General features: G+C 40.8%; 6 protein-coding genes across 10 annotated transcripts; 2 read left to right on the forward strand and 4 right to left on the reverse strand.

Annotated features, from left to right (window-relative positions):
- Positions 1-9,551: 9,551 nt before the first annotated feature.
- On the reverse strand, positions 9,552-53,674 carry LOC134615662 (calcium-activated potassium channel subunit beta-4-like). Of its 2 annotated transcripts, none has more exons than XM_063460245.1 (4): positions 53,070-53,674; positions 46,748-46,918; positions 21,753-21,880; positions 9,552-17,527 (listed from the first exon to the last, which is right to left on the reverse strand). In XM_063460245.1, exons 1-4 carry the CDS (start codon positions 53,298-53,300, stop codon positions 17,203-17,205), a joined length of 855 nt encoding a protein of 284 aa, XP_063316315.1. In that variant the 5' UTR covers positions 53,301-53,674; the 3' UTR covers positions 9,552-17,202. The 2 variants fall into 2 exon arrangements, with proteins under 2 accessions (XP_063316315.1, XP_063316316.1); XM_063460246.1 differs by having other exon boundaries at positions 53,136-53,670.
- An 11,088-nt stretch (positions 53,675-64,762) lies between these two features.
- Positions 64,763-75,641, reverse strand: LOC134615650 (CCR4-NOT transcription complex subunit 2-like). Of its 2 annotated transcripts, none has more exons than XM_063460226.1 (15): positions 75,539-75,641; positions 72,598-72,729; positions 71,509-71,581; positions 71,244-71,382; positions 70,951-71,157; positions 70,667-70,743; positions 70,457-70,582; positions 69,945-70,075; positions 69,733-69,853; positions 68,877-69,033; positions 68,670-68,731; positions 66,804-66,880; positions 66,625-66,725; positions 66,031-66,175; positions 64,763-65,411 (listed from the first exon to the last, which is right to left on the reverse strand). In XM_063460226.1, exons 2-15 carry the CDS (start codon positions 72,715-72,717, stop codon positions 65,325-65,327), a joined length of 1,623 nt encoding a protein of 540 aa, XP_063316296.1. In that variant the 5' UTR covers positions 72,718-72,729; positions 75,539-75,641; the 3' UTR covers positions 64,763-65,324. The 2 variants fall into 2 exon arrangements, with proteins under 2 accessions (XP_063316296.1, XP_063316297.1); XM_063460227.1 differs by having other exon boundaries at positions 66,831-66,880; positions 75,539-75,640.
- Positions 75,642-76,954: 1,313 nt separating this feature from the next.
- LOC134615671 (histone H2A-like) lies at positions 76,955-77,532 on the forward strand. Its single transcript, XM_063460259.1, has one exon. The coding sequence runs from the start codon at positions 76,964-76,966 to the stop codon at positions 77,339-77,341; it is 378 nt and encodes a 125-aa protein (XP_063316329.1). The 5' UTR covers positions 76,955-76,963; the 3' UTR covers positions 77,342-77,532.
- Positions 77,533-79,055: 1,523 nt separating this feature from the next.
- On the forward strand, positions 79,056-79,567 carry LOC134615674 (histone H4). Its single transcript, XM_063460262.1, has one exon. It carries the CDS (start codon positions 79,086-79,088, stop codon positions 79,395-79,397), a length of 312 nt encoding a protein of 103 aa, XP_063316332.1. The 5' UTR covers positions 79,056-79,085; the 3' UTR covers positions 79,398-79,567.
- A 139-nt stretch (positions 79,568-79,706) lies between these two features.
- Positions 79,707-80,840, reverse strand: LOC134615670 (histone H3). The gene has a single exon (XM_063460258.1). It carries the CDS (start codon positions 80,838-80,840, stop codon positions 80,430-80,432), a length of 411 nt encoding a protein of 136 aa, XP_063316328.1. The 3' UTR covers positions 79,707-80,429.
- Positions 80,841-81,711: 871 nt separating this feature from the next.
- On the reverse strand, positions 81,712-97,204 carry tbk1 (TANK-binding kinase 1). 3 transcript variants are annotated; one of them, XM_063460217.1, is made up of 23 exons: positions 97,127-97,176; positions 96,784-96,940; positions 96,549-96,677; positions 95,722-95,828; positions 92,737-92,877; positions 91,128-91,257; positions 90,736-90,917; positions 90,440-90,600; positions 90,247-90,357; positions 89,930-90,109; positions 89,651-89,847; positions 89,480-89,538; positions 88,869-88,960; positions 88,676-88,777; positions 87,892-87,970; positions 87,231-87,352; positions 87,072-87,148; positions 85,190-85,229; positions 85,001-85,102; positions 84,796-84,892; positions 84,552-84,652; positions 84,397-84,468; positions 81,712-83,092 (listed from the first exon to the last, which is right to left on the reverse strand). In XM_063460217.1, exons 4-23 carry the CDS (start codon positions 95,806-95,808, stop codon positions 83,053-83,055), a joined length of 2,172 nt encoding a protein of 723 aa, XP_063316287.1. In that variant the 5' UTR covers positions 95,809-95,828; positions 96,549-96,677; positions 96,784-96,940; positions 97,127-97,176; the 3' UTR covers positions 81,712-83,052. The 3 variants fall into 3 exon arrangements, with proteins under 3 accessions (XP_063316287.1, XP_063316286.1, XP_063316288.1); XM_063460216.1 differs by lacking the exons at positions 96,549-96,677; positions 96,784-96,940 and having other exon boundaries at positions 97,127-97,204; XM_063460218.2 differs by lacking the exons at positions 96,549-96,677; positions 96,784-96,940; positions 97,127-97,176 and adding an exon at positions 96,995-97,115.
- Between the last annotated feature and the right edge of the window lie 11,883 nt (positions 97,205-109,087).

The raw sequence follows: 109,087 nt of genomic DNA on the forward strand, positions 1-109,087 counted from the left end.
AACCACCTTTAAATATCCTTTAAAACAAACACATGTTTACTCTGCAGTTTCTCAACAAAACTGCTTACTTGGCTTTTAGCTTTGAACACCAGCAAGGATGCAGAAATCAAACAACCAGTACTGCAGACTGAATCTGACCTAACTGCAAACAGATGAAACACAGCACATTAAAACAGCCTCTGTGTCTGCTCACTGAAACACACAATACAATACAATACAATACAATACAATACAATACAATACAATACATAATACAATTTTACTCACACTGAGTGAAGATGGAGACCAGCATCGTTCCCTTCAGTGATGGCAGCTGTCAGAGCTCTGCTGACGTGGAGTTACATGAAAAGTTGTCCTCCATTAGCTTTCAGCTGCTAACTGAATAGCATCCCAGTCATACAACAGAGTCCAAATTAGAAATGTTCATACTCAAAGCTGTTCAGATAATTCTTCTTAAACTTGAACTTAAACCTGAAGTGGGCTGATAATATCCCAGTTCAGCTGTGCTGGTTGTTGGCCAGTTCATGGCCCCAAAATGAGCTCCTACCCAATTTAGAAGGACTCAGGAAAAAAGGACTCTGGCGTGTTTGATAAAGTTCTGGCAGATATGAGACCCAGGGTCAGGCATGGGTCTGATGTTATGAAACTACAAATTCCTGAAGATGGGCTGCAAAAAGATGATCTTAGGTACTTTACCACATGAGTTCTTGGTGTGTTGTTCCATATGGAAGGTCATATAAAAGAGTATTAAGAAGTAAGAAATGCTACTGCATCACAAAGGTAAGCTTCAGTAAAACATGAAGTGACAACTTCATGTCTTTAATACAAAACGTAACTGATTTGACAATGAAATTAGGAGTTCTTATAAAAGTTCAGAACAATACTAATAATGAGACACCATAAATAAGCTATAAAGCAGCAGCATGAGTCAGGTGTCAGTCCATGTAAGTGACACAGTCTGAATCTACAGCTGTGTGTTCTGGCTCAAATATCACAGACTGACAATGGTACATTCACTGACCTCAAACAGAGTATGTAATAATCCCGAGCTTGACTTCAAAATAGCACAATGACATTTGAAAATGTCTGTCATCCTCAGGAGGAACAAAAAACAAAACAAAACAACAACAAACAGGCGGTTCGCCTGGAGTTTATTCCAACCATAGACTGTATTTAAAACATGGCTGTAGCTGACATTAGTGATCCTTAAGTTGAGGGTTGCCCTGGTAGAAACTAGATGTGATGAATGAGGGGTGGATGTGAATTAGAAACTGCACATTCATACTGAAGTGACCTCATTATGAGGTAAACCTGACCGTCCCTGCTACTTTTTTCATCGTCTTTGAGGGGTCGTCCCCTTCTGATGCTAGAAAAACTGCAGGTTTAAAACACTTCAACTCTAACTACAGTTTTCACAGCTAGACTCTACGTCCACCAGCCTGGTGTTTAGACATTATTTCCCTGTACCCCAGTAGCACCTCATAGTGGTTATAGTAATTATGATGGGAACAAAAGTGGAAGCCCATGGCTTTGTTAGAATTCTAATATAAAATGCTGGTTAGGTTGGGGCACTAAAACTATTGGGTTATGTTTAGAAAAACTAAAATTGCTGGGCCGCCTTGCCGATCTATAAACACTTTCACACAGATGTGTACATTCTGCAAGTGGGAAATATACTTCCCAATGAAATACATCAGTTACAAAGTCATGCTGGCAGTCACATAAACAAAAAAAGCTGCTTTATCCTAAATGTGTTTACTGGTTTGCAGGCTGTGAGCTGTTTAAGTTATAAGGCAACAATGTCAGCATAGTGAGGAGGTTGGGGTGGATGGATGGGTTTCCAACAGAGTGAACTTCAGTCTGTTATCTGTATTCATGATGGCACTCTTTAAAAAGGTCTTCCTTTAAACTGCACCTGCTTGCCCTTATCTTCAGTCACATATCTCCTGCTACACTATTGATGTGCATCAATAACCAATCAGAAGGCTGTAATCTGAGGACTGAGGATGAACTGAGGGTTAGAATAAGATAAAGAAGAATTATTATTGTGCTGTGAAACGTACAAAGATGCTGTAGAAGAGTCCAAAAATAAACATATGAAGCTGGAAGTGAGCAGAACAGGTCACCCTTAAACCCACCTGAGCTCATCTGGTGACTAAACATAGCCGAACCTTTACCGTAGCATTCTCACGTTTCATAAGGAGGTGTTTTATCAAACCACTCATGTGGTCGTTTAGGTTGAAGGACTCGCTTTAATGATCAGATGTGTTGAGTTAACAGCGATGACAAAGCATGACATGGATAATATGGAGAGTGTGTGTCTCATCACAGCAGAGCCTCGAGGTAAGTGGTTTGGCATTAACAGTGCTGAGCAAGGTGAGCGAGGGTCAATATCTGTTTGTAAGAGAGTCATTGAATATTCATTGATTACAAAGAGCGAGTGCACTGACTCATGCAGTACAAGTGTGTGTGTGTGTGTGTGTGTGCGCGCGCGCTCCTCTTGTCCGATAGGAAGCCATTCGTCTCCCTTCGTTTGGCTGGGGTTTATGAATGAAAGCGCATAAATGGAGGACGTCGAATGAAAGGAAGGACACACGCACTCAAGCTCATTTTAATTCAGTGCATTGTTATCTGTAAGGAGCGTCTGTGGCTGTTTCACACTGTAAGGGAAAGGCCCTGCCGTGCTACACAAACCCACTGAACTGCTCTGAGCACTTGGCAGCAGCAGTGGGGAAGAAAGGCAAAACAAAGCTTTCTGTTGCACTTTAGCGTTACAGAAACATAATTTTTTCACATTTTCAGTGTGTTGTTCTAATTCAGGCTTTGTTTTATACAATTTGTGTGGTTTCCCCCAGTGAAAAGTTTGGCTTTATTCTGGAGGTGTTGCCAGGGTTTCATCACTGCGTGGGTATTTGGAATATTTCATATTACATAACAATGCTCTGTGTAAACAATAGTATAATTTTGAGTAGGGGTGGGAGACTCCCGCACACTGAATAACTTGCAGAAATATTTCTATTTACAACAAAGCGCACTGCTGGACCTTCTTCACTGCCTGATATCTAATATTAAAACTTTGCAATTAGATATATTTTCCTCAGTTAAACAGTCGGTTTGTAACCCTGGAGATGTTTTCTGCTCTTCTTATGCACATATAATATGCAATATGTGAACACAGTGCTAGTTTAGTCCGGAGAAAGGGAGGGCAAAAGGATTACAATTTACAGTATCTAATTTTTAAGGAGGAGTATGAGGTTGTTACTCTCTGAAAGAGAGAGAGAGTTTTAAATTAATTCTACTGTAAAATCTGGTTTGATAAAGACTATTGTTTGGGGCAGGTACAGATGGATAATTAACTGGACTGGGTTAAAAACATCACTGCACTCTACAGGAAGGGCCAGAGTTGTCTCTATATTCTGAGGCGACTGAGATCTTTCAACATCTGTCGGACAATGCTCAGGATTTTCTATAAGTCTGTTGTGGCCAGTGCCATCCTCTATGCTGTTGCATGCTGGGGCAGCAGGTTGAGAGTCACAGATGCCAGACTCAATAAACACATCCTCAAGGCCAGCAATGTTGTGGGGATGGAGCTGGACTGCCGTAAAGTGGTGTCGGAGAGGCGGATGCTGTCCAAGATAAGGATGATGCTTAGAGTTATTTTGTTATACCTTGTCATTTATTGTATTATTTGATTTATTTGATTGCTTCTAGTTAGTTATTGTTCTTACTGTGTTGAAGCAACTGTGACCACATCATTTCCTCAGGGATCAATAAAGTGCTCTGATTCTGATGCCCGTATAGGAATGTCAACCCACCGTGACATCATACAAATCCAAGAGTAGAAAAAAACTGTGTGAAATGGCTTGTTAACACTTTTTGACTCACAGCAAGCAGTGACTGAGTTTTCATTTGATGGGCACACAAAATAAATAAATCAGCTCCTCTTTTTGTCCAATTACAAATTAAAGATAAGTCTAAGAGCACTGATTTCACTTTGACTAACGTGTAGAATAATAAGAGATAAAACCATTTTAGTTTATTACAACACAGAAAAACATTTTCCACTTTCCAAATCTGTGGTAGTAGCATTAAAATCTTCCATGTCTTCCAAGGGAAGACTTTTCATGCTCACAGTATGATTGTTGTTGTCACTAAATATGTCTAATATTACTAATTAGGTTTATTTGATGGAGGGTAGTTGTGAGGTGGCGGGAAGTGAGGGGAAAGGGTGAAAATTAAATCCAACAAACATCCTTGACTGGTAATCAAACAGGGACATTGTGATTACACAGTCAACGCTGCCCACAGCATCAATGCTCATTTACCAACTACTTTCGTTTCATCTTCATTTTTTTCTCATCATCTCCATTTTCCACAAAACATGCCATTATCTTTTCTTCCCTACTTATTTACTCAGTGTTAAATTTGGCTCAGAAGGATTTGAAACATCATGGTCAATCCTGAAACAAAGAAAAATTTGCAAAGATAAATGTTCTTTATGCAACGCTCTTTCTTTATTTCATTTCAAACGATTAAAATTTCAACAAAACAATCAGGAAATGGAAAACATAAAAAACCAGAATAAAAAATATACATGATTGACCTAATCTCTTTATTTGTACACTCATCAAATATGTATTGCCTGTAGTTATTCCAAAAGCTGATGTGCACATGCTTTAATGAGTGCTGCGAACGCATAGCTGCTTTAAATTGCATTTTCCTCTCAGGTCGTACTTCTCTATTCTTAAATACATTTTGAACATTACTTGGAAGCATATTATTACTTGCTTTGATACCACACATAAATTGCATAACTCGTGACTTTAAAAAAAGATTATTTGTGTGTTCACAAAATCAAACATTATGTATTATCTGTATTTCTGTTTTGCATTGTGCATAATTTTTTGTAGAGAACTCTTGTAAGTGTTGCCCCAAATTTCAACACAATTTCGATATGGCAGTAAAAGTGTGTACAATGCTTTATTTTTCGGGATAAGCCTTTTTTTTTTTCCCCAAAGCCCCTTTGATTTTTACCATCTTGTTACACAAGTGTTTGAAATGTGGTTTCCAACAGAGCTTGTGGTCCAAAATTACACAAAGAAATCTGTTTTCAAATACTCTTTCAATGGATACCTTATAAATTTCTTCCCCTGAATAAAGAATCATCTGCAAAAACAACAAACCTCAGTATGTTTGTCACTCTACAGATGTCATTGATATACACATAGTAAACAGTTTGGGACCCAATACTGAACCTTGTGGGACACCACAGGTAATATTCAAGCACACAGATTTTCACTGACCAATTTGTACTACTTGCTGTGTATTATCAAGATAACTTTTTAACAAGTTGTTTTCTATCCCTCTCACACCATATCTTTCCATTTTTTGTAACAATATTTGTGGTTAAATGTATCAAAGCCTTTATTCAAGTCAATAAATATCCCCACTGTATGTTTTCTGTTATCTATATATTTAGTTATACTTTCCATTAACTCCATATTGCCATAGATGTTAATCTAGTTGATCTAAAGCCATACAGAGTCCCTGTTAAAATATTGTGTTGTCAAGTCTTGCAACAAATAGATGTTTAATTATCTTAGAGAATTGTGAAAATAAGAAAAATGGCCTGTAATTAGTAAAATTATGCATGTCACCAGCTTTATGTAATGGGATAACTTTGGCTATTTTCATTTTGTCTGGGAATGTACCTGTTCTGAATGATAAATTACATATATATATATATATATATATATTGGTAGCGATAGAATTCCATCAATTACTTTCTTTACTATAGTCATATCAATGTCATCAATCAGTGTTGAAAATGTATTTTTACATTTATTAACTATTTCTTCCAGAAAGAACTAGTGTAGTCCTCACCTACGTTGTTCTCCTTAGGCAGTGAATTTTTCATTTCCTTTGCTAGATTTGGACCACACTGACAGAGAACTCATTAAATCTGTTAATCACCTTATTCCTATTTGTAATAACCATATGTTTTGAAATAGTCTGGGTAATAAGCTTTGGTTTGTTTATTTCTAAAAATACTTTTAATATATTCCATTTACCTTTAGTGTTATTCTTATTATCCTCTAGCGTTTTATTATAATAATCATTCTTGCATTCCCTTCTAATACTAGTTAATGCATTTTTATATTTTTTATACTTCTGTCAGTTTCGTTCTGCAATTTCTACATTTTCGATACAGATTATTGTTTTTTTACAAGCATTTTGTAAACCACTGGACATCCAGGGACTGAATACTTACTTTTACAGCGGTATTGTTTTATTGGACAGTGTTTGCCATTCAAGGTTTTAAATGTGTGCAAGAACAAATGATATGCTTTATTTACATTTACATTAGTTTGTTCATATACGCTCTTCCAGTTATGGTTTAGTAAATCCATTCTAAGAGCATATATAGACTCTGTTCTCACTCTCCTATACTCCACCTCCCTGTAGGTAAATTGAAATAGTGGCAGAGTGGCACTGTTAGATGGTTGGTGATGGTCTGCTTGGTTTTGTAATTGTTGGAAAAAAGACTCATTCTGTACATTAGCTCAATAAAATCATCAGTCATTTTGTTTGGATTCAACAAATCTATATTGAAATCCCCACGGATGAAATTGGTCTTTGGAGTTGTTTTTGTGAACAGTTCTTCCATAATGTTGTTAAACATTTTATGTTTGATCCTGGTGTTCTTTATACACAACTGACAACTATATCTCTCATTTTTCCCATGCACATTCCAATATATTGTCTATAGACACTGTCATGCTGTCAACAATCTTATACACGAGGCTCTTTTCAACATATGGAGCCACACCTCCTCATGCAATTTAATTCATATCCATCCAGCTCAATATCGGTTACCTTATCTGCCTTAAGCCATGTTTGAGAGATTGCAATTATAATGAATGTTTTTTAAACTGTGCCAAGTATTCTTTTATGTTCTGGAAATTTGCATATAAACTTCTGATGTTAAAATGAATAAGTGATATTCCTTGCACATGCTGAATTGTGTCATTAAACTGTTGTTCATTGTAATAGCAACAGTCTCCATTTTATTTAGTAAATTGTTGTCTGGATCAATCTCATTTTCAATTTCTAACATGTATATTGTGTTAGTTGCAATATATAACTGTCAACATCATTCACAGGACATCCTCTCTGTTATAGCTGTAACATTTACTTTTTTACTGACTAGTACTTCTCCACTAGTACTACTTTTAGTTGCTTTCTCAAGTGTCAGCATTTTTCTTTGTTAGGTGTTCGTTAACATAGTTTTATCAGTTTTTGTCCCTGTTTAAGGAATTGTTTCTTTTGTTTTCTGTTAATAACATGAATTATGATGAGAGGTTTCTCAATTTTTCTCAAAAGTTTTTTCTTGGAAGAAAGCGATATACGTCAGTGTCCTTGCTTTCTAAATTTATACCCTTGTTTCAAAAAAGGCAAATACCTGTTGTTCTAAGGAGAGTTGTTCTTTCTCTGAAGGTTGCCTATTTTCTCCTGCAGTAACATTTGCATATGATCTATGCATGGTTTCCAGCCCACTCACTATCAGGCCATTCATTCTGGAGTATTGTTCCAGCTCACAAACTCGAGAGAGCAATCCTTTTAACCCTCTCCTCGTTTTGCTTTTTAAGGTCTTTTATCTCTCCCATTAAGTCCAGAATCACTTTTTGCTGTTTTGAGATTTTTGTCATTTCTTCAGACATGAAGTTAACTGACCTTTCTGGAAGATATACAGGAAGATATAAGTTATACTATACTTATATCTTCCAGTTATTCTGGAAGATATAAAGAGAAAGCTCAGAGCGGACAGGGCCTTCTCTATCGCTGCTCCTAATCTCTGGAACAATCTGCCCCAGCACAATAGAGAGGCCCCTTCACTGTCCACTTTTAAAACATGTCTTATTAAAACCCATTTTTACTCCTTGGCATATGACACAATATGACCCTGATTTTATTGTTTTAATCTAATGTGCTGATTTTATTGTTTTAAATGTAATTCTAATTATCATTTTATACTATTTTATTTTTTGCTATTTGTGGTAATTTTATTATTTTAATGTCATTTTAATTATCATCTTATTTTTTTTAATTTTTAGCTTTATTTTATTTTTATTTATTTTTTTACTTATTCAATGTATCATTTCTGGCATGTCAAGTGTACAGCACTTTGTGTTCAGCTGGGAGTTGCTCTGAAAGTGCTATATGATTAAATTGCTTGCTTGCTTCTTCATTGACTACACTTTTTTTGGTGGCATAATGCAAACAGTCTTACCTCTTCTTCACAAAGGCTAAATGGCTAAGCTACAACTGAAATTTCAGTCGGTTGTATTGCCTGGAGGCTAATAAGGGTGTCTGGTCCTGGGTTATTGGAGCCTGAGCCTAGCCTTGGTTGACTTTCCTGGTGGCTGATGGTGGAACCTGGTTGTAGTCTGGTGACTGGGCCTAGAAGCTGAACCTTGCCTGAAGACTGCTGATGAAGATTGCATCTGGTTGCTTCTGGTAGAGCCTAGGCTTGCTTTTTTTTTTTTAATGCATTAAGCCATTTTTATTGCCATTGTGTGAACAGAACTTCATATAGAAGAAAAAAATAAGCTCTGTCTGAGTTGTCCCCTTTGAGTCTAAAGGCCTGAGGAGTCATTTCTGTTTCCCACAACAGTTTTTTTGAGTCAGTGCCTCTCATTGATAGTCCTAATGCCGAAACAGAAAAAAAAAAAAAACACCAGGTAACATTAGCTTAGAAATTAAGTCTTCAAATCATCAACTCCAGCGCAACACAGGGTTTTACGCTTCTGTTGTTTAGTTCACTTAGTTTAGTCCTACAGAGATTATCGGCTCAGTCACTCTACACTCTGTTTCAAACTGAAGGATTATCCATGGTATGTTCATTGGCTATTGATTTGTGATTAACAGTTGATAACCAATGGCCAATTGGTTTCATAGTCAGACTTGCCCCTTCTCATCATATGTTTTTTAAACCAACAATGGAAGCACTAATCTCAAGGCTATTGTAAAATACTATCTTGAGTAGATACGTTTAGCCAATTCATCCAAACACCAACAACATGCCACCAGGTCAAGAAAGGCAAGTGTTTATCTCGTGAAATCTAAAAATAGACATCAGTTAAAATATGGCAAAGTGAAAGTGAACTCTCATTCTGTTAGAACCATCCTTTACATTACTGTCACCTTGTAACACTGCTTGACTGTGAGCCACTAGAGTTTGTATTCTGAGCTTGAGCTTGTTAAGCTGAGAGGCCAGCAGCCATTTCTGATTAATTGCATATTGTGCATAAATCTCTGAACTAGCATGCTATATAAGCGGCTGCCAACTCTGAGATCAGTTAGGAAGGGTGTGTTTTGTAACATAAACAGAGGTATCATTAGCAAGTAAACGCCTATATCTGGTATTGGATAACTCATATTCTCATATACACATTTAATTTGATTAGCCACAGTTGCTTCTGTGAAGCTAATATCAATAAATTAAAGTCACAAAGATCTGAAAATGAAAAAAGAATGTTCTATGGCGAGGCTTTGAAGACAAAAAGTTTGTTTTTATTTAAAGATTTCTATGAGGCACAATAGTTATCATTTTTATCGTGAAAACACGGGCGAAGCGGCTACCTGGGTCACATGATACAGTGCTGAGGTTCAAAGAAGATGGAGAGACGACAAGATACCTGCAGACAACACAGTTCTTAGTACAAAGGCATGATCCAAACACAAAAAACAGAAATGATTTGACAGTCATTAGAATAACACCGAGAATAATTATGGAGAAACAGTCAATGAAGAACTAAAACATTTAACCATCATCCACCTTTCAGTCACTGACTGTTACATTGTGGATTAAAACCGAAACATCTGTCAGAATGAAATGAAACGTTTGCCTGTGTGAAGAAGCTAAATACAGCGTTTAGTTGCTACTGCAGGTCACAGCTTAGCATATGGCTTTAGATAGAAAATCTAACATGGAGACCTCAGACAGAGACAATAAAACCTCATCAAGTCTCACGAAAATACACAGAAATGCTACAAAAGCTACATTTTCTTTGGAGAGGACAAATGAAATTCATTGATGACATGATGGCTTTTAAACAGCTGGATCCTGGATTATAAGGAAGTTTTAATGGTGTTAAAGAAGAAAAACAGGAGCTAACGGTAGAAACAGATTCAAAGTGTGCACAAATTTTCTTTCACATAAACATCCCTTAGTTTGTTTGCTTTTTTTAGAAAGTTTTTATCCAACAGCATAATGGAAAGAGAAAATGTTGGAGAAAAGGGCAGAAAGAAAGTAGATGAGAGAATCAGAAGAATTAAAATGATAAAAGTGGCAAAAACAAGGCAAGCAAGCAAGAAAGGACAAGTATTAAAAGGAGCAGCTGTACAAATAGAAGAAAGGGTCAAAGAAGCAGAAAAGGTAAAGAATTGATGACTTTTGATTGACTCCTTCAGGCACTGATTATGTTTTAATGACGCTACATCACTCAGTCCTGTTTCTGCCTCTCTACATTCATGGAGTCAAACTGTTCATTCTCACTGTGACTGGATCTGTGGTTATTCCCCCTACATGTTTAAATGACTGACACAATATCTTTGTAAACTGGTGTTTATGGTTCCCTAAGCGGTCTGGAGAACATTAGCCCAGCCAAGCTCAGACTTTTTATCTTAATGAGAGGATTAGGATGGACCACTCTCCCTGAGGAAGCACTCCAGAGAAGTGCCCATGGGAACCAGACATCCTGTGCTAGAAAGAAAGTGTGTTAGGGTCACGGGTGTCTCACACAGGACACCAGAACACAAAAGCTTGTTTTTCTTCACAGGTTTCTGAAGAGCATCAGACAGACAGTGTGCATCAGATGGTTCAACTCGATTTTGAAATGTGGTGGCACACTAAGGTGCTATATGTATAATCTTGTTTCTAGAACCAGAAGTACCATCTTTGGATATGTTATTAGCCAACGCGAGCTAGCTTGTTGGCAAGCTACATTAAGTAGCTTCTTTAGACAGTCTGGTAATGCAAACTTTAAACCTTAATACAATTTAAACAGATGAGTTACAAACTAAAGGGTGAATAGAGTATAAAGGCCAATTCAGTGTTTGTATCAGGCTGTAAACATGTTTATTTCTGTTGTAAAGTGTTAATATGGGAGTCTATGGGTACTGACCAACTGTTGGAGCCCCTGCTGGACGTTAAAGGAACTGCAGCTTTTGGTACTTCCATGTTGGGTTTACTTTTCAGACATGTGTTGTCCCTTAAGTGTGACGATGACTTCAAATGAATTTTTGTTGAGAGAAAAGGTCTTTCTACAATTAAAATACAGAGAATAAACTGAATTCTTGCTTGGTATTAATTAATTTCAGGGGTAACCTTCTGATTTCTCATGGGTCACCAGACTGAGAAGTCCCACCGCTGTTCTCAGGTTTGTGGACTTTCAGCTTTTTTCACAGCTGTTCAGTTTTCTTAAGATCAGAAATTAAAGCCTCCCCTCATCATACACACATATTTGGGTCATTGTGCTGCAACTGAGACAGACTCTCATTTTTGGAGCCTCAAGTGGACATTAGAGGAACTGCCGCTTGTGAATAAATTAGAATTTTGCACAAAGATCACTGATGAAGACAAAGAACAATCAGATATGAATCTGACGTATTAAACAAACAGTACATTCATGCTCTCAGGCTTTTTTAAGGAACGGTTAAAAGGTGTCCAACAGTCAACACAAATCTAAGACAGGATAGACGTTCTCACGAAAAGTGATGTGAATAAAATGTGTTACAGCAGCAAAATTCAAGTTTACAATGAAACATGATGGCAGTCTCCTAGCTGAACCCGAGGAGGAGATGACAGGACAATAACAGCTCACTCGCTCAGAGAACAGCTTGGCAAAATATTGCTTAAAGCAGGGTCAAATTTAGACTGCTGAGCATGTTTGAAAGGCGGTGGTAGACATTTGGAAACAACAGTTGATGATTAAAAACTCCCCCTGATACAAGATGAATCACACTTCGTGATTGCAGGTCTATTGTTAACTCTGCTGCTTGGCAGAAAATTAAGTAATTTTACCCAGAACGTTTCTGGAGATGAGCTTAAATATGTTTAAACACTTAATTTTTTGTCTAAACTCTTCCCTCAGCAACTGTCACAAATACCAGCAACACCAGGCAAACACAGCTGTGCAAACCAAACATCACATGTCCAAGCAGCTCTGCAGACTTCCTGAAACATGTTTCACATTGATCGTTCTTGAACAGATCCAGATGGAGAAGCTACTTCAATGTCTTCGCCAACATGTGGGAGCTGTGAAGATATTCAAATTAAAACTCCCTACAGCTTCTCAACCACCTGCTGTCTGCTGCTCAGCATCGTTACAGTTTGCAGACCGTTTACTGAGAAAAGCAGAGACGCTTCAGCACCACCAAACATGGCTGCCGTTTCCACAGGACGTGACGTGGGGTGCCAACTGCTGCCATGGAGGAACGTCATCACGAATCATAAAAGGAATTGCAGATGCCTTCAAAACAAGTGTTTGTGATTTCTTATTTTGCAAAATTTGAAACATAATTCTGCTTAAATATGATGCTGTATAGATCAGCCATTTCCAGACTTGCAAATTCAAAGCTGAACGTCAGCACACGACTGCATGTTTCACTCGGTGCTGAATGCTCGGTGGAGCGAAGCTTTTAAACATACTGTGTATGTACCTGTATTTACTGTAGAGTTTTAAATAAAGCAACCGTCTCCCTCTGGAAAAAAAAAAAAAACAAACTTAAATAATCAGGCCCCATCTTATCTCAATGACCTTGTAGTACCATATCACCCTATTAGAGCACTTCGCTCTCGCACTGCAGGCCTGCTCGCAATATAAAGCGCCTTGAGGCGACTTTTGTTGTGATTTGGCGCTATATAAATAAAATTGAATTGAATTGAATTGAAAGGCCGACTTTCAAGTCTCAAAATCTCCTGTGGCACACAAGGCTAAGACGTTTACTGCTCCCAAAATTTTTAAACTTCCGATTCTTTTGTTGACTCGAGAAATAAAAGATAAAAGAATAACACTTAATTAACTTACATACTTTGCTATACTCAGGTGGCCCTTCAAATTAACATAAATCATACCAAGTGCAACATTAAAATTTTATACACACAAATAAATCCTTCCTTATGATCCAGTATTAGCATGTGTATGACACATAATAATATGATACATAATAACTTAAGTATTTTTATTTAATTTAGATCCTAAATGTTATGGACTGTTAAGGAGGATTAAAACTTTCACTGAAAAAGCCTCTAACTCTTGTTTCGCCAATTTGTAAAACTGTTATTTAAGATACAACAATGTTTGAACGTTTGCCCGGTGCCTCTTTTTGTGTAGTGTATCTCTGTTAGGGCACCGAGCTGCACACTAGTCTCTGACCCTGAGCTGGATAAGCGGAAGAGAATGGATAGTAGGATGGACATTCATCGTCCAGGAAATCAAAAAAAGAAATTATTTGAGCTGGAATTTATTGTAGTGCTCCTTGGTACATTTGAATATTTCTAAATTTTCACAAGCTGATTATGACTGGGAACCAATAAGAAGATTTTGTGAGACATTTCTGTGGAAGCGTTACATACTGCCTCTGTGGGTACCTGTATAGCGTACAAGCTATAAGCCTCCTGTCCCTTAGCTGTCAGCTCAGAGGTTTTTCCTGCCTGTACAATCAGGGTTGAAGCCGAGCGAAACCATCTGCAGCACAGAGAATCCCCCGAGCACCCGCACACTTTACTCACATGGTCTAGATTCTGTCCTCATTACTTCTGAAGACAGCATGTGGAGGGAACCCCAGGCCACGGGCATGTGTCATTTTTTTACCTTGGAGTGTTTACCAAGCAACAACGCGTCTGTTTAACATCCCACTACAACCTTGTTATTGTCCTCCTAATTAGACTTACTGATGCTTTGCTTTGTTTTGAAGCATTGAAAAGTGAACAATGTGGCACAAATTAAAGTAGAATTCTACTTCTAAATGCTTTAAAATGCAGTTTTAATGGGCCAGAACCCCTATACCGACAACTGCAGTCCTGTAGATAACATTGGGATCTAAAGTTATCCATTTATGGATATTTTTCATAGAGTAATAGTTAGTTATGGTGTTTAGCGTCAATGTCCATAGAAGGATTGAAGACTAAAAAACATTAAGAACTAGTAGTCTAATCCATAATCACCAAAATATGACAAAATTGGTGATATTTCAATTAAAGAAACTTATGATGTACTTGAAACACCACTTCAATGTCCATAGAAGGATTGAAAACCTTAACAACAACAACAACAATAATAATAATAATAGAAAAAGTGTACTTTACATTTCCACCTTTTGAGCTTTTGCCTTGTGTCTTATTATTTTAATGGTACTGACCGGTAAGTTAAAGCCACGTGCAGTTTGATGAACAAACTCATGATTCATTCATGATTTGCTTTAGGTTTGGTTTCAACTGGATGGAAACCTGGCTCAGTGAAATGGGACAGCACTTTTAACATCTTTCTTTTGACATAATTAGGGCAGTTTCAGCCCAGTTAGAGGAAATAATAAATTGCCAAATTTAGACCACAGAATGTTCTACCTCCAACATTCACTTTTAATTATATAGTATCAAATATGCTATACAAGATAAAAGTAATCTGTCAGTTGCTTCAGGATGCTTTATATCTTAAAGTAAAAAAAGTTATAACTGACTTGCAGGTGCCTGGTCTCTTTTACACTCTACTTTGAAGGGAAACTGTGGTGCAGCTGATTTTACTGAGCTGAACACATGAACTTTGTCTTTCTTTGGGTGCGACTTGAAGGGTAACGTTGTCAGTAACATTAGCTGTGGTTGTTTCTGCTGAGCTCCCTGCTGTCTGCCAACACCTTCACGGTTCAAAGAGCTCTTGCATCGTCAACCCTGTAGAGGATTCGAGTCCCTGAAGCAATAGGATCCACTAATGGGCACTCTGATGAGTCACCAGTGTATTTGAATACATAAATTAATAGGGCAGGTTTAATTATTTAAATTGAATTCCAAATATTGATTTAAAAATACCTGTCCATTTGCCTTTTACTGGCTCTTTATATTTTTCACCTCTTCACTTTTTACCTTAAAATCCAGTCACAGAGCTGAGCAGCCAAAATGTTAGAAAAACCCACACCAGTCGACCTTTCAAAAAGGTCTTTGGAAACTCTGACTCTGAAAGTATTTCCAGAATATTCCAAGACTGTTTTAACCAACTGGATTTAACCTTCTAATATCCACCAGGTACCTGGCAAACCTCTTAGTGTAAACTTTAGGGCAGGGGTCCCCAACTCCAGGGCTCGAGGGCCGGTGTCCTGCAGTTTTTAGATGTGTCCGTGATACAACACAGCTGATTCAAATGGCTAAATTACCTCCTCATGTCTTGCAGTTCTCCAGAGGCCTGGAAATGAACTAATCATTTGATTGAGGTGTATAGACCCAGGGTGAGATCTAAAACCTGCAGGACACCGGCCCTCGAGGCCTGGAGTTGGGGACCCCTACTTTAGGGTTATATGGGCTTCAGAAACTAGAGTTGTTACCTTTTAAATGTCAGTCTTACAGTTCTTCAGTTATGTCCATTTGTGTATGCAAAACAGGTGAAAATTACAAGGAAAAGTTGATGTGAACCTAAACTAGTGACCTGGCAGATGTTACGAGGTTAAAAACATCTTGCACAACCCCCCCGAGAAAACAACCAAGAGCACAACAGACAACTAAACAATCCAGATATTTTCTATGACCATTGATACAAGTCAAAGAGAAAACAACAGTTGTGGCTGTGTGCTGGTAAAAACGTTTTTCAACGAAACAAAATCATTGCTAAGCTCCTATAGGGTTCAAATTGTACTATAAAAGTGCTGTAGTAGACAACCATTTATCTTCACATATGTAATATGAAGTCTCATTTGTTAGAAGACTGATGAAAGAAACTCTCAGCAAAAGACTGCCTTGAGTTGCACAAGCTAGAAGAGCAGAGACAATCCTGAAGGTAACATCAGGACTTTGCACCTCTGTTAAGAAACATTCATGGCTACTGGGACTTGAAGGGAAACTACATTAATAAGAGAGCTACAGAAGAGCAGTTACTTCCCAAGTGTCAGTCCTTATGCTTGTCCTGTCCTGACTGCATCATCAATCACAGCGCGAGGGTTTGGGTTGGGCTTTGATAGCATCCTATTAAATCTGAATCTCCGATAGAATCTCAGCTTTCATCCTTTGTATTACAACTTAAAAACACAAGTCAAAGATCAGCACAAGGTGTCAAAAATTTCTAAGAATCAAAAACCCTACCTGATTCAAATTTGGCTGATCTCAATCATTTTCTTACAACAGTGTATTTGCCGGACTCACCTCAATCCAACTTTGTCCACTTTCCTAAAATTGAAATTAAGATCAGTGTTTATCGTTTTGAGATTGGAGGAGATCCAGCTCTCATCGCTGAGGCAAAAGTATAAGTGGTCATAATGGGACTTCCAGTTCAATAATCTGAACTGGAGATGGTTAAATTTAAATAACTTTTAGCCCATTCCCAGAATATCTCGAACATATATTGTTCTATATGTGATTAGCTGCTGCTGGACGAAGCCAGAAACTGATGGATGATCACTGAAAGATCTCTGATGAATACAGATTTTTCCCATTTAATAGTTGGAATAAACTCATTTATATAGCTGGTCTATAACAAATCATCTAATCCAAATATTGGAGCTCACATGTAAGCTGAAATGACTGAACAAGTATAACAGATAAAGATACTTGATAAGAGACCCTTAAAACACCAGAACTTAATAAGTCTGGGTTTCTTGATGACTAGAAACCAGACCCAAAGTAGAACCAGCTATCAGTACCCAACGCCAACTACCCTCATTTAAACAGCCTTTCATTGCTAGTCAGAAGATTTCCACTGATCCACTTTAAGCTAAAATCAGGAAAAAGTCTGAAGTTTTGTACAGTCTTCCCGCTGAAATCTATAGGCAATAGTGGATTTCCCCTCATCTTCACCTCATTCAAACATTCTGATCATACCAACCAGTCCGGACAGCAATGGGTTGTTGGTGGCGTCTTTAGCCATTTAGTCGACTTCGCCCACCGGCTCATTGGCATTCTTAGTGATTTCATGCTGAAGAAACATCTTTCTGCTCGCTCTAATGTTCCCGATCTCTGCGCCGCACTGGGACCGCAAACAGCGGCAGGGTCCTTGAGGGCGATGACAGCTCGGGGTCAGAGTTTGTCGTGAGTGGGTCTCTGGCCTTGCTGCCGCAGCGGTCAGGTGGCATGGCAGACAGGTCTTGGCAGACCTCATAGGAGCACTTCCTCTTCTGGAGGGCCTCGGCTCGAACAGCCAGGGAGCGAGCACATACCGTCAGGAGCACAATGAGTGTGCCCAGAAGGAGGGAAACCATTGGCCAAAGAACACAGTGTAACAGGACACTGGTGTCATGGGAACGGCGCCACAACACGTCATCGGGCCTGAAATAAAAAGAAGAGAAAGTAAAAGCACGAATTTAACATGGTGTTAAAACACTACTCTTGGGATTGACTGTTAAGTCACTGACCTCCTACAGGTCCTTCTACTTTTACTCCTTTTTCATACCAAACCATCTCCTGTCACTAAAATTAAAGGCTTCCTACTAATATTTCATGTTACAGACAATGAAAGCAAGATAGAAGCAAGCACCCCCTTAATCACATCCCATCGGGAAAGCTTGTTTGGAAGTGCCGAATCAGGTGAGCAGTAGAGTAATTTTTCCACAGTAATGACAATGATTTTTTTCTATAAGAGGAGTTGCCCCCTGCTGGTCATTAGAAAGAATGCAGTTAAGGTCCATGGGCCTCACTCGGAGTGTCTTTAATAACTAGCTTGCTTAACTCAATAAGTGTTTATGTTGTTATTCATTTAGGTAGTATAGCTAATGTTACATTAGCTGGATATCGTTAACTGCAATTCAACATCGGCATACTCAAATGGACATCTTACTAAAGATGAACAAAATCTATCTCTCCTTTTGAAAAATGACATTGTCTCATTTCTGAATCTCAATCTTCACATGATTAAAATGAATTGTACACCTAACAATTTAACAAAGAAAGGCAAAGCTGCTTCTATGTATCAACAAAAACTAACATAGCAAATTTCCCAAAAATAGAGTTAACCTATCTGCAGTGTAACTGAGCACACATTCATCTCCACAGTTAGCTGTGGAGCATCTTTAATCATTTCAGGGTCCAAAAAAGTTAAAATGTACAGCACTGCTGTAACTTGTAAATGAAGACAGAAAATTAAATATCAGCAATGTTTGGGCGGCTGGTGAAGTCTTACTAGTTGATAGATAGTGGTGTGATACCTGGTGGCTAGCTATAGAGCTGTGGTTAGGCTAATGCAAACACATTAGTGGAGGGAAAATGGAGGATGAGGGTTAAAAAGCGTTCAGTAAAGTTCATGCTGAAGTGAGCATCTAAATTCTGGGCCATTATGAGATCAGTAAGGATTTTGTGAACTGTGAATCATGTCGATGCTCTAGTGGAATCCCAAAATAAAAATTAGGGAGATGGAAGTGACCAGAAGAAAGATCTCCTTCAGCTGTGCACAGTCTAATTTAAGCTCTCATACTCTGACTGACACCACCAGAAAGTTTTGGGATATAACCTTCATGCCACCTCTGAAATAAGCCAGACATCTAGAGACAACATGCTTTTCTAAACTTAATGAAAAAAGAAACTTTGAGTGTTCCAGTTTGTTCTCTAAAACACCAAAGAGCTGATGTGTAGCATCAATGAGCTCCCACTGGGGCCTCATTTATGAACCAGCATTTCCTCATTCGGATCTTTCTGGTGCAGAGATAAAAATAAAACTAGCCAAGGTCACAGGTAAGCACTGTCGGTGAATTATCGGAGGATTAAGCTGACACGCTAAAGCAGATCTCTGGCTTTTCTTTGTCTCATCAGTTTTTTGGACAGAGCCTGAATAAAAAGAGAGGAAAGAAGAGCTTCTTCAAACATCTCTCCTCCTGCACTTATTATCTTTCACTGCAGTGTTTATTTTCAGGTTGTAACCTCAGCATCCTTCTGCTGTTCTGCTCAGTGTCTCCTGCTCACCTCTGATAATCCACCTCCATCATACTGTTGACCTACATTTTCCCCTTCATGTCATCGGCAGTGGCGGTCCTAGCCTGTTTGGCGCCCTGGGCGAACACTCCCTCTGGCGCCCCCCCACACACACACACATAAAACATATTAAGGATTGTACATTAACATAAAATTGTTGTAGGAACCATACTGAATTTCACCAGAGAAACACACACACACATATGAAGAGAGAGAGAGTATGCATGGTATGCAAACGGCTACCAAACAGCCATCATAATTCGTCATACACTGAGAACAGGAAACATCAACAATTGACAATGACTAATTAATATTAAAATCTGTAACATAATGTATTGTTTGGAGTTTAGTCTGTTACTGTTGCTATTTTTACCATTTCTTCTTGGAGCAACTGTAACCCACATAATTTCCTTAGGGATTAAGAAAGTATTCTGATTTTGATTGTTTCAGGATGACCTGCCATTATCCAATGACTCATCTGCTTACCTGTATCTTTTGCTCGTTTCTCCTCTTCTTCTTTTCTCTTTTTTCTAAACTGAGCACCTGATGGTTTTGAACTTTTCTTGTCCATCTTCCATTGGTTTTAATTTTGCACTCCAGTATGAACACCCATCCCCCAACCCGAGGATCACCACAACATAACCTAATAGACCTACACCTTAGTTCACAGATTGACTTTGTCTAAGGTGTATTTCTGGGATTTCACACAACCCAGGATTCAAAACATGAATACATAATGGGCTTGGATTTACAACATGATGAATGAAATGTGCTCTATTTGGAAGCAGCCGGCCCCTCCCCTTTCGACAGGTTGTGTGTGAGACTTTAAATCATCAAATTGTAAATTATAAATTTTAAATTGTTATTGATCCCTTTAACCCCCAGTCCTAAAGTGTATATTTATTTTCTTACTCTTCTTATATATATTGTTTGTTTACTTGCACTGCTGTAACTGGAGCCTCGTCGTCTGATCTCTCTATATACTTACTGTATGTAGCAGAAATGACAATAAAGTTTACTTTGACTTCAGCAGCGAGCAGGCGCACCGAGGGCTCTCGCGCTCACTTTATAGATCGTGCAAATTATAAGTCTGTATCATAATGTCTGGTGTTTTCGTGTTTGTTGGTTTGTTTTTATTTTGTTTTATTTTACGAGTTGGTTATTAGATGCTGCTCCAGCCAGCCGGAGATTCCCCCGTCGCTCCGCCCTCTCCTCCCTGTGCCGCAAGCAGCAGGCACACCTCGCAAACGGAGGGCGCCCTTACTCCCAGCAAACGGGCAATAGAAAACCGATCGGTGCCTATGCCATTCCCAATATGCGCTGGCATGAGGTCGGGGCAGCATGAGTACGAGCAATTATTTATTTATTTTATTTATTTATTTTTTCCGATGCCCGTGATGCCGCCCCCCACCACAATGCCGCCCCGGGCAACCGCCCGTGTCGCCCGTATCAAAAACCGCTACTGGTCATCGGTAGTGTGATAAAGGAAATTCAGAAAGTCAAAATATCTTATTTTAGATGAACAGCGAAGTCATTTTTTTCTGCTGGTCTCTATTTGACTCTGCAGTCTTATTTTCACTCTGCAAGAAAAAACATTCTGATTAGTGTGATAATCTAGTTTGAAGCATCATCTACAAGAATTCCTGACACGTCACTGCTGACGGTACACGACTGATTTTTTTAGGTTTAATTTTTGTACTTGTTCCATGTTCTATAGACTGAAATTATTCACTGGTTAACAAGATATATTTTGAGAATTCAGGCTGGAGCCTGAATTGATGTTTCACATTTTTTAATTAAAATAACAATAATGTATAAGGCATTTAAAATCAGAATGAATGAAGTGGCTCTGGGATATTAATTAAAGGTTATTTTTTATTCATTTAAACAATTTTTGGTCCAACGATTGAAAGACCAATGGTTTGAGGATTTTTGGCGTTTGACAGGATTTTGTTTGAAAATGCAGTATAACCACTTTGTTTTTAATCATGTTTTATATGTATATCTTTTATGTATTTAAATATTCAAATAAGCATGAATGAACATTTCTTAAAAATGCACCAAAATTAAAGAGCTAAGAGACCAATTCTCATCTGAACCTGCAACATAAATTCACCCTGAAAGCAAAATGTAAATAGAAATCATGTATAATGCACACAGAGCACTAATGAAACCAGAAGAAAAGATGAATATTACAATAAAACTATAGTAAGACAAACCTTTAAATGAATAATATGATGGTATTATTAGACAGTAGGTAAAACATGGCATAAAAGAAATAAAAATTTAAATTTATATTAAAATTTTAAGTGTAAGCATGAAGTTTGAATCCTTCTAGGGCACTGACAAAAAATGGCTTTAAGTATAAGTGGAAGTGGAAAGACTATTAAAGTGAAGTCAGAGGTCACTTCTTGAGGGTCAAAGGTCAGGAACAGCAAATTTGAAAGTGGAAAGTGTGTCTGTCAGAAAGTCCGATCATTCGTCTTCCGTGGTAACAATGATGTGACAGGATCACACTTTCTTTGATTTCCAATTTATCTGAATCGCACCTCCAAATAGACTGAGCTGTAAACGTGTGCGTGAGCCTCACCGCCGCTGCTGGTTGAAGAAGCAGATGAACGACTGGCTGTTGACCTCTTTGGTGAAGTAATCCTCCCACCACAGAACGCTGTCTCTGTTCTTCTGGTTGTCCCTCTCACACGGAGGCACAAACGAACACTGCAACAAAAAATTCAGCACAAATATTCAGTTTAATTTACATGAAGTTTTACAACATATAAACATCATCAGCACACTTAGACATGTTTACAGCCGGACACAGAAACTGTTCTCTTTTCCTAACGCCTGTATTTAATAACGCACCTGTTTAAAGTTTGCATTATTAGGGGCGTGGCTTCTTTGACTGACAGGTGAATGGCGACGCAGGCAGCTGTAGCTGATAGCTGCCTGCTAGGCTACACCTCAACTAACTGAAGTGGATCTCTGGACCATGTTTGTGCTGCTGAAGCCTTTTGGAGCATTTTAATGACATGATGTGACCAATATTATGGCTGCTGAGAGGTAACTGTACTAACAGCATCTAAACAAACTACTTCCTGTAGTTTGCCAACAATGCTAGCTAGGACTGGCTAATAACGTATCCAAATATAACACTTCTGGTTCTAGAAACAAGATGGTGAAAACCACAATAGGGTTCAAAAAGCTGAGCCTGGTTCTGCTGGAGGTTTCTTCCTCTTAAAAGGGAGTTTTTCCTTCCTACTGTCATGGAGCTTGCTCATGGTGGGTCTTCTGATTGTTGGGTTTCTCTGTATTATTGTAGGGTCTCTACCTTACAGTATAAAGTGACTTGAGGTGACTGTTGTTGTGATTTGGTGCTCTCTATATAAAAAAACTGAATTGAATTAAATTGAATATACAGTTTGTGACAAAACTTAGAGGGTTTGACAGAGTGTTTCAGTGTTTCATCACATTGCTTTTGTGGCAGCTCTTAAATGAATAAATAAATGACAGTGATTACTCGGCAGGAGGTGCTCTAATGAGGTCACAATAATCTGACAAGTTTAAAGGGGGGTTGGCATCGCGTTGTTTTTCTTCAGTTTTATTTTCAGCGAACAAAAATAACCTCTGTGACATACACACACACACACACACACACACACACACACACACACACACACTCAGATTCATGTGGCAGGAGGTTGATTGGTGTCTGGCTGGTTCCTGTGAATCGACTGGTTGCCATGATGATGACTTGATTGGTGCAGAGAAGGGGCAGGGGGTCGTCTCCATCAGTCATGGAAGCTGTGGACTCTGTGGAACTGTGGTGGATGTTTTTAACCGAATCAGAAGCTCAAAGGTCAAAAGCAGAACGGAGCATCTCTCGCCAGCATGGAGCCACACCTGAGTTTGTGGACAGTAGGTGGAACTAAATTAAAGATGACAGCCGGCTAAATGATTCCTCGGGAGGGGCAACAGCAGCTGCTTGGATTGGCTTCAGTCCCTCCCTGAGTATGTGTAGTCACAGTATGAAAGCAGAAAAAAAATCTCTTAGAGCTAATTAATGCACATTTATTCCCAACAAAGCTCCAGAATAATCAACCACTCTTCTCCAGATGAGGTACTAGTGTGCACAGCTGTGGCCCCAGATGTATTACTGCCAAAATACGTTACATTTATTCTTTAGTAGAGCCCTAATCCTCTTCCGTACAAATGTCATGGAAATAATATGCTGAAAAAACTAAAATATACAGCTCTGTTATCACTTCCAACATAAATGAAGACAGCAGACTAAACAGCAGTGACTTTTGTAGGGTTACTGAAGTTGGGCTAGCTGGTATATAATGATGTGCTACGTGATCGCTAGCAACACAGCTATGTAAGCATAACAAACACAGTGAAGCTGGAGGATGAATGCTAACTTTTTTCCACTCCATAAAATTTAATGGGAGGGTCCAGATGGTTAGAGACAAATGCAATCGCATGGCAGGATGCTGTAAACGGACCAAACTTCAGTCAGGAGAACAACTGAGATAATCCATCCACAATACGAGGTTAGTCATTAACAGTGTTGGGCAAGTTACTTTGAAAAAGTAATTAATTGTAGTTACTAGTTACTTCTTCAAAAAAGTAACTGAGTTAGTAACTGAGTTACAATATTCTAAAAGTAATTAATTACTTGAAAAGTAACTATTGCGTTACTTTAAAAAAAACGTTTAACCCTCTGGGGTCCAGGGTATAATTGGCCATTTTTAACTACTTTTGATTTTCCCCCCACATTTTACCTTTAAAAACGATTTACTTTGCCTTGTTTGGTATCATCCTTTTCAGCACAACCTCACGTGTCTGAATTTATGTCATGTTTTCATGTTGACATACTGTATTAACACAATTAATCTAAAATCAGACAAAAAACATAAAATCAGAGTAGAAAAAGTTATATTTTTTACTGTAACAACCACAAACATGTTTATTGAATCATATTTCATAACTTTAAATGCAAATATAAATTGTCAATTTTAAAATCCTATGCACAAGTTTTGCAAACAACAAAGTTATTTGCATCCATTTACCTTTTACCTTGATTTTTTAAATAACCATTTCAAACTATTTACAGAACAATCAGCTGTTCTGCATTCAATAAGATGCCACACAAATTATTTGTGCCACTCCAAAAAAAATATTTCTGTCCACTATAAAGGAGAACATCACAGCCTGATACCTGCAGGTCTGACAGCAGCAGGTGTATCACTCCTGTTTCTACCTGGAGACAGCAGTCACCTTATTGCTCTGACACACAACACAAAACTATCCACAACACTACACACTAACTACACAAGACAACACATTAACTACACACTCCAAACACGCTAAACGTCACAAATCTCTCACATCTCAAAACTCTCTCTCTCTCTTTTTCTGCTGTCTTTCTCTCTCTCTCTCTCTCTCTCGCCGTCACTCCTAAAACTTCCCGTTTTTTTTGTTTTTGTTTTTTGCTCATAAGCAGAGAGTACTTGCTAGCGCTGTCCTTAGACAGTAAACGTGACGAAACTATATATATTGTTTATCATGACTCTGGTTTTACGTGGCCTATCAACACAATTTAAAAACTGGTATATATCACCTTGTTGCTTTGTCTTTAAGTGGTCGTGTGATTGGCTTGCCACGACTACTTTATTCTTCCTCAGTCAAACAGCAGCACTCATGCGATTGTTTTGCCCCCTTAGCTCCAGGTGTTGTGCTAGACAGTGATCGTGATTGCCGTCCGCGGGAGCGCGCAGCTGCTTAAAGTTGTAGCGTCCAGATTACTTATGTAGTCAGCTACTTCCGTGCAACTGATATAAGATGCGGTAAGCTGAACACAGCTTCAACCGTCTGTTTGTTGAAAAATAGTAACGGACCGCATTTTCTTGTTAGTAACTGTAACAGCGTTGTAACGATAGGAATAGTAATTAGTTAGATTACTCGTTACTGAAAAAAGTAACGCCGTTAATAACGCCGTTACTTGTAACGCCGTTATTCCCATCACTGGTCATTAATATACTGCAACAACATGGGAATAAAGCAGCTGCAAGAGAATTCAACATTAATGAATCAATGGTACAGAAGTGGAGGAAGCAAGAAGAGTGACTTGAGTAAAGTTTGACTTATCTGACTGTTTTGTTTCGCTTAATGTGCCTTATAATCCGGTGTGCCTTATGGTGCGAAAAATACAGTAGACCTTTGAACGGTGATAGAAATTAAGCTCTTGTTTTGCAGCTTTGATTCACCGGAGGGGCTAAAGGGGGTGTCCCTTATTATCTATCGAGAGTTATTTTAATGTGGGAGTCTGTGGGGACTGACTCACTGAGGGAGCCTCTGCTGGATTTTAGAGGAACTGCAGGCTTTGGTTTCACTACAATGGATTTATTTTTCAGACCCTGGGGTCATTGCTTCACTGTGGCCATGGCTCCAAGTGCATGTTTATTGGGGCAGGTCTGTCTACAGTTAAAATCCTGAGAACTTGATGAATTTTCATCTCGTTTGGTATTAATTAATTTCTGGGGCCGTTTTCTGATTTCCCATGGGCCTCCCACTGAGAAATCCTGCCAGTGTTCTGAGGACTTTCAGATTTTTCCACAGCTGTTCACTTTAATTAAGATCAGGAAGTAAAGCCCTTCTCATCACACTCCATGCTTTTTACATGCATATTATCCTGTAGCAGGATCGCTGAGCTGCGACCAAGTCAGACTCTCTCTGATACCAGGCAGTTTGTTTCCCTCCAGGTTTTACTGATAATCTTCTGATTATGAGTCCAGCGCAGGTTCAACACAGCCAAGCAGCCCAATAACACACCTGAGCCTCGTCCGTGTTTCTCAGCAGGGATGCTGTTGTTTTCTTTTAAGGTTTTTTTCTTCTGTGAGCGCTGAGCTTGTGTGTGAACTGCTCTTATTCAGGCTTTTTCAGGCTGGCCTCTGAATGTGGGTCTTTCCCCATCGAACCACTTTCATTTAGAAATATTTTTATGGTTGTTTTCACACCTTTCAAATCAAAACAGTTTGATATGGCATCAGTTTTAGGAGTGATGGGGAGGATTATTTTCTAATTTCTCTGTTGCTTTGAGAGTCTTGCAAGATTACTGGCTTAGTGAGGTAAGCTCAGGTGTTATGAAGCAGGTGTTTCACTTATGTGACATAACAACTCAACATGTACATAACCAACACCTACTAACCAATCAGCTCCCTGGAAAATGATGTCATCATTCCTGCAAAAGCCTCGGTGGCAGTAGAGTTCTTTGAGATATAAAGTTTCTCATGTTTGATGTCAGGAGCAACTTTCTCTCTGCTGAATGCGAGCGATGATTTTATTGATCTACAAGCGATATGTTGTTAGGATGATGATGAGAGCTGCTGTTTTTCACTGTGCATAATTTTCATGGACAGAATTGCAAGTGCAGGTAAGAGGAGAAGGGAGATGGTTCAGGTGGTGTCGGGATGACGTCTCTGCTTTTTGCAGCTGATGTGGCTCTGCTGGCTTTGTTTTATGATGACCGTTAGCTCATACTGGGTGGTTTGCAGCAGAGTGTGAAGTGGCTGGGAATTAGCACCTCCAAGTCTGAGGCCGTGGTTGTCAGATGATAACTGAACACACCCACTCCAGGTCAGGGACGAGGTGCTGCTCACAGTGGAATGAACAGAAAGCTTGTCTCAAATGAGTGAGCATGAAACCAGGTAGTTGGTGTTCAAACATTCAGCTACAACCATGGACTCTGGGTAACTGAAAGAATGAGACTGTGGATTTAAGTGGCAGAGATGAGCTTCCTCTGGATGATGGCTCGGCCTTAGAGACACCGTGAGGCACTCAGAGCTGAGCCACCATTCCTCCACTTGCCAAAGAAGCAGCTGAGGTGGTTCAGCATGTGATTACGATGGCTCCTGGACTCCCGGGTGGTGCATTCACTGTCTGCCTGCAGAGAGTTGGAGGTGGAGTGAGCGGTCTGGGGGCCACTCCTGCTTATGCTGCTGTTGGTCCGTCAGAAGGAGAAGACAGATGTTCTAAGTTTTTTGTGGTTCCCTCGTTCCCTATTTTTTCCTCACTTGTCAACCAATCCACATCTAGCAAATGCTAACTTTTACGCAGATGGACACATTTGAGGGACCTTGGGACCCTTTGCTTAACATGAATTACGCTTCAATCCTGGCCTGGAAATGCTTTTATGTCCCCAGAGAAGAGCTGCAGGTGACGTCTGAGGAGAGTGAGACCTGAACATCACTGCTGCCCTGACAGCCTGGACCCACATCAACTGCTGCAAAATGAATGGGCTGCTGCAGAAGGCTATTATGGATATCCAGTCCAAATACAGGAGAAATAGTTAACTAGATTTGATCTTAGATGATCTGAATGAGTGGACTTCATGTCTGAAAGTGCCCACTGCTCACTTTCTAACCACAGGTGGTATGTTTTGGAGACCTTTGTCTTTTATCTAATAACTTACACTTAAAATCTGAGCTCCTCAGCTCTCATTTGCTTGAGTGTGAAGTGGTCAGCCTGTGATATGTAGGACAGTTACTGAGAGTGCAGAGACGTCAGACCGTCGCGGGTTAGTTTCTGCCTGTCGTGCAGTCGGTGAGACCATCGCTCTGTCTCTGTGTTTCAGGTAAACGCCCGCTCATCAGCCCTCTCAGCTCAGCAGCCATTCATCACCCATCCAATCACACTCGACTCGCCTGATGACATCATAAGTGAGGCTCCCTGCCAGATGATTGCGGTTGCCATGCCAACAGGCTGAGGTTATAATTACGTGTGTGTGTGTTGTAGTGTGTGATAAGCGCCCTGAATGAGAGGAGTTTGGGTTTGAAGCAGCAGCGGCCTGCTGCTGACAGGATGAACCATCACGCGGCGATCAGCGAGCAGCAGCGCTCTGAACACGCAGCAGGTTTCCTCCACGCACAAGCTCGCTTCGCTCCAGCCTCTGATTGCTGTTATCTCCCCGTCCTCACAGTCCAAGCGTGGACTCACTCAGGCATTTAACGGCACTTCTTTAGAATCAAACATCAGTCTGTGTTTGTTTCCTTTTAAATCAGGAAAAATCTCATTTATTTGACGATATACAGCAAAATTCATCTTAATTATTCACACTGACATTGAAAACAGTGAAACAGTTTTAAAATCAAAAACTAAAATCAATAAAAATGTGCAAAATCTAGGGCTTGGAATATGGAATAGTGTTGTTAGCTCTTTTTAAAGCTAACAACACTAAGAGAAATATGCATTTTCATCCTGATAAATAGGAATGTGACATTGTGTAAACACTTTAAACATTTTAACGTGGGCGTCTATGGGGACTGACTCACTGCTGGAGCCTCTAGTGGACTTGCAGCCATTAGCATGACCTTTTTCAGGTCTTTGCCTAACTTAAGCAAGGCTCTAGAGTGCGACCAAATTGGTCGCATATGCAACTTAATTTCTCAGTGGTGTGACTAAAAAACATCCTAGGTCGAACTGATTCGACCAGCCATTCGAGTACAAAAAAAAAGTCTCTGCAACTCTGAAAGTCTCTGTGTGGTCAACAACAGACACACATTATGCCCATATCTTGGTCTAAACCAATCAGAGATAGTCAGGGGCGGGGCCTCTCTGATTGGCCTGGTCCAGATATTCCTGTCAGCCTACGTGTATGTAAGTTTGAAAGCCAGGCGGATAGAGGGAGGTGAGTAGCGATATCGATTCATTAAATCCTGAATTGACTTTTAAATATAAATATATTTTGCCAGAAACGCCAGAATCTCAGGTTAAAGCTCATAAAACTATTTTAACAACAACCAAACAGCAAAACAGTAAATGAGACCAGGTAAACAGATTCCGCACAAAGACGTAAACACAGAGCGCGACGCATCAGAATAAGCGAGATGTCAGCTTTCTCACCCGACAGCACATACTCGGTTAGCTGTCAGGGCTTAAAGCCGACAGCTCACTGATTCTGATGTGTCGGGTCCGCACTTTGTGTTTACGTCTTTTTTGCACAGATTCTGAAGCTGCAGGCTTTTTCTCTCTCCAACCAAAATTGACTGAACCAGCAGCAACAAAAGATCCAAACTACACTTCACATTTGATAAACATCGTCATAAATTCCCTCTTACTTTTGCTGTTTTGCTTCCACCACAATTAAATTCCCACTTCCTGCACAGCTCTTTCTTTCTCTCAGTGTAATTCTAGAACAGTTTCCCATCTCAAATCTCTGTTTTCTGCATTATTTGTTTGCTTATTACGCACAAGTCATGTACTGCACTGTTGGCCGCTGTTTCTCTTTTTTGTTCTCCCAAAAATTACCTCCGACAAGAAAGCCTAATTTCTGCTGTTTAATAGCGAAGAAATTTAAACTTTTTAAAATGATGGCAAATTGCAAAAGAGTTAGCTGTGTTTCTAATAAAACCTCTGTAACTTTGCTCTCCTTCACTTCAACATATCAGGTAATGTTAAAATGTTGATTCATTTTCTTCAGTTTTTGATCTACTGCAGAATATTTTTAAGGTTATTTGCTATAAAAAGCCAGGCCAGGAAAATCTGCTACATGTTTTTCTGTGTTTTATCCTCATTACTTTGACACAAAGGCATCTGCTGTGATGCTCACACCTCTGATGAAGTCTCACAAGTGTCAGTACTGATAAATGATCAGAACTATAATTTTTCTGACTGTCTGAGTCAAAATTGAATCAAATTGAATTGGGACCTTGTGAATCGGAATCTAATGGATTATAGAAATCAGTGATGATACCCAGCCCTAGTGAGTAGCCTAGGCCCAACAGAAGTGGATGTAGCTGTGGGTAATGAGAAAAGATGAAAAGAACGATTGATAACTTTTTCGTTAAGTTAAGGCCTGATCTGTCTGAGATTCGTAGCCAGTGCTCTGACACGGAGCCATCAACCTATGAACGCTGAAAAAGCGGTGAAAATGCAGTTTTAAGCGATACTTTTTCACAGCTTCAACCACATGTTAGAAGAACTTGAGAGGTCCTGCTGCATTAGGAGCATTAAAAGAGTGAGACGGCGAATGATCTGTCACAAAGATACTCAGGTAAAAAGCTAGTTTGACGCAGTTTTGTACAAAATGTGTTTTTTTTTTCATTCAGTCTAAATTTCAGTACAAATTCAGCTTGAACAAACACTTGACCCAAATAACCAGGAAACGACTGGGACATGACAACACACAAACAATTAGCTGTGAGTTGAAGAACATCAATCATGTCCTGACAGGCTGACAGCACAAACACCGTCTGTCTTGATTAGATCAGACAAGGAGAAATGTTTTTTGATTGGATGGTAATGAACCTTTGTCCTCTTTAAAAGCAGCAGAGAGAGAGGAAGAGGGCATCAACACTGAAGGAAGAGATCGGTTCCACAGCGTGTTTTTTAAAAAAAGAAAAAAAAGAAAACCTTAAAAGTTTGTGTGTTAATAAAAACAAACTGGCAGCAGGAGAAAGAGACCTGAATAAACCAGCAAAGATCAGCTAACTGCACTGAAGCTGCCAGGAAGGAATGAGGGAACTGTCATTTTCCTCATGTTGACACAGGGCATCAACCTGGAAACTTGCTAGAAATTTAAAGAAACACAAAGACCTGCAGTTCCTCCAGTGTCCACCGGAGGCTCCAGTTAGCTATTAGCAGGTATCTGTGTCCGTGTGATACAGGCTAGCTTAGCCTTCGACACGCATTCATGGCAAATGCTAAAGCACCCAGAGGCCAGTGGATGATATCACGGTTGCTATGTCCATCTCAGTCTATGACTAAGACATGAAACCAGCTCAGTTTTTTTCTGTAATGGATGAACAGCACCAACTTTACCAACAGTGTAACCTGCTGTACCTGTGGAATTACTGCTCTTTGGTTTTTCTGTAATTTGCTCTCACTTTAGGAAGCCTGGTTCATGTTTTACTCGCAGGTGTTTTTGTTCAGGTGTTTGTTGTTGTGTCTTGTAAGACAAAGGTTCTCAGCAGGATTCTCAGCTCTATCTGACGCTGCGGGGAGTTATCGATCTCTTCACTGATTTTTATATTTCTTATTGATCAGCCCCGTGGGGGCTCTCAGGAGGTCACATGTTCAGAGCTTTCTGTTCACTGCTGAGCGGCTGTCATTTATTTGTTGTTGGAGAGGAAAAAAAAAATCAAAGAACTGCAAGAAAATTTAAATCAATCCAACAACCACAAAAGCCTTGAGACTACAACAACATGTGATCACCAGCCTGTGATCACAAAGCCGCAAAACCACTCTGCTCGTTCCAGTCCCATGTTCTTACTCTTGGACTCTAGCAGAGTAGCTTTGCACAATTCACTTTCTTCTGATTGGTTACTCCTCATAAACAGAAAGTTACTGGGCCTTCTGAGATTATCATGCTCTGTGTGATGTCAAAGAGATTCAAGAGTAGAAAAAACAGATTTCACACAGACACAAATACCTGCTCATAGGTGCTCACTAATTAAATCCTCCAATTTCCCCAAAACTGCACAATATCAGTCAGTCAATAGCAGTTATATAGCAGTCATATTATTGGTCAGATAATCACATTCAAAAGGCTCCAACAGCACAAACACTGTCCTGTTCAGAGACCCAATTAGGCAGCTAGTAGCTACAGCTCCCTGTCAGGGAGGCCACGCCTCCAATAATGCAAACAGTTAAAAACGTGGAGGGGGAATTATCTATAGAGATAAACCAGTGTTTGTATAAGGCTGGAAACATGTTTGTTTCTGATGTAACATTTTAACATGGGAGTCTGTGGGGACTAAGCCACTGCCGGAGCCCCTGCTGGACGTTAGAGGAACTGCAGCAGTTGGATTAACAGACAGGACGGTAGCACAGCGGCGTTTCTGTCCTGAATTGAAGCAGATAATCAGAAGCTCTGAGGTTTTTGGTCTTCTGTGACCTGCTGTCGCCTCTCAGTCTGACTCGGCTAAACAGATTAACATGAGGTCATGACGACCTGTCTGTCCACCTGTGCGCCTCTATGTGGATGAACAGCACGGTGATGAATGAGTGGCTCGGCAGTCTCTTTAACCCCTTCAGTTCTGCTCCTCATAGTCACAGTTTTTATTAAAATCTATACTGATGGGAATACAAACACACCTTTATGGAGCCTTTAATAATTTATATATTTGACTTTCTATGCCAAGTCTCAGGCAGTGTGTGAATGATGAAGAGATGCTTGGATCAAACACTGCAGCATCCACTCAAGCTTTCAGTGAGGAGACGAACATGTGGAGATCCTTCACTTCAAAGGTGGTCAGCCTCTCTGACGGCCAGCTGATACAACGACAGCCGTAAATCCAGGTGATTTTTAGTGTCTTGTTGACGTCTCACTTTTAAATATTCATCGAGTATATTTAGAGAGCGCATTATTTCTCTGCATGCCCATCAGAGCGCAGCAGCAGCTTATAGATCCACTTGATAATGACCTCATACTTCTCAGCATGGATTACTGAACAGACCAACTACAGGTCTCACAGAGCAAAATGAATAAACTGAATAAACCAGTCCCCATAGACTTTACAGCAGAATACCCCCCCCCCTCCCCCCGCCTTTCCATATTTTATAATTCATCTGTTTAACTTCAGTCTGTCATCTTGTCATCTGTAGTGGTTAAATAAAATACCTGCTTTTGACCTGGAAACCACAGAAATCCTGTTTGTAGGAGCAGTGGATGAAAATCACTTCATGTGTGATTTTAAAGAAAATCACAATGTTCGGTTCAAGTTTGCACTAAATTCTGCGCTGGATCCAGATTCAATAATTAATGAAAACACTATTAAATAAAAATAAGCACCTCATTTTTTTCATCAGCATTCAACCTGATTCAGGTTCTTTGGAAACTTCGACACCTGCACAAGAACTTCAAATAAAATGACTTGAGACGCGCTTAAGATTTCTTAAGCGTGTCTCGAGACAAAACTGGCCATTTACCACTAGTCAAAGATCAGTTAAGGTCCAGGAATTGAGTAAAGTATAAACTAGTACAGTTTAGGTAGAGGTTGAACACACTTGTTAGCACACAAATGTCTGAACGGCCTCGGCTGAACATTTCCTCTGAGGCAGAGGAGAGGTGGAGAGAGGTAGCCTTTGTCCCCAGGGACAGTGCCTCCTGGCTGGGCAGGAAGATACTGACAACTGCCTCCCACCTCCACCGCGTCCAGGAGCTCCAGAAGCTGCCTCATCACAGTTAATTAGTTTAACTTAGCATGACACACACACACACACACACACACGTCATTATTGCTGTCGTCATTCTTCAGTGATTACATTAAATGTTTTTTTTCTGTCTCCATGAACCAAATATACTTTCATAAATTAATAGTTCGGCTTATTTCTGTTGACCTCTCCAGCTGCTCTGAGATTTGCTGTATTTGTAAGCTCCAAATGTCCTCATATGAACAGAAAAATGAAAAATGTTTGCTGCCTACTTCTTTGGGATTAAAGCATAAAAGGGTCAGTATTAAAACACAACACCTGCACTCTTTTAAAGCCCCGAGCAGCATAGATGTAATGCCCTCCATGAAGCAGAGCAGACTGCTGAGTTATATCTGTATATCTCATGGTTGATCAAAAAGCACAAGCGTTCGACTACTCCGCCTAGGCTGCACTGTCGAGCGCAGATCCACTGAGTGCAGCGCAAGCTAGCAAGACAGAAGCTAAGCTCGTTGCAACATGGCAAATTGAACCTCCCCCACCCTCATTCAGATCTGGCGTTTGGAACTATCTTGGTTTTCATGTGAAGTATGACCCTGAAGGTAAGCGCGTCATGGACAAAAGTAAAACAGTATGTCAGATGTGCCACACAATGCTTAATTGGTGGGAACTAGTGCGTTAGCGCAGTTAGCTCGTTAACATGTTGACGCCGTCCAGCCCCACGCACGGGGCGATCCGCGGTAGCTCGTTAACGGAGATTTGCCGCGTTATGGCGTTAATGTCATTTTAACGAGATTAACGCTGACAGCACTAGTGGGAACACAACGAATATGACTGCACATTTAAGCCGACATCATCCTAGTGCGAAGACAAGTGGAAGCAGACAAAAACAACAAGCACGCATGCTACAAACTTTACCCGAGTCATTTAGACAGCCGTTAGCACATGATTCTCCTTATGGGGACCTGATATGTTTAATATGCTGCTGAGAATGTAGCCCAGAAGAAGCGTATAGTATAGCTTTTATTTTGGAAAGAGCCATTTCTCTGTAATAAACTCTCTCTTCCAAAGATGAGGGATTTCTCGATCAGATAGATTTATTATTTTGTTGTTTCAGCAACATTAAATTTAAAAACTGTACTTTTGAGTTAAAATATATATTTATAATTTTAATAAATGACAAATTAAAAAGGCATGAACATTTTTTTGTATCGAAAAAATATCGAACCGTGACACCAAAGTATCGAACCGAACCGTGAATTTTGTGTATCGTTGCACCCCTAATAAATACATTTTTATATACAGAAGATGAACCACCAAATTTTAAAAGAATAAATTAATACAAAATAAATGATAAAAACAAACAAATTATATCATAAAAAGGTAAATCAATGCCAAACGAAATGAAACATGATAAAAGAAATGTAATATTTTGAGTATTTAACTGCATTCATTTTATAACTGGGTCATTTATTTCTTATTGTATTTATTTATATTTGAGTTTTTAAATTATATTATTTTGACATATTTGATCTGCCATATTTAAGTAGAGTCTAGTTCAAATCATTAGACTTCACACAGGCCTAGAGACCAGTTGGTGAACCCCTGGCAACCATCAATGATTAAAAATAATTTTAAAGAAATTTTTGACATTAAATAATTAGAAAAAATAAAAGTTTTAGACACATTTTAAAAGATTCCAGTAAAATCTGTTTCCTTTGGCATTGTGTTAAATGTCCTCATACTGATAGAAAAATGAGAAAACACAAAGTCTACAGAGCGACCTTTTTGCTGGTTATCTTTTGAAATTATTAGTTTGGGGTCAAAGTTCATTATTGATATTAAAATAATGCAAAAGGTAGGACTTTGGGTGGGGAGATTATTACAAAACATGCATGTATGTGTGTGCAGCTGCCCTCTGGTTACCTGCAGCTCTTGTCATTTACATTTATGACATAATTAAGTCACAGACGAGGAAATTACTCGGCGAGTAATTAGCTGAGTGAAACCGCCCACCTGCCTTCATCTCCTTGCTTCCTTCCTCTCTCTGCTGTCACACTGTGTTCATGTCATCGCTTTATTCAGCTGCCAAATCCTCATTTTACTGCTCAAAACACACGATTTAGACCCGATTTGTTCGCTACATGACAGAAACCGGAGGAGAGAGGGAGTGTAAAATCAATCTGCCTAACAGGAGGGGAGAGTGAGACGTTTCTTCTGCTGCTTGTCACAGAGAAAAATCAGAGTAGATGTGCAGTAAACAGCTCAATGACTCCTTAATCACCAACACAGCACACACTTATTCTGCTAAATAAAACCCGCAGCCTCCAGTGGGTGCGTGCAGCAGCCTTCTGCGTAAACATATGTGACCAGAGCTGCAGCTCACCTTAATTCAGTCTGATTAACAGTTTAATCCAACAATACAAAAAATGGAGCGTTAGCTATTTACATCAGGATTAACATTTGTATTAAAGGAGAAGCTTTAATACAAATGTAGTTGGGGGTGATCTTTTCACCCCCAACTTCTGTGGGTGAAAAATAAAGACAACAGCCAAGAGCTGCAGTTCCCGCTCGATATGGGCTCAAATTGTGGTCATAAATGTTTTGTACTTGTAAATCAAATGCGTATTTGTGTCCGTTTTGTACCGTGGTAAACCAAAATATCTGAAAGTTTTATGTTTGTGCATCTACAGATGAGAATTTGTGTGTGTGTGTGAAAACGATTTGTGTTTGTAAAAAATATTTACACGAGTTACAAATTTTTTGTTAAGGTCTGGTTACAGATACAAAGCAAAAATCTACATGTAAAACTCTGCACTCAGGTTCCCTGGCTGCTTGTGGATTTTAACTTAGTCACTTTAATACAGATTTTACTTGCTGTCATCTTGTTTATTTGTGTTTTTTGTTTTGTTTTTATTTGTTGTTTTCTGTATTTTAATGTATTAGAATCTATTTTAATCTACTGTTTTATTTATGTCTTTTTCTCTTTGTAAGGTGACCTTTGGTTTTAGAAAGGCGCCTCAAATAAAATGAAGACTCTTTGTGAAAGCTCATAATGCCAAGTCACCAACAAAAACATACACTTCAACGCCAAGAAGGCGCTAGCAAGGAAGCCTCGGCGAAAGCTAATGCTGTGCAGCCACCCTCACCTTCAAAGTCAGATACTACTCAAATTGCTACAACTGAACAAATAGCCAAGGACATTGCAAGTATTTACGCACTACTTAAGGAAACCTCCTAGACACAAGAGAGCAAACCCAATGCAATTCAAACTGCTACGAGGGCAGTGGAGGCTAAGCTAGGGGATATGGCTACTCGCTTAAGCAACGCTGAGTCTCGCCTGGATTTCCTTGAGAATGCTAGCAGAGCGCTAAAGGAAAATCCTCCTGCAACTAGTGACGAAGTGAATGCTCTACGACAGGAATTACACCACCTCGAAAACAGAGGATGGAGAAACCACCTGCGCTTTGATTGCTTTCCAGAGGGCTGCGAGGTTATGGACGCTCTGACCTTCATGCGCAACACGATCCCACAACTCGACTTCCCAGGCGGGCTGGAGATTGACTGCGCACACCGTGGCCTAGTGAGACACAAATCTGACGGTCATCCCCAAGGGTCATCATCACCCGATTTCTATGGTTCCAGGACAGGGAATGGATTGTGGAAGGTGCGGAGGCTAGGGCAGCTGAGCTGGAACACCCGCCGCATCATGATCTTCTCTGAGTATTTCAAGCTTGTCACGCACAAACGAGCGGCATTTAATCCCCGTAAATGGCTGTTACACGAAAGGAAGATCAAGTTCTCCCTACTGTTCCCAGCGTTGCTTGTGCTGAAAATGACGGAGGGCAGACGTGAGTTTATCGACCCAAAAAAAGCCCAGGACTACATTCTGTCTTTACCTTAAGGGAATTATTTACAGTCAAGGGCTTGGATTTAAAAACTGCCCTTTTTTGCCATAGCGTAATTAACATGCCATCGAATAGCGGGCCTTGGCTGGTGCTCAGTTATAGTATTTAAAATTATTGATATACTTTGCACCTCCTAACTGTTTAAGTTTCAATATTATAGGGTCTCACGCTTTGATTTGATTTATTCACCTACTTTAGTTTTGAGAATACGACGCAATCTGCTTGGTAGAGAATCTCACTAAGACTATTAAAGACTGTCTTTCAAGGGACAGTTCTAACCAACCTGCACAGAGGTGTGTTCTGGGAGCTAAGTCCTGAAATGACTGCTCTGCTCACAATACATTGACTTGGTATGCTGCTGCTGCTGGCGACGGGTCCTGTTTATGACTGTTTGACTGGTTAGAGTCACGGACCATAAAGTTTATGTTTTGCTTTTGGGGGCTCCTGGCCCACCTGAGGGTAACTAGTGTTCTCTGTCACCCCAGACGTATTTGCTTAAATGTTTATCAGTTGTTATTTTTATTTACTTCCATATTTTATTTATAGCCAGCCGTCCATATATTGTCCACTCGGTGCTGAACTCCTGGTTTTAATAATATGTTACCCCACTGTTATATGTCCAATACAAAATGCATGATGGCGAATAAGCACCAAAGGCCCTTTACCTTAATGACCTGGAATGTAAAGGGCCTTTACCATCCAATTAAAAAAAAGAAAATCATTACATTTATCAAATCAAAAAAAGCTGACATTGCCTTTCTTCAAGAGACTCACTTGTCACCCCAAGAGTCGGATAAACTTTGCCGTGATTAGGTGGGTCAGGTATTTTTTTCGTGTGGCAGCAGTCAGAGTAGGGGTGTAGCAATTTTGATTCATAAGCAGCTACAGTTTAAATGCACCCGGATGGTTAAGGATGAAGATGGGCGGACATTGCTACTCTTGGCTGAGATTCAAGATTTCAAGATTTTAAGCAATATCTGTGCACCAAATATTGACAACCCTACCTTTTTGGTAATTTGGAATATATAATTAGCTATATGGGTGATTACCCAATCCTGATAGCAGGGGACTTCAATTTGGTTGTGGATGATAACTAGATCGAAGCACTCCCTCACAGTGACACTCTAGATCAGCTTCAGTTGCTCTTAAAATGTGTAGGAACTTGGGTTTAGTAGATGCATGGAGAGTATTCAACCTATCCACAAGAGATTACACCTTTTATTCTGCCCCCCACAACGCTCCGTCGAGGATTGATTATTTTCTTATGTCAAATTCTATCATGCCCTGAGCAATGTCTTGTTCTATTGGAAGTATACACTTATTTGACCATGCCTCGGTGCTCCAGCATCTGACCTCATTTGGTAGCCCCCTCAAGTCTCCCAGATGGAGGCTAAACTCAAGCCTTTTGCATGATTCTAACTTTCTTCAATTCTCCACTCAAGGAGTGAAGAATGGAGAGCTTCCACCTGAAGCGGGATCTGTATCTGTTCAGAATAAAAGGATTAGGTTAAAACTCAGAGTGGGACAGACATTGGGGTCCTGACGAGCACTGTCAGAGATCACAGAATACAAAGGTTTTGTATTCTCTACTGTTATGCTGAGGCAATTTTTACATGTTGGGATCTGTATTTACAGTGGACTGTAGTGTTCTGGAAAATTCAATAAAATGTTAATCCCAAAAAGAAAAACCTTTCATACACGTATTGACTGAAACTCAGTTTACACTGACCTGGTTCATCAGTCATGCCTTTCCTTTCTCTCCGCTGAGCAACTAACTTTACCTCACGTGTCCCGTGTAACATGTGATTCAGGGCTGTGCGTGATCTCATCTGTTTATTACAGTAATGCTAATTAAGTTGACTCCTAACTGTGGGCCCCCAAAAAACTGAGACCACTGTAAAATAGGCACACTCGATAGGCACACTTTAGAAAAACCACCATCAATTTCTTTGAGCGTGTCAGGCCTCTGCAGGTTGTGAGGCCTTTTAGTGATAAATTTTAGGACAGAAGGCAGAGTATTTAGAGACTTCTGATGGCTTTCCTGGTTAATGAACTCAGGATGAAATGATTCCGGTATTTTTAGTGTCCAGTGAAGCAGCAGAGAGATTTCAGCCTACAAATTGACAACACAATCTCTTTTTAAGGGCTGACTATATGGAAAAATGTCCTCAATCTGTGTCTTTTCAACCACGATGGAGTGACTTTTGGCAAAAGTGATTATCAAGAACCTTGGAGATCATCAAACTACACTTTGAATTCATGGCTAGCAAACTCCCCAGATCACATCCTGATCCAGAATCTATTTAAAAAGCCCACAAACCAATCACTTGATGAGACAGGAAGAGATGTCCATCAATCAGTATCCAGCACACCACAGAAAGTCACAGTGACGAAGAAGTCACAAAGAAGTGCCATTGTTGTAAACACTGACTCTGTGCATATATTTGATTTATTTCCCCCCAAAAAATCTTTGAAACATTTATGATCGTTCTTCACTAAATCATACGTCATACGATGCAACATCTAACTGACCCGACACGTTTGGTTACAGATGTGGACATCAGTGGAAACATATGCAGCAGGACCAGTCAGTGCCGAGGAGTAATCCTGCCATAACACCAACATCTGCAGAGTGCTGTGCTGAGATATTACCGAGCTGCAGCGAAGCCAAAGCTGCTTTAGTTTGTTGCTAAGACTTTAGAGACGGATTTCTGCACTCATGAAATATTTTATGGGCTGGACACACACACACACACACACACACACACACACACACACACACACACACACACACACACACACACACACACACACACACTAATGTAACCAGCCTAGCTTGGATTGGCAAACTCCATTAAATTTGAACTGAACAGTGTGTGTGTTTGACAGAAAGCCAGAGGGACACTGTGAGTTCGGACTGATGAAGTGCACACAAAAAATAAAACAGAGCACGACAGAGAAATTAATCAAACACATCAATTCATCGCCATTATGACTTCATAACTTTCAGCTGGATAAATGTGCAAAGACGAGGCAGAAACATTTTTTATGTTATGCATTAAACACTCCCCTAAATTCAGGAGTGGCTCTGTAACTGAACAACCTTGAAGAATATCTCTTTGTCCCTGCTGCGGCTTTTATCCAGATCCGGCTCACATTTAAACAGGTCTGAACATTACAGGCAGACGTCTGGGGTCATTTCTGTGAGAATCTGCTAATAATTGCTTGATTTCTTTCAGTAGCTCCTCCCATAACTGTGTTTACATCAGCATGCTTGTTAATGTTCTCCTGGTCCTGGATTTTGGACCCAGAGATTTTGCTGTGTTGACTTTTTCATGTCTGCTTTTCATTCTAATGTTCTTTTTGCTTTTGAGTTTATTTATACTCATCCTCATGTCCTGCTTTGAGTTCATTCTGTTTAGCCTCTTGTTATTTTTGTCCTGTTTGTATGGTATCCCAGTCCAGTGTTTACAACTTACAGCAAGCCCAAGAAGTGAAAATGGAACATAAGCAGAGATGTTATAAGAGACAGACATAGCACTCCAAGACTCCTGAAATAAAAATCTAGGAAATGCAGGTCAAAGTAAAACTCCCAGGGGAAAAATGTTTTTCAAACATTTAATTTGGATCAAACCTTTTAAGTGTTGGTATTTTAAGATGAGACTTCCCTGGTGGTTCTATAGATTTAGTTTTATTTCCTGGTGACTACTCAAATAAAAATTAGCACTGGGAGGAATTTCAAGATGGCTGCCTATTTATGATCTTGTTCTGGAAGGACTTTAACATAAACTACATGAAGAAAAGTACTGGGCTACTCTCACATTACACCTACAGGAGCTGCTCAACCATGGAAACCCACGCCATGAAGCTCCCAGTGCACAGTTTCTGTCCTGATGATAATGCCAGAAGAGGTTTGGAGATCTGCAGTTACTGAGTCAGCAGAACATTGGAAACTTTTACATCCTGCGACCCCACTGAGTGCTTGTGGACCCCAAAGTGTATCACCATCACCAGAGTCAATACCCACACACTCCGCCCTGCAGATGACATTATATAGAGTTAGATTGCAGGAAGCTGACTGGTCGTTGGATGGTTTTCATGCTATTGTGGTATAGATCTAACTGGTAGCACAAATTTTTGTAAGAAATTAAAGAAAGTTAGGCGAAGAACTTGAAATGGCATTGGATATAATCCAGACAGAACCAACAGGGAACCCATCTAAACAAATTCCATCTTTAAAAGCACCTCTGGTTGAGCTCATTTTCTTCATGACCTTTCAATGACAGACCGGGAACTTTAATTGCAGTTGTGTCTAAAATGGATGTTGTGGCTGTAAAACAGCTGACTGAGAGATAGAAGAAGAAGACAGACACTCTGAGTTAATTGGTGTTGTGTCTATGGGGGGGATTACTTAATGGAGCCGCCTGTGGACCAAATGACTGACATGACATTAAGATCAACAGCAGCACAGGCCAACTGAATTTGTTCATGTAAAGCAAAGGCAGGAAAACTGAGGTGCTTTAAGAATAATGCAGTAAACAGAAGTCAAATCAATATCTGCACATGTGAGGATTACAGATAGCTATCATCAGGATTTTATCAATACTGGCTCCATTGATCTGTATCAGTACTTATCAGTATTCTTAATGTAATGGGACTAAAATGCAACAGTCTTCTCTGAGCTCTCCAACAACCTTCCTGCTGCACTTTTCATGTCACCTTCAGAGATTTAAATTAGGAAACGGAGAGCATATCCAGCCACATATTTGTTTTCACACCTGCTGAATCAAGCGAACACGGCGCTTGGATTTACGCAGTGATGCACGAACACACACACATTAATGTAGGCACACACGTAAGAGATTGTCGGGTTTTAATTAAAGCTGCAGGTCTGAGTCGTTATCTGATCAGAAACACCAGCTTATCAGTTCGTGGTTAAACACAAACTGAGAGCTAGACAGGCCCAACACACATATTTCACTTCTGCTTTTGTGACAATTCTCAAACCACGTCATAACCAGAAGCAACCCAAAATCACAACTGGCCAAAATGACCTTTCTTTTACCCCACGGTCCTCATGAGGTCTGAAAATGACACGAGTCCTCATGAGAATAGGTGGGCGAGTACACTTAAATACACACAGAGACGCTGAGTATAAAATCTCTTGCAGCTCCTTTCTCTGCTCGTGTCTTCACAGTTCATTTCTCCTCCAACAAAAATGAAATGAACTCCTGACCCCAATAAACATGAAGTGGTTCAGCAGGTGTGCGTCACTGTGTGTATCTGCAGGTGGTGTGTGCGTGTCGTCTACAATAACCTTCTGAGAGGTTATCAAACAGACATATCGATGCGTCTCGCCTGCTCGTCTGAGATCTGCTGTGGCCCTGAAGACACATTCTGCCGATATGTCATTTATTAAAATCGTGATTGGCTAAAATCCCAGCGCCGTCTTTTTTTATACCCCTGCAGAGCTAGCAGCACACAGCCTTTTATTGTTTCATCTGCTTTTACAATGAGCTGAAGTCCAAACAGCTTCAGAGAGGAAAAATATCACGACAAAGTTTCACAATCTTTGCCATCTGAGACCACATGAAAGCTGCTTAAGACAGCTGTGGTTCAAACCATCTATTACTGCACTGCCCCAAACCATATGCTCTATATAAAAGACACACCAGCACCCTGATCACCCATCTGCTGTGGACATTTGGCCATTTGAAGCCTCAACTTTAGCATTTTGAGGACAAAGAAAGAGCCAGAAGTGACCGTATTTGAACCAAAAGCTGGAGTGCTAAGTTATCAGCTGATGTTAGCTGGATCTATCCATCGACTGCATGAATCACAGACACAGAACTGATTTTCCATAAAAACTAAACACGTGTTTTTGTGTTGGTTGATTGTTTTTTTGTTTCTCTTGTGTTTTTACAAAATTAGAAATGTGAAAATTCCAATTTTTTGAATGTTTGTAATTTTGTAATTTCTACAACGTTTTATACATTTTTACAGTTCTTAAAAATAATTCTTCAAATGTTATCAAACTTCCACTCAGGGTTTTAACCATGTTAAAATGTTCATAAAGACAGCTGGATAACACCTCCTCGAAGTTCTAATAATCTAGTCATGGGAGCTCCACCCGCCTCCTGTTTATGAGGGACAGCCAGTCTGAGGAAATTTACAGCTCACTTCAGACTGAGGATTAACTGAGGGCCTGCACCAGTGTATGTTAAAGAACGATTATTTTGAACTGTGGATCAAGCAAAGCTGCTGTTTTAAAGTCCAAGAACAGAAATACGGAGCTGTTGTTGGTTTCTCCTTGTTCCTGAACAAAGAGTAAAATTCAAATTTCAACCATAACCGTCTAACTGCAAATTTTCCACACAAACTCAGCACTCAAAGAGGTTTTTAATCACAAAGCACTCTATTCTTTAAGTGCTTTCTAACTACTGCACTCAGACTCACACACTTAAACTTGTTCACTGGAGGAGCCCGGGATCAAACCACGGCCCCACTCTTCCAATCACCGGCCCCATGTTAAGCCATGTGAAACATGGCAACCGTACAACCAGAACCCAGCACTGGTATTATATTCAAACAGCACTCTGTGTAGCGCATCTCTGAACACTCAGTTTCATGTTTTTTTTTCCTCTTGGATCTTTCTGATGTCACACAAAGATATAACCCTAAGATGGTCATCTTGGGCACAGAAGCCCTGCCCACCTTCTGTGCTGTCTTATAGCTTATTTGAGACGGAGGGGCTGCTTGAGGCCCAGGATAAGATATGGCTTATTTTTAACTATGAATCATACAAAGCTGCTGTAAGAGAGTCTGAAAACAAACCCGTGGAGGAGGAAGTGAGCACCAAATGAAATCATATTTCATTTGGTGCACCTGTCTGTTTATGATCGCTGTATACCTGTGTGTGTGTGTGACGCAGACGTGCTTATTATTCCCGTTATGAATCTGGATGTTTACATTGAGGAATCTGTGAGGAGCTGATGACGCCTGTGAGGCAGGCTGAGGACCCGCCAACAAGCTCATTTTTGTCTTTTTGCCAACATGTTAACGATGTTTTGGTCTTGAAGAAGGCGGAGCAATAAAGGTTTTATATTTGAAGAGAGGAACCCTCCCCTCCAACCCTCCCCCACCCCTTTTTCAGTTACATGTAAAGGTCACCCAGCCGACGAACGGTGCGACATCCGTCCTTTTCCAATTTTCAGCCTCTCTCTCTCAATATTAAAGGATTTCTGAATGAAGCGTGACTTCTCTCTCTCGCTCTCTCTCCGTTTCTCCATCTCCACATCATGGGTTGCCATGGCGACTGAGCAGCATCGATGACGCCCCGTCTCTCCCCTCTATATTTACTCTGTTGCTGTAGCGACGACCCAGGCATGCACCAAAGAAGAAGAAGAAGCAGCACAGACTTCTGTGTTTATCTCTGTTGCTGTTTGATTATTTTGTTGCATATTGTCCTTTTGGCCCCTCGTGGGGGGTTTTCTGCACTATTTATCCAAATTTATGTGGACACATCCAGATTATGCAAGCGTGTCATTGCTATGAAAGCTTCAGCTGTTTTGGTTTCACCAGATATTGAACCTGACTACATGGATGTGCTTTCTTTCATGACCCACGCAGCTAAAGTGGAAACCCGGAGGGGTTCAAACTGTAAACAGCCAGCCCTCAGACCCGGAGTCACGCAGCTGTGCAGTGTTTACCATCAGCTGGTTGTTAATGGCGCTCTGAGTCCTTCATTCACACACTGAGCGGATCTGTTTAGGTTCACCTCTGACTTTAGATGCTGCGATACAAAAACAATCAGACTGAAACTCTCCTGACACTCAGATGGAACTAAAACAGCAAAATATGGCAAGATCACTGCAACACTTCCATTTTTTCCTCATTTCAGCTATTTAACCTCTGACCCACTGAGGCGTAGACCACCTTTTATCGGGGTACTCAAACTACTTACTTTAAATCTGCCCTAAATCTGCTGTTTCAGTGGTGACGTTCATATGAAACATGGCCAAAGATTTAAATAATGTGGCTACAGTTATACCCATTAGCTACATGTTCAGTTTCACATCAAATTTCCAGTCTTGGGTCTGTATGATGTCACCAAGAGCAGATATCCCTAATATGGTGATTGCCTGATATGTTGTTGCTGCCATTAAAACTCAGACAGTTGTTTGTGTTCATCCGGAGGCGGCGTTCTCAGTGAACAGAATCAGCTTTCCCGGATTATTGCATTTGCCTCAAGATATTACAACTTCTGGGTGTTCATGCAGTACAAATACCACTGTAGAGTACTCAGAGTACTTCATTTCTGAGTAATTGGCAGCTTTACTGTTAATATTTTGTAGTTTGAGCTGCTGTAAATCTCCACATTTGGCAGCAGGAATTAAAGCTTTTCACTCTTCACTAATTGTGATGCTAAATGAAGGGTCAGTAATTAAGCTTGTAGTGAAATCTCTCACACCGTCTCATGAACTGGTGAGGTGTATTGTACTAAAATAAATGATCTGTGAAAAGAGAGACCGGTAAATCAAATTTTAAGCACTCATATGAGCTTACGCGTTATTTCATGACACGATGATTATCATCCATAATCATTCAGACATTTTGAATCCAACAGCCTTGGTTTTCAGGTCTGCCCCAATTCAGATGTGTAATAGCAACACTGATTCACAGTGCAAAGCTTATTAGTTTCATGTAAAGGCTGTAAAACTGGCCTTTAAAAGCCCGCCTTTAATACAGAGCTAGCACTGGCATCAGTCAAATATGAGACTTTGAGCCTGGAGATCTGGACAAACCAACGAATCCTGAAAAACACAAACAAACCGAAGAACAAGAACAACTGTCCTGACTGCAAACTGTACAGCTTTTTTACTGAAACCTGCTGTTTGTTCTCTGGGCTGTAGAAGAAGACCCAGTTCTAAACATTAGCAATAGCTAGCAGTAAGTGAACAGGAAGTGATCTGAAAGAAGCAGCAATGCTTCCAAAGGTGAAGACGACTTTGGGCAAATGACATTATTATTATTATTCTTATTGTTCATTCCCCAAACGTTCTGATCACACCTTATGGATGATCAGCTGTTAATAAAACTAACCTAATTAATTTGCACAAAGATGATGTTCAGAAAAGGCTGGCTGTTGATTTGTCTGATATAAGAGCTGGAACAGCTGATTTTTTAATAAACTACTTCATCCACAGAATGAGCTGTCATATGTGCTGAAAGGATTAATCAATGAATCAATTAGCTGACATTAAATGCTTAAAACTGGAGAATGCAGCTTATCTGATGTGAGGGCTAATTAAAAAAGTAAATGAAAGAAATAAACAGGTTCAATAAAATCCTCTTTAGCGCTGAAACATGATGAGCGTCTCTGTTTTAATGACCAAACAGCGGATCCAAAGTAGTTTGGACTATCAGGACAGCAGCTCAGCATCATCAGAGCCTAACTGATGAAGAAAAACATTATAAAAAACATGCCGCTCACGCCTTCACGTCACACGGTAAAACGAGGTGTCGTTACCTTTGGGTTGAGGACCAGCTGCTGCTCATCAAAGTGCAGCAGAGCCACAGAGTTGGACTCGGAGTTGTTGACAAAGATCTGCAGGCAGGGGTAGAGCGACGTTCCCTTACAGTCTGCTCCACATGTGAACACGCACTCGAACATCTCCTCCGGACGCAACACCGACACCACCTGCAAGAGGGGGAGCACACGATTAGTGATGGATATGTTAGTGGACTGCGCCGATTCCGATAGCTGATTCGTTGAAAAATAACATTTTTTACTGGTAATTTTATTTGAAATATAAATATTTGCTAATTGTCCGATTTTCTGTGAGGTAAATTTGAATATTTTGTTTGGGTTTTTAAACGAAGGTTGGATTAAGGTAAAAATAAAATGATTTGAATGTATCATGCTGGTTTGAAGGCCTGGGAGGAAAAATGTGTTTAAGATGAGTTTTAAAAATGGACTGTTGAGGTGACTGTTTAACATGCAAAGACAGTTTATTCTATAACCTCGGGGCAGCGATAGAGAATTCTGTCCCCTCTGAGTTTCCACTTAGATTTCTGTATATGTAGCAGCAGTTGGTTAGATGACCTGAGAGCTCGGGGTAAAGACCATTTAAGGATTTAAAAACAAATACAGGAACTCTGACTCAGTGGAGCTTATAGGACTTGATGGTTCAATCCTTTGAGTAATCAGCGCTGCTTCCTGCCTGGGGTTCTTAGTGGGTGAGCAGTAACTGCTTCATTAGGGTCATCAGATGGGCATCTTCCATCCTCAGTATTTCATTGATTTTATTTCCACAATACCTCCAGAGGGCTCAACATGACACCTGGCATCCTTTTTCTTGATCCACAACCAGTCACTACTTCACTCAGTGCCCTCGCACTCCCATCCTCTTCAGGAGTTTTGGTCTTGACAATAAGCCCTCTACACTCAACCTCCACAGCAAGGTTCTGCCTGAGCTGCTATTATGACAAGCTTTCCCGTTCATATGGCTCTTCAACTCCAGATTCCCAAAGTACCATTAGTTCCAGAATGTCTAATATCTTCTGCAAAGCTGATCGCAACATGAGGTCTGGCCTGAGATTAGTTATTATTCCTATCAGAAAGACCAGTGTGATCAGGGTTGACCTGCATCTTCCAGGGTCATGCTTACTCTTGCCGATGACTTCACAAGAAGTTCTCCTGCTCTCATGAAGGGAATGAGGCTTGGTATTCAGACCACTGTAGGAGCGAGGGCATTGGTGTCAGTTCTCCTTCCTTATGAGATAATCACCAGTTGTTGCAGGACCTGGTTGTGGAAGTTGTACATTTCTAGGTGTTGCGGCCTTGGGACAGGCTTTTTTTGCCTTAGAGTTGCTGGAGTTTGGCAGAGAGCATACATATGGTCGTCTCCACTTCACTAATGGACGTTTTGGGCTGTAGGGAGGATATTGTAGGTGCTTCTGATTATAAAGCTGAGTCTGCTTCCTTCCATTTTCCAGAGATCCTTCCAGTTGAGCTTGTGATGTTTCAGTTTTTCCCAGTTGGTTCACTGGCCCAGCATGTGAGATGGACTTGTGCCACATTGCTCAACTTGTCCCAAATCCAAGTCCTGCCCTTTCCTGCTGAACGTGTCCAACTATATCTGTGCTTTCCGCACAGCCTCTGACGGAGTCCACATCCTTGCAGTGGGAGCAGCAGCTCTCATTGCTGCATCTTGAGACTCAGTCAACGTCAGTTTTTAGTAAACGCTTATATCTGTGGGAACTTTTGTTCATGCAGCTTTTAAAAATGTGTGGACACAGAGTACAGTCTAAATCTTTTATATGTCTGGATGTTAATGATGAGCGATGACGGCAACTTGTCTACCGGCTCATTACTGGACTCAAACAACGACCTCGGGCATGAAAATAAATATCAATGTCCATGAAAAATAATCAGTCAGTCTTTGCAGATCTGATAAAAGTCAGACCGCTTCATCACTCAAGAGGTCACAGAGCTGCAATAATGTCCAAGCATCGTGATTGATGTGTTATTAAGCGATGGATTAGTGAATGACGGAGCAGACGTGCTCTCTGCCACATGACTTTGGACTTCCAGTCTCCATAATGCATGAACATTATTCCAAAATGATGCAATAAGCTAACAGCCAAATAAATCAGGTCGGTATGAATTCATCATCCACAGTAAACAGCTGGGAGTGCAGGCTGTGGCTGCCTGTAATTTATACCATGAGAAGTCCCGGTGGCTTCAAAACGCTGTGCAAAAACACTTTTAACGATCCAGAGCGGAAAGTGATGCAGCACGAGCGAACCGAAGCAGCTAAAGGTGGACGCTGACAACAAAAATCTAAATAAATGACTAACTCAATCAGAAAAGGCCTCAGGCTGCTTGGAGCTGTGATTTCAAACAATATGTTTTAGTTTCTGTCAAAACTAATGGTCATGTTTTTTTCTTCTGCCATGTACAGCAAGAAGAGGAATGTTTGAACCCAACGAGAAGTTTTTTAAAGGGTAATTTTGTATGCTGAGAGCAGCAGGAGCTCTAAATGGAAATATTGATTCATTCAATCTAATTTATCCATTTTAAAGACGGAGAATCCGTGACCAGGATATCTGAAGAAACACTGAGATTTACGAGTTGTTATTTGGGGAATTCAACGTACAAAACCTGCACAGCTGTCTTGATCTCATTCAGGCTTGTTGCCATTTTTCTGTCACTGGTTCTCTGGCTCCGATGCAGGAGAATGCTGATTGGCTTTACCAACTGGGGAAACAGCTGCCAGTGAGCAGAACACCAGACCGACCTGCTGCATATGAATCGAAGAAAAAGTTTAAAAATGAAACAACTCAGATGTCTGGAAGGAGATTCAGAGACACCGTCTGTGAGCAAAAAAGATTCTCCTGAAAATAATAGATGGATTCGCTACATGAACAAAAAACTGAAACTAGAAAAACTGATTGGCTGCTTGTGTTTTCTCAATATGTTTTTGATGGCAGTGGACTTTGTTAAGACTGAGGGTAATAGACGGAAGTTCGTCTCCCTATCAGTAAAAATATCTCACAAAGTAATTATATTGCCTTCTTCTCACAGCAATCATCCCTCATGATTGCACAGCGGTGGCCTCCTATTCAGCAACAAGACAATGCAAAATAGCTTTAGAAGTTACCAAGATGCAGCTGCAGGTAAATTAGTCAGTTGAAGCATCAAAAAAGCAACAAAATGATGACGGACTTGACAAAATGTTGACTCATTGAAGCTCATCGTTTCAAATTCCTACTGGGTGTCTTCCTCTAGATAAAGGCTTAAAAGGATTTGAACTTGCCCTTCTATCAAAAGATTTCCTGTGAAGCTCAAAATACTGTAAAACAGCACGAAGCACTCCAAGTTCCACCTTGAGCCCGACCAATTTATAAGCAGGACGATATTATTGGCTAACAGCCGAAATTTAAAAAGGGAAAAAAACACCCTTCAAAAACATTATACGTATCGCTGTCTTTGTCCACCAGAGGGCACTTAGGAACTTCCCTGCTAATAACATGTGTTGGAACTTAAATAAATATCTACACATAACAATTATCAGAGAAGCCTGTTTATGTTTTGTGTGTCATAAAGAAAAAAACAATACCGGACAATATTTGAGAACATCGGATTTTTAAATCACTGAATATCTGTTTGATTAACCTGTAGTTCCATTCTAAAAGTTCCTCTGCATCTGAAAGTCTTACTCCCTGAGAAATGGGTTTGGTGAAGATAAACAATCTCAAGAAACATTATGTAGAACCAAGTTCCTCTCTAGAAATAAAAGTAGATTCTTAAATGATTGTTAATCTTATAAGCTTTTGTCAATCTAGCTTTTAAGCTTGTGATTTGGCATTATATAAATAAAATTGAATTGAATTGAACTGAACTGAACTGAATAGTTAACAGCAACAAGTCAGCCTTCTTTCTCTGACTAAAAGCTTAACGAGGCTTTAATTTTGGCCGTGGTCCATCAATCTGGCAGGACAAATAACCATCATCACTGCAAGGTCCATCCAAAAACATGGATTCCCACAATGGAAGGGTTAAAGAATCTTACAGAACTTTGTTTGTAACTGGTTGGATCCACTAGAAACATCGACATCAAAACAACACAATGACGAGGTCAACATAACATTACTAGAAATGTAGGTCGCACCTTAAAATGTTCTAATTCTGCACAGACAGTCACTGAAATTGAAGTTCAACTAAGGTTGAGTTATGCTTTTCTTTCTGTGTCTACACTGCATGAACCAGAGAAAACTGCAGATTTTACAAGTGGTATATTAGGGTTTTTTCTAGAACTCCTTCTACTACAGATTAGGAACTTTCCAAGCATAAAGCAGGAGTAAAACTTCAGCTGTGCAGGTTACCTTTGAAAAAAAGAAAGAAAGATCAGTTTAAGTGCAATATTTAGCTTTTCTAATGCATTAATACGTATTTTCTTTGTGAAAAACACAAATATAACAATGTCATTCTTTCTCAATATCCCATGTGGAGGACTTTCTCTGTGATATTCTTGTAATTTACAGCTAAATACCAACTAATACCAAGTAGTTTTAGAGAGTTATGACGATGGTTTCCAGGAAATGGAAGAGAAAATACCGAAAGTTAAAAATAATCCTCTGGGGGATGAAAAATGTCTGACCGCTGGGTATCCAGCCAGCATTTTCCAAATTTGAGGCTTAAACTAGAACCATAGCGTGTTACCTGTGAGGTTAAAGCTAGCAAAACCTCAGACTAACATAGAATCTGGACTACAGATGTTAGACTCAGCTGTCAGGGTGACTTTAATTTAGAAACAACAGCGAGGGCCGCGTTCACTGACAGACGACTGACAGTTTGTGTCAGATCACCTCGGTCAGACCGGCGGGATCGCCCTCACTGTCCATCAACGTCTGATAACTGATCTGCATTAGAGTTTGCCCTCAGTTATTACTGGACACTTCTCGAGTGGCTGAAGGAGATTAGCACAGATAATCTGAGTCAAACTCACAGAAATCACACCAGGAATTCTTTGACATGGTGCTTCTTGTCAGTGTGTCAGTGCAACATATGGTTAAAAGTACAGACAGGACAGAAATAGGACAGTTTCTAATACACTAGAGTAAATATGTCAGTGACTTTCTTGTAAACAATTTGGACTTTCCTAAAAACAGCAGCATAACAAAAGAGGCAAGTGGATCCTTTCACCTATAAGTAAAGCTGCAGCTTTGTCCAATTAATGCATAGAATTTCAAAAAGCTGTGAATTCATTAAGTTCACATGAATAAAAACAGAAAAAAATGCAAATACTGGACCCAGATCCACAGGAATCAACATTATTTTCCCTTAAATACTTTTTTTTTGTCTGAATCAACATTAATACTTTATAAAATATCCAATCATGCCGACGTGTCCCGATCCTGACTCAAAAATCTGGATACTGAGTATCGATGGAAATGTTTACTCCACCATCAGCAACGGGAGAGCTAACAGAGCGTTGGCAGCCTGGAGGTGTTTCTCACTTTTATTGAGCTCATGGTGACATACGTGCAGTGGTGAGTTGGATTAATGTGTCTACTCCACTCCGTGTGTGAGGAGAAACTAAGGAGACTGGAAATAAGTGCAAGAAAGACTCCCACACTGAGCTGAAAGCAGACGAGTGCACATATGAAGAAAATAATGTCAGTATTATGTTAAAAACTGTATTTATTTTGGTCCTGACTTCACTTATTATTTTACTAACACTGAAGCACTCCTCTCTTTTATCAACCACTAATACCACAGCTAATAATAACACACTTACACAGTCACATCACTAATTTAGGCTCCAGGTAAAGCCGCCCTGCTGCCGCTGAGTGTTAGTACGCCTTATAGCAACACTACAAGTACTATTTTTCAGTACTTGTGATTGATGTACTTTTACTGCGTGTAATTAATCAGTTAAAGTCCTAGTTGTGTCAGCAGTTCCTGCGAAATGCTGAAATCCTTAACAGCTCTCAGTATCCTGCAGTAGGCTGCAAGTTATTTTTTTCTTTTTATAGGAGAACTATTAATAGGCTGCGTGCTAAAATAATATTTTACGGTGAAGTACTATAGACAGTCAAAGCCTGCCCTAGAAATGCATTGTGTGATATCAAAAGTATTTAACTGTAGCGTGTACTGAGTGCAGTAGCAGTACTACAGTAAGTGTGGTAGCAGCAGTCCTCACTAAAACTACTTCCACATAAACACACCTCTGAAAACCAGCACAGCGTGAACCCCGACAACAAACGACAAGAAAAGTCGGGTTCAGTGTGTATTTTAACTAATACTACCACTAACCTGACTACTACTACTACATCTACTACACCTCCTTGTACGGCGGCGGCTCCGGCAGCAGCGGCGGTGGCAGCTCGGAGCTGGCAGCCGGGCTCACCGTGCAGTTGGCCGGCTTGCTCTGGAGGCTCTGCAGGGTCGGGCTGAGCCAGCAGAAGCCCAGGATGAAGAGGCTGAGGATCCCGCAGGCGATCAGGAACAAGCCCAGCCGGATGCTCTTGTCCTCGGCCTCGGAGTACTCGTACGACACCCGGATCTTCGCCATGGCAGCCCCGCGGAGACCTCCGCCGGCATGGAGAGGAGGAACGGAGGAGGAGGAGGATGGATGCACGGAGGATGAAGGAGGGGGAAGAAGAGGAGGAGGCGCTGCTCGCTGTGTGCTGAGAAACTGTTGAGTTTAAACGCAACCGCTTTCGTTCTGTAAGCGCTTCATCTGTCCTCCCTCCTCCCCCTCTGCCTCTTTTATCGCCCACCTCACCCCAGCCTGCCCTCCTTCTCACCCTTCACCTCCCACTCTTCTCATCTTCACTGCAAAAGCCCAAACAACCCTGGAACTTTCTACGATAAAGGCTCAGTTCACCAAAATCACAACACACGCGCTCAGCGACATGGCCAAAAGTGTGTGGACACCTGTGTGGCCATCAGGTTAGGCACGTCTGCACATAACTCTGTCGACAACAAGTCTGCTTTCAGCTGGTTTGGCGTCAGCAGCATGCACTGACGTCATAGCGAGTGATAACGTTATAAAGAGAAAGCAAAGACTGTATATAAACTATGGCCACTGTGTAGTTTTAATGGAGCCAGATGTGACCACAAGGAAGAGGTCCAAGCAGACCCAGACACCCACACTTCCCCCTCACAGCCACCCTCTCCAGCTCCTCAGAGAGGTCACAGGTCAGCTGAGAGTCTTTCCAGGGTGTCCTGTGTCGAACGAAGAGGTCTCCTCTTCGTTGGACCAATCCTGGTGAAGCACCTCAGCTGTCTCGTCTTGAGGTGGAGGAGCTCTGGGTTCTACTATGAGCTCCTCACCTCATCACATCTACTGAGGAAGCTACCCACAGCTGATGAAAGATCAAAGCTCCCTGCTCTTGAAAATCTAAAAGTTCAGACTTGTTTTAAATGGCTAGAGTTTCTTTATTGGTTATGTGTTTTTAAAACTGCATAAGAAAGTCTTTGTTGTACTTGCACATGCTTTGGGATTGTATCTATGTCAGGTCTTAATGGGTCAGCAGTTCTTAACGGGTCAACAGCTTCTGGGCAGGTGAACCTCCTCGGCTGGATTCTGTGGAGATATTTGTCCCTCCCCTCTGGGGCAAGATGCCAAGATTCAGCAGCATTTCCAGAGCCCATCTCTGGAGATGGTGGAGAAACGTAGACGCGAGGTGCAGCAAAAGTGACACATTTGTGTGGACAGACTGCGGAAGCTTGATCCTTCTTAGCCATGAGTGTGGACAGTTTTAGCATGTGGTCGTCAGACTTTAGGGGTTTATTTGCAGAACTTAAGCTAAAAGATTAGACGCATGTGTAATGGAGCCAAAGAGCAGCGCGAGGATGTCCAGCAGGACTGTCGTGTCTGAGTTCAACCCTCCTGCTGAAAACCTTTCACTTTGGGAAACCGTTTGATGTCCTGACCTGAACTCCATCCAGCAGCGACTCAGGTGTCTACATACTTTTGGTCATGTGGTGCAGCCTGTGGCTACGTGGCATGTTTCTATGGTTTCATCTCTCTCTCTCTCTCTCTCTCTCTCTCTCTCTGCAGGTTGAGTGATGCTCGATCACTCCGGTGGCTTGATGATTCAATCCAGATTTGTGTTTTATTTCGCCACTGGCTCCTTGTTGTTCTCTCGCTGTTACATGCTGCATGAGATAAGCCTCTTAGCGGAGCGAGAGAGCGCAACACTCTCAGAAACATCCTCTCCTTTTCTGGACGTCAGGTTTGCTTTCACACGGGAGCTAAAACCTGACTTACATCTCAAATATCTGTCTCTCTCAGAAGTAGTGGAGCATCGTTAGTCTGGATTTAGAAAAGCAGTAATTGAAAACATCCCACAGATGGTGAGACAGATGTGAGGATTCAGCTGAGATAACTGTGTATTCAGAGATGGAGTTAGTGTTTCCAGTTAGTTTCACTAGTTATGGCTATGAGTGGCTGAGGCGAGCTTAATAAACACTCGTTTGGTCGGTTCACCACTATGACTCAGGCTGAAACAACTGGATTTCATGCCCATGGCAGACCTTCATGCCGTTGTTGCTCTGCTAACATGTAAAACGTAAAAGTACGACATGATTTCCACATTTCACTTCATAGGAAAGTTTTTTTGGTTGTGACTGAACAAAACCAAAACCTCAAAACAGAACACTGCATTTCCTGTGATGCCCACTAGAGGCTGGCTCACAGACTCGCTTGTTAAAATGTCTTTGCAACACAAATAAACATGAATTTTGGCCTTTGTGGATAGTTTTACCCTTCATAACCTTTTAAATAGAGAAAGAGGGTTGAGTTATAAGCTAATCCTAGCTAATTTGGTTATTAATTACACAGACTCAGATGTCTGCTAATTAGTGCTCAGTAACATCGAAATAAAATCCCAGCATTTCATTCACAGACATCTTGGACAGTCTGTTAGCACAGTAACCTCACAGCAGCCATATTATTGGTCAAATAATGTCATTAAAAATGCTCCAACAGCACAAACACAGCTTAGAGGTCCAGCTCAGAGACTCTGTCCACGTGTCAGTCAAAGAGGCCACACCACTAATAACGCAAACTTTAAGCCTTAATACAACTCAAACAGGTAAGTTACATCACGCTATTTATCTCTGCTGTGAAGTTTTAACATTTTCTCTAGTGGTCTCTAGTGGATGCTAGAGGAACTGCAGGTTTTGCCTTTTACGCAACAGATTAACATTTTTAGGTTATTGTTCTCGTTCATGTTGGAACCACATGCTTCTATCTGGACTTCTTCTCTCTGACCTGCTCAGTAAAGAGCTCTGATTAGATAAATTACTACATGCTGAAAGGTTATTATGGATTTTTTGTATCCAAGGAACCAAGCCTTTTTCCTATTTCTGTCTAAAAAACATTTAAAGATACTAACAGTAAAACCAGTTTTGCCCTCAGGGATGTAAAATAGGAAGAAGAGTCTGTGGGTAACCAGTCGTATTGTAAGTCATCACAGCGTTTATCATCATCTTGTTCCTGGCATTAAAAGATGGTATCTTTGGGTGTTTGTGTGCTTTTAAACTGTCAGAACTTCATTAGTGTTGCTGTGATGACACAGTCTGTCTACGCCACACTCATCTCTCCTGCCTGTGTGGATGAGCAGAGGTTGATTGTTGTTAAAGACCAAAACAGCCAACCACAGTAGTCTCCAAAGACCAAATGATCAATGAGCCGACTGAGATCTATTGATTTCCCTCTCTCTCTCAGCCAGAATGAGGAGCCCAGAGAGTGAAAAAAAGGCACCCGTTGACACAGAGTCACCCCCTTCAAATACTCTGTTGGGTTTTTATGCAGAAGCTGTTTTGAATTTTGTCCCAGTGGGTGAAGGAGCCTCAGCTCAAACATTCGACTACAGCGAAAAAAGACTTAATCAGTCTTTAGATCACACTAATGACAGCAGATAAATCACATTTACCAACAGGAAACCAAAGCTTAAACACTACCTGCTTCAAAGATGCTTTATTTTTTCTAATGAAGTACAAGTAAACACAAGGACACTGATGATGTCACTTGGGGCTGTGGGGTTAGGAATAAAGCTTTTTACATATTCTAGACAAATTCAACAGTAGATTAAATTAGAAGATTAAAATTTCGGCTAGAGCCGTAAATATCTGACTGCTGTCACTGAGGCGCTCACAAAGCAGCTTTCTTTGTTTTCTTGTCATATGTTTCCTGTTCTAAAGGTGGATGTTCACAGTAAACACAGATCAGGTTGGTGTATGAATAGAAATCCCTGTGAGCCAAAAGCTCAGACTGCTCAGAAATACTGTTTTGTTTTTTTTTACTCTTGGATCTGTGATGTCACAGAGGGGTGATCTCCTTATATGGTCATCTCAGGTACACCCACCTGCTTGTCACATCCTGGCTGTAGCAGACTGCCAATCAGAAGAAAAGTGTCTTAAAGGGGGTGGAGCTAAATCTGCTTTTTTTTTCTATTGAACCGAGGGGCTAGGCCAGGGAACCACTTCCTTGACGAGTTCACGGCTCAGTCACTGATTTTGGGGTCATGCTGAATAAAAACATAGTTTTGGGGGTAATGCATTTTTCTGAGGACTTGTAATTGACAATTCTTTAGTCAGTGAGCATGCAGTTTTTTTGCTCCTCAACAAACTGACAGCTGTAAATTCTCCACTTTGTTCACCAGTTGGTTTCTAAAGCTGTCAAACAATAACTGCGGTAATGTTTGAACATATGACACATGTCAGCTGTAGGCTCCCAAACCAGCTCTTCATATCGTCAGTGACCAGGCCTTTAGAGAGACCTCAGTGCACCAGCTCAACGCCGCCCAGTACCCGATGATTGATCAGTCTCATATTTATTCAATCAGCTGCAGTAATTTTGTGCTGGATAAATGTGCAAAGCCGGTGTGATCCATGGCTTAAAGAATTAAAAACCAGTCTGTCACTTTTTACAATAAAGGTTTCTTAGTTTTTCTGGCACGAAATAAAATAAATTGAACAAATGTTACCCTCAGCAATCAGCTGAATTGTTTTTCACCATAAGCATTGGTCCAGAATTTACCACCTGTGGTACAAAACCTCGGTCTTCACCAAAGACACAAAATCAATCCTGGAGAGGCACAAAGGAACCAAGACCTGATGTGAAATGACTGCAAATTCACCAAGGTGAAAAGAAATGTTTTAAAACTTACATAAAACAACCAAATGACCACGATATTAAAAGAACAACTGCAAGCAGACTGAATAAAATTAAGAAAAATGACCAAACAATCCTGAAAAGACACGAAATGAACATAGAGAGACTTAAAATGTCTAGAATTAGATCTAAAGGGACACAACAAAATGCAAATTCAGTCTCTAAACCCTCCTCTACTTCATTGCCTCTTTGACTCTAACAGGCCCAAAAAACCAGCAGCAGTCAGTGTTTGCTGAGGTCAGAGGTTAGGTGAGGAGTCGCCCCCTGCTGGGCACTCCTTTAGGCTGCGCCTCACTGGATTTACTGTTCAGTGAGAAAAAAAGACATCCATGTTTGATATCACAAATACAGTCACTGCCACAAAAACCAGAGCACCCAATGTGGATTAATCTTTCTCTTAAGATAAACCCAAAATACTTGAAAACTGTTGATAAAAACCTGCAGATGACTAGTGCTTCTCAGAGATCAAACTTTAAATTTCTGCTGCAGATATTAAGATTGAATCCTAATCTCCAGCTGTTTAAATGTAGTGACTTTTAGCGGTCTGTGCTGAGGCCAAGAGAAGTGATCAGTCGGGTCTTTAAAATATTTTTAGCCAGTGAAAAGCTGAGTGGGTCAGAAAAGACGAAACACTGGAAGGATTTTGTTGCTGGAAGCAGTGAAAGAAGAGCAGCTTCCTGCAGCTGCAGAGTAAAAATATCACCTTTTAAATAATGATATCCTTCAATCTGCAGTGGGTGTGCGGTTTTCTCTCTCTGCTCTGGCCTGTTGCATAAACGCCAAGAGCTGAAAGGCTCCAGAATAAAGGCTCAGCATTATGCACTGGTAATCAGAGAGAGGCATGTGGCAGGATTATTATCATCTCTGCGGATCAAAAGATTACAAATAATAACGGACATCAGTGAGGAGGAACTGGGGCCGCTTGTCTCTGCAGATCCAGCAGCAGCAGGAGAAAGCAGCCACTGGAGAGGAACTCCCGACAGCTTAAACAAGTTTGAGGTTTAAACTCAGTTTGCATGCATGAGCAAAGGAAAGTGAGGCAGCATTTCACTTTTGGCAGCCGGGAGCAACAGTTGGCATCCTCTGTGGATGGGATTTAGACTTTCAGGAAATAAAACAAATAAAAACGGATAAAAAAAGAAAGAAAGAAAAGAAAACAGGGCCATCCTGTGACTGAAATCAGCATTCAGATGATGCGATTAGGCTGCAGAGTATTTGCTCCGGCTGTCCTGAAATAACACAGCAGCAGCACAGCCGCTGCAGAGGCAACATTTGGCTGAAAATCCTTCCATCAACACAGTAACATCCTTCATCACGGAGCGACAGAGGCCTCCGACAGCATCGGGAGAGAGTCCGGCCTCAGTCTGCAGGTTTCAGGCAGCGTTAACACATCACTGCACCGCAGAACGACAGACGGCCTTCTGCTGCTAGAAACGCCACATCCTAAATATTCATCTGAAAATCTGTCACGTATTACATTTCATTTCAGTCTGATGAGTTTCTTCTCCTGGAATCTGCAGCCAGCGCTCAAATGTATGCTCTGTGTTCAAAGTGGATTTAAACAGCAATAATGTAAAGGTGACTGATTGTGATCATTATGTGGACTGCTGGTAAAGGAAAGAAGAAATGATGTAAATCGTTAAGCACAAAGTTCTAAAAACAATCAAAAATCACCTAAAATTGATAGCAGCTTGCTGAGATTGCCTGTAGTTTGCATGGAAGATGCCGACCCTGCTGAAACTCACAAACCAGAATCAGACAATGATCACCTTCAAAGTAAAAGTCGTACCATCACAACCAGCATGTTTCAAAAGGTGCAGCTTTTACTTTGGTGGTGAGTGGTCTCTGGTTCTGCTGAAATTTGTAGGCAAGTCGTCGTCTTCCATGCAAACTACAGGCGACCGCAGCAACCTGCTATTAACCAATCACAGTGAGTTCTTTGGTACAGATTTCACCCAGCAAGCACTCGCCAACCACTTAGGGAATGCACGTTTTCCCTTAGCAACCACTCTCTGGGCCTAAATGAATAAGATTAAATAAATAAAATGCATTTTATTATTTCCTTGCACTTCTTTGATTTTTAAGTTCATGTATATCACAATAACACCTCAGACAAAAGCATTTGTGACTTCTCGTTTATTGTAATTAAAGAACCAAATATTTATATTCTTTATTCATAACTAAAGAGCTCTATTTTGGGACCCTTTATTGGTTTCTGACTTAGTTCTATTGGTGGGAATTATGAAAGTATGCAGCAATTAATTAAATAGAATTGTTTCTGTTTAACTTCATTTTTCACTGGTTTTAATAAGCAGCTTCTTAAACTTGAATTTCTTTGCTGGATTTATGTGTTTTTACTTCAGTTTTTAATGACTCCACTGATTCACTTACATCTGTTAAGTTTTATATTATCTGCATCGTGTTATGTCAGAGTCTCTGTGGTGGAATGAAATGTGCTGTATAAATAAAGTTTTACCTGATTTTTAGTAGAACTGTAATGGGATGGGTTATTTTGCCTCACTGCGCTAGAGAAAGTCTAATAAAGTTTATTGTGATCTGTCTGAGTGCTTTCTGTAGACAAATGATGTAAAAAGTCTATTTGGGACAAACATTTCAGATTTAAGGTGTCAATAATCTACATTTGTCATTCCCAGCATGGCCTAAAACTCAAGACTGAATATTAAAAATGAGAATAAATGGCTGGTTGTTTGCAGACTTAATGAAACCAGCAAAACGGAGTGAGTTTCCCTCCATGCACGGCAGATTATTTCACAGTAACAGGACAAATAATCCCATCTCTCGCCTTGGGAACGTGACACTCATTAACGTTTCTACTGCTTCCAAACAGGTTAGTGTAGTTTGTATTTGTTTGAGGCAGCAAACGTAGAGTCACGACGTCGTTCTCGGTTAATGTTGTGAGACTCTTTAAGGAAACAGTGTGATGGAGTTTTTTTCCTGGCTTTAATAAAAAGAAATGAGCTAATTAACAAATAAAGTGAAGTTTTAACTTCTCGCGTTCACCCACTCGCTCTCACACTCTTTGTTTCACTTTAGATTAGTTTGTTGCTCGGTTACATAACTGTGTTTAGAGGGCAGTTACATAAAAATATGAAAACATATTTAACACAAGTAGAAGAAGCAGCAAAGGTTCACCTTTGTATTAGAGCACAGAGAGAAATGTTTGAAAGAAAAGTTTAAATGTTTAAACTGAGACTGAAATTCCAATTTTCCAAGCAATCGAAAACTATTGATAACAGAGATTGAAGATCTCTTCATCATCATCATCATCATCATCATCATCTCTCTAACACTCAGCGATTTAAATTAAATATCTGAGTTTATTTGTTTTCAGCGTTCACCTCCTTTTAAATTTTCTCTTTATCCTCATTGGTTTGTTACACCGCAGTTTTAATCTACCGCTGCAGTACAATCCACTTTTCCTGTTCAGACTCTGTGCCCCTCATTTTCCTTTACTCATTTACAGTCTGTGTATTTACCTCTGGGTTATAAACCTGTCTTCTTCCTGCAGGTTTATGTCTCCATTAAACTGTTTTTTTAAATCTCCCACAGTCAATGAAAAGTCACTTCACTGATTAGGTAAAAAAGCTTTGAATGATTTAACATGAATCCTTTAACTCTGTGGAAGTACTCGATGACTGACTTTAGTTATATTTATTGATAATTTATAGATTCATTGATTTATTGAACCTCACACGGTGAAGAGCAGCCTCCTACCGTTTATTGTCCTTTGACATGTGGCTCCCTCTGCTGGACAAACCCTGAAACAGCAGACAAAACAATTTTTGTATTAATTTTGCAGGTTACACCTCTAGGACAGGTGAATGAGCATTCATAGCAGGCCATTTCACATTTACTTGCAGCTGTTAAAGCCGTGCAGAACATCACGGTCCAAAGGTCCTTCAGTAAAGGACGAGGAAAGTTTCCTAACCTGTTTACTGAGTCTGAGTCTGAGAAAATGGTTCAAACGGAGCCTGTTCTTTATACGATATTTACAACCGGGTTCTCAGTGGAGGAAAAAGTTGCTTGCTGTTTGGATCCATTTGAGTCCAGTGGGGCTGAAATTTGAATAAAATCACGGTTTATTTTAATTATTGGCTCCATAGTGGAGTTGAATCAAATGTGGAGTTGAAAGTAGTCTCATTGTTGATCTTAAGCAGATAATGAAGCTGCAATAAACTGACTGTTAAACACAAATATTGAGCAGTAAGCTTTCAGGACAAATTAATATAAAGACGAGGGTCAAAAAGATGAGACAGACCCAGTGAGACTGACTTGAATGATTTCCACATTTAGACAAACCTCACTTTAAACTACAGCCATGACCAGAAGTATTTGAACCGACAAATTAAAGCTCTGATGTTCAGCTTTAATCAGAGGGTTTTATGAAAATGCTGCGTTACCTGTTTACGAATTAAAGCCATCTTCACACAAACTATAAATACTTCTATATATGAATAATTTACAGAATAATTATGGACCTGACTGGAGGTTTGGCTCCTCGAAGATTGACACAAACACAAATAAACACCCAGGAGTCATGTTTCAGTTTCATTACCAGAATATTTATTTTATTCTTTTTCTATTAAAACACTAGCTGCCATATTTAATAAAACAGCCAACGGCCAAGTGCCTCAGTCCTCATCCTCCAATCAAAACTCCTCAGACAGGTCACACAGGTCTGTGGGCGTGTCCTTGGCTTTGCTGCTGCAGTGCGAACTAGCTGGCCCCTCCCCTCCCCCAGTGATTGTTGTTGCTAGTAGGTGGGCGGAGTCGGGCGTGGTCCCCTGGAAACCGTCTCCATGACAGGAAGTGGAGTATTGCATCGTTAAGTGACGGCCAGCTGAAGAGGGAGGGGTTTCTTTTCTGTTTTTACCCCTTTTTTTTTTCCATAAAAATACTGCCTCACTTTTATGTATACATATTTAAAATACATATACATAACTGGACATTGGTGCCTCCTGGTGGTTAAAGATATGAACAATTCAAAGCCTTAAAATAAAAACTTCGTGGGATGATTTTTTTTTTAAATAAAAAAAAACTAAACTTTAAAAGTTGGATTTTTGAAACTTTCTCAAGCTACAGCTATGAGCTAATTAGCTTAGCATAAAGATTGAATGGGCTTTAACAGGTAGCTTAGGTCTGCCCACAAGAAAAGCACCTCACGATTAGGATGGTATGTTTGTTTAAGCGGCTTTAAAAAGTGTAAAAATCAGAATTTCCTTGGAGTACAGTTTTAACTGGTCCCAACACAACAACGTGTATGTAGCAGATTAAACTAAACAGACCCATGAGAGCCGGGCTGCCAGTGTCCACTTCCAGTGTTTTTGCTAATGATGCTAATTATCTCCTGGCTGTAGCTTACAAGCAAGGTGGTGGTGGTGGTGTCATGAGGATCCAATTGGTTTGACTGTTACCAGGCAGAAAACAGATTTGAGACAAAATTTGAAAAAAAGAAAAAAAAAAGAAAAAGAAAATAATGTTAAAGGTGAAGAAATAGGAAGTTTGAGAAGCAGAGAGCAGTGTTAACAAAAAATAACATAAAATAGGTGAAAAGCAGCAGGTGGAGCTTTCTACAGGTGCTGATGGAGCACCTGGGGTTAAACCTGAAGCTACCTCACTAAACCCCAGGTTCTGCCTTTCAGTACAGACCTCCGCTCGGTGGGAAACTGTGCGACTCACTGTGGGGGGCTTTCAGTGCAGCAAGTAACTGTAATCTTTAAAAGCGTATACAGGCATCAGAGTTTGAGTTTTTGATCTCCAGGCAGAAGTCAAAATTTTGCCTCATTTTTAGCAAGAATAACAATTAAAATATCAAACAGATCGCAGGAGTAGAAATAGGTGCAGCTATCCAACTATAAATCCATCCTATTAAATATTATGGCCACTTATCCTCAGGATAAACTGACAGTGGGATAAGCTGGGAGATTAAACCCTGGACAGGCTAACAGAGAACAACAGACAACATTAGCATCACCAATCATCCCAACGTCTTTGTAGCTGTAAGGTCAGGGTAGTGATTGGTGCCTCCTGATCAGGTTTTAGCCAGAGCCAGGAGAATCTGAACTGGGGTTTTATTTACTTAAACATAGCAGACATTTTCTGATTATCTAATCAACGAGAACTTGAGAAAAGTGCGCTGATTTCTATTCAAATAAAGCAAGACAAACTAAGTCCCTTTGCTTTACCGAACAGCCATGTTTACTATGGTGTGAACCCCCAAGGGCCGATTATGAGGCAGCAAAATTCAAAATTATTTTTAAAAAGTGTTCTTATATGGCAAGTGTCAGTTATTTCACCAAACTAAAGCTGACTTCTGCATGGACTAACATAAGATCTGACACAAAGGAGGAAAATCTAAAAAAAAGAAAAAAACTATTTTCTTTTTTCTCCATCTTGAAAAAGCTGAAAACAATTTCAGACTTGAGTAAAACGTGCAGATTTGTAGTAGATAAATCTGAAACGGCATTCACCAGATTTCCAATTTAACGCCATTATCATCCAGAAAGACAAATCTGTTTTCTTAAATGCCACCTCAGATTTCTGTCTTTCAAATGACAAAAAAACCCCAAAAACGTAATGTCTTTTTCTTTTTCATTTTTAAACAGGCTGCCACCTCAGGAGAAAAAAATAACTGCAGATGGTGAAATATGTATAAAAGACTTAATTAAAAAAAAGAGAGATTTCCTGCCTTTTCCTCGAGGGATAAAGGGAACGTGTCCACCTGTGAAAGACCTCCCTGCAGTATGAAATCACCTGCTGCACTCTCACCTGTCTCTTTAAATTAAACCCGCTTTATAACACAAAGGAACCAAAGGGAAAAAAAAGGATATTTTTTCCTCTTTTATTATGAAATAGTGCTACAATGTACATTGCATGTCCTCCTGACTGTCTGATGATGTGCTCTGCTTTGTAATGCTGGGGGATAAACCTGATAAAAGAGAGTGGGTTAAAGATATCGCCAGGTTTCAGAGAGGTGCGACACAGTGGGAAATAATTATCCATCCTGAAAGGTGATCACTTCCTGTGTTAAAATCTGGTTTCTCTTAAAAGCTTCTGGAGACAAAAATAGTCGATTCTTAAGACTGAGCAGAAACATGAGTCACTCGACCAGATGGACACTTTGCAGTGCTTGTGTCTGTGCATCGAGTCTGTGGTCCACTTCACAGACCAGCCAAATCAAACTGATGGAGAAGTGGGAAATTTAAAAAAAATAATAATAACGATGATGAGGTAAAGAAGGAACAAAAATCTGAAAAAAATAAAAGGATGAAGTCTGTTCAGAGAGGAGGACAGGAGCCAGGATGTCCTCCCCGTTCAGTGTGTGCAGGTGGAAAAACCTAATGGGGTCAGGAGGGCCAATGGCAGGCAGGCAGTAGGAGAGACAGCCAATCAGAAGGCCTGCTGGGCAGGATTGTAGTTGAAGGTGGAGGGAACGTGAGGTCGCTCTTCTAGTTTGTCATATTCCAGATGAAATTCCTGAAAACGAGGAGGAAAGTGGTAAATTGTCATCGATTGTACACAGCGTTCATCATATTCTGTGTTTACTTTCAAAATGAAACTTTAGCTTTGGATGTAATGGGATACAAATGCATATTTTAATTTGATCCAATCACATTTTACTATTAAAACAGTTAGCTTTTTTTTCCAGGATATAATTGTTCTCAAATGTAGACTTGTTCAATAAAATCAAACAGAAGTTCTGAACCTCATTTCAAGCAGATCTACAGATCCAGGACAAACATCAAACATTCCTCCCAGAGATGAAGTCTCAAAAATACTTCAGTAATGATCGGTTAATCAGATCTCTGTATGTTCTTCCTCCCTTGGAGGGGAAAAAAGTAGTAGAACCTTCTTCTTCACTTAGTTTTTCACCTGAGGAGCTCTTTTAGAGGCTGAGACAGGGATAGCAGCAGAAGGAGCTGCCCTTACCACCACACAGCTGTACAAATGCAGTCTTTAGTACTGACTGCTCAAACACTCGGACCAGTTTCATGAAATCAAGATCTGAGAACTGTCAACCTGATCAAATGTAGGCAACACATCCTGGTGCTGATTTAAAGTGTGTGTGTGTGTGTGCGCGCGTGTGTTCGTTCACCTTGGCCACCTTCCTCCAGTTGAGGCAGTCGAAGAAGTAGTAGGTCCCTCTCTCATAGGCGTTGGTCTTCAGCGTGGGCTCCATCCCCGGAGCTCGAGTGATCCAAACCCGCTCCTCTTTATGATACCTCCAGTCCCTGTTAAACCTGGACACGCACACACAAGCAGAAATGATCACTTTAAACAGCTCGTACACCATCATAAACGCAGAGAGACGTTTCAGACAGCCTGGGGTTCTTTTGGATGCTTTAATTTTTATTTGCAATGAAGATTAAAGCATTTAAAAAAGATGAGAAGCTTCTGAAAAATAGATTCAATCATTAAAAACAGTTGCAGACTTATCTTAATATGGAAGGATGCATTTTAGATCAGTATGGAAAAGTGGAGAGTTTGTTGGTGATGACAAGAAGCTGGTGAGCGGATTTCTTTAAAAAACTGATTGCACTGAACGCCAGCACAACAGGAAACTATGAAATCTTACTTTTATCTCAGTTTCAGGCAATTTTCTCATCCAAACGTCAAAGTTATTTAGTTTCCACCCACGTGGTGACTGACTTAGTGTGATTAGGGTGCAGTAATGACCGGTCGCTCTTACAGTTCTACAGCAGCCAGCAGTTGTAGGAGGTCTCCTCCGTTCATATAGTAGAGATAAAACAGCAGATCTTCACCATACCGAGACAACTTGATAGCTGCTAACTGCACATGAGAGAGAGAGACAGATTAATACGGACACATTTTTCAGGAGATCAGTCTCATAACAATCATGTAAAGGACCTTTGGGGTGTCTTGTGAAGGAGGTACCTTGTCCCTTATGTGGATGTTGGTTAAATACTCTGAGGGGACGTGGAAGTCTGCAGGAAAAGAAAAGAAAAGATAAAATCAACAAACAGGACAAAATGAAAAGCTTCATTAGAAAAACTGCACAACTGGTCTTCATGTAATTAATGCAATGAACAGGCGTAGAGCATTTTGATGTTATTTAAGCAACTAAAATTAAATAAATTTAAACTTCAGTAAATTCAGTCTCACATTATAAAAACTGATTGGAAAAAAAATCATGATGCGTTAACTCGTTCTGACCACATGGAGGCAGAAAAACTCCAGATTTAAATTTCCTGCTGATGAAGGACTCAACGAGTCCTTATAAATATATATAAACGAGTTTGGTAAACACGCATTAAAAGCAAAGACTTTTTAAAATAAAACAGAATTAAGAATTAAAATCGTTTAAAAACTGTTTGAATCAGTCATGATGATTGTCCTCTGTTGGCCACCAAAACGTTTAACATACAGCAAAAACCCTGAAGAAGAATCTGTGTTCAAGAGTTAAAAATTCCAACTTTGGTGAAAATTAGCTTCACTGCACAGCGAGAAAACCAAAAAGCAATCAGAATGGAAGAGCTCATCGATGCTGTCTGGGTGGCTGGAGCCAAGCGGTTCTTCACTGTCAAAGAAAAAGCTCTAACTCAGTGAGGGCTAACAGTCAGACTTCAGGGAAAGCCGTGAAAATGCGTCCAGAAATTGAGAGGACTCCTCCTCGCCCTGCTGGCTGTTTGGAGTGAGCAGGTTTCGAATGAAGCTGGTTTCTTATGTACGACCACGTCAATACACTGATGTTGTTAACATATCAGGTCAATTTTGCTTGTCTATTTTAATTCACTCTGCAGGCTGATCTGTCACTTTGCTGCTGCGCTGACACTGACAGGAATGCCTCCGAAGTCCCAAAAAGAGTCAGACGCTCAGAGTTTCTGAGCCTGTAGAGGTTCCAGCACCTCTCTGAAGTCAGAGTAAACTTAGCATCAGCCTTCACATTTTTTCACAAAGCATCGTTTCTAATGGTGAGCAAATGGCTCTTCTACAGGTCTGTGAGAAAATGAACACTTTCATGCTAACTTCAAGGTCTCAGGCTACACCCACACTAGCCCGGATAGATTTGAAAATGGCGGTTTCGACTGAAAACGCTCTGCGTCCACACTATCACTTTCAGTCGCTTTCACAGAGTTCATATATGGACAGCGTCCATATTGAAACGGCAGAAAACGCTTACGTTCCAGTACTGCGCATGCGTGAAACGCAAGAAGATTCGACCTGCCTCATTTCTGTCTGCCGCTTGTTTACTTTCCGGCTCTTTGAAATGTCGCGGCAAAATGTCGAGGAAAATCACCGAGTTTTTTAAATGGACTAACAATGAGGTGGAGTTGTTGCTGCGAGTAACACAAAAGTACAAAGTTGCAATAGCGATTGAGAATTAAAGAATTTAAAGAAAAGCTATCTGGAGCATGTACAAACTGATATTAATCTTTAATTGATTAATTTTAATCTTTAATTAATCTTTAAAATCTTTAAAATTGAGAGCAAACAAAACAACTGCTGTATAATGCCCTCCGCTATCTTAGTTTAATTGGTCACTTGACTGCATCACATGACTAAAATGTGTCACTGTTTTCGCTGTCCACACTGCGATGCGAAAGCACCGTTTTCAAATCTCTGCGTTTTCGAGAGCGTTTTTAAAACGCTGCGTTTTCCTTGAGCGAAAAAGGCGGTCTCAGTGTGGATGGGAGGCCAAAACGGGGAGAAAACGAAAACGCATTAGTGTGGACGTAGCCTCAGTCACTGCTTCCAGGTTGGTGTTAAACTCACCTATATCCTGCGGTCGACATGGAGCCGATGCCCACGGAGACGCAAACTTAGGATAGAGATTCCTGACAGAGAGAGGGAGAGAGAGAGGGTCTGAGTGTGAGAACAGTGACAGGTCATTCAGCTGCTGCTGCGGCCATTCAAAAAAACAAACTTTAAAGACGCCGCTCGTCTCCAACTATAAATCGCGTTTGCATGTGCGACTCGTACTCAGGCGAGTTGAGGTTGAGGCCAAGTGTGGTGAGGTCTGAGCCCAGCGCCAGGTGGACCATGCCGGGGTCGGTCTCCGCTGCCCGGATGAACGTCAGCAGGCCAATCATTCCAAACTGGTCTGTTACCATGCCAACAGGGATATTGGTCACTCGCCCTGGGACACAAAGACAACAGAGGATTACAGATTAGCTTAAAATCTCTTCTGCTTGTTTTTTTTTTTTTTTTTACCCAAACTCACTCAAAGATAAGAAAATCTCAGTCTAATGGTTTTGAGTTAATTAAATGAGACGAACAAAAGCAAAACAAAAAAACAGTGCAAAGGAAGAACTCCCTTTTAAGACGAAGTCCACCTGCAGCATCAGGCTGAGGGTGGGGAAGCTATCTGCTGTGACAGACTGGGGATGATGAGGATGGAGGAGAAATAATGAGGATGAAAGTGTTTGGAGGTTCTTTAATACACAGATTAAATTTACATTAATGATTTTCAGTTCCGGCCTTTTTAAATTCGGTTAAACACGTCACAGCTGGGTATTCAGAAACCTATTAAACCCTTTCATAGCAACATACAACTGCATTTGTTTGGCAGACTCATCATCTGATGACAACATTTATGATTTTATATGTTCCATTATAGTTTCAGCTGCTGAAACAAAAGTATAAATTTAGGACAAATTAAGCTTTTCTTATTTTATCTCGAGTCTGTGATAAACTAATAAAGCTCTTATGTCCCATTCATTTCCTTTCTCTTTAAATTCTCAAAAAGATGACTCTAAACATTTTCAGGGTTAACATTCAGAAACAAAGATCAGCTGATGTCTGGCTTTTGAGCGATTATCTGCTCGAACTGTCTCACCGTCAGGAAGCACCTGAATCCCTTTCTTCTGCTGGTTGTTGTTGCTCGGTGCAGAGCTCTTATCGCCGGGGAACTTTGGACCATCTGAGTTAGAGGCTGGCTTTCCCGATGAGTTCAGATTCTGATTGGATGGAGACAGACGGGACAAATGAGGATGAGTTGGGAAGTTAAAGAAGCAGAAAGCGGATGATGGAGAGAGACAGAGATGTCACCGTTTTGCTGTCTTCGTTGGTGCTGGTGGGGTCTTTTGTTTGGTAGTTTGGCCCTGGGAGAGCTGGGAAATCTTCGTTGTGGATGGAGAAGTCCTGCGACTGCTCACTGGACGGCTTGGTTACCATGCCAACTGGAGAAAGTGACCAATTGCAGAACATTAATTAACAAAACACACAACAGACAGACACACTGATCAGCAGCAAATGTAAGATTTTTAAAGGTTTTTATTGAATATTTATTGTGTTTGACCAACGGTTGAAAATATTCAGTTTACTATAAAACAAGGAAGAAAATCCACTAAAATAAGCGCTCCGTATTTCTCATCACTGTCCCCCAACGTGCTTCAATTGAAGTTAAAGCAAATATTCTAACAGCTCCATAAATGGTTTGATTTTCTTTACATTTTACTGGCTGCTTGACTTTTGTAAAGTCTAGACCACTGCGTAGAATTAAAGGACACCTCTATATTAGACAAACGGGCACAAACAGATAAATGTCCCTTCTGTGTTACCGTAGGGAGCTCGACCGGTCAGCGGGTTGTGCAGTGGGGTGGGATTCGAACCTCCATCCCTCCGACTCCTGTCAGCTAATGCCGGGAAATCCGACAGGTCCAACCCCGTCACATTCTCACTGCCGTCTGAAACAAGTTCAGAGAGGTCACATTACAGCAGGTTGGGTAACAGCTGACAGATTTTTTAAAATCCTGATGTCACTCTGTTACCTGTGCCATTGAAGATGTTGTTGGATAGCGAGTTGTTCATGAAGCCTGGATTCCTGTTCACCCCGAACCCTGACATACTGACACACACACACACAGGTTTTACGTAAATTTCATACAGGTTTTTGCCATTATGAGCTCTTCCTCTCTATTGTTTCAAATCATAAATAATCATAAACATTCCTGAACCCTCGTCTCCATCACACGGTCCAGATGTGCTGCTGAAAACCTTCCTTTCTAACAACACAGGTCAAAGGTCACATCTGGACCGCAGTGATGCGAGTTACCTGTTGATGGTAAACGGCTGCCGTGCTTGCTGCTGTTTGGGCATCCCGATGATGCTGGGTGACGACCGGCTGGGACTCCCCATACTGCCGCTCCTCCCTCCTCCACCTCCACGCTCTCCGCCTCCCATCCCACCTGACTGCCCCGTTGGACCCCCCACCTGCTGGTTGTGATTGAGTACGCTCCGGCTGCTCATGGGCAGTATTCCCCTGCAGGAAGAAGTTTGTGGTTTGAAGAAGAAGCAGAGACACTGACAGAGAGTTCTTATAATGAGTGCACACAGTGTGAGGGGTACCTGCTGGGTGAGGGGGGCGTGTGCATCGAGCCGGCATTGGGCGTACTGGAGAGCTGACCGGCAGACTGGTTCAGCCCGCTGCGACTCAATGGAGGAGCTGCACTGCTGTTCATGCCTCGCATGGGAAACCCCAATGCACCTACAGAGAGAGCAAGCAGACAAGCGTGAAAAACGAGGTTGACTCTCCCACGTTTTCTCTGAGATAACATCACAGTAATAAGTAAACATTATTCAGCAGAAACAGGTCAGTGCCTGTCCGTCTTACTCTGCGGGCCGTACAGGCTGGCTCCGAGCTGTGACAGCTGACCCGTAGAGGAGGCAGAGGAAGACGCCAGCATCTGAGGAGGACAAACACACAATCACACAGATCAAAACACAGGAACACACACAGCAGCTGCAGCTGCAGCAGCAGCAGCATGCTCTGTTACTGTCAACCACTCAGGTAAGCTGTGAAGGGCTCTGTGCTGCATCCCCGGGCAGTGAGGACAAAGTGAGGATGAATAAAAGAGGGCAGAGATGACAGGGAGACGAGCTGTCTGCTGTTTTTACAACAAGAGACTCGTTTTTCTTTGTTTTTGTTCGAGTTGCTTCACACAGAGCTCTCACCCCCTTGGACAGCGGCATCAAATCTAAGGCCTGGGGAGCAGGATTGGCCTGGCATAACCTGGCCTGGCCACTCAATGGCTTTGGAAAATGTGAAGGAGGGCTTAAATGTTTGCACTTTTAAATGTACTTTAATGCACTTTTCCTGCTGATAGAAGCCTCCCCAACAGCCGTTCATACTAAACTAAATTAATTAATTAATAAATAAACAACTAAAGGACTGGAAAGTTTCTGTTTTTTCACTACTAAGCATAGAAATTTCAGATTTTTTTTAAAATGACATTTTAAACCTGACATTTTCTGGACAGTCTAGCCAATGAGCTACATGAAGATTTTTTTTTCCTGTAATTTTACACATTTTCTTCCTAATAAGAATTATGCTGACAGATTTCTTTTATTTATTGCAGCATATTTCTTTATCATTTGGAAAAATTGAGACATACTTCTTTTTCTAGTGCATGAAGTACAACACCTGGAAAAAGTGACAAAAACAGCCCCAAGATATCATCTTATATTCAATACTGTGTACTTCCACTTGGGTTTAGGGCGTTTTTTTTTTTTAACATGAGGCTACTGAATTTCACACATGTGAATGAAATGTAATGCCATGGGGCACTATGCCTTATGTACATGTGCAAGACCCATAAAACGCCTCTGAAGTTTCTTGACTGGCTGAGCATGTCCAAACCCTCAAATGCAGTTTTTGACAATAATTATCAACCGTAATGATTGCTGAACGTGCAGGACTCACGTCTTTGTCCGCACGGTGAGGAGGGAACATGGACTGCTGGCTGTAGTAGAGACTGGAGTCGTCCGGGTAGTCACTCTCTATCCCTCCCTCCATAAACTTCTTCCGGTTAGCACCAAACATGCCGCGTGTCACCTGGGAAACAAGACAACAGGAAACAGTCAGACCAGTCATACCTGGACAGAAGTCATTCACTGTCATGGAACATTTCATGCTCTGAAACCAGAAACCTGCTTCTGAGCGTGCTCAGAGTCTCATTCAGGAACGACTTTTGCATGAGTCACAAAAAATTGAAATTCAATTTTTGAAATGAAAAACAAAACTCATATAATATTTAGTCTCACTGCTTAATCTCAGGTTTACAGGCTGAGCTGCACCGCTTACGTCTAGATTTTTATGTAATTGTTTTAAGCTTGTTTTTAAAGATACTTCTCATCATTTTCTGCCAAAAACAAACAAATAACTGAACATTTTAATGTTTTTCAGCCTGATCCCAACTCCAACATCTGGATCAGGTTTCAGTATCTTCCCTGTGTGTTGTGCTGACAGCAGTGACAAATCAATAAGCTAAACTCCTCTCTGTGAGGCTTCCTTGACATAAATATGTTGGTGAGCTGATGTTTACTGTTTCTCCTCTGAGTCGCACTGTGGTGGACCTCCTCACTCAGTGTGGCGCAGAGAGGCGATATTAATGCTGTGAACAGCATGTTGTGTTACTGTGAGAGCAAAAAAATACAAACTTAAAAACATGTTTTAGCAGCTTCTCTGAACGTTTTCAGCCATGACAACAGTTTAAGTAAGACCTTTTTAGAAAGTATGTTGGTGCAGCAGCAGGTGTGTAATAGCTGTGCTCACCTGCTGCCTCGCAGCAAAGTAAACACAGAATAAGGCTGAACTGAGAGAGATACCCGATCCAGGCTTCTGAGGCCGATGTGTGATCCAAACACAGATCAGTTGATCCCTGATCAGCAGGTTTGGAGCCATTTAGCTGCTACTACATCAGCAGCATTTCTCTTCAGGTTTTAAATATTTGCTTTAACTGAAAGCTCAAAAGACACGGATGCTTGGGAGGCTTTTACTGCATCTATGGCAGGGTAACCTGTTATTAGAAACTGGATTAATACCATTTCCTTCTCCCGTCTCACTCTGCATGAGAATGTGAACTCACTTTTAGGCTAAATGCTAAGTTCTGGTTAAGCAGCATGCACCGAAAGTGACATTACAGGTGCTAGTGTACAGTGTAATATCATCCGGTCACACCCCTCTCAAATTCATGCACAGCCAGATCAGGTTACACAGATGGAGATGTGACAACAACACACCTAATCTGGGGAAACACCTGGTCAAAACACAAAGGTTTTACTGTCTGTGGCATGTAAAATGTTTTGAATAAACAAAATATCAGAGGTGTGATCTTACTTTATCAGAAACTTTCAGGGCAGCTAAAGCACTGCAGAAAAGGACTACTGGGTACTGGCACTAAATTCCAGGTACAAGTTTAAGCGTTGATGGTTCCTGATTTTATTCACAGTGAGAGCAGGGAAAGAAAAAACTGACTAAACCACTAATAAAAATTGAGTTGTTGAGCCTCGAGTGAAGCAGTTGCAGCTGTAGACTCTGATCTGAATTAAGACTGTCACTACAAACAAACCTGCAAAGCTGGACCCGTTTTAACAGATGAACCTAGGTTGAAAGCATCCAAACCAAAAAGGCTCAAAACTAAAACACTGACAAAGGTGTGTATCCCACCACAGCTCCTCATACTTCCCAGAATACGTTTTAATTACAAAGACAGAGGAAAGCTTCCACTGTTTAACAACTACAGAAAATCAACAGACTACACATCTTCAAGCCTCTGGACACTTAGTTCTTTTAACTTTCAGAGTGAAAGAAGTCTGCTGGACGTTTCTGTTTTTTACAGTAAAAGCCTCCCTCCACCACTAAATCACTGATCAACAACCAGACTGGTGTATTTGTGAGGAAAAACTGCACATTAGCCAAATGGAATATCAAAACATCACATCTCATAACATAAAGCACCAGCTAATCTCCATAATGTGTCAAACCTTCCACTAAAACACAAAGCGATGCGAACAGAGATAAGCGACGCCTCCTAAAGCAGGTGCAATCCCGGCTAACAACGGCTAGCTGAGATCCTGCTCGGCTCTGAGGTTTCATAACGAGTTAAAAACCTCACAAACTTTCTTTTATCCCCGCAGCCGAAGCCCAGCCGTCTGCCTGTCCGTCTGTCTCGTTTCTAAGCGGCGCTGAAGGCGCAGCAGTGTCGCAAAAACGGCTAATGTTAGCTTAGAGTGCTAAGGCTAGCGCTGCTAGTGTGTCTGATTAGCGTTAACTCCAATATTAGAATTTCCTGACAGAACTAAATGAGCCGGCTTGTCCCGCCGTGTGCTGCTATTTGACTGCAGGTCTCCAGGAAACAGCAGTTATCAGCAGGCGTTATCTCGTTAGCGTTAAAAATGTGTCAGACGCTACAGCTATCTAGCTGAGCAACGCACACAGGCTAGCAGCTTCTGTCATAGGAATACATGGGGCAGTTAGCATAGAAGCTAAGCTAGCTGTTGCACTTATGTGAACGTAGAAAAGCATCTAATTGGAAACCCGTAGGTCGTTAAATTACGGTTTAACGACTCGGTAACACCGGGATAGACGCTGCTGTACGGACAGAAAATGGGGCTGAGAGGAGAACTGCGGGCAGGTGTGCTTTTGTCCGTGTTTGGGCCTGCTGCGCCTCCGCTGTTAGTTCCCCAAAACAACAACAAAAAGCACCGAAACCGGGCCGCGCTGTTCAGAGCCGTACTGTACCCGACTGCGCCCTTCACCACCTAGGTCTTTGCAGCGAGCAAACAAACTCGGGTTCATTTAAAGGACCCTCAGACCCGAAACTGCCGAAAAAAGATATTAAAGCAATAAAAAAGGAGCTCACCGCATCAATCCTTCTTCCCCGCTACAATCCAAGATGGCCGACATCTCACTGCCAATCAGGAGGATGTTGGGAAGGCTCCATCACTCTACTCTGTTCTACTCTACTCTACTCCACTCAACTCTACTGTCAGACACCAGGGCCTTCTCTTTAAGAGAAGATAAAGTTCAACTTCTGTTATGTTCACTTTAACTGGATTACTCTTATGTTCCTCTTCCTCTTCTGTTCCACTCCATGTGAAGTTGAATCAGAAATATCAACTTCACAGTGCACATGTGGCTGCTCTGCAGTGGATTATTTATGAATGTTTGCTACCCTAACTTTTCATTTTTTATTTTAATAACACAAAGTATCTGTTAACTTTATTAATATTTAAAAAGTAACAACATTTGCTTACTTTTATCATAATTGTTATTCCTACAGGGGTTTTTTCATATTAAATAAAAATATTCATCCATACATTTTCTGTTACTTATGGGTTTGGGCCACAGGGGCCATCCTACGGGGTGGATTGCAAGTGGACTTCAAAAAAGAAGTACAAAGTTGTACTTCTTTCAAGAAGGAAAGAAGTATGACTTCTGGGCCGTTGGATTGTAATGTTGCTTCTATAACAGGTCCACAAAGCTGGACCCAGGTACAGAGATCAGCCAGTCATACTGAGCTCTCTCTTCACCACAAAAAACTGAATAACTCTCCCTAGACCCGAAGATGCCAAGACGCTTAAACTCCTCCACTTAGAGAAGCAATTTGTCCATGACCCAGAGTGTGTGCTCCACCCTTGGAGATGCTCATCCAGCTTCTTCACCCTCAGTGGTCAACATACCCCGGTGTGAGTTGGAATTTATCATTCACTGAAGGAAACAGAACTGACGATACCACTGATCAGGAGAACCTTTGAACATAATGTCCTTCAGTTACAATTATTTATATCGATCAACCTTAAGACATTTTTGTGTTTTAATGTGGATATTTTTCAAAGTAAAAGCAAAAAAAAAAGAAAATACAGATGTACATGTGGACTGAAGCCTCCTAATGTAAATACACAGGCAGAAAAAACCTAAAAAAATCATCCTTATTTTTATTTATTTCTAATTGTATCAAATTAAAACTGTATCAAACTGTTTTAATTTGGCTCTAGTTTATTGTAATAACCTTGGTCTTCGTATCCTTTTTTACATTGTATGAATATACAATGTTAATATAATCTTACAACCTAGTGTATTTTTCGAAGTCCTTTGTGTTTCACATTTCCCTGAGATCTTGTTTGTCACAGAGTGGACTACGTTTTTGTTTTTGATTGGACCATCCCGCTGAAGCGCAAGCTGGCCAATGAGCGATCAGGAAGAGGCCGATGGCGTCAATATAAAACGAGACTCTGCTGCTACACGGTATCCTGTTTCTCTTCGGCGAACGGAAAAAGATCTAAACATGTCTGGACGTGGTGGCAAAAGCGGCAAAGCTAGAGCTAAGGCAAAGTCCCGCTCCTCACGCGCCGGTCTTCAGTTCCCTGTTGGTCGTGTTCACAGGCTGTTGAGAAAGGGGAACTACGCAGAGCGCGTCGGTGCTGGGGCACCAGTGTATCTAGCGGCTGTGCTCGAGTATCTGACTGCTGAGATTCTAGAACTAGCAGGAAACGCTGCCCGCGACAACAAGAAGAGCAGGATCATTCCCCGTCACCTGCAGCTGGCTGTCCGTAACGACGAGGAGCTGAATAAGCTGTTGGGTGGCGTGACTATCGCTCAGGGTGGTGTGCTACCCAACATCCAGGCCGTGCTGCTTCCTAAGAAAACTGAGAAGGCGAAGTAAAGCTCCAGTATTTCATAAAACGGCTCTTTTAAGAGCCACACAAACTTAAGAGCTATCCTCTAATCACAACCCCCGCGCTAACATTTGTTTTACTAATGTGAATTACAATCTACGATACACTGATTTTATTTTTTATTTTTTTTTTTTTTTTTTTTGGGGCTGGTAACTCAAACAGATTCAAGATTCAAAGTTTGTATTAGTGATGGGATTTCCGGCTCTTTTTAGAGAACCGGCTCTTTCGGCTCGACTCACTAAAAAGAGCCGGCTCTTTCGGCTCCGAACCGGCTCTTCAGGTTGCTTTGTTGCTTTAATTTATTATTAACAATAATATAAAATTATGTATATATATAAATATATACAGTGGCCCCTAGAGACAAAACACGTAAAAACTACAAAACACATTTCTAGCGTTAACTGAACTTCAAAACAGAGCTACTTAGATCACTTAAATTACACAATTGAAAGCATGTGTATTGTTTGTGTATTTATACACAAGCACTCATATATATTCAAATAATTAAAAAAAAAAAATGTTCATTTACCTGTTACTACCACACACCAAATCCGGTCGTTGGTACTTGCTGGCTTGTGTAGCCTCTAGGTAACAAAAGCTCAACACTGCGCCTAACATCCTGGAGCACTTCTGTTGTGTTTTGGAGTTTTTACGTGTTTTGGAGTTTTTAGGTGCTTCAGGGTTTGTACGTGTTTTGAAGTTTGTATGTGCTGCTTTGTCTCTAGGTGCCACCGCAAATATACTTTTATTTATTCACTCCACATAAAATGTAATAAATAAATCATATAATGCAAAAACCAACTATTCACAGTTCAACTTTTAACTATTTAAATTTTCAGCTTTTTCCTTTTAAACAAATTTAAAATGAAACAACACAAAACACTGCAAACCACAACACAATTAAATGTAAATTAAAATATGAAAACAAAAAGAAGATGCACATTCTCTATCATATAGGCCTGCATGAATAAACTTTCTGAATCCTCTATCATCCGCAACTGAAAATAGTTGTGGATGATCACTATACCTTTCTAATGTGACGTTGTTGTCCCTGGCTTTCTTTCGCTGTCTCTCCCTCCTGCTCTGTTCCTGTGCTACTGCGAGTGTAACTACCGCCCCTCCCCCCTCTGCCCAGCGCAAAGCACAAGGCTCATGCGGAGTGAAGCGGAAAAAAAGTGCGAGAGAGAGAGAGAGGGTGAGAGAAGGAAAAAAAAACCCATGGCTCCCAATAAGGAGTCGGCTCTAAGAGCCATTTCGTTCGCGACCGACACATCACTAGTGTTTATTGTCATGTATGACGAGAGAGGAAAAAAGCCATTTCGCTGTGCAATAAAAGCAAAGGAGCCATAGCTTAATGTGCAGGATGACCTGACCAGACCAGGAACTAAAGCTTTCACTTTTGAATAATTTCGCTTTTTAAATAATCACCTCAGATTTGCCCCAAGATGGCTGCCGGGCTGGCTGCATCTATAAACTGTTTAAGCACAGCTCCCAGTGTTAGAACAGAGTTGCTATCTCCAATTTCAGTCTAAATCGATTCACAACCAGCGATTCAATGACGTAGTACGCCAAGAGCAGATGTTTGCTTTCCCAACCCGGAAATGCGCCTAGCCTGTGAGAAGCTGAAATTGAGCCCATACTTGGCTGTTCTCAATTACGTCCGCGAGACGCCTTTAAATTACGGGGCTGGCTGCTGGTTTTCCAGTAGTGTTTCTACACGGCTTCGAGAAAATGAGTGGACGCGGAAAAGGAGGAAAGGGACTCGGAAAAGGAGGCGCTAAGCGTCACCGGAAAGTTCTTCGTGATAACATCCAGGGTATCACCAAGCCCGCCATCCGCCGTCTGGCCCGCCGTGGCGGTGTGAAGCGTATCTCTGGTCTGATCTACGAGGAGACCCGTGGTGTGCTCAAGGTGTTTCTCGAGAACGTGATCCGTGACGCTGTTACCTACACTGAGCACGCGAAGAGGAAGACCGTGACCGCCATGGATGTGGTGTACGCTCTGAAGAGGCAGGGTCGCACTCTGTATGGTTTCGGAGGTTAAATCCACAGCTCGACTCCAACACAACGGCTCTTTTAAGAGCCACACACTTCACTTTAAGAGCTTTGTTCTGCGCTCTTGTTGTCCTGAAAATATTAGTAAAATACCTGCCAGTATCGCCCCACTGACTTCTGAAGCAGTAGTATGTTATAAATTCACAAACAATTACCGACTAACATTCCCAGCATATGACTTTTTTTTTCCCTATAGGCTATAAGATTATGGTATTTGTAATGCGTGCTTTTTTCACAAAATTACAATAACTGACATAACCACGAACTGAAGAGGTTACAGACCTATTCAATACCACTGTTTATTAAAACTCACCTATAGCAGGAGTGTGAACATTCATAGACCAAACAAGAATAAAATGGGGAGCTGCTTCAGTGTTTGTCGATTTGTGCAGATCTTGACTCATCAGTAATGTTTGTAGGGTGAGTGCATTTTTAAAACAATTTGTGCAAACTGCACTACAAGTTGGAATATTTACAAAATCATGACAACCTCATATTTTGTCTCAAAAGTTAACCCTATGAATATGTCAGTACCATTAGGATGAAATTGTGTCACCAACATTTTGACGTTAAACAAATTTAACAGCCTCTGTAAACTAATGTTAACATGTTAGGCTTACTGTCATGTCTATAGTATTTTATAGCACATTTAAACAATAGGAGTTTACCAAAGGTACTTGAGAGCACAGGGTCTATCATGTAGCCGAGCACAAAGCACTCCAATGTGATGAGCTTCGGGGGAAGAGAAAGAGGAAAAATAATAAAAATAAAAATAAAAAAGTGAATAAGTAAAGGAGGGAGACATTTAAGGATACAACAATTCATGCTAAAAATTAATGAAGCATTTTTGTAACTGAAGTCAGTGATTTCCACGTTCATGCCGACCGTAGTTTCTAGTATAGAAAGAGCATGAAGATTGACGTGTAAGTATAATATTGTTGTAATAGTAAGAAAGGAGCGAGCTCTTGGTGTGAGGGAGTTGGCTCTGAAAAGAGCCGTTGTTTGTAGGAGAGCGAGTAGCTTAAGCTCTCTCTCCGCGGATGCGGCGAGCCAGCTGGATGTCTTTGGGCATGATGGTGACCCTTTTGGCGTGGATGGCGCACAGGTTGGTGTCCTCGAAGAGTCCGACCAGGTAAGCCTCGCTGGCCTCTTGCAGAGCCATGACAGCAGAGCTCTGGAAGCGCAGGTCGGTCTTGAAGTCCTGAGCGATCTCGCGGACCAGGCGCTGGAAGGGCAGCTTGCGGATGAGCAGCTCGGTGGATTTCTGGTAACGGCGGATCTCCCTCAGAGCCACGGTACCGGGCCTGTAGCGGTGAGGCTTCTTCACACCGCCAGTGGCCGGGGCGCTCTTACGGGCAGCTTTGGTGGCGAGCTGCTTCCTGGGAGCCTTTCCTCCGGTGGATTTACGGGCGGTTTGCTTCGTTCTGGCCATCTTGGTTTGTGAAAGGAACGTTATACGGTGTACTGCGGAGATGCCCCTTTATAGCCCGCCGCTGGCGCCACTATATCGCCAATTGGTCCATTGTGCGCACGTGTGGCTACACGTAATACGTTTGAAAATTCAAATGAACCTATCAGGTCAGCGGTACAGTGAATTTTTAGTTAAAAAACATTAGCACAAGCTTAAAATAAATAATAACTAATAATCCTTTTGTAATTAAAACAATGTCTTAAAGCTTGGAAAGTTTAACAGGGAATGACATTATTTCTTTATTATTTTAAGCTTCATTCTTAAAGCTGTGATAAAGATTACAGGGAGGACCATGTGTTTCTGGATAAAGACAGCTCTTTTGCAGCTTTGCTTCGGTACGCCACCTCAGTGGGTTTTGAATTAAACTATGGAGATGTGTTTGACGTGTAAACTTTCACCTTTAGTTTAGGCTTCAAAACAAGTGTTGCTTTAACTGTCTAGGAATTGCAGACATTTATACAGTCTCACATTTTAATGTCTGCAATCAGGGTCTGCCTGAAGTCTAGAAACCACAGGCATCACGTGTTTCCTCCTCTTAAGGCCTGTACTGCATCCACCTCGCGCTGCTGCGTGGTTGTGGGTCTCTGCCTTCAGTCTTGTATTTAATAACTGAAAACCTGCTGTTGGGTGGAGATCAGAGCAGCATGTTTTTAGTATCTTTACTTTGAAGGTTGTAAAGTGATTAATGATAAACAGAATCCAGCACATGACTGGGAGGTCTGGTGAGCTGTGATGGGGTTGCCCTCAAACACTTTTATGGAGCAGTTTGTGTGAAACAACTCTTTTAATCTGAAACTGTTCAACAGGTCACGCTGACACGGCTTCATGCCTGATCAGTTTATTTATTGATTGATTGAATGGCGTATTTACAGGTCATTTAAACAGTCACTTGGCGTTTTAATTATGGACAAAAAATAAAACAAAGATAGCGAAAAGGACGACCAGCTGAAGGATAGAGGTATGACAAAGAGAGACTAACATATGAGAAAAAAATAATCATTAATCAGAAATATTCTGTTCAATCCACAGTCCGATAAAATTCAGTGCCTTTAAAAGGACACCAGCTTTCCCCATAAATACAGTACTTTAATGCAACTTACAGGGAAATAAATACATTTGATGACACTGAACAAAGGAAAAAAAAAACTAATTTAATACACAATCCTCTATAAAACTCAGATCAAGTTGAACATTTCAGAAGTTAACGCTTTAAAAATTATTTTAATTGCAAACTTAATGCCATTTTGTATTTTTCCACAGATTCAAACCCTTAAATGTTCCTTAATCCAGCTGGAAAAATATTAAATACCCCATAATATACTCTGTATAATGTTAGCCTAATTTGCCCCAAAAAGCAGGAAACAGCTTCATCTGAATCATCAGTCAGAGGTCCTTTAGTTTGCATTTTAATTTGAAAATCTAAACCATTTAAAAAAAAAAAAAAACCTAGCATTCAAGGCCGTGACTTCCCCCCTGAGCTTCAGCGAGGACTTTGCTTTGAATATCAAATATTTCAGCTGCAGTTACAGCAAACAGTAATAATCATATGAGATTTAAATGTTTTCTAGCTGATATTAATTAGAACCTAAAACTTCTATATCAAAGCATCTCAAACTCTGCTCATGCTTTAAAGTTTTTACAGAGTAAAATCAGATTAATCAGAGCCTGTTGCTGAAAGAAGGTCCAGTAAATACTCCTTAGACATTGAAGTTAACGTTTGTTTTATTTTTTTGCCCATTAAACCATTAACATTTAATCCATTAAAACTGTTCTCTTAAATATTCCACTTCAGGTGAAAAACTACAGCACAACATAAAACACACCTGTGGTGATCTTTAATCCATTCATCATTTCCAATAACACCTGCAGCCGAAAGTATTTGAGTCCAAACGTGACATAAACCCTCCCTAAACCTGTTGTTCCCGGCTGTGTCCGCCTAAATACTCAAAGGTGTTTCAGGGTCTCTTTGCGATGTGATGGGATGAAGCTGCTCTGCATTCCTTCGCTGATCCTTAGCTGAAAACCTCTCCGATCCTTTTCTTTTAAAGCGACTGAAGCAATTGAGCCAGAGTTTCCAGAGACTCATACAAAAAGCTTTGTCTTCAACAGTCCGACGTTATTTACACAGTAAACACACAGAATATGTACAAACTGCAGCGACACTCGACTCCACTCATCCTCTCAGGCCCCCATCCAGTGTCAGAGTGCCAAACCTGCAGAGGTGATACAGACCAGACATACAGAGTCACATTTGTGCCAAAATAATCACACTAAAGTTAAAATAAAAGAAAGTGAAACAAGAAGCTGAAGGCAGGTTTTCAGAAGCTGGCTCAGGCATACAAAAACATTTTTATTCTGTTTCTAAGAAAGTGTTCACGTGTTCAGTGTCAGTGTTCATAAATCCAGGTCAAAATGACCCCCACCTCTGTACTTCCTGTGGGTTTGGTTGCTGTTTTTAAACTGAGCTTTTGTGTTTTTCAGCTCTGAAAATATGAAGTAGAAACCTGCTGAACTTTAAAATGCAGGAAAAAAATAAGTTGGCCACATTTGTAACTGTTTTACTTGAAGGTAACATTTTTAATTGCTTCATTAAATATACTAACATTATAATTATCTAATTTTAAGGGAACTTTAGGAGGATAATGTATAATCTGTATAATGTTCACTTTTCCCCTATAAAGATGACCCTAGATAGACCCTAATCATGAGTGTTGACACTTCAGTATGTTTCAATAAAGTTGTGGTTTGACGACCATTAGAATACTGGTATTACTAAGTGTGACAACTTTATTTTAAAAATCAAATTCATTTAGAATAAACTTTACTGTATTTTAGGGGTCACTTCATTTTAGTCCTTATTGTTTTGTTAGGGAGTTGACACTGGTCCATATTATTCAGAGGCACGCTCATAAGCATCTTTTAGGTCTAAATTTTACATGAGCTGATTAAACATAAATCAAAGTTTATGTGGGGCCAGAATCGGCCGACCAAAGACTCCAACTAGCCTACTGCATGACTTCGGACAAAGGAGGGCATGAAATTTGGACTTCTAACTTTATTTTAGTTTTACAGCTTTTGCTGATGGTGAGGAGCTCCCCAATGGTCATTCATACTACACTGAAATAAATAAGTAACAGGTAAACAATTAAATTACAGAAAGTTACAGATTTTATATTGGGTTCACAGTAAAAATAAATAAACAAATACAAAAGACATTAAATGGAATGGTTTTACGAACTGACAGATTTGTAACCGTAGGACAGTCTGCACTGCACTTCTTTATCTTATATTAAGATATCACTGGTTTGGCTCAGACTGGGCTGTATGTGGGCTACAGTGTAAAATAAATATGATATCCCTGGTTTAGAGAAAAGATTCAGTCAATAAATTCAGAACCATAAACATCGAACCTGCGTCTGTTTCCGAGCGGTCTGCATACTTTTTACATTTTAAATCAAACAATAGAAACAGAACCTGCAGCTGATTTAGTCTTAAATTAAAAACAGAAAAGTCTGACCTCTCTAAGAAATGGTTGTTTTCTGCCAACTCTTTGACCACTCCCTCCATCTCCTCCTTCAGCTTCTTCATCCTGAAACACAGAAGCACTGAGTCAGCACTCACGGCTGCTTCAGATGGAACTCAACACGATGCGACAATAGAGAGGAAACAAACCCCAGAGTCATCTCCACCAGCGTGTTCTGGCTCAGGTAGGCCTGAGGCTTCATGCCACTGGATACCAGAGGAAGAACTTTCTGTGGCAGCTGTTCCTGCAGCTGGAAGACAAACAAACAGACACGTGTTTCTGTCACTTCCAGACTTCATTCTGGGAAACTGGCCGTAAACGAATGTGTTTAGTTATGATGACAGATTTCGCGTGCGTCAGCCGTCCAGCACCTGAAATCACTTTAATGTTTACCTTGATGGCTCTCTCCATCAGCATGGTCACCTCCTTCTCGATGCTGATCAGCTGACTGGACAGGTTTAGCAGCTGCTTCCTCACATGATGAACTTTCCTGGAAAAAAACAAAAACAAAACAAAAAAAAAAAACGCAGAAAAACGTCAACACCCAAGCCGAGAGGAGCTCGGGTCACGACCCAGCTGCCCGCTTGCCTGTCATTACCTCATCCACTCCTCGCTCTTGGAGATGAAAAGACGGTACTTCATTGCGCACTCGTCTGTGAACAGAGTCCTGGCCTTACTCGCGTGAAGGACCAACTTCTGTCTGTAAGAGAGAAACAAAAACATGGCGTCAGAAAGAAGGCGGAGCCTGGCGGAGGACATCCACATAGCTGACAATGCCGGAACTTACTTGTCAAACTTGTGGATCTGCTCCTCGTTGTATGGCAGACCTGAACAGAAGAAATGAAACCAAACCATTTAAAGTTTCACTTTTAGTCCCATGACAGCGACATGCTCTCGGTTTAAAAGATTTTAAAATCGTCTTAAATTAACTAAAACCTTCAGTTCATTTGCTTTAAGCACAGCTTGACAGTGTCGTGTCATCATAACTGTTGGTAAACCTCGACAGCAAACAAAAGGTTTTATTAAACAGAAGACTGTAAGTGTGCTGTCAGTAAACGGAAAAGAACAGCTCAACAATGACAATCAAGGAGAGCTGCACATATCCCACGTCTTAAACTCCGACTGATGGAGGATCACTTTTGTTTCAGTTTGTTTGTTTTGTTCAAGAAAGAAATAGAAATAGAAATGATTTCTGATTTTCTGTTATGCAGGTGCAGAATATTTCGTAACATCTGACATTTAAAGAGTTTAATACAGCAGCGAGGTTGTGAAGGTAAATCTGAGTGTCATCTGCATAGCAATGGAAGACGAAAGCAAATAAGTAGAAAATAAAATAGAACCCAAAATTGAGCCTTGCAGTACACCACAGGTATTGTGCAAATTGTGAAGAAATGAGCAGCCACATAGCAACATCGGGCATGAAATAAAAGCTGCTGATATGGTACAATCTGCAGTAAAGTGTGTGCTGTAAAACTTAGTGAATCATGTTTTTATGTTTTCTTTAAATAATCTTCCAGAATTATTAGGTGCTCTGAAGAGGAAACTCCTACAAATACATGTGCTGTTGGACCAGCCGTGAAGCTAACTGTGTGCAGGCTTTCTGTCTCTGAGCCTCATCGATAAATCTCCTTAGACCAACAGAAGTTTTGACCCTGATGCAGACTGTAGGTGAAACTGGTTCTAAATCAGCGGTCCCCAACCCCCGGGCCTCGGACCGGTACCGGTCCGTGAGTCGTTTGGTACCGGGCCGCCAGAGTTGAGGCTCAGGTGTGAAATGTATGGTTTTCAGGGTTTTTATCAGTTTTCAGCGTTATTTTGTTATCGTTTTTATCGTCGTATTCTGACGACTAACTTGGTTTTCCCGGGTCTTTTCACGTGTGTTATGAATAAATCTTCTTTTTTTTGGTACCGGTACTAGTTTTATTTTGTTGTATTTATCCGCGACACCTTAAAGGCCGGTCTGTGAAAATATTGTCGGGCATAAACCGGTCCGTGGCGCAAAAAAGGTTGGGGAACGCTGTTCTAAATGAAACAGTATCACAAAACTACTAAGCATTTTACTTATAGTCCTACTCGGCTGTTAAGTTTGACCTCTTAAACCATTCCTGGATCCAAAGGCTTCTTCAATTCTCAAACTCAAATTCAGAGTCACCACCAAGAGTTCAGTGTGGCTGTTCTCTCAGATTATTACTGTCAGGTTACAATAAAATTAAAAAAGAGGATTTATGTTTCAGCTCGTTCAGAGGTTTTAAGAACCAAGCTGATAAAAATCTGGAGAGTCTGAGAGACAAAGAACTGCAGCATGTTAGAAAGATGTCTGAATAACAAATGTGATGCACAGAGACAGGAAAAGAGCGCCAGCACTCACTCTGAGAACCTTCTTGTGCATGTCTGAGATCTTGTCGTATTCTGACGACTAACTTGGTTTTCCCGGGTCTTTTCACGTGTGTTATGAATAAATCTTCTTTTTTTTGGTACCGGTACTAGTTTTATTTTGTTGTATTTATCCACGACACCTTAAAGGCCGGTCTGTGAAAATATTGTCGGGTATAAACCGGTCCGTGGCGCAAAAAAGGTTGGGGAACGCTGTTCTAAATGAAACATGATTTAACGATGACTCTTCCTTCACAGATAAACAGCTGAATCTGCAGCCGTGTTTGTGAACTCACGTCTCTCTGCTTTGTCCTTCTTGAACTGCTGGTAGATGGCGGTGATGGCGTCCAGCAGCACTTTGATCTTCTCCACACTGCAGAGAAAAAGCCCAGCGTCACGCACTGCATCACCACACATCACTTTTGCATTATTATTTCCTATTCTTTTAAACTTACTTCCTGTCTTCAGGGTGCGTCCCAACTTGCTGCGTCCAAGTGTCGGTCAGAAGGCCTCCAGGCAGAAATTTACTCTTGACGTCTTGTGTTGTACGTTCGATGGGCTCCAGAGAGCCGGAGATCTGCACAGAAACATTACGTCAGGACGAAAGAAAAATCACCAAAATTTTAAAAGCAGTTGAAAGGAATAAGGCACAGTCTGAGACAACTGCACCGTAATTAACAGACAACCTCAGACTCTAATGATATCATATGTATGGTGATACTGGAGGTTTTTAAAGTGAGCATGTGACCAACAATTCTTAAATCAAGTGTTTCCGAGAGTCAGTATCACAAAACTACTAAGCATTTTACTTATAGTCCTACTCGGCTGTTAAGTTTGACCTCTTAAACCATTCCTGGATCCAAAGGCTTCTTCAATTCTCAAACTCAAATTCAGAGTCACCACCAAGAGTTCAGTGTGGCTGTTCTCTCAGATTATTACTGTCAGGTTACAATAAAATTAAAAAAGAGGATTTATGTTTCAGCTCGTTCAGAGGTTTTAAGAACCAAGCTGATAAAAATCTGGAGAGTCTGAGAGACAAAGAACTGCAGCATGTTAGAAAGATGTCTGAATAACAAATGTGATGCACAGAGACAGGAAAAGAGCGCCAGCACTCACTCTGAGAACCTTCTTGTGCATGTCTGAGATCTCGTCGTATTCTGACGACAGCATGTTGGCCTGCATCAGCACCTCGAACCTAAAGCATGGTGAGAACATTGCGTTATTAACAAAACTTTCAGGATTACACTCTGGAAATTATTATTATTCAAACACTGCATTACATTTCACTTTTAACAGTTAATGAAGGCTGAATTATGAAAAACAGATCTAAAGAACTGCGACCATAAATGTCTAAGAGTGTTGCTTACAGTGACTTTGTGGATTTGTTCAGTCTTAAACAGAAATTCGAGGTTGGTGGAAAAACAACTTGAGACTATTAAATGTCAAGTTTCTGTGGACTTGTTTTGCAGTAGTTTTAAGTCTCAGAAGTAAATGCTTTCAATACTTGTTCTGAGTCCCTTTGGTGACTTCAGTCTCTTTGTGATAGTTTTAAGTTTTGAGTCTCTTGGCAATAATATTTTGTGTTGTTTTTTTTATTAATGTCTAGTGTTTTGGTAGTAACTACATGTGTCTTTGTGCTACTTGGTGATAGTTCCAAGTCTCATTGTTTCTAGTCTCCGCAAGAGGCTCTTTGGGCTGGTTGTTCACTGCAGCGGTTTTGAGTTTCCTTGTTTTAAGACATGACAGATTTTTATGTTGTGGAAACTTGATCATGTGACATTAGGATCTATATAAGTTAGAACTGAGGCCATTGATCTCGCTAATCTAAGGGTCAGGCGCTGGCTTTGTTCGTTTGTGATGCATCTTTAGGAGCAGTGTGCGGGTTAACGGCCTCACTCACAGCTGCTCGGTCTTCTCCAACATCTGTGTGCAGAAGTTACACAGATGGAAAACCTCCAACTTCTTGCGCATAATCTCATTGTAGTCCTCCTTCATCAGCTCACTGCATGAGTAAAGACATAAAGAAAGATGACGTCACATGAGAAAACCAACTGAGCTCCATATCTGTGAAGATTTTTGTGATGTGAGCTTACATTAAACCTCGAACTCCTTTCCGCACCAGCTCCTGATAAAGCAGCAGAGACTCTGAAGTTTTCCACAAATGGCCGACATCTCCTGCAAAAGTCTGAACAACAGGAAGAGGAAGGTCAGCGAGCATCGAGGGACTGAAGGAAAAAAGACTTGCTCACGCTGGTCCCTCTGCAAAAAGCTTCAGGTTTTTTTGTGGTAGTTTGTACCCATCCATCCATCCTCTTCCACTTATCCTTTTCAGGGTCACGGGGTGCTGGAGCCTATCCCAGCTGTCTTGGGGTTATTTTTAGAGTCCCTTTGCAATCATTTCTAGTCTCTGCAACAGTTCTGCATCTATTTAAAAATAGTTCAGAATTATTCTGTGTAGTTCAGTCTTTGTAACTCTGTAAATCTGTTTGCAAGAGTTTAAAATAAACTTTTTTCTTAAAAGTCACCAGATGAGTGAATTAGAGAAAGATTACTGGGTTAGAGTTCATCCTGAAGTCGTCCTGATTTCTTATGCTGACACACCTAAGCTCCTGTAATTGAACAGGCCGTATAAACTAGCAATGTTTTACTATTTTTTTTTCCTGGGCCAATCAGATTCACAGCTAAGGTGATGTGAGTTCAGTACCTTTGCGTAGCTGGCGTCCAGGTCGAGGTCATAGCGGGGCTGAACTTTAGGAGGACTGGCTGTGAAAACAAAATCAGGTCCAGTTTCTAACCAACATATCTCAGAACAAAACCCATCACATCAATTCTGGTTTTATTAAACATGAAAGAAGAAAAAAAGGGAAGTGCATACGATCTTCAAAGATGAGTCCCACGGTGGCGACGGACTCACGGCTGACGAGCATGATGGGATTTTCTCTGGAGGTCTTGGGAAAAGTCTTGGCCTGGCGGTTGGTGTCGAGGACGAGGCGGCGGCCCTCGTAAAGCAGCTCCTGATTATGCAGAGGGATGCTGGTCCTGCGGCACAACAGTTCCTGGAACAGCGCTGCCCTGTGGGCACATGAAGAACAGCAGCTTTCAGACACCGCGCAGACTGTTTGAGAAAGCAGGTGTGCGGGCACACAAGGCTTACGTGTTGTACTCATGGATGTAGACGTGGTGCAGCGTGGCCTGCTGCAGGCTGAAGACATAAACGACGGTTCGGTGCAGGATGTCGTTGGTCTCAGCGAAGAACTGATCGAAGCCCCAACATTTCTCCTGATCGGCCTCCAGGATGTTGGCGAGAACTGGGGTCAGGAGGCTCTGAAGACCCCTGAAACAAAACCAGAGACAGTGATGATCTGTGTGTGTGACCATGAAGGAAACAACAGGGCGAGACATTTCCACACATATATCCCTCAACATGTTTGTTCATGAGCATGATGATCAGGGTGTGTGAGGGTCTCGTACTTTGACAGGCTGCAGGACACCGGCATCTCTGTGCTCCACTCGATCTTCCCGTTCTCACACTTCTGATGGCCAGAGATCGTCCCGGACGGCTTTTCTGTGATGATTTTATACCTGAGGCAGACAAACAGCTGGGTAAGTTTCAGCTCAGTCTAATTCCTGTCAGAATGGGTCAAAGGTCACAGCGAGCTCTCACATGACTTCTTTGTTCCTGCGCGGCCCTTCGAACGGTCTGAAGGGAAGGCTGCCGGTGGCGGCGTGGTAGAACGTGACGCCAATGCTCCACAGGTCCACCGTGGCACCGTACTTCTTCTGGTGGTCTTTTCTCAGCACAGCGCGCTCGTACATGTCAGGGTGCTGCATAAGAGACATATGAAGAAGAGTTACTCAGCAGCAGCTGCACCAGCTGTGACATCACTCACTGGCATGTTTGTGTATGCTGCCATCTTTTATCTACAGTTCCTGTTCACTGCGTGCGTTTGCTTTGCTGACCAGGTACTCCTCAGTGCCATACAGAGACACAAACTGCTCGTCGTCCTCCAGCTCTCTCGCCGCTCCAAAGTCGGTCAGCTTGTAGACGGAGCGTCCGTCCTCTCCGATCACCCTCATGATGTTTCCCGGTTTGATGTCCCGGTGAACGATGCCGTACTCTCTCAGGTGGTTCATACCTGCCACTGAAGGGGACACAACAACCAATCAGAGAGAGTTTCAGTCTCCATATTGAACCATTTATATGCATTTCTTTCCACATCTAAAGAGAGGACTGATCACTCGTGTTTGACTTCCTTTTAACTGCTGAAACTTCTCAGAGCGAGATTTCACATTTAAAAGAACCTGATTGGCTGGAACCAACGCAGAGTGTCACAGTTAAATGTGTCCCTCACCAACATCATGGAGAACAATGAGGAACTCGTCCTCGGGGAGTCCATACGCGTTGGACGACTCCTCCAAGACAGTGTAGAGACTCCCGCAGGGACAGTACTCCATCACCAGGACCTTGTGACGGGTGTTGGACTGAGAGGAGGAGGAGGACGTTAGAAGGATGTTTTTACTCTCCTTAAAGATGTCAACATTGTTTCTCAGCTACAAAATATAATTTCAGTTAGTTTTGGTCAGTTTTTACATGTTAGATGTTAGTTTAGTTTGAATTCACTTTGAAGAACCACATAAACTGAGCCTAAAAGCTGAAACTAAAGCTGGAGCTGAGAGTCAGGAGGTAGAAGCGCCCGACAGGCTAATTCAGGGCTTAAAAAACTCTAATTACTTGTTTTATTTACTGAAACAAACATCTGCAAAACTCTTTTAATAACCACATAATTTGAATCTTTACATTAAAAACTAAAAAATGTGAAATCTGAATGTTGTTGTCAGATTTATGTCATAAAAAATGTTATATTTTTGTCTTTAATTTAAATATTTAGGACTTCACTCTTCTTTCTGTTTTTTAGGCTCCATCTTCTTTTCCTCCTCTTACATTAGAGGAAATATTCCTTCTTGTTTTGGGCTATAAACCAATTTTATGATGATGGGACTCTTTAGTGGCAGCTTTCAAAGTTTTGAAGATCAACAACATGAAAAAAGAAAATAATATTTTCTTCTTTTTTAATTAAATATAACTTAACTATAAAGAGCAGGTAACACTCGCAAATTCTGCTCAATATTGTTCACATTTACAGCTGAATAAACTCTGTTATGAGGAAAAGTTTTCTGTAAACTTACAGCTGAACAAATAAATGAAGCCGAGCACAAGGACACAGTGGCAATACCTCATCCTTGTGCTCGCCTTCATTCATCTGACAGGTTCTTTTTCACACTGAGTATGAGTCGTGGGTCAAACCTTCAGAGGTTTCTGTCTGGCAGAGTGGAGCTGAGCTCTTTATCACGGCTTCACTTCATTCAGACACTTTTGGGCCTTTCAGCTCAGTTATGGCGCTCACAGGTATTGTGTGAGCCAGATGTGGCCAAAAAGTCGCGACATACCTGACATCTGGCTCATATAAGATGAACCTGAAGCTGCGTTAAAGCATGTAGACTCGACCTGAATCAACGACAACAGCCAGGCCCAAATGTGGGCCAAAAAACTGGGCCACATCTGGGCCCAGATGTGTAACAGCCCTAGCTAACCTTTTCGCTCGAGCAGATTTTTCATTCTCACATTTATTATCTTTTTTTTTCCTGTTCTAAAAATTGATGCAAAATTTTCACAAAAAGAAAAAAAAACTTGGGGAAAACTGGGAGTTACTGATAAAGATTTGGAAAGACATCCCAGTAATAAGTATTATTGGGCTAAGGTCCTGGTTTGAATCCACCCGTAGCTTGAGTTTTCTTCCATTAAAAAGCTAAAAAGCTACTTTCAGCTGCTCCTTTATCCACAGAGGGTACCTCTGCATGTTATTTCTGAAAGATTCCCGTTTCCTCCTGGGATCAAATCAGGGATCTTTCTCTTGCTAGGACTAAATATTCTCAGTAAGAATAAAACATGAAGTTACCGACCTCCTCCTCCACAGCGAACAGCTTCACGATGTTCTTGTGGTTGAGTTTCTTCAGCACCTCGAACTCTCTCATCTGGACATCGAGCGGCCGCAGAAAACTCAGGTTGTTGAACACCTTGACAGCGTATAGGTCGCCGGTTTTCTACACACAGACGTGTACGTTAAACTCAAGAATCATCACTTTTTAAATAAAACTTGTTTTTAAAAGAGGTGAAACTCAGAAGGACCATAAATATTCTGGGAGAAATTTGCCCTCAGCGTAGTCTGCAGGCTGAAGGCAGCGTGAAGAGTTTAAAGCACAAACTGAGCTCAGACACGAAACTCAACCCGACATCAGATTAAATTATTCAGATCTGAAAAGGAGAAACTTTTCTGCACAGCAACAAAGTTTTTATGAATGAATTCAACCTGGAATAAATAAATGAGATCAACATCGGTGTGAAGATCAATGACGCAGGTTTAGTAAAGACTGAGTTTGTTCACCCCGAGATGAGGTTACCAGGGTAACAGACTGTGAAGTCAATGACTCCGCCCCTCATGCAGAAGTAGCTGCCTGGCTCTTTTTCAGTCGGAATCAAAGCTCATATGAGAGCTTTCACGTCTTTACAAACAAGAAACTAATGTTAACTTGTAGTGGTGCAACGGATCACGGTTGATCCACAATCCGAACCGATCCCACTCCACGGTTCGGCACACACGTGATCCGAAGATTCGAAAAAGAAGAAAAAAAAAGTATGTGTATGGTGCACGTGGTGGGTCTGTCAAGCGATAGTTATGGCCAGCGCTAGCGGTCCAAGTGGAGGAGCAGAGGAGTTTGCGGCATTTAAGCAGCCCTTTGCTGCCCAATCCGACCGGGCTAAAGCTATTACAAAAGCTATTGGGGTTTTTAGCTGCAGACGGGTGGCCGTATTCCGTTGTGCAAAACAAGGGGTTTAAACTATGATGAACGTGCTTGAGCCACGCTATGATATCACGTTCGCGTCTACTTTAGTGGCAAGATCGTTCCAAGCATGTATGAGCAGGAAAAGTTTAAAGTTATGGCTGAACTGTCCCAGGCATCTTCTGTTGCCCTAACTACTACAAATGAGTGGACCTCCAGGGCAACGGAAAGCTACGTGACCGTGACAGCTCATTATATCACAGCGGAGTGCGATACAATGAGCGGTATGTATTATTGTAGGGTCTACCTTACAATATAAAGCGCCCTGAGGCGACTGTTGTTGTGATTTGGCGCTTTATAAATAAAATTGAATTGAATTGAATTGAGTGGTAGATACAGACCTGTACTGCCCTATATTGTACCTAGAGCTGGGCGATATAAGATTTTTTCATATCACGATATGTTTTTTTCATTTCAGGCGTTAACGGTATATATCACAATATAAGCCAAATAACTATATTTGTAAGATTTAAATGTGCCGTTGCTCACAAGTAAAATGTGAAATAATCAGCAGCTTATTTTGATTTAAATATTTATTTCCCATAATAAGTTCAACAGGGTAGATGTACTTAAGGAACATGAGACTTCAGTTTCAGATAAATAAAGGCAAATATTGCAAACTACACAAAAGGCAGCCGCTAAAGCGTTTAAGTTTCAAAATAGAACAAACAAAACAGACTACTAAATTGTCAATTCCACTTAGAAACAAAATATTAATTCTAAAAATAAATCTTAGTTTGTTTTACAGAAGAACAGACAAAATTGACTAACTTTTGTCAATATCAAATAAACTGAGAACTAAAAGGAAATTCTCAATATCTCTTTGTTGTATAGCTTAGCTTTTCAAACAGTTTTAACAGTTACTTTAGTCTGACAAAAGCCGAATGACGAATTAGCGCTTTCAGTCAGAGATTGAGCATGCACCGGTTTATTGTATTTCCAGACTTGCTTTCGGCACAATTTACAGTGCGCGCTACTCTGTTTTTTGACTTGAAATAGCCAAAATACCTTCACACTACGGAACTTCTATGGCCCTTCCGTTCGACAATCTCTCCGGAATTGGAACCATCATCTGTTTTCTCTTCGGTAACCTTCGCTCACGCTCTCGGTTGATTTTTCTCTAGTCGGCACACTCATTTCCTCCATTACCCGGGCGGCACGGCGGCTGGCTGCTTCCCAAACAAATACACATGTGCGGCTTGGCACTTGTGCTGTACGTAACAAGTCACGTGACGTGACGCTGCGGCTGTGATTGGTTCGGCTCTGCGCTACTTAATTTGGATTGGCTGTTCTTCTTTTCTTTTTTTTAAGAGGACAAGCGAGATGAGGCCTATCGCAATAGTTTATTTTTTCTATCGAGAAAAAGTTATTTCGCAATACATATCGTTATCATTCTATCGCCCAGCTCTAATTGTACCATAATTTTTTTTTAAATAATTGCGTGGAATGAGTCTTGAGTTGAATGTTTTTAACAGGCAAAAAATACTTCAATAAGTAAATAATTAAATGTTCAATTTTTGTCTTTTTTCTTTTTTTGCTGATCCAAAAATTTATCCGATCCGTCACTTAAAACCGTGATCCGATCCGAACCGTGAGATTTTTGATCCGTTGCACCACTATTAACTTGTTATTCGTTAACTGTGGATAATAATGGATAATTGTGGATTTTGTGACTCAGGACAAAAACAAACTCTGATCGGCTTTTGTAGAACCGAAACTCCGAGTTCAGGTTCAGAGTTTGTTAAACCTGCTTTCTGGAATGTGTCCAGGTGACATCTTTAGGTTTGAGCAGGTGAAAACAACATATGAGCCTCTCACTCTGACATGTTAAACCATAAACTGTAAGAAGACCTGAATGTTTCCCCTTTGCAATCAGGGGAAACACTCAATATCTATCTGCTGTCTACCATCAGTTCTGAACTCAAATATTGCTGAAAGACTTTGAAAAAGGGGATCAAAACCAGAAGAAAAATATCTTGGTATCTTCACGGAGTGTTTCTGTATTTCCAGAGAGAAAAACAATTCGCAGCTGGCATGGCGACATACCTTGTGCCGTCCACGGTAAACATTTGCCGTCGCCCCCTGACCGAGCAGGTCTGAGATCAGCCACAGGTAGTTGGCGGTGCTCTGCATCCTGAAGGCTGCGGGTGATCCTGCAGACACAGCACAAACTGATCAACATCAAGGGAAACAACGATCAATACACAACACAACCTGATCAGTCGAGTTTACTGCTAAAACACTTGGAGGTAAATAGATTAGCTAAAAAGAAGACAGCAGTTGTTACCGATACAGTAAGAAGCAGATTTTTATTTTGAAAATCTGGCAACTTAAAGTATGATAGACCCTAACTGAGGGCCTTTACTTTGAAAATCTGAGGCATTTCTGAGAGTCTATTTTCTTTTAGAACCATGTTAGTCTTACTTTAAAAAACTAAGGGCCTGTCAATCAGTACTCATCAATATACAGCATAACCAGCCAGTTTATACACACTAGAGACTCTGATCAATATAAACCAGAAACAGCCAATCAACAATCAAGTCATCAGTACTAAACAGTAGTGAACAAATCATCCATACTGACTGGGCATTCCGGTGTATACTGATCTGTATTTGTGGCATCCATTGATTGTTGTTTGTGGTTTGTATGGGTCAGGTATTTCTGATCTACACTGTTCAGCTGTTATATTGATCAGTTGTTTCTAAGATGTATCCATTAGGTGGCTGTGGTGTAGAGTCCACAAACAGCTAATCGATAAAGAGCAAAAACAATAGATCAATATTCAGCAGAAACAACTAATCAATAACTGATAAAGTGATAGTGTTAAACTGCTGTACATATCAATAATAAATCAATCAATAAATAAAAAGCACCTGGTTGGAACACTCCCGCCACTTAATAATATTAAAAAAATAAATAAAAGTTTAAAAAGATGTTTTTTCGCTGCGTCACTGGTTGCGTCGTGACGTCACGGCAGCTGCTGGGAAATTCCCGTTTGAGGCCTGAAACAAGAAAAAGGTAAAAGTGCGCGCAACATGAAGGTTATTCAGCCGGTTTTGGGTCGTAACCGGACAAACGGTGACGTCTTTAACCTTTGTTTGTGCTTACTGTTTACGGTTTCCGGTTAAACACGAACACAGCTGAACGCTTCCACCTGCGGGCCATCACACTTCAGGTTACCTGCTGACCCCGTGCCGCACGAGCTCCTCTGGGCTGGTTATCGATCCGGTATCTGTTCGATCTGTTCGTGTCTTATTTTCGCTTTCTGTCGACACGAACCGGAACAACCAAAAAAAACGCGTCACTTGAGTAAACCTACCGTCCAAACCGAGCCCGAACACCGGGTCCGTCAACAGCGAGCCCCAGGCTCTGTACACGTGCGGGAAGTAAAAACACTACCGGGAGTTTTCCCCGTTAAAACGACCAGTCTTTATTTTGTTTATTTCCTTACCTTCTCTCTGCGGTCGAGCCTTCTTCTTCCGCTATTGTCGGGTCACGTGACAGCAGTAATCTAATCAGAGAACCCAACATATGTAGGGGTGTGGCCTGATCCTACCGTAATACCGATAGGATAAGAGACCGATAAAATAAAACAAAGTGTCCCCAAAACGACTCCTTGTTATAAACCCAGTTTTATTTAATTTTAATTTTTATCATTGTGTTCTTTAAAAACTTTTATTTTTGTAGCTGCGACATCAATAATGGTCTTATTTAGCTGTATAAAACTCTACAGTGACAGTGGAGGTTAATCCTATGCTGACTCAGAGTCAGCCTCCAACTGACTGGCTCTGTTCGGTTATTACGGTAGAAGTGGAAGAAATAAAAATCGATCTGGAAATCAAAACCGATACCTATCATATGTGTAATAACTTTATCAATACTCTTTTCTAATGTAAGAAATTCAGAATATAATCACGCCACTAAGTTATTCATCAGGGAAGATACCAACTTACTCAATTATCTTCTCTGTTTTTGGTCAGTGGTCGAAGATTTATTTATAACATACAGCTGTGACGCAAAGGTTTGTACGTCCGGTTATTTGCAAATAAAATAATCACAGATTTTTCGAGATGTTTCGTTTGTTAGACCAATATTTGTGTTTGGAAGAAAAGTACTTTATATTAATTACAATATCACAAAATCGGTATTATTAGAAAACAAGTATTTCTTGGATTCTTAATATATATTAACTCTCAAATATATTTAATATTAATATAGAATACTATTAACATATTATTAATTGTGTGTGCGTGCATTATTAATTTCTTATGCCTTGAATTTTTTGTTTAAGTGTTTTATTACATTATTAACATTTGCATCATAATAATGAAACGTGTTTGAAAAAAGTTTCACAAAGCTAAACCCTGCATCATTTCTCTTATTCTCTCCAGTTTTTTTCTTTTGTAGTTACATGTATTTGTTAATCTCACTCCCTCAAGTTTCTTAAACTTTCTTAACCCTCTGGGCTCTATGGTGGTTTTTTCAACCATTTTCGCTGTGTTAATACAAATGGAATGAAACTTCCCAAGGGTCTCGATTTTTTTTTCAGATTTTAAAATTCTTAACTTCAGCTCCTTAAATATATCAATAATATACACTATACATCAAATTGTTCCTCTTGGCTCTATCATGGTCATTTTTGGCCAATTGAAACCCATTATAAACACCTTTTTTGATTCCTTGTTATTGGCATTACTAAATCATGCAATTTAGGTAAAATTGCTTTCATTCTAAACTCAACACATGAAAATTGTAGTTTTTAATGTTTTTTTTACCAAATGACATCATTTACCCATTTTTGGCCAAACAAGCAATTTCATGTAATATTCTTAGTTTACAATAGCAGCGTTTGATGGCTTACTGCACTCCAATGGACCAAAAGAATGAAACAATTTTGACATAGGTTTGATCTTAAGGATCTAATAGTTTGTGTTTGTGCATGACATTGCAGCACAAACATGTATTTGCAAGATAGACTGGAAAAATTATGACGCATCAAATATTACATAGGTTGCAGTGAATTTCTGTTGATGCAGGCTATTGAGCTTTGAGGTTCCCAGTCAAACTTTGAAGCTTTGAAGCAAATGCTAAAAGCAATTTTACTCTTGTACTTTTCATAAAAAGATACCTTACCCAAAATATTAACTCTCGAAAACACACACACACACACACACACACACACACACACACACACACACACACACACACACACACACACACACACACACAAACAAAACCCAATCACAGGACATTTTGCAGAATTCAAACCTGCAGGGCAAACTACAACAAACACTGTCTGTAAACATGTCCTGGAGTTTATGCAGGTGCAGACAGTGCTACTGCTGTAAGTAAGCCTAACAGCTTCCAGATAATTTATTCTGGCAATATGGCAAGAAGGTCATCACTGCTTCAAGCACTGTCTGTATGATCTGGTCAGAGAGCAAGGACATCAAGCAGTCCTCTGCCCTTGAAGAAAAGTCATCTGCCCAAGATGAAGAAACTTCCTCTCCAGAAGATGAGGGGACAATCTCCAAAGAGGCTGACTGCATCACCACTGATGATGAGTATTAGCCAGTGCCTGAATCCTCTTCTTTGGGGGAGGATTGGGGTTGGGGGCATGGGGGTGGAGGCCGAGCAGCTGATGGAAAAGAACGTAGGAGCATTTTCTGAGAACGAGGAGCCGGCGACTGAGTGGATCCCTCATGAAGGGAAAACCATGTGGGTCCCACTACTGAAGAGAGACTGCTCTATAATCCAGTACCCACTGATATCAAACCAGGGCTCACCCTTTATGCAGTCCCCTGCATTAGCAGCCTGAAATCTACTTCTGACTTTTTTATAACAAAGGAGATCTTTTAGCTGCTCTGCACCCTTACAAACCTGCACGGGAGGCAAAGGTGTAAAGATTGGAGGATTATAGATGAAGTGGAAATGTGAGCCTACACCAGAATAAAGCAATACATAGCATGTTGGATGACAACACTGGAAGTTCTCAGGAAGTAAAAAAAGGGAAAGGGGTTCAGGCTCCAAGTGACAGAGGAGCTCCAAGGACAACGTCTTTACTTCGGTCACCTTGGCAGAGGAACTCCTCAGATGAAAACTGGCACAGGGGAAACAACCCAGAGGAAGATTTTGTCTGTCTTTGGTTTCACCAAAACTACCACGGTGATATCCCACATGCCAAAGCAACAGAGGAATGTGCTTCTTTTGACAGCAACACACAGGGAACCAACAGTCAGTGATGGGGAATAGAGGAAGCAATCCTGGACTACAATAGGCACAAATACAGCTAACTTAGAGAGGATGTTAGCACCTCGAATTGTTGAAAGAAAACTAACTGATGGCTGCTTGCTCTTTTCTCCAATCTCCTGGATGTCTTGGGATACGATGCCTTTGTCCCGCCGGAAACAACTTCACTGAAGTGGGGGTGTCCTCTACAACCCACAAATGAAGGGTGATCCTGGAAGAGCTGGGGCACATGCTGGTGACCTCAACAACTGCAAGACGGCCTTGTCCCCGATTCTCAGCCACTTCTGCCATTGATCTCAAGCTACAGTAGACTGAACCACAGTGTGACCCACACCCCACCAACAAAATGAGAAGAAGGTGCAAAAGGCACACCTCCAGGATTGGAACAGCAGCCCCTTGCACCAGGTGTGGAAAGTGTTCCTACAAAAACCACTCTACTGTGGTTAGTACATTTTGCTGCTAATGAGGACGCACACAGGAACTATAACACACACTGAACTATAAAATTTGATCATTTTAATGGTCATTAAATTGCCTTTCTGGCTACTAACACACCATGTGTGATTTTCTTTTTGGGGTTCACCCTGGACAGGTCGCCAGTCTGTCGCAGGGCTAACACACAGAGACAGACAACCATTCGCACTCACATTCACTCCCACGGAGTGGGATTAATCAATTGACCTACCCCACAAACTGCATGTCTTTGGACGGTGAGAGGGAGCTAGAGTACCCGGAGGGAACCCACGCAAACACAGGGAGAACATGCAAACTCCACACAGAAAGACCCCGGCATGATGGTGGAATTGAACTCAGGACCTTCTTGCTGTACGGCAACAGTGCTAACCACCGTGCCACCGTGCTGCCCTTTTGTTTTTGGCCATTCATCCAAAATAAAATAAAATAAAATAAAATAAAATAAAATAAAATAAAATAAAATAAAATAAAATAAAATAAAATAAAATAAAATAAAATAAAATAAAATAAAGCATTGTTACTGGTACTGACCTGCAATGATGATAAAAAAAATATTAGGTTTCATCATTCATATGATGAGAAAATGTGAACTTTATTGTTATTTTCCCCCCAAAACGTAGAAATAATACATAATCTGACTGGTATTCAAAGGGTATAATTTCTGAATTTGAATTATATTTTGGTTTTCATGACTAGGACTGGTGCTAATTAAAAAAAATCAAGCCAATGAAAGTAGAAGAATGTTTTAATATATATTAATTTTATAGCATTTTGTGAACGTAAACAAGGAGTGGCAATTTTTGGCCACGAACAAGCTGAGAGGGAGTTTTTATGATTTTGCTCTCCCTGCACAAAAATAACAAAAATTATAATCAATTTTGATGTGAATCAATTACATGTCCCAGACTCTACTATTAATAATACAAGAAATTCCAGTAGCACTGCAAATATATAAAATTATATTTATGAAAAGAACTGAAGTTAGTTAAAAGCTTTATGCAGAAAAAATGGCAAAAAAACATAAAAATAATAAAAATTACAGACTTAATCTGTTGGTGGACACTTTTGGCCACGAACAAGATGAAAGGGTAGTGATTTTGAACAAACCCAGATTTCTTAATCCTTAAATTATCTATGGTGGCTCGTTTTAGTATGGATGTAATACCCTCTCTGACCACAAAGGAGCGCTGTCTGATGTCTAACCTGACACACAAAGGTGTATATAAATGAAACAGCCTCTCAAAGTGTCCACTGTTGTGGTTAAATTTAGTACTGTAGCTGTTCATGATGGGGCACGCCTTACTAGAGTAGCATGTGAGACACCAGGGTTCAATTCCCTGCTGGAAGATAAAACTTTTTCTTGTTTTAATTGTTAGGAAAGTGTAGGACCATGAGAGCAACAAATCATTTGAGAGGATTTTCTTGTCAGTGACTCAGGAACAGATCATCATTCTGTGTCATTGCACATGTAAGTTTTGAAGCTCAGTAAGACAACAGAGTCATCAGATGGAGCACCCTCGAGCACCCCACCAAATGATTCCAAGAAGACTGGGTACTCTGAACTGCCGTTCAGCACATAAGTGGAAACTACAGTCCTCTCACCAAGGCAAGGCAAGGCAAGGCAAGTTTATTTATATAGCACAATTCAACAACAAGGTGATTCAAAGTGCTTTACAGAGACATTAAAAGCAAAAACAAATAAAAAGCATGATTTAAAATTGATTAAGGCAAGCAAACAAACAAACAAACAAAACAGTATTTAAAATCAAAAATCAAAACAGTAGATAAAATCAGAACAGTAGATAAAATCAGAACAGTAGATAAAGTCAGTAGTTAAAATGTAAGTTTTGAAATTTAAGCTTAAAAGTGTGGATTTGGTGCTTTATTCAAAAGCAGCTGAGAACAGGTGAGTCTTCAACCTGGATTTAAATAAACTGAGTGTTTCAGCTGATCTGAGGCTTTCTGGGAGTTTGTTCCAGATATATGGAGCATAAAAGCTGAATGCAGCTTCTCCGTGTCTGGTTCTGACTCTGGGAACTGATAAAAAACCGGATCCAGATGACCTGAGGGATCTGGAAGGTTCATACTGGGTCAGGAGGTCACTGATGTATTTTGGTCCTAAACCATTCAGAGCTTTATAGACCAGCATCAGAACTTTAAAGTCTATCCTCTGACAGACAGGCAGCCAGTGTAAAGACCTCAGAGCTGGACTGATGTGGTCCACTTTTTTGGTCTTAGTGAGGACTCTAGCAGCAGAGTTCTGAATGAGCTGTAGTTGTCTGACTGATTTTTTAGGTAGACCTGTAAAGATGCTGTTACAGTAATCAAGCCTGCTAAAGATGAATGCATGGACTAGTTTTTCCAGGTCCTGTTGAGACATCAGATCTTTTATCCTTGAAATATTCTTGAGGTGATAGTAAGCTGATTTTGTTATTGTCTTAATGTGTTTTTCTAAGTTTAGGTCTGCATCCATCACTACACCCAAATTTCGCGCCTGGTTTGTGGTTTTTAGGTGTATAGATTGAAGTTCTCTGGTGACCTGTAATCGTTTTTCTTTGGCACCAAAGACTATTACTTCAGTTTTGTTTTTGTTTAGCTGGAGAAAATTGTGGCACAACCAGTCATTAATTTCCTCAATGCATTTACCAAGAGCCTGTACAGGGCCTCGGTCTCCTGGTGACATTGTGATATATATTTGTGTGTCATCTGCGTAGCTATGATAGTTTATTTTGTTGTTCTTTATAATCTGTGCCAGTGGGAGCATGTAAATGTTAAACAGAAGGGGTCCCAAGATGGAACCTTGGGGAACTCCACATGTGATACTTCTCTGCTCAGATGTGAAGTTACCTATTGATACAAAGTATTTCCTGTTTTCTAAGTATGTTTTGAACCAGTTTAGTACAGTTCCTGAAAGACCTGCCCAGTTCTCCAGTCGTTTGAGTAATATGTTGTGGTCAACTGTATCAAATGCTGCACTGAGATCCAGTAAAACTAAGACTGACATTTTTCCACTGTCTGTATTCAGACATATGTCATTAAACACTTTGGTCAGAGCGGTTTCAGTGCTGTGGTTCTGTCTAAAACCTGACTGGAAGGCATCATAGCAGTTATTCTGTGTTAAGAAGTAATTGAGCTGTTGAGAAACTGCTTTTTCAATGATCTTACTTAAAAATGGGAGGTTTGAGATCGGCCTGTAGTTATTCATTTGTGTCTTGTCAAGATTGTCCTTTTTCAGTATAGGTTTTATTACAGCAGCTTTTAGTGGTTCTGGAAACACACCTGACGTTAAAGAAAAGTTTACGATCTGTAACAGGTCTGACTCCAAAGTCTTTGAGACCTTTTTGAAAAAACTTGTTGGCAGGACATCTAAACAGCAAGAGGAGGAGTTCAGTTGACCTAAGATGTCCTCCAGGTCTTTGCTGTTAATAGGGTGAAACTGTTTGATGGTGTTTAAACAGTTTTTTGGTGGACACAGTACATGTCCTGGATCTGCTGTTGATGTACCAATTGCTTGTCTAATCTTTTGGATTTTTTCTGTGAAGAATTTGGCAAAGTCATTGCAGGCCATGGTCGAATAAAGTTCAGCTGCCACTGACACAGGAGGGTTTGTTAGCCTGTCAACTGTAGAAAATAAGACCCGAGCATTATGACTGTTTTTGGTGATGATGTCAGAGAAGTAGGACCTCCTTGCACTCCTCAGTTGTAAATTATAATTGTGAAGTTTCTCTTTATAGATGTCATAATGAACCTGGAGGTTTGTTTTTCTCCATCTGCGCTCAGCTTTCCTACACTCTCTTTTTTCATTTTTCACCAGTGTGGAGTTTCTCCATGGAGACTTTTTCCTTCCAGAGATAACCTTCACCTTAATGGGAGCAATAGTGTCCATTACATTTAACATTTTAGCATTGAAGCTATTGACGAGCTCATTGACTGAACCTCTGGACAGGTCAGGTGTTAATGGGAAGACCTGGTTAAAGATCTCACTACTGTGTTCAGTTATACACCGTTTTGTGATCACTGCTGTCGATATATTTGTGTGGGCTGAGATTTTACTTTCAAAGAAAAGACAATAATGATCAGACAGGCCCACATCAGACACAGTAACGTTTGAAATGCTCAGGCCCTTGGAGATCAGTAGGTCAAGAGTGTGTCCTCTATTATGTGTGGCCTCTGTTACATGCTGAGTCAGCCCAAAGTTGCCCAGAGTGTTACTCAGGTCTTTAGTCCCTTTGTCCTGAGGGTTGTCCACATGGATGTTAAAATCCCCAACAATAATTACACAGTCGAAATCAACACAGATCACAGACAGCAGTTCACTGAGGTCATTAAAAAAGTCTGTGCAGTATTTGGGAGACCTGTAAACATTAAGAAACACAACTTTGGATGGGGCCTTCAGCTGTAAAGCCACATATTCAAAAGACTGAAAACTTCCAGGAGATAGCTGCTTACATTGAAATGATTCATTAAATAAGACAGCAACCCCTCCTCCTCTCCTGCTCACCCTGGCCTCACTGATAAAACTGTAGTTAGGAGGGGTCGACTCGATGAGAACAGCTCCACTGTTACTTTGGTCCAACCAAGTTTCAGTTAAAAACATAAAATCAAGGCTGTGCTCAGTGATTAAATCATTAATTAAAAATGTTTTCCCAGCTAAAGATCTAACGTTTAATAAAGCCAACTTAAGTGTTTTAGAGGTATTATTTGCCCCCTCGTGTTTGGGAGCAGTCTGTGGCACATAAGGTATGTTTACTACATTTAAAGATCTTTTAGAGTGCAGCTCTCTGTGTTTTGACCAGGCCACATGTCTCCTTCTGTCACCTAAAAGTACAGAAATTTTAAAACCTTCTAATAAACAGGGTCCCAGCTTCTCCTGGGAAAAGTCACCACTGTCATAATCCTCGCAGCCCGGACCCTCCACACATCACACATCAGACTGTGGAGACAGAGCATGAAGGTGGTAAGGAGGAACTAAGGGGGGCGAGGCTGCGCAGTGTAACTTTGATTGCTCTGTTGAGGGCGGGGCTCGATGGCGAACCTTTGGCTGCTCTGGTGGGGGGTTAATGGGGGACAAAAAAGGATTGGGCCGGGGGGTAGATCTGAGCCCAGCATTGACCCGCTCCATCATCTCCTCAGTGAATTTCAGGTGTGGGGAGGAGGGAGAAAGGGAGGGGGAGGAGGGTGATGGCCTGTCAGGGGTTTGGGGGACTGGGGAAGGTCGTGGTCCCTGGTCCTGGTCGTTGGTGTTGTTGAGAGAGTTGGAGGCAAATAGGGACCCCTCTTCTTGCCTCAGATGTCTCTCCTTTCTGAGGCTCTTCCCGGGTGGGGGCAGATGGAGCTCCTCCTCAAGGTTTCTGCTGGGCTTTGTCTGTTCTTGGAGTACTGTTTGTTCCTCTTTATGAGATAACTCCTCGTTTATCTCAGCCTTGGCACCAAGCACAGATGGATGACGTATGGAATAGAACAAGTTGGAGGTGAACAGTTTCACCCCTGACTTGTTAAAATTAAATCCATTTGCTTTAAACAGATGCCTGCGTTCCCAAAAAATATTAAAGTTGTTGATAAAATGCACTGAGTGGTCAGTACATGCTGATATAAGCCATTTATTCAGTGCAAACAATCTGCTGAATCTCTCGTCTCCTCCTCTGACGGGCGGTACAGCTGCATTCAGAGAGTTTACAGTATTTAATAATCCAGTAAAGTCCCGTTTCAGAACCTCCGATTGTTGTTTGGACACATCATTTGACCCTGTATGCAGAACAATATTTGTCACAGTTGGATATTCATCTGCAATCTGAAGAATTCTCTCCTTCAGGTTGTTGACCATATCCTTAGGAAAGCAGAGGACTTTAGTGTTCTTACCGCACATCCTTTGTACATCCTTTATGGCAGAGTCACCCACAATCAGAGTTTCAGGCCTAGCCTTTAGCTTTCCCTGTGGCCTTTTACTTTTCAACAGATTTTCAGACCTTACTTCGCTACTTTTAGATGGATGGTTGTCCGATATAGATCCAGGGTCCTTTGCTAGTGGAGCAAATCTGTTCTGCAGTTTCACATTCAGTTGTTTGGGAGGTTTGTTGTTAACCTTCCTATTCACGGTTGTCCAGTCCTGTTTCCTCCCGTATACAGGGGTAGAAGAGCTTCTCTGTCTCGTAGGAAGTGAAGGCCAGTCGGTTTCAGAGATTTCAGCTCGCTGTACTCTGCCTGTGATACGTCCTCCCCCTTCCAGGAGACATGATTTATGTCTTGGTTTTGCACCAGGACAGTCCAAGGGGGGATTATCGCTTGATGATTTATAATAATGCACAGAGTCTACTTTCTTGGTCATGTTATCTGTGCTCCTTAGCTGTGTACTAGCTTGCTCATCGCCATTGCTTTGAATCAAAGGCAAGGTTGTTTCATTTCCACACAGTCCATTTACCTCCACATTTACTTCTAAGCGATGAATTTTTGTCTCCAGTACTGCAATCTTCTGCAGGAGTTTGTGGTAGTCATCCGTGGAGAGGGAAGGCATCTTGTTGCTAGTTAGCCTAGTGGTTAGCACCTTTCCAGGCTATTGAGGCTGTTTGGAGTCCAGACGCTGTAATCAGGCTTCAGCTGTGTCTAGGCCACAGACACACGGAGCGCTGAGGATAAGGTAACTAAAAATGTTGCTGTTTCTGTTAAGAACACTTTAGTCCTAATGATCTATAAGTGTCCAGAAGCTCTCGCAGGTAAGCTCATACAGAAAAAAGGGAAAAAATCAGCATAAAAATCAATAAAAATCAATAAAAGAAGCAAAGCATTTGAAGAGCAAAGAGAGGATGCGTCCACACTCACAAAAGGGGGCGGGAATGAAGCCAAGGGAAACTCCAGACTGGAGTCCAGCTTCTCTCCAGGAGACAGAGCCCAAACTGTAAGTCCGACCATATCTAGTTAGTATCTATCTCTCAACCTCAAGCACTAGCTCAGGCTCCTTCCTCAACACAGGTTCCATGTCCCAACAGCCAGCCTCAACAGGCAGGGATAGGTCCACCAAAGCCCCTGCTCTTGACCACCAATCAATACACAATAATCCAACCCCTATGGTGCCTCCTATGGGTAGTGGGCCCACATGAGGGCAGGCTCATGTAGCTTGTTAGGGCTGCGCATGGCTTGGCTTCATGGACTAAGGCCCAACCACTAGGTGCCCTCTGCCATGCTCCCTCCCCAGGATGGCTCCAGGGTGGAGCCCGGATAACCCTTTTCCGGGCAGGATACACCAGTCCCTTGCTTTTTTAATCACTCATAATGGTTGATAGAATTGGCCAAGTGAGCAAAGAGTATGATACACCAACAACATTCTCAGTTGAAATGCACTCTCTCCATGACATTCACGACAATGACAAGGGGTTCCTGTAGCTCATGTGGTAGAGCAGGTCACTTACTAACTGGAAAGTTTGTGGTTCAATTCCAGTCTGTAATTTCCTTGTGCTTCTCCTAGTTCCTAGTATACTTCAGCTCTATTCTCTACCATCAAGCAAGCTGATTCATTCACCATACGCACATGAATTACTCTCCAACAAAAACCAAAGCAGCTAAAATTGATTATCAACCTCTTTGGCTACTTAACTGACCAGATCAATATCCCAGAAGTTTCATAGACTTGACAGTATAGTCTGATTAAAAAGTTTTCATTCAATTTCTTTGAACACTATATTCTTTTTACATGCGAAAAACACCACCTTCAAGGGCCCCACCGACTGTCTGCTCCTTGCATCTGACTGCCAGCAAAAAAATCTCTACATATGATAAAGATATAAACAATCACAAATAATAATAGCTTTATTTGTATAGCACTCGTCAAAACACAGAGTTACAGTTATTCACAGTTTAAATAAAAGCCACACATTACAGATAATTACACATATTTCATCACGCAGTCAGACATTCATTCCAACATACATACATACTTCCAGAGATGCAAATGGCTGCATATTAAAAAAAAAACCCAGAAAGCTAGAAATAGAATGTATAAAAATGTGTTTTAGCAGAATGAAATCATAAAAACAAAATAAATGAATAAAAATCACAGAATCACAGCAAACCTCGCCTCACGTTTTAAAATCAGACAGAGGGACAGTCCAGAGACCCTAGCTAGAGTATCAGAGAGGCTGACTGCAGTGATAAGATATCATAAGCTCTATCTTGAGTGTTGTTGTTGAAGCTCTCTTTGCACTGTTCTTGAGCTAATATGAAGGCCACATGAAGTCTGAATGTCTGTAACTCTCAACTCCGCATGCGGTTTATAAAAAACTGTAGTTTCCTCATTCTGAAGAGGTGAATTCAGAATGTGTGTGCGTGTCAATCAGGCTGTGTAAAGTGACAGCACTAGGCCTTTGCCAAATGGTGTAAGGCTGAAATTAAGTGCCTTTATAAGGTACTTGGCCACAGAGTGATTGACAGAAAGCGATAACATTCCATCAAAGAACAGGTGTGCTTAAATGAGCGCCTGTGGGTTTTCACCTGGTTTATTTCTTAGTGTTGCTGAACATCTTCCAAACAGATCAGTTCCTGTTTTACATAATGCTACCTTTGTTTTTACTAAAACTTGTTTATCCTCTTACTGTTCACCACTTAGGTGACACTATTCCCTTAAAAGTAAATACTGCCTACGGATTGAAGGCCATAGTAGAGGTTTGCACTCTGAGTGCTTCTTGCTTGTTCTGAAATT

Source organism: Pelmatolapia mariae, linkage group LG17, assembly GCF_036321145.2.
Source record: "Pelmatolapia mariae isolate MD_Pm_ZW linkage group LG17, Pm_UMD_F_2, whole genome shotgun sequence".
Lineage (NCBI taxonomy): Eukaryota > Metazoa > Chordata > Actinopteri > Cichliformes > Cichlidae > Pelmatolapia > Pelmatolapia mariae.

What these genes read in the sequence shown, in the direction of transcription:
- LOC134615650 (XM_063460226.1), bottom strand. Translation starts at nt 72,717, where the DNA reads ATGTTTGGTGCTAACCGGAAGAAGTTTATGGAGGGAGGGATAGAGAGT. An exon ending in ATGTCGACCGCAGGATATAG is followed by an intron (nt 66,881 to 68,669) that starts GTGAGTTTAACA and finishes CTTTTCCTGCAG; the next exon opens with ACTTCCACGTCCCCTCAGAG. An exon ending in CTGCTGGCTGCTGTAGAACT is followed by an intron (nt 66,176 to 66,624) that starts GTAAGAGCGACC and finishes GTGCGTGTCCAG; the next exon opens with GTTTAACAGGGACTGGAGGT.
- LOC134615674 (XM_063460262.1), top strand. Translation starts at nt 79,086, where the DNA reads ATGAGTGGACGCGGAAAAGGAGGAAAGGGACTCGGAAAAGGAGGCGCT.
- tbk1 (XM_063460216.1), bottom strand. Translation starts at nt 95,808, where the DNA reads ATGCAGAGCACCGCCAACTACCTGTGGCTGATCTCAGACCTGCTCGGT. An exon ending in CATTGTTCTCCATGATGTTG is followed by an intron (nt 90,918 to 91,127) that starts GTGAGGGACACA and finishes TGTCCCCTTCAG; the next exon opens with TGGCAGGTATGAACCACCTG. An exon ending in TACATCCATGAGTACAACAC is followed by an intron (nt 89,848 to 89,929) that starts GTAAGCCTTGTG and finishes ATGTGCCCACAG; the next exon opens with GGCAGCGCTGTTCCAGGAAC.
- LOC134615670 (XM_063460258.1), bottom strand. Translation starts at nt 80,840, where the DNA reads ATGGCCAGAACGAAGCAAACCGCCCGTAAATCCACCGGAGGAAAGGCT.
- LOC134615671 (XM_063460259.1), top strand. Translation starts at nt 76,964, where the DNA reads ATGTCTGGACGTGGTGGCAAAAGCGGCAAAGCTAGAGCTAAGGCAAAG.
- LOC134615662 (XM_063460245.1), bottom strand. Translation starts at nt 53,300, where the DNA reads ATGGCGAAGATCCGGGTGTCGTACGAGTACTCCGAGGCCGAGGACAAG. An exon ending in AGCCGCCGCCGTACAAGGAG is followed by an intron (nt 46,919 to 53,069) that starts GTGTAGTAGATG and finishes CCCCTCTTGCAG; the next exon opens with GTGGTGTCGGTGTTGCGTCC. An exon ending in AGCTGGTCCTCAACCCAAAG is followed by an intron (nt 21,881 to 46,747) that starts GTAACGACACCT and finishes TTTTTGTTGCAG; the next exon opens with TGTTCGTTTGTGCCTCCGTG.